This window comes from Dysidea avara, chromosome 9, assembly GCF_963678975.1.
Source record: "Dysidea avara chromosome 9, odDysAvar1.4, whole genome shotgun sequence".
NCBI classification, from domain to species: domain Eukaryota; kingdom Metazoa; phylum Porifera; class Demospongiae; order Dictyoceratida; family Dysideidae; genus Dysidea; species Dysidea avara.
Window position 1 is genome coordinate 2540694 of NC_089280.1, and position 144179 is coordinate 2684872.

A 144179-nucleotide genomic window follows, 5' to 3' on the forward strand; every position below is an offset into this window, starting at 1 on the left:
AACTAATATGGAGGAAGCTGGACAGCTAAGTTTATAAATTGATTCAGATACTCTAACAGAACAATCAGCTACTTTAATACAATAGTTAGCTATTGCGGTTTTGCTTTACATTCTTACATGACAAAATTAATATTTTACAGCAACAACTACACACTTACTTGAACAATCAATGTACCAATTGGTTTTTACAACTTTTAATTGTATGTAAGTCAGAATGGCTTCGTATTTAATTTTACATAAATTCTCCTGTGAGTCATGCCTACAGACCGCCCTAGCCAAAGCATGGTTCACATGCTGAGTGCATGTACTTTTGTCACTATGTTAATGACTGTTCACCACTTTTGTAGTACTCCACTTTTATTTGCTCTGATATGATAAGGGCCTTAAAAACATTTTGCACCTAGAGCCTCAGGATCAATAAGGTCAGCACTGAATACAATATGTATTAGAAATACATATCAATCAGTTATAATTACAAATATATATTCCACCAGTTATATTGGTACAATTAATGCTTTACTAACAATTTGCCATTAATAATACAGTACCATGTACAATGTATACAGTTACTGTGGCACACATGAGCCAATCCATACAGTATTAGTATGCTTTACCTTATGATCCAACCCTCCTACTACAACTATTTTGTTATCAGCTATGCTAACTGCAGCTGGTGCATTTCTTGCTGATGGGATTTGTCCTATGACTTCCCAGCTGTAGCGGACCTTGTCGAACATGTAAACATTACTAGTGTGCACATAATCACTTCTTATCTTCTTCACTCCACCTACTACTAGTAGGTGTCTACCTTGTATACTGACAGGAGCTGAACGGCACCATGGAGTATCTTCTTGTGAGCTCCACTTCAACTGCCACTTCAACTGGTACCTGGACAGAGTGCGCAGTGGAGCAGTAAATACTGCTGGGGATATGGCATCTTGATTGAACCCTCCTAACAAGTGGAGAACATTGTCTACTACTACTGAGTGTAGTTTATAGTGTGGTAGTGGTAGATCGCCAGTAGTGTACCACTGTCCAGTGGTACTGTCAAACAGTTCAGTAGTGGCTAATGCCCTTTGCTGATCATTTTTACCACCAGCTATTATCAGTACTCCCTGATGACCAGCAGCTGTGGTAAAGTATCTTGGTGTAATCATTCTGTTGTGCTCCTTTAGGTGATCACCATCTAGTAATAATATCTTGTTGGTTACATTACTTTTAATCATCCCTCCAGCAGTGATCAACTGGTTGTTGAAGGTGGTCATGGCAAAGTAGCTACAAGGTGCATTGATAGGAGAAGGGCTCCATGAGTTGTTAGAAGGATTATACACATCTATTTTGTATGATGGGTTGTATCCGGTCTCATAACCTCCTCCAATGTAAACTTTCCCATCAAATAACACAGCAGTGTGGCCTGCACCACCCTTCACTGGTGCAGGGGCTCCATCGTGCCACTTGATGTCAACTGGTACATTGAACAGGTCTGGTGTGGGGGACTGGACCAGTTGTTCCTAAACAACAACAAAATTAATGATGATTTTACGAGGGCCAAAGGGCCTGACCAGAATTATATGAGTGAGATGAGAAAATGTAATACTGCATGGTATTTCTCTCATACTAGACAATAGTACAGCAGTTAGTAACTATAAGATAAAAATACGCTACTAATAAATAGTCCAATATTTGGATATGTATGCACTTTCACATCTGCTTGTGATTTTGCTGCTAGAGAAAATAACACACCAGGGAAAGAGACACAATGGGTGGGCAGTGTTACATTTCCTTAGCTTATCTCACTCACAAGTTAACTTCATGCCCTTGTCATATCACAAAAATTAAGGCAGTGAACATTGATAAGCATGTGCATAACTTCCTTGATGTAACCTTTAAAAAATCTGTGTACACCTGGCACATGTGTAAAGTGTCAAGTAATAATTGAAAAAATAATATATCAACTAGTTGACAATTGCAGCATACAAGGCATATCTCTGTATCAATGTGATAAGATGATACAATGACCATAACAACATAAGATGGCACAAAGTCCATAATACAATAAGGTGGCACTAAGTACCATAGCACCAAGTCCATAAAAGAACATGATCATTATATTCTATTGCTAGTCAGGCCTAGCTTTGAAGTACTGCCTTAGCATACATAGCTACGCTGGTGTGATGGGCAATAATTGAACCCCAATTAGCTGTGTGAAGAATATCTTTGATTAGTACCACATCCCTTCTTGTGCTTGAAGCTCATCAGACTAAATGGCGAAGACAGAAGTGTCTACACCAGGATTTCAAAGTCACAGGACTATGGGGCTTAGCGTATGACAAGAACAGAGGCTGTGGCCTTCTCAACTCCTGTACTGCAATGTAACCACTTCATACTACCTCAGACATTTTACAACACATAGATGGTCATTGTTTGGGAAGGCACCAAACATCACCTGTTTGGGAGGAGCCCCAATTGCTCTCTTCTTGCCTCTTGTAGGTATGGCATAAACAAAGGTCTTTCAGGTTTATATATCTGTTATCACAAATCCAATTAAGGTTTGAAGCTCCAAAACTGCTGGCTTCCACTAAGGCCATCAGTAGTATTAACCTTGGCTTAACAGCTTCAGTGGTAATTATAAGGCCTTGCTGTCATCCAGACCACAATGCCCACATTTAATGTCAATGTCCACAATCCATATGGTCGAGTACCTTGGTTGTGGGAGTTGTGAGTGGATATCCCTCTAAAGAGCCTAGACACCAGTGGGTGCTGCCCAATAGGCATTCCTCTACTATGATCTTGGGTCTTGGATATTGCTGACAGAATGACATTTATTTTCATACCATTCTTGTACAAGCTTGTTATGAACTCTGGAAAATTCTGATCAGGGAATGAAAGGGGATTAACTTGTAGTTCTCAACACTGCTTTCTTCCATATGCTATGTTTGTTCCATTGCTCCAACTTGCCAACAGGAGTCTAGACGTTTCTCCCAAAATTCCTGCTGCTTGCTGCAAATTCCGGATAGTTTCCAAGTGACTAGGCACAGCAGTTCTGTTACTACTAGAGGGCAAGGCTGGAGCCAGAGATATTGAGTGGTCCAGCCATCCATGGACTGCAATAGAGGTCATACTACTTCTTATTGATCTGATGCAACTTTTAGATCATGCGATACTCAACTGCATGTGCTAAGCACACACAGCATGCCAAGTTAGGGGGATCTGGGGGCATACTCCCCCAGGAAAATTTTTGAAAATAGATGATCTGAAATGGCATCTGGAAGCTATAGCTATTTTACTTGCAAAGTCTCTTTCTCCTTTTTGTTAACATTAAGGATATATCATGGTATTTTTGTACTACAGTACCAATTAATTCAATTTCATAGCTAATTTTACTTTCAAAATTTCAGTGAAAGCTTAAGCCATAGGGTTTGTAATTGCTAATGCATGCATGTCATGCTCACATGCATGTCGTACTCACATGCATGTCGTGCTCACATGCATGATCTAGCCCAAAGCAGTACAATGCAGATGACTCACTGAAACTTTTGAGTGATTTGAGGACAATTAACATAGATGTAATGGCTTAGACTAGCTAAGTAGAACAGTGGCTATATTCTATACCGAATGCTCTACGAAAGACGCAGAAAGTATTGCGATGACTGTTCCATTAGAGTATATTATGATGACTGCTCTATTAGAGTATCTCGATCTTTTTTCAAATCAAGTAGCTGAAAAGTGGTCCGGCCAGTCCTGCCCTGCTAGAGGGTGAGGGTTGTTTGAGGGGTCTATCAGCAGCTCTGTGACATCTGGGAGGATCTGAGGGTAGTCTATAAGAAGTCCCTGCAGGGCTGCTTAAGGGACATGGCTACCAGTACTAGTGAAGCATTCTCCTTTTTGACCTTCTGGCGATTAGGAAAAATGGTGGGAACCCCAAAAGATACATCCCACTGATGAGTTTGTTATTGTGGCATAAAATCATGGCTGTGTGCTGCTTTGCTTGGCCTCCAGCCTTGCAACTGTGGTCAGGCAAGAAGGTAGACAGGCGGGCAGGCAGGAAGTCAGGTAGATGAAAATTTGAGCTTTGGAGATTTAAAAAAAAATTCCATATCCGGCTGCCTGTAAGTGTTTTCTTGCGGTTAATGCTGTATTTGATGTAAGATGGTCTCATATTTGTCGGTTTTTAAAGGCGGCACACCTCACTTTTGGGGGGAATGCATAGAGTTTTTTGAAAATGATCAGTGTAGATTGCAAATTTACTGTGGTGGAATGGGATGTATCTGAAAGCGTTGCACAAAAATAACACTACCAACTCATGTACAACAGTCCTTAGCAATGCCTGATTACAAAAACTATCACTACCTACAGGTGTTAATATATAGGTACATTGCTTAATGTGTGCATGCATGAAACATATCACCGCTACATATCTAAATGATCATGAGCATGGACAGTTGAAATTGACTAGTGTCAGTATGAACTGGGTCAACTGGCCCATGGCAACATCCAGCAATAATCTCATTTAACAAACTACTACAGGACTTGTTGATATATAACTATAACTAGCTGGTACAGAGCCAGTGATGCATTACATACCATTGCATTTTGTGATCATGGTAGTAGCTAATTTACTAAAGCTAAGTTCACAACAACAATGAGCTTATAATTCACTGTAATTCATGCTCTGAAAGTATTATACACAACACACATTTATATAGTCACACTAAGAGAATGTTCTAAAACTACAAAGAAAATTAAAAGTTACTAAAATAAGTATCAAGTACAAGTAACTAAAACTAGCTAATTTTATTCATGAACATTAGTCTACTTGGTAGTACTGTTTAAAGAGGGATTCTCCAAAAATGACATGCGCCACCTAAAATTCCACTTTACAAAATTATCCTAGGAACACTTTACATGATGAAAATCACCTTTATGGAATAACATTAGTTCACCGAATTGGAATAAGCGACCAAATAAAATATCACCGAAACTCAAATTTTAGTCTACCTGCCTACCTGCCTGCCTGATCACAGTCGCAAGGCTGGAGGCCAAACAAAGCACCATTTTACATCATATGGAACAATTTAATACAAACAATGACAGACTTCTTTATTAGAGTGTTTGAAAATCTTTCTATCATATAACAGAGATAGCTATACTGAGAGATGATTGATGTATTGATCAGTTTGCTATCTAACCAATGAAATCCCTACAAGTGCAAATATATTCATATGGCAATATGTGACAGTAAGCCTTTTCTATGTCGCATTAAGTTTCTTTAACATGATTCATTATTGAAGAGAATTCATTAGCTCAAACAGTGCACATAATAATTGTCTTCAAGGCAAGCCCTTCAATTTTTCTTCAAGCGATAACTGTTTCCTGTAAAACATTAAATCCAAACCTGGCCAATTACTTTATTAGAGAACTTCAAAATAATTGTTATCGTATACCTGAAACAATTGTACTTAAATCATTTGCTTTGTATTACCTTCTTTTGTGGTCAGCTAGTTACTTATTCAGGTAATAAAATCCTAACAAATGTTAAGTATATTCATACCACCCAATGAGACAGGTATGACATATTTGGCTTTTTTAAATGTTATTCATTATTAAAGCAAATTCATTAGTCCATATGATGTACAGTCATACCTGTCTAATCCGACACCTATGTAATCCAGCATCCTCTCTAATCCGACCAAAATGTCATTTATCAACACTTTTGTATAGAAAACAACCTCTGTAATCTGACACCCCTGTACTCTGTAATCCAACACAATTTGATTCCCTAGACTTGGAAATACATTGTTTTTGACTTTTGTAATCCGACAAAGAATAATAGCAGCATTAAAAACAATCACAAAAAATAATTTTTAAGCAACCAAAGCATTTAATTTAATTGATTGAAAATAATAGAAGAAAAGCTGTAATACTTGCAAATTCTAAACTTAATTCATGTTAAAAACATTGTGTGATCAGTTTTACCTGTAATTTACCTGCATAATCTGACATAATTTGAGATAACATGCAATGTCAGATTTCAGAGGTGACTTGATAATTCAACAACCTCCTTAATCCAACAAAATTTATGGCTCCCATTGAGCGTCAGATTAGAGAGGTTTGGCTGTATATAGCACTTTACTAAGTGTCTATACACACTAGCATTCTGAAGATGTCATGTATACCAATGAAATCCATGAAGACTGTGTTTACATACTCTATCAGAACATTCACAGATTGTTCAATATGGTACCTTTTTGGGCCAATGAGTGTGTGCCCTTTGCTTCCTTTTATCTTCAATCAGGCTGCACGGGCATCTTCTTCTTAATGCAATGCAGCCATATCATATTGAGGCATTAGCTTTCCCTATCAACACTTTCCTTGAGCAGCATAATATATTTAGACGCTGCAAACTTATTTAACACTTACGCAAAACTTGTAACTTCATGATAGGTTCAATGCCACACCAATTAATGTGATCTTGGTTGATTATTAACAATCGAGCACAGAAACCACACTACTTAACAGTCTATCATGTTGACTCATCCCAATGTTATTAGCCTAGCTGTATTCATAAGGCTATTTTTCATCAGTGTCCACATGCATTTTTACTATCGCACGTATTTAACTATTATTTCATCTGATTAACCAAATATTGAGGATGTGCAGTTCACCGAGTTCAGTTTTAAAGACTGCTACACTCATACAGTAGCTACCTTGCACAATGCGCACTATAGCCAAAGAGAATGTGAAGATTGGTGGAATGAAGTTCACAAGTAAGAAATTGATCCTTGAGTGGAACTGATCACATGATGAAGGACGAATATAAATTATGTAGCTACATCTAAAGAGGATAGTTGCCAAACTAGCTATGTTGAGTTACACAAGTTAGTAAATTGCCCGTTATGCAGATAGTTGATATCAAGAGTATAGAAGTATGAAAGATAAGTCTAGCTAGTTATGTTGTGGCAAGTACTAGGGATAGTAATGACTCACCTACCTGCACTCTACATTTGGAATTTTCTGATGAAAAACAGAAAATCACTAAATAGTAGCCTAATGCTAAAATATGAAATTGTGACATACCTCCTGGCTGACTCAAGGTACTCTAATATAGAGTTACACGTCTATGACATAGCTGTATACTAGCTATATAAACAAACCAAACAAACTATAAAGTATATTAAAAATATGATTAATTTAAAAATAAGTAAGGATCCAAGCAGGGGTGTAGCTGCTACACCCTGGCCTGCACGGGCACAGGCCTGGGCAATCATTGCTGGTGCCTGGGTAGAAATAGCGGCACCCACCTGGGTGCACCCATAATTAATGCACACTAAAAATACACACTTGCTATCATTTTGGATCGCCTTGTAATAATAGTATCATCAAAAAATTTGCATTTACTAAGATTCTTCCATCAATTTAGTAAACTTCTATGTAATGCCCAGCATCATTTGATTACATTTTAAGATTAGAGTGAAGGTTGAGAGTCAAACATGTGCTGCAATTTGGTGAAACCACTCAGTGGACAACAGTACTCAGATATAAAGTAATTGTTTTATTAGACATCTAATGGCATAGACTGATGAAGATGACAAAAGCTAATTCCCAGTTGGTTGTGGTACCTGTCTTATTGGTGGCAGAACTAAGGGCTAAGAGGATCCGTGGCATTGTTTATTCAAGTTTTCTCAATGTTGTTATGCTAAAGTGCTCAGTGTGTGCAAGTCGAGTCCTTGGTGCAAGTAGAGAAGACAGAAGGGTGAAAAAGGAGTCAATGCTGGGGCTGGAGTTGAAAGTATTATGCCTATAAACACACTGTATCAGGCAGATGGAAGAGTGAAAAAGAAGTCCGATATTGGGCTAAGTTAGTCCATCATTGATTAGCTTTAGCTTCTATATTATTCATGCAGTGGTATCTTAGTCTAATAGCTGCACAAACAGCAGTGTATCATCGTAGCTAGCTAGGTACATGTAAATCAGTAGTGCACTTTAAACAATTTTCGAAAGCAAATGTGTGATCAAGAGTATACAGAGATGGGCTCGTGTTTCTTTCTAATAAGTTAGTTTGCATAGGGAAAGTCAAACCTTGCATATGAAGAAGTTTACTAGCTACATGGCATGGACATAATTTGGCTTAATCACAGAACACTGTAATTTTCGCAAACTAACTTGCAGAACTAATTCACAGTGCTTTTGTTTCATTGTAACACTAATGTAGTGAAGGTTAATGGCTGTCAAGACATTGAAATAGCTCAGAGTGTTCCCTTCCAAATACTGATCCTCCATTCAATTCCAAATACTGATCCTCCAAAAAGTAAGTGATTTTCAACCTTAAAATGGTATGCTTAAATTTCCTCTGATTTCCTTTTGCTATAGCTCATCTTAATTGCTATTCACTGCTCTTCTTTCCATATCTGGTTTGGAATCTGAGGTATCTATCACGTGTTGTGGGTTATTACGCCTTTTATTGCATGCCCCGAAATGCCCAATACAAAATGTATGGGGAAATTTGCTGCACCCAGTCGGTTTAGGCCATTTTGACGTGCCTAAATTTCCATGAATCTGACTTTTTTGGTATCATTGTACTCACAGAGAGTTGCTCTACACGTATCAAATTCGTAAAGTTACTAAACGGACTTGAGGTAAGCGGTACACAATAATTAATTAAAAATTTTAATGGTTTTTCAATCCAAGTGTATTGGACATGGCTGTTCCAGCTGGCATTTTTGCCATGGACAAAAGTATAGCAAATATCCGCAAACCTGTTGATATGTGCCAGGGAAATCCATAGAGCTAGCTACGCCCCTGGATCCAAGCAATAAAAAGTAAGAGATGAATGATGGTGTTACAGCATAGCTCGGTTTTAAAATCTCTACTTTGGCATTGAACAAAATGGTTGTTATAACATGCCAATGTAGGGATTTTCCTACAGAGCTACTCTGTAATACCATCATTCATCCCTTGTTTCACTACTTTTTATTGCTTGGATCCCTACTTCATTAAAAATTTTAACATACCAGTCATAATTATACTTTGCCTGCTTTTCTATCTTGGTGGATGTGCCAAGGTAATGCATGGAGCAAGAGCCAATAGTGTAACAATGTCATAACATAATGTACACACTGTCTCTAGTCAAGTACAGCAGGAAACAGAAAAAATTAGTCTGGTGCTTTCAGCTAAGTTTCATGCATCTCACAAGCCGTTTTTAAAAAATACATTTTTGCACTTTCATAGCTGACAAGCACAAGTAGGATGGTGTTCAAACCTCAAAAATTATTTGGGGTTCATATAGCTACTACAAATCATCAACAAGTGCTGCCTTTGTAAAGGTACTCTCCAGCAGTGGTGTGGTGTTCTGAGCTATTTGTTCATGGCTCCAAAGACCCATTGCATATTGGATTACGCACTATACATTACATCATCGCTTCACTGCACAACACCTCCAGACAAACACAGCTACAAATAAAAATAAATACATAGACAGTTCAAATTGCAAGGTTATGTGCCTCGTGCTAAAGCACTCAACAATTAACTTGTGTTTACTGACCTTCAAACATTGTTTCTCTGCACTTAGCTGTGTATTTTCCACTCTCAAATCATTGTTCTGTGTCTTAAGACTTGCTTTGAGACCATCAACCTCCACTTTGAGACTATTATTCTCCACCTTAACACCATCGTTCTCCACCTTGAGGTCATTATTCTCCACCTTGAGGTTGTCTATTTCAGTCTTGAGATCACCAACCTCTCCTCTCAGCTCCTCATTACTTATTGTCATCTCCTCCAGTTGGGTGGTCAGTGAAGTCACCTGTACAGTAACAATGTACAAATGATTCTCCTGTTGATACATACCACACAAGATGAAATGTCTTTAAAATGTCATAAGCAATTTTGTTGTGTATAATCTAGTACGGAATATTTTCCCTTCAATTTATAACTCTTTAGTGCTTTATGTTCATGCAAGAGATTTCATGATATACCAAATGGGACACAAAGGATGGCAAGGCTAAGTCCATGATGCATGCATTGTATGTACTGCAGTATGTCAAAAGGCACCTGTGACATCTAACAGTGAAAAACCAATTTGTTGTAGAGTTTTGCTTGTCTGAAGGCATCAGTCAGTCATTCAGTCAATCAGTCAGTAAATTCTACTGAAATAAAACATTATTGGAATCTTTTAGGATCGTACTGAAAGCACTTTTGGACTTCTAACCAATACTACCAAACCACTATTTTCTGGTTGATACTTTTGTAAGAAAATGCAGACCTCCATGATCGCTATGATACTTGTACTAAAAGCTGCTAATTCCATAAAGGCAGGTACACAGCAACAGAGACAAATATAACAGCTTCCAGTAGCTCACCACCATGTGCAGGTTAGAGCTAACAAAGTATAAGACACCTCAATTATAACACATCATAATGTACTGATGTTCACTGTTGTTGTGAACAAATACGTGTTAAAAGCGAATGGCAGTCTAGTATATTTGTGGGGGTTATACCCTTTGGTTCAATAATACTCCTAGCAATCAACTGGCAGTCATGATAAACATTTAAAAACCATGAAGGAACTATACATATACACTGTAAAGTGGGTAATGTAGTAGAGAACAGCATGCATGTGCACAAAATTGAGTTGCAATAAAGGAATGAAACTTTCCATGCAGTTAGTACACCTGATGATGAGAGGTGGGGTCATCACTGATTTGACATTTTGTATCCATTACAACCCATTTATGTCCACCTTTGTCTATATATCAACCATACAACCCTCAATTTGTTGTCAAATTAAAGATTATTATCCAAAAAACAAGTTTATACTTGTTGCAAGTTCACAGTTTATTTCATTTCAAAGTTATGGTCATTTGTACAAGCTACAAATTCTCATAAATACAACTGCCCATGTAATTAATTAGATTACATTCATTATGCACATTTTTGGTTTGTAAGTCAATAAATTATTTTGCCAACCATGCATTTAGGCACTGCAGGGAACCAGAGATTGGAAAGAAATCCAGCGTTGGGGCATAGAGGTTTGTACCCTCCTCCCTTGAGGCACGTACTGTAGTTCAGCAACGGTCATAATTATTCTATTGTTAGTTTAAAACTAAAATCTGGGTTGTATGGCTATAAATATGTGTCTAATACTATTAAAACTCTGAATTGTAAAGCCCACATACATGCTACCCATGGCTATAAAGCTCTGCAGAAATGAAATACGTTTGCTGTAGCTACAGAGTCTACAGAATTGTGAAGTATATCCAGTTGGTTGTGCCCTCAATCTCTCTTACATCTTGCAGTATGTCTTTTCTAAAACCGTTTTGTCAAATTTTGCAAGGTGTACAAGTTTGAACATAAATATTAATTCGCTGCTTGCTCTATATTATTTCAGCTCAGTGAGATGTATTCTTTTAAAGTGGAAAATGTAGCAAGCTTGACTGAAAGCAGCACGTGTCCTTTACAAGTTACAAAGCTGCATACCCTGCACATCAAATATGATTTTAGGAGCAAATATAGCCATAAGTTTTGGTTCAATCTGACAATTACAAACTTTTTTCTACCTCAAGAGAGAAGGGCACAGACCCCCCATTTCCTACTCAAGATTTCTGTCAACTCTCTAGTTACATACATTCCCTGCAATACTTAAGTGGTTAGCTAAATATATCAATTGAATTTGTATATGACCATAATCATCTATACAGATTTAGACTAAAAACTTGCAATAAGTACCAATGTATTATTAGAGAACACAAAAATTTTAAACTGTAACAACTACGCCTTGAAGGGCTGAAAAAGCCAAGAGACTTGAATCTGCAGACCCTACATTCAGTGGTCAAACCAGGGAGTAGGGATATATAAACCGTTCGTTGTCAACGTCTTCTTTTTAGGCACTAGTAAACTGTTGTTCCCCTCCTCCCCTTGTAATAACAGTACAAGGAACGTCGCCTACATGCACCTGCAGATATACTAGTGGACATTTAATTGAATGTCCAAAGGGTATAAATGTGTCCACTAGTATCCCTTAATCAGGGATAAAATGTCAACTAGTATATCTGTATAATTGTTGTACTATACTGCATGCTGTTAGCTACCTAGTACCTCATTTTGGTGCTAAATTTACTTCTGTATATGTGTTAAAGCTTCTGCTGAATACTTAAGGGAGATTTCATGAGACCCTTGGAATCTTAAGCATGCATTAAATTTGACAGCTATCAAAGTCACACTAGCAATGAATAATCTAGCCCTCAGTGAAGTTTGTCATCAAAAATGATTTGCCTATATAGCTACTGCTACCAATAATATAAACACACTGTGAACTGTTAACACCACTAAGCTTCTCTTAATATATTTACATTGACATAAAATAAAATGTATATAATTAAACTCCATGCAATTACATTACGCAATATAGTGTTATAAAAATTTCATGATTTAGAATAACCTAGCTTTTCAGACAGCATCAGACAGCAATTTGTGTATATTCACTTATTTTTCCAGCTCTTTGGTTTATAGTGCTTGTGAATTGCAACTATATAGTGCATATACAATGTTAACTGTTAGCCATGCAGAGAAATACTTTCCAATGCATGCGCACAACAAGAGTTCAAACTACTGATTACTAATGAATAACAGCTAAATAGCTAGACTGCAAAAACTGTATACAGAGCCTGGTACATAAGGCAGTGAGCATCATGATCATCCGGTACAGTAATATTATATACTTTTAGTGGCTGAAAAAAGTGCTTGAGCAAACTTGAGGCCAGTTATTGTTAATTTTATGCTTCAGACCCTAAATTTTTGTCATTATTCTGACAGCACAAAAGTTTTCACCATTAACTATTTTTTACCTCGATGTTTACTACTTGTGTGGAATAATAAACTAACTTGTTTGCATAGCTAGGCATAGAGGAAGGTTGGATAGATGGGTTGAAGTCCTCAGGGGAAGGGTTTTTAACTCTTATACTTTGGGATAGTCATGATAGTGAACAATTAAAGTTTAAGATATTCTAATAAAGCAGTCAGATACATGTAAGGTTGTGATGAACAATAAACCACCCGCCTGCATTGGTTTAGGAGAAATTTTCAGATCTGAAACATAAAATTAACAGTAACTCTACTGTGTAATCCAGTCCAGTGAATGGATGCATCCTACTATGATGAAGAAAGGCTCTCAGAGGTCATTGTTTTTGCCACCTCTGGTGTTTTCAACATCTGGTGATGTGGGTAGGGGCCGTAGGGCTGCAACTTTTAAGTTGAAGTATCTTACCAATATTTGTCTATCCGACAAAACATCATATGCATGTATTCTGCAATATACCTGCACATACTCTGTACATTACCCTTAGTCATATGATGATTATGATCCACTTGAGTGGAGCAGATGGAGGATAGGGTCAGAGGCTGGGTTCTCACTCTTCAATCATTGGTTGACTGCTAAAGATATCACATCCATCTTATGTGCAGAGCATCAGGTTCTGGACACCCTGCCTTTTTCTTATACCGTATCATTGCTGAATAAAGGGTATACACTCAAGTCCGTGGTCTGTTTAGGCTAATGTGTTTACCTTGAAAATATTTGTCTAGATTTTTGTCATTAGAGCCAGTCTAAAAATATATAAATGTTGTTTTGCATGATATAGCTACCAGAAGCAGTATATTATTGCTGAGGCACTAATTGTTCAGTATAATGCTCATCTTACATTGGTATGACCTAAAACTGAGTATGCCATCACATGCAGTCTGGAGTCCACACCTAATAAGAATACGTTGGAGAAAGTGCAGAGACATGCTGCTAGATATGTAAAAGGATATAGTATGTTCATGTTGAGCTGAATCCTCAAAAACATTTAATAACCCGTGGATGCAATTACACACAATCTTGAAATTTGGCTCATTTGTAGTACTGCTTGACCTGCTAAAAATATTTCAAAATCTCTGTTCAAATGTTTGACATAATATTTATGGCCAATCAAAATTTTCACAATACATTTCCTATGGGGAAGCCATATAAGTACAGTGTCCATTACAGCCCTTTCCCGAACATGGAGCCAAACCGTATGTGTCTGTTGTTGACACCTTTGCTGTTACCAATAATCATCTGGTTGGCTGAAATGTTAACTATGTTGAGAAAAAATCCACTTTTAATTTTTAGCTGTTCAGCTCACCGTGAACATACTATAGTATGCATATGATGCCAGTGTTACGGAGATGCTAAAAGAGTTACAATGGGAATTACTTGAATCACGTGAGGACCAGTTTAGTTTCACTTTGACCATGTTATCATCCTAAAACAGAACACCTATCTAGCAGTGCATACCACATGCAAACTAGGGAATACATCTTCATGTGGACTAAACCCATATAGCCAGAAAGAAGTAGCTACCCTTCTCCTGCAGCCGGAAGTCAATGGCATGCAGTGGAGATTACTGAATAGTTGATGACGGAAAATTGATATAGGCTAGCTAAGTGTCTGTTGCTTGTACCAATTCAATGCAAATCCTCAGCCCACTTGCCAGCAAGTTTGCTAGTATTGCTACCTGAGTGTCTCTTCCCCTTAGCTACGATGCGGCCGGAGTAGTAACACAGAGGAAGACGGTTTTGACGTCACATGCCGGCAAGCAGGCGTGGTCAACTGGGGCCGGAATGAATTGTGTCCTCGCAAATTGCGAAAAACCGATTGAATGGCAATGAATGGTTTAGGCGATGAAGGTATTGCCACCCAAAGCGGAAGCTGTGCGTTAGAATGGGTGAAGAGCTTGCCAGATGAAGCTGACGAAGATAGAGCAATGAACCGAGAAAGACGAGGGAAGGTGTTAAGGAAGGCGGCCTACTATCACAATATCGATGTAGTACGGATATTGCTGACTGCAGACATTCTACAATCTTCCGGTAAGTGCTGGTCCCGTGTGGCTGTATGGTTTCTTCCGGCCATTTTTTGCGGTGTATAATCAGAAGCTTGTGGTGGGCGGTATATTACTCTGGCGCTTCCGCCCTTTTGTTGGCTTTGAGATTAGTCACTATAGGTGGAGCCAGCAACCTGGGCTTCATCGTAAATGTGTGTCAGCCTGCCAGGTAATTGTCATAATAAGAAGCCTTTGGTTTTGTTGAGGTCACTGTTCTCCATATTTGCATATAAGTGGGTGGGGAGTCCGTTGCTTTATTATTTTAGCTGGGCACAGTGGTATGTACCAGGGTTGAAAAGGATTGGTTGGAATCGGTTGGGTCATCATGGGCCTGAACTATGGCTAGGACCACCTTGTTATGTGGCTATCAAGTAGGTACATGCATGTATTGATGACTTTATTTACCATTATGTAGGGTGAAGGGCCCAGTAGCTTCTCATTTTCCGTCTTGTGCAAGTCAAAATGACAAGAAAAACAGTTGCCACATAAGACTATATAGCTAACCATGTTCATTATAGGACAACTAAATAGATGGCCTCGTAAATGAGATTCCACCACAACCTTTTTGAAATCTTTTTGAAATGGTCACTACAAAACGATGGTCGTAATAATGGGGTTGCTATTATTATTCTGCTTTACAGGGTTAGTCTTCTATGTACTTGACATGGTCATGAGGTATGCCATAGAATTATGTTTGAAACCTGCTTAGAGGTGGTCTTATTATTAGAGGTGTACCGATATGGGTTTTTGGCATGTACCGATATCCGATATTGATGCAACCAAAGAAGTCGATAACCGATAGTCGATCCGATATTTGCATTAATATTTTAAGTGTACATTTACCTACCTGTGCATGTATTCATTGCTATACTCTGCCTGTGGTGGTACACTGCTTGGGTTTCTATTGTGCAATCCAGACAATTAGGCACCCACAAACGTTTTTATGTACACTCCCATGAAGCCTAAAACGGATATTTCTGCATTACTGTGAATTCTAATGGCTTGTACAACAAGTTTCCTTGGTTACTCTGACCCTTCTTTTATTACAAAGGTACTCTATAACTGCTTCATTTGTAAAGACTGTGATAGGCTTTGCAGCAACAAACACTAGAATCGTGTGTATTTATATGGCTTCTTGTAGCATAGCACTTGTTGCAGAGTGAACAATAAGCCACTGGCACTAATGAGCCACATGAATAACCTAGAAAACCAATGCATAATCCGTTTATGTACAAACTATTGCTACTGTATAAATATCGGTAGCAATATCGGTCCTCCTGCTGTTCTGTACCGATACCGATATTGGTAAAAGAATGCCATATCGGTGGCCGATATTGTAGCCGATCCGATTATCGGTACACCCCTACTTATTATAGAAGTGGTTTTTGTAAAGAAGTGACCACTAGTAGCATGTTTATACAAGTTTCAATTTCTATTTTCAATTTCAGTTTCAATTTCCACTATTTCCAATTGCCTCTGTGAAGAAACCATCCTAACTACACAGGGTCAACCAAAGGCAATTTCCCTAGGCCCCATTTTGTTGGGAGTCCTCCATACAATGGATTTTGTACCACACAGTCACAATTTTGTCCCAAGCCCCTTAATTAAGTGTTACGTAAGTACCTTGTACAATGGCTATTATTCAAATGGTAGAAAATTTTAAAGTATCAGATTTTGAATATATATTTTCAAAAAAATGTCATATAGTGTTTAGCACACCACCCTCTTAAATTTAGAGAGATGGCATGAGACTTTTCATTTTTGTTCAAACAAAATTGTGAAGCTTCATTTAACTGTATCAGTAGAGCTCATGTTTTTTTTCACAAAACTTTTCTGTTCAATGGACTTAGACACACTGTGTGTAGGTGAGATGATCTGGACCCCATTTCTGGAGGGGAGCTTCATTGTTACCATGGACTAAATCTCGTCTTCCTGCCACGATCTGCTGTCTATGATTAAACCAGAAAGCATAGTTGGTCACAGAAATGGGCTACTGGTTGCAGTGTACTTTTTTCATTCAAAATGATGAGACTGTTATTATGCGTGTAACTAGCTAATTCCGAGGAGACTGGTGGTATTAGTATGCGTGTAACTAGCTAATTCCGAGGAGACTGGTGGTATTATTATGCGTGTAACTAGCTAATTCCGAGGATAATTGCCTGCAGGACTACTTAGCTGTTTTTGTGTCTGTTTTTGTGTCAAAAAACAGCTGACAGTTTTTACAATTTTCATTAATAAAATCCTTTGAAAATTGTTCATTATTATGGTATGCGTTTTGCATGGGTAGGATGCAACGGAGAAGTGGGCTTGGAGTAAATGATGGTCATGTGTCTTGCAATAGAATATTATAGGACTCTCTCTGTTATGATTTTGTTTTATGGTATATTTATTTGTTTTTTAAAACTAAGCTAGGTTTTCCTTTAGAGATGTGGAAGTGTCATTAGAGCTGGGTTTCTTATAAAATGTGTTTTAAAACTATGTGTTGTTTATAAATATTTGGTATGTACAATTACTGTTAGCTATAGCAATTGTATGATTCATGATTTTTATTTAAAGCCTGCCTGGCTCCTTTGATTGCAGTTTGTCGCATCCAGATCCCTGTGCAGGTCAATGAGGTATCTAGATCAGAAGCCATCCATTTGGTGTAATCTCTTTTTGTCGCACCAATGCCAAATTGCACTGTATTAGACCAGTAATTTATTAGAGGCCAAGTAATTGCATATTGTATGAAGCTACACAGTATGCAGATGAAAGCAGCCATCAAAGTGTACTAAATAATTACTGTTTGTTAATCAGTGACCCTAGCTATGCCATAAACTAACTTTGAGGTTAAAGTATATAAAAACAGTGTTAATTAACTGTTGGGTATGAGTAGCTATGACTTAAGTGCCATGGTGTATGCGATATGCAAAAGATGGTAAAGATTTGAGTTACTATTGTGACTTGAATGCTGCATACATTAGTCAAGTATTTTAGACATGAAATTGCATCAGAATGCTATATTTTGCATATAGTGTGCAGGCATGTATGTATGTCTTTAACTGGTTCAGTAAATATACTCAGAAATGCAATGATGTCAAATGTACATATGTACCTTGTTAAGAGCTTACAGAGTAATAGTGAGTTTATCATTTTTGTTATTACATTTCTGTTACAGCTACAGATATTGTGAATGATGTCAACACTAATGGACAGGTGAGATGTGCAAGTTATTAAATGGAAGAATTTTATACTATTAAAATCACAGACCGCTTTTCATTTGGTTGCAGAAGGAAGCAAACAAGTGGTGAGCTCAATGTAGTTATGATACTGTTGCAAGGGCCAATGTGACCCGCTGAGCAAAAACCCAACTAGTTTGCATTTTCTTGAACTTCATTTTATGAATTCTTTGTTGTCTAAAGGGGAAATATGTTAAAGTTTTGTCTGGTTAATAGTTTTGGAGTTATAACAATAGCAGCAGGAAAAGCAAAACAATTGATTTGTATTCAGTGACTATATGGAAAAGAAATTACAGGTGCTCATTTAATCGATCACGAGTCATGATTGCAATATCCTATGGAGCTGGGGCTTGTCTTATTATTTCACCATGAACTGGGAAAGTAATTAACGTATAATTTTCCGTGTTCCCTGGAATGGTTTTTACGCCCTCCACCTTTAGGATCCAACATACCAAGTTTGAGCAAGCTCAGAGATATGAACCCTCAAAGTTCAGCTTAATTTCTTCTTTGTTTTAGGGGGAAAAACTGATGAATTTTCAGAGTTATGGACAATTATTCGCAATAAAAAAGACCAATATTTTGTCACGCCTGCATGCTACACCGCTTATGGGATTAACTTGAAAATCGGTCTGTGCATAGGTTAACCATAATAGCTCAAACCTTATGCGGTTTGAAACAAATCACACTGATAGCTACAGCGTTACTCCTGGTTTAAATGCAGGTTAAACAGGTTTAACTGGAGGCTCAATACACACCGGCTAAGGTCTTGTGGTTAGGTGTCACAGCCTATTTACCACTCCCTAAACAGGCTTAACTGGTTTGTGGTGCCATGTTCTAACACGAATTCTTGGCACATAGTGGTGTTTTGTTGCTCATGCAAGCACTTGTTTTCCCTCCCAGGAACCCACACCCACTCTCTCTCTCTCCATCAGACAAGCTTTCTTCACAGACTTGGCTGACGTGAAATGGGCAAGTACTGTAGGTACAGGAGGACACACAGTTAGTGTCTTTAAGAATAATTCATGTACCATCTACAACTAGGCTACAGTACAACTGTCCATGCACCCAACTTCTTACTTTTATCTCTCCGCTATGATTCTCATTATCCAGTTATGACCAAACTTCTATGACCAGAGCCGTAATATGTTTAAAGGAGAAAACAAACCTGGTGTAATTTGTGGGTCAAAAAATGCTCTAATAGAACGGTCACTGAGAATTAAAGTATAATGAACAGTTTAGTGAATGAACAGTTTGGTGTAGTGTGAAAATATATCCAAGATACTTAACGTTAAACAATGCATTTATCTTACCTAGTCTGTCTCTCAACGACTGCAAGACACAAAACTGTCTCATGATCAGTAACTTTGTAAAGTAGCTGTACTCAGTGCACATTATTACAGCTACCAAATATGCTGGGCTGTTTTTGTTTTAGGTAGTGGAGAACAATTCAGCCAAATCCAGTAAGGAAATTCTGGACATTATTGGCCTATTATTTGAACATGGAGCTGACCCTACCATGAAATGTGGTGATGGTACTACACCCAAGGAAATATTTATGCGATGCAACTTCAAGATTGGAACAGCCTTGTTAGGTAAATAATAATATGATTACTATTGTAGAGTGTAGCTAACAAGAAACTGCTTAGACCAAATAATGTACCAGCCCATTGTCCCTATTGTTTATAATCACTATAAAATTACTGTATATGCTATGAAAATTAAAGTATTGCCTGTGGCTAAAAGTATGCATGGGGATCAAACTCATATGCAATGAAACTGTTCACAAATAAAAGCCTATAATTGATTGGTTCTGGTAAAATAAGATTTACCCTTCAACCTTGGTCTACAAAATACAAAATACAATGAATAAACATTATTGCTACATTGGGAAAAAACACAATTGAACATTGCACAACAGGAACTGTTATTACAGTGGCTATTCTATTATAGTGGTTATTACAGTGGTTATTCAGCTTTCCCAACTAGATTATTAAATAAACTTCCTGAAGATATTTGGACAAACAAATGTTCCATGCAGATTTAAGGGTCATGTATTTATAGAGATGATTAACTTTTAGAAAATGCATGCCTTTACTGGATCCTGTAAGCTTTGCCTAGTGGCAAATCCAGGGGTGTACAGGGAACAAATGCACTTCCCTTCTTTACTTAGCTTCATAATACATTTAAGAACTTTGGTTAGGAAAAGTCAAATGGAAAGGGTGTTATTTGTTTTCCATAAAGTACAGTTGAATTGTGAACTGTTACTATACCTACACAAGTACACAGAAAAATTTGGAATTTTCAACTATCGTAGGGACCATAGCACATCGATAAAAGGTACTGAAACAAGCTGGAGTAGTGCATGATATTAAATCACAGTAAAACAATAGGAAGTGTTATATCCCTACTGTGCTCAAGATACCATAATGGAAATGCACAGTAGGGATATAACACTTCCTATTGTTTTACTGTGATTTAATATCGTGCACTACTCCAACTTGTTTCAGTATTTTTTATCGATGTGCTATGGTCCCTACTCTAGTTGAAAATTCCAAATTTTTCTGTGTGCTTGTTTGATAACTCTTTTTGTAAATAATTATTATGACTGGTGAACCCACGCATACCATATCTGAAATGGCACCATGCACCCCAATTATCGTCTGAAAAGTGAAGTATCCATTACGCTTCGTTGTCAGCTATGCTCAACACATTATGCAGCATTTCGGATCAAAAACTGTTCGAAAAGTACCTCTGCAATCCACGCATGCTGAAAGAAAGAAATGGTGCCACGTGCTCCAGTTATATCAGTTATCATCTGAAAAGTGAAGTATCCATTACGTTTCTTTGTGGGCTATGTTCAACCCATTACACAGCAGTACAAATCAAGAACTGTTTGAAAAACACCTCTGCTATCAAAATAGCCACTATGAAAAAAATACGGACAATTTCCGTTACGAAGGGAAGCCATCATGTGCTACCGCCAAATTGACACTTTTCGCTGTCAGCAAAGATGAATGGGACACAAAGGAGGACACTGGTAAGTCCATGAAGAATGCACTGTACGTACTGCGGTATGTCAACAGGCACCTGTTGGGCCAAAGCGACATCGAACAGTGAAAAAATTGAGCCCGTAGCCTTAGCCGTTATCTAGTTACACTTGTCTGAAGGCATCAGTCAGTCAGTTACAGTAATCAGTGGCATAGCATACAGAAAAATTACTATGGTAAAAGATTTGATGTTTATTCATGGGAGGTCACGTTATGGTGAATTCAACAATATCATTGTGTTTCTTTTGATGTGCTTTGTGATGTGCTTTGTGATGATTTTCCAATATTGTTGAACACACTGACTAATTCATGTCTATATTGTTATGATTTTGTTCTTCTTAATTACTACAGAAGTGTTGGAAAATATTTGGACACAGAACTTTAGTCCCAGCACACTAAACTATGCTGACGTCAAGGTCTTGCACAAAGAGCTTCTTAAATGGTAATTACAATGTATAACTGAGTGTATACTGGCAATATCATACAGTATGGTAGTACTGTACATAAATCTGTTACTGTTGGAATGTTTTGTTGGGACTAAATTATTGTGCGTGACTAGATCTGTAAGAATCCCACATGTTAGCACCTAATTTTACTGTAGAATGCAATAAATGCAATGGGTAAAATATTTACAAAATTAAAAATATCCCGTAAAGTTTTTAAACACTTGTTTCATAATGAAGGAAGGTGATAATAGTGAAAACCTTGATAGCATCGTGATTTCCAAAGCAAGAGAAGTTTGACAATCTTTGTTTTATTGTCAGTACTCCCAAGTAGATGGAAGATATGAGTGTTAGCTGCCTTGCATTGGACAAGCAATTCATTTTCACATTTCCACCTTCACCCTGGTCATGGGAAGGGCCTGGAAGACAAAACTTACCTAGTAATGGATTCCTCTGTTCAAGGTTAACTCAATGGTATACCGTATAGCTGGTAATTTTCGAAAGGTTTTTATTTTCAGATATTTTGAAGAGGCCCTTCTCTTCGAAAATAAATTCCCACAAGTGAAAGCAACCGTCCAACTTTCGGCGATTCGTTCGTGTATTCTTCGAGTTTTAGCTCAGTATTGCTGATGATAATAGGTAAACTGTATCATTACTGTACCGATAACCAGGAAACAGGTTCCAGAATGGGAATTGATGCCGTCTGCTCTAGACTAATCTATGGTAGGATGGCTAGCTATGATCGAGAATGATCGTGCCAGTGACTTCACTCCACCCGAGACTCCCTTAGTCTTCTCTCCAGTGCACAGGAATGGGGATTATTCCATCAGTAAATCAGTTTTCGGCAAACATTCACGCATCTTCATAATTTGTGACACGGGTTTCCGTTTATTTGAAATCCATCTGGACTTCGAAATATGCACTCTTCAAAATTAAAATCTTTCGAAATTCAGATTTTGCTTCGTGTGCGAAAATTTCTGCTTCGAAAATAACCCACTATACGGTAAGTTGCATCTCAGTAGAGGACTACATTTATGAATTATAAGCTCCTGTAGTTTGTTTTCCAATTGTCATTTTACAAATCAATTTTTCTGTTGTCACTTTGTATGTAGCACTGTAACTTTGAAAGTTCTTGGCTTCTGGAGCTGAAACTTTGGTTGATCATTCCTTTGGCTATGTAGATAAGACAATGTATAAAATGGAAGTGTGATAATGTGTGGGGTTCTTGCAGATCTGGTCATGTATGTGTACATACGGTTTAGGTACATTAGAAGGTTACGTACGTGAAATGGCAATATTTAAGCTAAACATTATCACAGATATTGCTTTGTGCTTATACAGGTGTGTGCAGTGCAGTGATGATGTGAGGATAGCAGAGTATATTCTGCTAATGAATGACAGCTCCTCATCAAGCTTACTTCCAGTAGGTCTGACTGTACTACAACACTTACTAGAAGGCACAGAAGGGTTTAATGGAAAGACCTTACTTCATATTGTTGCAAATAGTGGAAATTACAACATGCTCAATGTTCTGATCTCACACTGTATGCTTCCCCTTAATGTTGTGGCTAATAAAAAATGGGAGATAGTTTATGATGAACGAAGGAGAGTTGTTGAAACTCCATTGTCCTTGTCCTTGTCTAGCAGTTCAGTAAGTCGTCTTATCGATGTCTTCAATGAGAAACAGTCTGAGGGTGATTACTTGACCAAAATTGATTTGTCCTACACCAGACTTATTCGTCTTCCCATGGAGATATACAAGTTTGAACACATCACAAGTCTTGATGTTAGTTTTTGCAAGCTCAAATTGTTAGAACTACCCACAGAGATGCTTCCTCAATGTCTAAACAAAGTAACAGAATTAAATTTGTCTTATAACTTTCTTATTAGTGTTCCCATTGAAATCTTTTGTTTACCCAGCCTCAAGAAATTGAATGCCTCCAATAATCCTATAATTTCACTTCCAGAAAAGTGGTGGCTGTCTAAGAGCATCGAAGAAATTAATGTATCGCAGACTCAGATAGGAAGGTTGTTCCACTCAGACCAGAACAAGCTTGTGCAGTCTTTGGAAGTCACTTCATCACCTAAAACAATGAAACGAATTCTCCGCAGCAGAAACACAGTTCTTAGTGAATCTGAAAATTCAATGTCTTTTCTTAAACCTAGTTCAGATGCCTCTCCCTTGCGTTACCTGAATGTTAGTCATTCTAGTTTGAGCAAGTTTCCGAATTGTCTTGCATGTTATTTTCCAAACTTGATGTATTTGTACTTGTCAGCAAACCACCTCACTTCGTGTTGTAGTATCAATGAACTACCAGCTTTGCTGAAAGAACTTGATATCAGTAACAATCATCTGCAATCAGAAAATAGTAGCATATTTTCCTTGTGCACTAACAGGGATGAGCTACTTTGTCACAATGAAGCAAATCTTGATTGCTCCCTCAGGTGTACCCACATGCAGCACAATAACTTGTTGAAACTAACAACACTCAATTTATCCTACAACACCCAACTGAACACTCTAACACTGCATAGATTTGATAAGAAAATGAACTTGTTTTTTCCACAACTGAAGAAGCTTAATCTTGACAGCTGTTATTTAGCACAATTTCCTGAACGCCTAGCCAGTATGGGTTGTATTCACTCTTTAAAAATTAATCACAATGACTTTCAAATTGATCATCGTATTTGTGGTTTAGAAAACCTGACAAGTTTTAGCTATGAAGGTGTGAAAGATCCAATTGTTTTTGACCTGGATAAGTTTGCCAGTGTTAAGGAAATGCAGATATTTCTTAGGCAAAGAGGGTACGTTGTAATGTTTTTTATATGTACACACATTGATCAGTAGAACTGTATATGAAATCCTTCTAGTTCAGTAGGTTCCATATGAAAAAGGTTTAAATTTTGATCCCAAGAAAGTTTTGTCTTGTGCATTTTGTCTCCGAAGAGGAACAAGTACCACAGTGCGATAAAACCTGTCTAATCAGGTTGCTGTATACTAAAGTCACCTGTCTAAACAAGCATTGTAAAAATGCATGGATGTGTTATATTTTATTTATCTAACCACCTGCTTAATGAGGTCAGAAAGATTTGATTGTACAATATCGAGAATAGAAAGTACAGAATTTATTAAAAGTGAAGATAGATATCAACTATTTGCAACCTGAACGTCTATACTGATATAATAATATAGTGATTGTCTAGTAGCTATTTTATTATTATTTCTTTGCTCTTTAGTGCTACTAGTGTTCCTCCAGTAAAGCTAATGTTTGTGGAGCACAAAGAAGATGATTGTGTTCCTCTGCTGTACAATGTTGTGTGGGCTGGAATGCCAACAGGTAATGTTGTGCAGTAGATGTGACAGTTTGTGACAAGTTACATCGTGACCAGCCAAATAAAAAACAATCATTACGTATGTACAAATCAAACTGACACAAAATGTTAGCACACCGATGCACTGCTTACTGTATATCTAGTCTGCTACTTTTTTCATGCACTGGCTGCTGTTCTGTCTTGACTTTCTGGTGACTTTTAGTGATGATCTAAGGGCTTGACATGGCTGTGGACACATCTGCTGAGGTGGAATCAGATGGAGGACATGGATATTACTTGATTCCTAGTCTTTATAATCCTATTGTATTTTAGTATTTTATTGTTTTCCTCATCCACGTTTATTGTGCTGTAAGTCTACAATATTGATTAAAATACTATCTACATATGCAAGTCATAATTTTAGCTTGAACAATAGTATTAGTGTTGTGAGTTTAGTGTGTATTGTATGGTGAGTTTTGGCTGCAAAACTTCAAATTGTATAAGAATGCATTTTCATTCAGTAATAGTATGCGATAAGCACAATACTATGTATTTATTGTGCAGGTTCAGCCAGACCAGTACCTGGTAGTGTATATTTGGACACTTGGATCTATTCCCCAATACCAAATGATGTGAAAATAACATTTTATCCTTGGGATATTTCAGCAGATGTAAGTACAATAAATTCATGTTGTCCTTCCCACAGTGTGTTATATGTATAGTCTCTCTCTCACTGTGTGATAGTATACCATGGATAGGGAAATATTTGACAGTAAAATTATTTCGTGGTTGCCTTGGATTACACAAAATATTTACGCTTGTATATTTTTGGTGGGCATCCATTAGAACTACTCATTCATATTACAGCATTATCATACCTTGTTTTAACTAAGCATGTAGTGTATACGTAACACTACACGACTCTTAAAATTATCAGTGGCTTGATTGGGGAAAGTCTTCAAAGTCAAGGTCTTTTAACCCAAACAGCGGTGTGCTGACCGCTAATACAGTATCCAGGTGAATAGCTACATGTTTAATTATTTGTTATACGCAAAAATTCACTGGTAGAATATTTTCATGGGTTAGGCTGTCTAAAAAATATAATGCATCGAATATATTGTGCAACTAAATGTCAAACAAAGATTTCCTGATTCATATTATATATTCAGTACATTTGAATAGCTATTTGTTTATATGGATTTGTATGATATAGTAGACAAAAATCCAAGAAAGAGTGTCCTATATTGTTAAGAGTGAATCCTAAAGAAGATGAATATTCAGGCTAGGAAAATAAGTTCAGTAGGGCTGGGAAATAACTTGGTACCATGATATAAGAAAGAAATGATGCTTAATTTTTGGCACTATCAGCAGAATGACAGGTTTTTTTTGTTGCCCTAGAATATTAGTGATATTGTTCTAGTCTATAATACATGATGTCATATCAAGCAATGGAGTTGTATATCAGGCATGGGAAAAAAGATACTATAATAGAACAGTCAAAAATATAACGGTCACTTACTCTGTAAAGTATTCATACATTTTCCAATTGAATTTTTAATTATGGTATCATCTATTATTATAAAAATAATGTAGTATTATACCGTACCTTTATATTTTCAATGCTGCTCTGCCCTAAAATTCACAACTATGTAATACTTTTTGCATAGCTGCATAGCACAAACTTTTGCAAGTAAGTGAGTTACTGTATTTGATTTAATGCTATCATAATATTATCATACAGTACGATAGTAACTGTATAGTAGGGACCACAAAGGAGTAGGAGTGGTCCACGAAATAATATCACCTAAAAAACAGCCTCAATTTCTCCTGATGATGATAAGGCAGTATTGGTTAGGTAGAACTAAGCCCAAACAAGCTTTCAGATCGACCCGAAACACTTTCAACAAGTTGCTACGGAATTTTAAAAATAATTTATTTAACAGAATTTTCTACTGACTGAGTAAGTAAGTAACTGACTGACTGATGCCTTCAAACAAGCGTAACTCGATAACGACTAAGGCTAAGGCTAAGGGCTTTATTTTTTCACTGTTCGACGTCGCTTTGGCCCGACAGGTGCCTTTTGACATACTGCAGTACGTACAATGCATTCTTCATGGACTTAGCAGTGTCCTCCTTTGTGTCCCATTCATCTTTGCTGACAGTGAAAAGTGTCGATTTGGCGATAGCGCGTGATGGCTTCCCTTCGTAACGGAAATCGTCCGTATTTGTTATAGTAGCTATTTTGATAGCAGAGGTGCTTTTCAAACAGTTCTTGATTCGTACTGCTGTGTAACGGGTTGAACATAGCCGACAACGAAATGTAATGGATACTTCACTTTTCAGACGATAATTGACATAACCGGGGGGTGCGGCAACATTTCTTTTGGTATGCGTGGATTGCAGAGGTGCTTTTTGAACAGTTCTTGATTCAAAATACTGCGTAACTGGTTGAACAAAGCTGACAACAAAGCGTAATGGATACTTCACTTTTCAGACGATAATTGGGGCACACGGTGCCATTTCAGATGTGTGGGTTCACCAGTCCATAATAATTATATACAAAAAAAGTTAACAAATAAGTACACAGAAAAATTTGGAATTTTCAACTAGAGTAAGGACCATAGCACATCGATAAAAAGTACTGAAACAAGTTGGAGTAGTGCACGATATTAAATCACAGTAAAACAATAAGAAGTGTTATATCCCTACTGTGCATTTTCATTATGGTATCATGAGCACAGTAGGGATATAACACTTCTTATTGTTTTACTGTGATTTAATATTGTGCACTACTCCAACTTGTTTCAGTACTTTTTATCGATGTACTATGGTCCCTACTCTAGTTGAAAATTTCAAATTTTTCTGTGTATATGTAGTTTTTCTTATGATTCTAAAGTTTCGGGTATTCTTGTGAAATGCTAAAGAAATCACCTCATGTAACTTGTTTTGTGGTTAATTAGTCAGTGGTTTATCTTCTTTAGGAGAAATACTTTGCTGTATATCAAAGCTTCATCTCAGAAAAGGCAATCTATGTTCTATGCTGGAAAGCATATGAAGGTGAAGAAGGGATTCAAAGACTGAAGGAATGGCTCTTGCTCATCAAAGTAATCAACATACACATGTAGTAATAGGGGTGGGTAATATACTGATATTTAGTTGTTGTGCAATATATTTTTAAATCAAATAATCAAATGCTTAACAGTTAATAATACCGCATATGTACCAAGAATACTGGAGATTACCGGAGATTACTGGTTTTCAAATTATTCAATCAGTATTATGGCAGAACTCACTAGCAAGAGTGGAGCAAAGAGTGTAACATGGGACTGCTAGAAAAATACTCATGGGAGGTCCCAGTTGAATGTGGGAGTACTATTTGTCACCTCCATTGAAGAAGTTTGTTGGCCAATTTGTTTTCCCACTTGAAGAGTCACTGCATAGTCTACAATGAGGCCATTGATGCAATGGAAGCTTATATACGTATTTAGTGGATATTTAGTAGCACCGCAATATTTATAATTAAAATACTGTGGTATAATATTGATCAATACCGCCCACCCCTATGTACTAATAATCTCCATGCAGTAAATACTGTAGTTTTCTGTTGTGTACGTATATACTTCTAATTTTGTAACTATAGCTAGTATCAATCATTTTTCCATTGTTTATTGCAGGCTAGAGCCAGACATGCTGCAGTGGTAATAGTGGGGACGGATATGGATGCAGTGAGTAAAAGACGGACCTCACAGTTAAAGGAATATCTTAGAGGACTTTACTGCAATAGCTATTATCCTGATATAAGAGCAATCAAGTTTGTGTCTTGTAAAGCCAAATACATAGGCACTGTTAAATCACTATGTCAGAAAATTTATGAAGTTGCCACATCATTGAAGACTCACCTAGGTTAGAATTATAGTCTTACTAAGGTTTAGTTTTGTCTCACTTGATAATGAGGCACTTGCCCAATAGCAGCCAAAGCCTGGCTGCAGGGCACCTTCTAGTATAAAAGTATTGTACTTTCATCATACAGTACAATAGTAACTGTATAGTAGGGACCACAAAGGAGTAGGCGTGGCCCACGGACTAATATCACCAAAAAAAAACAGCCTCAATTTTCCATGACGATGATGAGGCAGTTTTGGTTAGGTAAAACTAAGCTCGAAAAAGCTTTCAGATCAACCCGAAATGCTTTCAACAAGTTTCTACGGAATTTTAAAAATAATTTATTTAACGAAATTTTCTACTGACTGAGTAAGTAACTGACTGACTGATGCCTTCAGACAAGCATAACTTGATAACGGCTAAGGCTACGAGCTTGATTTTTTCACTGTTCGATGTTGCTTCAGCCTGATTGGTGCCTTTTGGCATACCGCAGTATGTACAATGCATTCTTCATGGACTTACCAGTGTCCTCCTTTGTGTCCCATTTATCTTTGCTGACAGCGAAAAGTGTCAATTTGGTGGTAGCATGTGATGGCTTCCCTTTGTAATGGAAATCGTCCATATTTTTCATAGTGGCTATTTTGATTGCAGAGGTACTTTTTGAACAGTTCTTGATTCGTACTGTTGTGTAACGGGTTGAACATAGCAGACAACAAAGCGTAATGGATACTTCACTTTTCAGACGATAATTAATATAACTAGGACGTGCGGCACCATTTCTTCTGGTGCGCATGGATTGCAGAGGTGTTGTTTTTGATCCGAAATGCTGTGTAACGGGTTGAACATAGCTGACAACGAAGCGTAATGGATACTTCACTTTTCAGACGATAATTAATATAGCTGGGGCGCGCAGCGCCATTCAGATGCGGTATGCGTGGTTTCACCAGTCATAATAATTATTTACAAAAAGAGTTATCAAACAAGCACAGAGAAAAATTTGGAATTTTCAACTAGAGTAGGGACCATAGCACATCGATAAAAAGTACTGAAACAAGTTGGAGTATAGTGCATGATATATTAAATCACAGTAAAACAATAAGAAGTGTTATATCCCTACTGTGCATTTCCATTATGGTATCTTGAGCACAGTAGGGATGTCACACTTCTTATTGATTTAATATATTGTGCACTATACTCCAACTTGTTTCAGTACTTTTTATCGATGTGCTATGGTCCCTACTCTAGTTGAAAATTCCAAATTTTTCTGTGTACTTGTTCATATAAGAATGAAGCTGTTATCAAATTTTGCAAACATGTGTGGGTGTAGTGAGTAGTCTATATGTATACAGTACACTGAAAATATATCTGCACTGAACTTGTGGCCTATCAAAATAGAAAAGAAAGCTATAAGTAAGGTATGTGGAGCATCAACTTTATGGTGCTGTTCGATTTCAATGTTGCACCTCAATAGGACTACCACTACTGGACAATTTGGCCTTGAAAATCCAATGCAATTTTCAAAGAAACCTATGAAAAGTCAAAATTTCATTGGTGTCCCCAATGAATTTTTATTTTAATAGTATTTTCATTGGAAAAATCAATGAATATCCAATGAAAATAACCAATGAAAATTCTATGAAAAATAATTTCATGGAGTATTCATTAGTAAAGTTTCAATGGATTTTCATAGGTTTAGTATGTGAAAATGTAATGAAAATTCTTGGCCACCCATTGAAAAGTTTGACTTTTCAGAGGGTTTTCAACATTTTCAGAGGATTTTCAAAATTGCTTTCATTGGGGTTTCATGAGAACCCTTCCAGTAGTGTACTGGTAATATATTAGCCAATATTATAGGTATTATTATTGGTCAAATATAAGGTGTATATCACTGATATTTCATTTAAGTAATAGTTGAACACTTGTGAGGTTGGATTGCAGTTGGACACAATAGTAAAATATAACATATTATATAATTAAATGGGGCTATGTGTCAAGCCAATAGTTACTGCAAAGTATGCATTATGATTTGATATGAATTGACATTTAGGAGACAGACGTTTCACCCAGAAGCTTATTCACATGAAAGTTCCTACTACTTATGTGAAACTGCAAGCAGAAATTTTAGCTGCACTCAAAACAAAATGTATCCTTACTTGGGAAGACATCTTGAGGTAAGGTTACATTGTCACACCTACCTACCTACCTACCTACCTACCTACCTACCTACCTACCTACCTGTACTAAACTGTGCATATCTATTTCAGTTTAGGAACTCAGTGTGGTCTACACAAGAGTGAACTGATTGTTGCTATTAAATACCTCAAGGAACATGGTTAGTGTGTGCCAAACTTGTCCAGTGTTACTTTTATTAGAACGATTACATAATTAATGATTGCATAATTGGTACAGAATAATAAATTTTGGCTCTACACACACATACATAAACTGCACTGTTGTTTTACCTATGGCTGATCTTGTACAAAAATCTGGTCTTGGTTCTTGTCACAAGAGAGCATTATAGCAGAACATTATGGTTTCAGTAGTCTCAAATAAATGTCACCGGCTGTCCTGTTTCGTCACAGTACAGTTCCAAGGATAGCAAGCACACGTATAAAATTTACACAAGAGGTGCTTCAATGTATTACTGTCAGGCCACTACCAGTAGCTTGTAAAGTTTCCCACCAAATAAGATAAAAATCTGAGCAGTTGGACGATCAAAGTGTAGTAGTATAATGAGTGCTCACAAAGGGGGAGGAGGGTGGGGTGGGCAAGAGATAGGCTTCAAAATGGAGGTAGACCATGATTGGAGTTCAGACATGAGACTACAGGGCTGTGCTGGCTTCGTAGTGGCTGATATGCAGCAAAACCATCAACACAGAAAACGTCTGGCCAATCTTATCAAGCCATCCACCAGTACACCACTAATTATTGCCAAGCCAGGTCCTTCACAAGGCCAGAAACTGCCAATTGAACTTGCCACACCACACGCTCCTTAAAACCAGCCTCGATTATGCTGAGGGCTCAAAACCAATATTATGATAGTGCAGCTATCCACTGGTAGTGTTGGTTTGATTTTGCCTGATGTGCGATTTGGATCAGTTTAGTAAAATCTGGTCACAAATTATGGTGAAGAAAAGATGCAATGAAGAGGTGTACACTTGATTTTAAAGAAATATGTGAATAGTCTTCTAACTTTCTCACACATAAAATTAGTATACTTGTCAGTTCTGTTAGCAGCCGGGGTGAAAGCTTGCATTTTGTAACCACAATTCAATACAGTATAATTAATACAAATATTGCATTTGCTAGAATCAGTATACTGTGGTTGTTTAACACTTTACTTACTTTAATGATCAAACTATATATCAGTATTGTTCTATACAGGAAGATTGATGTATTTTGACTCAGTTGAACTGAAAAGACTTTACTTTGACCCACAGTGGATATATAGCGTGTTTACACATGTGGTGTCAGCAACATACAATAGTAAGTCTTTATAGCCTTATTATGTATGTGTATAATTATACTGTGTGTTGTCCAAACTCTGTTTTGCATTTAGATCTTTCTGCAACAATTAGCAAGGCACAACTAGTGAATTCTCTTGGTGAAAGATTTCATTTATCACCAGAAGCCATGGAATGCATAATAACCTTGCTACAAGACTTTGTGTTGGCAATTCACCTTACTGCTAACACGTTATTAATACCATCTCTTCTTCAAAAGAAGGAATCAAGTCAAGTTATGTTTGGAAGTGAACAATACAACTTTCCACGGAGGGAAAATATTCCACTTAGTTTTGCTGAACTTGGACCAAGTATACATGCTAGAATTACCTTTCCAAGACCAGAAGTAATGGATGTTGATTTACGTCCCACTGGTTTATGCTTTCGTAGAATATTTTTTGCTTTTCACATAGCCGCAAATATTTGGCCAAAGCTAATTTCCCGTGTATTATTGACAGTTGAGGTTAATAGTTTTCATAAAATAATTCTCAACAATTGTAGCTCAGAAGTGCTTTACAAGCCATTCAACACAGCTGGAGATGCTTTGATAGGACAATTACATTGTAAATGGTTGTATGGACACAACTACATTGAACTCTATTTAGGGGAATATCTTTTATTACGAATGAATGCATTGTCGAGTTTTAAAAAAGAAATTAACAGAAAGATAGCCATTTCTTTTACCAAGGAAAAACTGGAAAACATGCTTCTGTATGAACCTCTCTGTGCAGATCCTGTCTTAAAATCTACAGCAGACCAAGAAGGTTTTGAAGTAAACATTCCTGATTACATCATAATTTCCCGTGCTGGACAAAATGGCCAAGTCCATCAATCACACACAATGAGTGAACAATTATTATCCCATGTTTTAGAAATCATTGATGAAGTATTGAAAGACTGGTTTGAAGGATTGACAGGAGTCTATTCAGATGCGTCTGTATCCCACCTTATCCCTTGTCCGTATTGCTTTGGAGATTACCTTGTGGCTGAGGATGATATTAAATATATCATACCGTCTTCAACAAGTCAACTAGCATGTGCCACTTGTGTAGCATTCTCTGTCCAGTATGTACTGCAAGAGGCACGTAAATCTGACATCATTTCATGTCCTGCTCATAGTAATGTGATAATAGAGATAAAACATTTAGCTCCAGATGTGGTAAGTGCAAGTATATTCAGTAGCATACAGTGGAACCTTCCTTATCTGGACCTGTATTATGTGGGCACTGCTGTGGTCTGGACAGCCCAAAGTAGTTACGTGGCTTATTAGATGAAAGCATAGAGCCTAAAGGTTGCTGTTTATCTGTTAGGTGACTTTGTTTGTTCTACTAATAATAGCAACTACTGCTTAGTTGTTAGGTGATAAAATATTTTTACAGCCCAGGGGAGTGACCATGAATGCTCTGTAGTGACATGACCTCTCCTCAGACGTCTGGATTCAGTAGAATGGAATGGTGGAATTGACTGGAATGGAATGGTGGAATGGAACAATGCATTGGATAATCTCACCTCATGTCCACCTTCTTACACAACCCATCTCCTTACAAAGACTACCTCCTTATAAAGACCATGTGAATGCCTTATCTTGTTGTTAATAGGATTAACTTCAGAGTGGAATATTTTGAACACAGACACATCATTGTGTACCATTGTGCTAGTTTTGTGAGCTTATCCTATTGTAAAATTAATTGGCTTTTTGCACTCATATAGCTGATCTCAAGTATAGATATTCTCATAATGAATTAACTGTCACCTACCAATGAACCATCCTATGGGCCAACCATATACTATAAATAACAAGTTGCGTAGTAATTTAGTCATTATTTATACATGGTCTTTATAGGAGGTGAGATTATCTAATGTATTGTTCTGTTCCACCGTTCCATTCCATTCCACTAAATCCAGACACTCCTTCTCCTCTACTCACTAAACTGTATGGTTAGCAATTATAACGTTTATTTCAGCGTATTAGCATGCATTTCTTAGTTGCAGACATTTCTGAGATATAGACAATAGTATGAATCAGACTTCCTGGCAAAGAGAGGTTCTACTGTATAAGTCAATCGTTATGATCTTTCCACAGTCATATAGTAGTTCCCACAAAAAATTAATAATAAATCCTTACATGTTGAGTGAAGTTCACTTAGAATTAGTCTGCTTACTGTGACTGTTGAGGCATGACGTGAAAAATGGACAGCTCTTCCACAACCATGCACAGACATGCTGAGCCATTGGTTTGGAACCTACAAATTGATACCTTTACATTGCAACAATTAAGACACAAGGAAGTAGTGCAACCTAAAATGCTACCAGTTTGCTGCTGAGAGTTTTTAAAATTCATGGGACTGGCTGCCTGGCACAAACATTTAACAATAACTAATGCTACAAGATTTCACTATTGAATGTCACATTTACCTTTAGTACACTGCAGTAGGTATAATGCACACATCACAGACTTAAAAGCACATTTGGGCTGGATTATGCTTCCAATGAAGTGCAAAGTAAAGTTGTGGTTGGTTTTTGGTCAATATATTTCAGTGGGAAGATGCACACCTTCATAATCTCTATTACTATACTGCATGATAATATTTGTATTAGGAAAGGTATACGCATACATATTAGAAATTGAATTCTGTATTTTTAGGTGTTCAATGATATAACAGTTGAAAAGATAAGTGAGGATCAGCTTACAGGTGGAAGACAGTTAGGTATAGGAGGGTTTGGGGTGGTGCGTCAAATGGAACTTCAAACAGTAAGTATAACTAGTGAATGTGAATAAATGTCTGAAAATGATGAACTTTTACTATATTTTGATTGACAGAATGTCTTTAATTGCTGTATTGCAGGACCCAGTAAAACAGGTAGCTGTGAAGTCCTTTACTGGTGGTCCATTGAGCTCCTTTATTGGTGGTCCATTGAGCTCACAAGTTGAAAATTTGCCTCAAATTTATGCAGACATAAGAGTGGAGCTTAATAAACTAATTACAGTGGACCATCCACACATCATAAACCTCATCGGATTTTGTGTGACTTCACTGTCATTTGTGTTGGAGTGGGCCCCTCTTGGTAGTTTAAAGAGTCTTCTGCTTGAAAGTTATAAAAGTGCTGGATTCCATTTTTGCCCTGAAGCACTTTTTCATACAATAAAACAGGTAATCTGTTTCTTAAAAAGCAGAAAATATCCATTTGAACTTGATCCCCATGTAGGCATCTTCTGCGCTGGATTATCTGCACACTAAAAGGACAATAGTACACTATGATGTAAAGCCAGATAACATATTAGTGTTCAGTTTTCCTCCAGCTGGTCACAACTGTTTTACCACAACAGGGTCTGTAACTTGCATGTTCTGTCAACATGAAGCATCCAGAGTTTTTGTCAAGTTGGCAGACCTTGGGGTATCAGCTTTGGCAGGTCCAGCGGGTTTTCATCGAAAAGCAGCAACTCCAGGTCACTCTGCTCCTGAAGCTATTGAATATGCTGGAACAGAGCCACTTAGTGAAAAGGTATGCAGTGGATGTTTGTATTTTATGATTCAATACAAAACCAGTCAAGTCTTAGTGTACTGGAACATATCTGTATATGACACACTACTTGGGAGGATTTCTAAGTGAAAAGTATAGGCAGAAACCATTTACTTCTTGTTGTTGTATGATACCGGCTTCCTTCAATGCACAAGTTTGTAATTAAGATACAAGTCCAATGTCACTGCTAAGTCCATGTCAGTTTTGTATATGTGACCGGATTTGCAAAATGATATATACCTTTTTCACACACAAAATTTGACCCATTTTGTGAACTTTGAATCTTGATAACGTTTTGATCATTTCATATAATTGCCTGTAATTTTCCATGAGTGTAGCTATAGTATCTGGCTGCATTTTGATACCAAGAGAAAGTTAATCAGTGTAAGGAGGCAAGTGTTACATCATTTTGTTTGTTGGTATGTAAAATGTGTGGAGTACCTTTTCGCAAATCAGGTCACATATATACTTATGAATAAACTGTATAAAATTATGCCACAATGATAGTGTTAACTTGATACAGGTTGATATTTATTCCCTGGGGATCACCTTATATGAACTTATGACATTTCAACTACTACCTCCTAATGATTTGGATTCAAGTCCATTTGGATTTGATTATGACATCAAAATTGGTTTGCGGCCTCCACTGTTTACTGGAGAGGTAACTGATATTTTGTTTGTTATACTGATGAAACTTGCACATTATACTGACCACTCACGTAATAATGTATATCATCTTAGGTGGCTCACGTATGCTATGAAAACTATGAACTGGGCGTATCCTATATGTAAGAGTTAAGGTACTGCCACAAGTGCTATAACACAAAAAATTTGCGAGAGGAAAATATAGCATGCAGCAAAGCCAGGTGCTATATTTCATCTTGAGACACTCTTTGAGTGCTATGTATATTTGATGTGTAGTATGAGCCTAGGCAGTGCTGTTATTGAGAGCCATCAATTTGAGGTGCACACAAGATACACAGAACAATTATAAACTCACGGAGTATTCTTATCTTTGGTAGAATGGGAATTGCACCTGCATTATTCTTCTTCTGGTCTAGTCCGTCTTCTTAATGGCTAAATTTTTTGATTGTGGTACTTAATAAGCATGTTTCCATGATACTGCTAGGACTCATCTGTTTATATCAACGAAATGTAAGAATGTTCACTGGCACTAACCACAAGCAACCATCATCAGTGGTTCTAGTCGCACAGGCTATTAGCCTAGACTGGTTTGCACACACTAGTGTGTCATGTGCAGTTCTATATCTAGTTGATATAGAACTGTAGGTCTATTAAAGCATTCTATGACTGCCCACTATAGAACTGTTGTGTTCTGTATGGCTATTATAGAACCATTTTTTTTGCTTTGATCCTCCCACCAAAGTTTCTTTATATATATACTTCCACACTAATTGTGACCAAATCTGCAAAAATTGATCTTATAGCCTTTCTGATTGCATGTACTTCTCAGCCCATGATGTGATTTGTGAACCAGCACAAGAGGAGTTATGATGGAATGGCTATAAGATCCCTTTTCACAGATCCGGTCACACATTATCTTAAATCACCTAAATGATATACAGTATCAGGCAATCATTGAATTCCTAATCACTAATCATTGCATTTATGTTCCAGAGAGATCCCAAGTACCCGATCATCCTAAAAGAACTAGTGGTGAACTGTTGGGCTCAAGAATACACTGCCAGGCCAACTGCTCAGGAAATAGTTTCTATACTCCAATCACCAGATTGTCTCAAACTGACAAACACTTACAACACTGAACTACCATACAGTGTAGTATCTGCTGCTCTGGTTGTTACTGTTGAGGATCAACAGTCACTATGGTTGGCTTACATTTCTGATGGGGAGTGTAAAGTCACAGTGTACAGGTTTGCAGAACTAGCATGTTCTGTACACATGACCATGGTATGTTGTGAAGTATTATAGAATGACAGTACTGAAGGTATTTTAAAACATATTTTAAATTTTCTGTACATGTGAAATTTACTTTGTAGTTCTGAGATCCAGTTCCCAGCCTGTAGATGTAGATATGCTGTTTACCAATTAAAAGCTACATCTCTCAACCATGTAGTTGCCATTATGAAGGTGTACGTGCCTAATATCCACAGACAGCAAGTTATGTGTGCCTAAATATCAGTTTACCTTTGACATTTTATTAGCAATTATAGTACCTCAGTTACCACTAATACCATTCACTGTACTGCTTCAAAGCTAATTAAAGGCTCACTAATCTTTTTCCAGGCTCCTACCTTCACATGTCTATTACGTATGTATGCCTAAAACACCAGCCAGGGGGATGGCATAATGGTCATATGTAAAATGCAATGATATGTCTACTAGGTCAATGTAGCTTTCATTAAAGCCCCAGTATAAAATATGGTATGTGCGGTGGTCCTTAGTGTATTGTTCCATTACAGGATACTTCTATTAAAGTGAAGCACTCAGTACAAGCGATGTGCCAAAGAAGCAAATATGTCTTTATAGCATCTGTATTTGGAGAGATAACTGTAGTCAATGCATCCACCTTTAAAATAGAACATATTCATATGATTGAGCAAACTGAACTCACTAAACAAGTTGTTACTGATATGATTGCGGTTGATGAAGAGGACAACCTTATTGCCCTCATATATGATGGTGGACTAGTTGTGTTCACAACAATTAGTTTGACCATGTCAGCTGGTGCAGATGACATCACACATAGCTTTTCATTGTTTGTGCTATCAAAAGTTGCTATGCAACAAGAAGGGACACACTTGTCAGCCATTGCTGTTTCGTTTCCACAAATATGTTCAGTTGAAGTTTGCAAGCCTACAAGCAGTAGTCAAATTGAGTTGTGGTGTGGGTGTGGCAGTGGTGTTATAGAGGTAATTACTCCACCTTGTGGAGCTGCTAACCCGGTATCAAAAGTGATGTTGAAGACTTATGAAAGTTCTCCTGATATTCCACAAGATGCTAGCATCTTACAGTTGAAGTCTTTTCAATATTCTTTGACTAATATAACTCATGTGTATGCCTTACATGGAACTGGGAGTGCTGTTTCTTGTTGGAGAGTTGATGAACAACCAGCACTAAGCACTGTAATCAGTTTGCTACCTCAAGTTTTTTCACCAGGTATGCGTTATTAGTTTGTATAGATTTTTGATTACAGTTTTTTCACACATTTTTTACAGTTACAATTCTTCCGCTGGAGAATCAGTTATATATTTCAGATACACAAGGAAGTGTATTTGAAGTGAACCTTGATGATGCTTTTACTAAGAGTAATGCCTGCTGCAATCGTCTTCTTGGTCGTCATCAAGAAGACACAAAGGTGTCTCTGTTTGCCTTACATGGCACTATTAATACTAATGGGTTCCTTTCTAATGTTGGACATGTCAAGAAAAGTGAACATGAAGAATTATCGTTTGCTAGTGTCAAACAGATTCCTTGCAATGTTTTACTAGCCATGGGAGCAGGCTACCAAGATGTTTTCCATAGTGGTGAAGTGATGCCTGACCCTCCATTACATTTTACCACATGGGTTACACCATGTCCTTATCTGAAATAAGTGCATATACATTTACTTTACTTAGTGTGTAGGTACATAACTTTTTGGTTATTGTAGGCACATCATAAACTAGTTATTTAGGAGAGTGTGTTGTATTCACTTATAAGTTCACACTTATATGTTTATTTATTGAACACTTGTTTTAGTACACTAAGCTATAATTATTCATCATTATCTATAAGTGTTATTTAGTGTAACACACTTATTTATTCATTTATTGCAATTACAAAGTACTGCAGATAGTATCCACAATTGTTTCTAGGTACATGATATGGTTGCAGTTGAAAACTATTAAATTAAAAATGCTGCTGGTTAGGCCTGAGTCAAATATGTCAAAACTTTGCCAGAAAATGCTTTCATGAATTTTCCAAAATGTTCACCTATTTTACTCTTTGGTGTTCCCGTTATGCTTGCCTATAATCAGTGAATGCTCTATTAGAGTATTTCAATACAAAGTGACTATTTTATTAGAGAGATAAGGAGCTACGTATAGTGCATTTGAGTGGATTCTCTTACAATTTTCACTGACTGCTCTATTAGGGAGTATTGAATCCACGTCATCATTATGCTGGCATATTTGATGCACGCCTAGTGCTGGTACTTAAAGTTCTTTATGACTGTATGCAGGTCTGATGTTCATGGAAGGATGATCAGTAAGTTTAGCCACCACAAAGTCAAAGATAATTAAAAATTAAGTTCAATAATTTGTAACTAATTGGTTGATGAAATAGTTCTTGCATTCAAAATTAATGTAACCTATGCACATTGGAATTATGTTATTTATAATTTGACTTTCTAGTCTTTGTAGAGTAAAAAATGGGCATTTTGTGCACTTTGTGATACAATTCTGAAACTTTCCACATAATATAAATTACACTCCTTTTTTATAAGTGCCTCTGCAGATGTGACCTTTACAGCCATTTTTATAAATTCACCACGTCTATTTCTTTCCCTGAGGCATTATTTTCACACTGTTAAAAATTAAAGGTGTTGACCTAAGAAACAACTTGGCTTGTATAGACTTCGAAGTTATGACCATTTTTATTAGTAACAAAATTCTTGGAATTAATTTACCATCGGGGTATAATTACCAATGCGTAGGTAACCTATATAATTTCACGGCTTATATATAAACGGTCATAACTTTGAAACAAAATCACCTATTATTTCAAATAAAAATCAAGGTGTTACTTTAGCAAGACCATTAATTTGAAACCATGTTTTTAACCATGGAAAATAATGCCTCAGAGTGAAAAAGGATAAATTTTCAATGCAAAGATGCATATAGCTGTAAAGGTCACCAAAGGTCAAATCTGTGATGACAGTCATGACACTACGAAATTAAATGTCATAAGGAGTGGAATTTGTGTGGAAATAAAGTTTCAGAAATGATGCACTTTTTTCACTTCTATCTAGTTTAACCACATGAGATTATTGGGTTGCTGGTGATATTATAGGACAGCTGTAGGAAAAAGAACAACAAAAGCCAGTGCTAGCATAACTGTACAGATACAAAAAATGATATCTAATACAAAACAACCCAACCATGAGTGCAGCCTATCCAACAATAGGCTAGTATGAAAAAGATGTGGTATCAATTGTGGCGGCAAAGAAATGGCTGCAATGATATACTGTCACTTAATTATAATTTTGCAATGTGACTCACATTACAAAATTATAATTGACAGTGTATCATTGCAGCCATTTCTTGGCCAGGTGATATTACATCTTTTTCATACTAGTTGATAGGCCGTACCCTTTTTCACAGTTGTGCTGTTTTGGATTAAATAAATTAAAATTGTTATCAGTATATATTTCTTAGTAGGTACCTGCAAGAAAACATACTGAAAGTCTATCAAATTGAGTAGCTATATAAGTTATAGTTAAACCCCACCACGAGTAGGATTAGGATATCATTGTTATCAACTAGATATAATATCCTACAAGTGCAAGTGGAGTTTAACTAGCTTCTATCCCACACTTTGAAGTAGTCTAGTTTATAAACGTGTTAATAAGCATGTCAGTTGTATATGGCTGAATATGTAGTTTTTGTGATAGTATGGCTTCAATTTTTTGCTGAACATGTACAGTAGTTTTATAGTGTGCATGGCTTCAAATTTTGCTTAACTTGTAGATTTTATGGTGTGTATGGCTTGTGGTTGACCTTTATATTATGTATATGTACTTGAAGTAAAATACTGATGTCTTAAAACACTATTATTGTTCAGAAATAGAAATGATACCTTCAGATTTCAGCATAATGGCAGTAAGCAAAATACATAGCTTACTACACTAGCTATACAGATACTACACTATACAGATAGCAAACTATGTCGTTCTTTCAGTAAACCTTTTCAAAAGAGTTATAGTGGAGAGAGCATACAGTTATAACAATTATGACAAGACCCAAAAGTGTGAAAGGTGACAAATGGAGCGATTATAGTCTTCTTCACTTTTGGTTTTACTCAGCCTTAGCTTCATACCACTGACACCAATAATTGATCCATGCGTTGACTTTACTAAAGGGATGCTGTACTGCAGAAAACTACTAGAGGAAGTGCATTACAGTACAAAGTGACATTCCATAACTTCTAGAACATATAACAGCTGACCAATCTAAAATATATCTAAGTGTGAAAAAAAGAATCCCATTCTATCGCAAGTAAGTGTTAGCTAATGTTTTACATACTTGTTTTGTTAATTGTTATACCAAAGCAAATTAAATCACTTTGTAGCTGAATGCTGATTGCCATGCACTTTCAATCATGTCACCATTGCCTATTCTTGTTAACAAAGTTAAAAATCCAATGTATGCATAATATTATAATACAGTGATAGCCAAAGGCACCAACATACATTCCCTCATTAATGACAAGTGCATGAGTTAATTATATTGACAGGCAATATAATTGACATGCAAAAATTATTGGTACACAAATAAAATACAAATTGCCCCAATGATAGATATTGTGCATGTGTGTGCTTATTTATAACAATCTCTACACATATGTGCAGTCAACTATAGACACTACATGACTGCACAGTTCATGTTCCTTCAAGTCTTTGGAAGAACCCATATGATAAAATACAAATTTTGGTCAGAAATGTCATTATTGTATTTAAAAAGATCTTGATATCCAGCTCCCATGCCAAGCAAAACATCACAGCAAACATGTGGCCTCAATGAGTTGTCATCAGTTAATTTAGATACACTACCTATGTTAGTTAGAAACCCCTTGGTGTTCATTCTTCCATGCAACACAAACAAATTATTGAGTAACGCTGACTGATGGTGACAGAGCAAAAGGCTACAATGATAATTGGCACTGTCACTGATTGCTTCATTCAGATTGAAACTGTATACACTTCCAATAGTATCTGTGACATATAAGGTAGCCCCAAGTGGAAGGATGATGCTAGCTACACAAATATAATGCTGGGGCAATAAATTTTACATACCACAGCATAAACGTACCTGGTGAATGAAGATGATCTAGTTTGATCACAGTGACTAGTGTCGGTTGATCTCCAACACTCCAGCAGGAAACGACACTTCCACAATTGTGTAGGGCATACATGTAGACAATATTACTTGTAGAGTGGGGACAAGATTTCAACTGCATGATGCTGGAGTCTTGTGGGATATCTGCAGAGCTTGCATGGGCACTAAATGTTGCTTTCACATATGGCTGAGAATTGCCTTGTGGAGTAGTGATAACTTTTATGGTACTCAGATCACACCCACACCACAAATCATTGTTCGCACTGTTACACACTTCAGCAGTACACATCTGTGGTCCTGAAGTTGAAATGGTGGAAACAATGTTGGCTTTGAAGTTACTTAAGTCATTATGTAATGTAAAGGTTAGCCGAAGATCTACAAAAGCTATAACACCACTCTTGTATGTTAGAGCCAGTAATCTAGCCTGACTGTCAATGGTAATCATCTCAATCAAATCTTCATCATCAAACTTAAACTCTTCTGTTTGGTGTACAATGCTGAGAGTAGTGGCACTAACAACTGTTATTGTTCCATGTTGTGATGCCATCCACACATGCATGCCAAGTTGACACATGGATACAACAAGAGTCTCAATTTGTATGGGAGTACCCTGCAGAGGTTTGGTGAAGGTTATTATACAATGTACATGTCATGGAGTGTTACCAACCTCAAACAAGTTAACATGACTGCAACTCTCTGGTTTAGCAAATTCGTAAACAGATACTTCACAATCCCCATCATTGGTGGTGTGAGCCAACCATAGTGACTGTTGATCCTCAACAGTAACAACCAGAGCAGCAGACACTACACTGTATGGTAGTTCAGTGTTGTAAGTGTTTGTCAGTTTGAGACAATCTGGTGATTGGAGTATGGAAACTATTTCCTGAGCAGTTGGCCTGGCAGCATACTCTTGAGCCCAACAGTTCACCACTAGTTCTTTCAGTATGATCGGGTAATTGGGATTTTCCTACAAGCAAAGTATTCATGCCAAAGTATTTACAGGCAAGAGCATATAACCATGCAGTAAACAAATAGATCTCATAAAATGTTTGAAATGTGCACTGACACATTGCAATCCTCAAATACGCAAAAAGAATGGAGAGTGAAACATCAACCCATACAATTTCCAGAAATGCGACATCATCTACCTATTTACGGTGATAATTAAGTTGAAAGTATATTCTTACGTTTATACGTGAATCAAGACACATGGTAGTGTGTCATACAGCCAAGAAAACTGATTTGCCTTACCACGTGTATATGGAATTTTTACACATACATAGGTCCATGCTACCTTCTCCAAATAAAATGATTTTTATGCTGCAAATTCCCTCCACCTACAGTGTTCCATGAACATACCAAATTTGAGCAAAATTACCATATGCATTTGTGAAATATGAGCTCTCAAATATGTGTTCATTTTTTCCTTCATTTTGGGGGCTTGGATTTCTTTTGCAAACTTTTCAAAGCCATTATAACATGTAAATGCATATAAGGACCTATAAGTATAATTACATACTAAGTTTGGTGCAAATCTGATCAATGTTTGAGTGCTAGCTTAGCTGCCTTAATACTTGTGCTGGGCGGCATTGAAAAATAGCAAACGGTATACTTTCCATAAAAAGTATCATGGTATTACTAAATATCACGGTATTACTAAATATCACAGTATTAATGTAAAAGACATTAGCATTAAAGTAACTGCTATTTATCTCAACAAAAGCACCAAATACCCATGGTAGCTCAGCAAACTTAAAAGTTCAATAAAACATCTTCACAAACAGTAACTTAAAAAATTACTTAGAACAGTCACTAAGAACTTTAAAAGTACATGAAAAATCTTTTAATCAGAACAGGGACCCATCTTCACCACTGAATTCAGCTGACCAACTCACTTAACTTTATAATCTACACTAATTATCAAGACACATGGTAGTGCATGTGTCATGCGGCCAAGAAAGCTGGCGACCACACCATGAGTATATTAACAGGAAGAAAGAAAACAGCTTTTTCATGCGTGCATAGCTCCATGGCCCCTTCTCCAAAGCACACTATTTTTGCATTATAACTGTCCCCCAGGTAGGGTACGCCACACAGCAAATTTATTAAATTCGCAACAGCCATTTGCAATATATGGGCGTTCAAAAGTTCATTTGAATCTCTTTGTTTTTTTCTTCTAATGTCGTATGGGGGGCTATGGGGGCTTCGATTTCTTTTCGCACACTTTGCAAAAATTGCTATAAAATGCAAACATGTAACTTGATTGCCTTGATCTTTGGCACAAATGAAGAGTGTGTAACGGTGGATTCATGTACTAAGTTTGTTGTGAATCTGAGGAATATTCAAGGAGTTATGGGCATTTATTCACATAAAAAATGATCAAACTTCTGTCACGGCTACAGGGTAAACCGAGCATAGAAATAACTTGAAAATTGGTGTGTAGATAGGCTGATCATCGTAGCAGTGCCTTTTGATAGTGTGAATAGCAATAGAGTTACAGCGACAAAGTTATAAAGCAAAAACCAAGCAAGTATAAAATAGCGGGATTGAGATACTCTAATAGAGCAATCACCGCGGGGTTAAAAAGGTGTGCAAAAAATGTCGAAAAAAAAACCTACCAGAGTTTGAACCAGGGACCTCCATACCTAACACCTGCATCCTTAACCACTGAATCACTGCTACCTTGGCTGATCACTTCACATAATTTCTGCTTTATAAATGAAATTTCTAGTTGAAATCTGCTTATAATCAAACATTTGTAATTTCATAGATCTACCAATAGAAGTACTAGATTGTTCTAGAACATTCTATGTATGTTCTATTAGAAGTCCTCAAAAAAATGTGCACTCTATTAGAGTATTACAATACAGTGAAACCTGTCTAATCAGGTTACTGCATAAAGAGGTCACCTGTCTAAACTGGCCATTATAAAAATCCCCACATGTGCCAACTGTATACAAAGTGACCTGCGTAATGCAGCCACCTCCTTAATGAGGTCAGAAAATTTGCCCTTATGATGACCGGAATAGACAGGTTTCACTGTACTATATATTATCAAATATTGAATTAAATCATGCAATGAAATACATTTATAAGTCTGTCTTCAATAATCATCATTGTATCTACATAGAAAAGAAGAAATGTGAGTAAAAACAAACCTCAAAGTCAGCCATAGGCTGGTTTTGGGGCCTTATAAAGTATAAAAAGAAGTGAAATCCACACAAAAACAGCCAAGCTGTGAAAAATGGTGCGGCCTTAAAACCTGGGTGAAAAAAAGAAAGGTGGTGGCCAAGAAAAAATGGCTGCAATGATGTTAATGCTAAAAAGTTTCAATAATGGCTGTGTGCATTGTTAAAATTTATTAGCATTAACATCATTGCAGCCATTTCTTGGCCGCCACCTTTGATTTCACAACTTTTTTCACCCAGGCTTTTGAGGCTGCACCATTTTTTCACAGCTTGGTTGTTTTTGTGTGGATACTACTTACTTATCAGACTTACATACACATGTACGGCAATACTGATATCTGAGTTTGTACATTAATGGAAATAAATAAACTTATATTAAAAAAATATTCTAGTTTAAACATATCCAATAGTATGTTCGTAAATCTGCCAATGGATAATCTAGATTGTAGGGTTGTACAAATACTTAAATCAATATCGGTACTGAGATTGCAAGTGTTGGCATTGGTCAATTACGAGGTCTATATCACCGATATATTATTTATGTTGTATAAATACTATTACAAGCCAAGCATTTGTGCAAGTGACTTCATGGTGCAGTGGTAACTGCTGAAATTCTGTGAGTGGGTGGGGATTCCAGCTGGGTTTGATTCACAGTATAAACATGTGATTTTTTTTCTTTACTGGAGGTTTTTCATACATAACATCTTTTTTTGTACAGTTGATTTGTAGTAACAAATCAGACCAGTGTCTTCTCAAAATGCTTTACAAAAAGGCATGGGTAACTAAATACAGTATTGAATTGCTGGAAAACATTTGAATTAACCAGTGAAAAAGCTACACTTGTATCTCAAAATAAGGGATATCAGTTACACTTTTGAACTATCAACTGTTTCTGTAATATTAGTTTGTCAGAAAACCTGTTTAGTACTTGATAATAAATATCACATATTGGATCAGATGTAAAAATGTAGTATCTAGTATATTGTTCTTATGAAACTATTACAGCAGAAATCCTTGAAAAAATGTACACTCTATTAGAGTATTACAAGAACAATTAACAAATAGTAGTCAACTTAAGTCTGAAATACAATACTATTGTATTGTAACTTCTGTCTTCCATATAATCACCATTGTATGATAAAATAACAAGCCTAAAGGCCAGTTTATGACCAGTTATGGGATATACAAATAATAATAAAACATAAGTAGTGAAATCCATGAAAAACAGTCGAGCTGTAAAAAGAGTGTGGCCTTCAAAAGCCTGGGTGAAAATCTTGTGAAATCAATGGAGGCAGCCAAGAAATGGCTGCAATGATGTCAATGCTAATAAGTTATAATTAACAAGTCCATCATTAAAGTTTATTAGCATGGCAGCCATTTCTTGACCACCACTTTGATTTCACAACTTTTCACCTAGACTTTTGATGGCTGCACCCTTTTTACAGCTTAGCTGTTTTTGCAAGGATTTGAATTAATGACAAACCTCTTCAGTAAGTATTGAAGGCCTCAAACCATTTCTGATATTCCAGTCAAACTCTTGAGATTTAATACTTAGAGGAGGAAGAACTTGCAAAGTCATCAGCTCATAGATTGTCATCCCCAGTGAAAATATGTCAACCTATAGTACACAGAATTGAAAGCAAGCAAACACTAATACATAATACCTCAACTGTAGCAATAAAGAATATCATACAGTATTATATCATACAGTACTATCGTACTGTATAGTAGGGGTTGGAAAGAAATCATATGGTTTTGTGGATTTTCGCACCTTAAAAAACAGACTTGCAATAAGTTTTACCCAAAAAAACCACCCGGAATACATTAGTACTGCTGTAACGATGCTGTACCTTGGTTAAATGAAGCGAAAAGTCGTACATTTCGATGTACAATGTTTTTAAAATTTCAAAATTCACCTGGATTTTGTCTGCCTGCCTGCCTGCCTGCCTGCCTGCCTGCCTGCCTGCCTGCCTGCCTGCCTGCCTGCCTGCCGGGTGTCTGTATTTAGCAGATCACGGATCAACGGATCACGTGATATGCATGCTCAACTCGATTTTGAGCACTGGGAAATATTTATACCCTAGTGTAACATACAGCATACTGTAGAATTTATATTTTATCCACAGGTAGAAAGCCTGAAGAGATTTCAATCGATACTATATAACTATAATAATTAGAGCGCGCGCGCATTAAAAATTTAACACACGTACAGAGTAAGATAACACAAGTACAGAGTAAGATGATTTTAATTCACCTTAAAACTGAATCACTGATGTAATCTTTACACCAACACAATAATCAATAGACTAGTTCTGTATTGCAAAAACAAACGACAAAGGATACACGCCAACATATTAGAAGCCTATTCACACGTGAGTGCGCTAGCGTATCCTTTGTCGTTTGTTTTTGCAATACAGAACTAGTCTATTGAATATTGTGTTGGTGTAAAGAATACATCAGTGATTCAGTTTTAAGGTGAATTAAAATAATCTTACTCTGTACGTGTGTTAAATTTTTAATACGCGCGCTCTAATTATTATAGTTATGTAGTATCGATTGAAATCTCTTCAGGCTCCCTACCTGTGGATAAAATATAAATTCTACAGTATGCTGTATGTTACACTAGGGTATAAATATTTCCCAGTGCTCAAAATCGAGTTGAGCATGCATATCACGTGATCCGCCGATCCGTTGATCCGTGATCCGCTAAATATAGACGCCCCTGCCTGCCTGCCTGCCTGCCTGCCTGCCTGCCTGCCTGCCTGCCTGCCTGCCTGCCTGCCTGCCTGCCTGCCTGCCTGCCTGCCTGCCTGCCTGCTGTAAGACCCGGTTGTGCTAGGTCTACGGCTCCAGAAATTTCAGACAGCTAAGGTAATGATGGCGGATTCACGAATCGTGTTCTGATTACGTTCTGTCCACTGCACCATGCTGTTTGCTTTCATCATTCATTCGTTTCTTTGTTCTTCTTGAAGGATAATTAATAGTTGCAGCACTTAATAGTTGCAGAGTGTGCCACAACCCAAACATGTGATTTTAACAAAGTGTGAGTACGTGTGTGTAAGAGGAGGGTGAACGGGTGCAGTACCCAAGGAGTTGTCTCTAGCATTTATTAACACTGGGTAGTCATTTTATATAGTCTTAATTACCAGTTCAGCTTTTTTGTGAAGTAGCTAGCTAATAATGTCCACCAAAATGACATCTCTAAACTTGAAATGATTCAACATCGAGCTGCTCGTTTTGTCTTAAATAAGCCTTGGAACAGACACCACCGTGACAGTATCACAGACATGCTAAATGAACTAAATTGGCCATCTTTACAAGAACGTAGAAAGCAAGCACGCCTCATCTTATTGTACAAGATGGTTAATCATTTATTACTGGTCCCAAATCACTGTCAGTCATCATTAAATCAAAATGCTACCTGAGCCCATCACGATCAGAAATTTAATCATATACAATCTTCAGTAAACACGTATCTCTATTCATTCCTACCCAGAACTATTCCCCATTGGAACGATTTATGTATCCCAACCATTGATCTTGAAACATTGAAACAATTAACTACTCCTACTTTATAATTGTAACTTACCACTTATTGTAACTTAGTATTTATCACTCACTGTAAATTTAGTAATCTAGCGCTTATTATAACTAACCACTTACTGTAATTTAGCACTCATTGTACTATGAACCTAACACCTATTGTAACTTAGCACTTATTGTAACTTAGCACTAATCATTATTGTAACTTAGAATAGACACTTATGTTATTGTAACTTAAACTAGGCACTTATGTGTACGTACCGTGTACATTAGCGTTAAAACCCTGTTGGGTGATTGCTCATTAATAAATAAATAATGTCTTTGAGGGGTGGATTCACCTCGAGATCCAGACTTCTAAAAGCGAGGATTCCATTCTTAAAGGTGGGCTTTCCAGCAATGTTTTACTGTAAATCACCATTAGAAATGCAGCTGAAGCCTTTAACAGTTACTGTAATAGCATTAAAAGACAATATGATAACTATTTTTAGAGACGCTTATTGCATACGAAGGTAAAAGATAGCTGCTTCAAGTGATATTTATACTATGTGGAAAACAAAGAGTATAATATAGCTAGCTAGGCAAAATAAGTAAAGAAACTAGCTATTTAAAAAATTAAAAATTGTAAAAGGAAGTAGGGATTGGTATAACATACATGCTACAAAAAGTAAGGAAACAAGCTTAAAAACATTACAGTTGAAATGAGAAATGATCCAGTAGTAAAAAGTAAGGAAACAAGATTAGACAACTACTTGCTAAAATGAGACACACTTTAATCCCTACTTTTGGCTAATTTGATGGTATCATTTCAGGATGCTAGCCAAAAGTATAGGGATTAAAGTGTGTCTCATTTAGCAAGTAGTCGTCTAATGTTGTTTCCTTACTTTTTACTACTGGATCATTTCTTATTTCAACTGTAACATTTTTAAGCTTGTTTCCTTACTATTTGTAGCATATCAACCCCTACTTTGAAATTTTTAATTTTATAAATAGCTAGTTAAACATAATATTTTGTAATTTGGTCTGATAAAAACAATCTTATATGTACGTATATCACAATTATATAGCATTCCAGATAATTATCCAAGTTTAATTACTTTCTATGTCTGTAATGAATATATTTAAACCTTCTATTTAAACCTTCTTAAAATTATTATTATTACAGAGTTTTGTGTTGTTGCAGTATTCACAAAAGTTATGATTTTTCAAGTGGAAAGGCTGTAAGACTAGTTATTACAGAACACACCTTTTCACCAAGTGGTTCTAATCCATGATATTCCATAACTTCAGGAGCAGTGTGGCCTGGAGTAGATGGCTTTCTGTAAAAGCCCTCAGGGCCTACGAATGCTGATACACCTAGATCAGCCAGCTTTACTAAAGCTCCTCCATTCTGACAAGCTGTACACCTCAGAGATGTATCTTTAGCAGTAAAACAATCATGACCAGCTTGTGGGAAACTAAACACCAGTATATTATCAGGTTTGATGTCATAGTGGACTATGGCCTTACTGTGAAGGTAAACCAGTGCTGATGACACCTAAAATACAACACAAACAACAATTACAGCCTAAACAGTAAATAGCTGTTGGCAATCCATATTTAAACTATGATTCATATATAATAATGGTTACCTGCTTGGCAGTTTCAACTAGCGATTCAGGACACAGGTAGTATCCAGTGCTGCTGTAGGCTTTAAGAAGATTCTTTACATTGCCAAAGGGAGCACATTCCATCACAAACGATAATGTCGATATACAAAACCCAATACATTTAATAATATTGGTATGATCTATGGAGAGAATCTTGTTCAGTTCTTGTCGCACTAAGGAGTAAACTTGGGGTATATCATCTTCCATACCATCAGGAGATGTTCGGGTGCAAGATTTAACAGCTACTGCGATGCCTCTCTGAAAAAGGTGTAATGCTACTGTTATAATAGTACAATAAATGTTCTGAACTCCAGCCAAGCTGTATGAAAAGAGGCATGGCTTCCATAACAGTGTGAGCTTTAAAAGTTGTGAAATCAATGGTGGCAGTGATACAAAATGTCTTCCATATAACATCAACAACATTGTAGCCATTTTTAAACCAAAACCTTTGACATAACAACTTTTTAAACTCAGACTGTTGTGAAGGCCACACCCCTTGGCTGTTTTTGGCATAAGTATCACTTTTTGTTTGTCTTATTTCTACATGCATCACAAATAATTCACTCTAATAAAGAAGCAGATATGCAGAACCTTCTATTGCTAAAGAACTATTAGCATCGAGGCTACCTCAAGGGTTTTTTCTCCTTTCTACAACCTTTTCAACACTTTTTATATAACATCTTTAAACAGGCTGTAGGACTAGGTGTCCTATAGACCTTCAGCACTTGGGCTGTAAAGCCATAACAAAAAAGATACTTTTATTTAGAGCAGATTTAAGCTAGGACTTCCATTTATAAAGTAAACATCTACAGAGTTTGTCAGCTTTAATTGGTGGTGGTAGTCCTGGGAATTAAGCGTGTGTTCACTGGTTTGACCTACGCTATCTTTTATAGGCTTTAGTCTATTATGCTCCAAAATCTTTCAATTATTCTTTCTGGTAATTCTTTTTTACTCACTTGTTATTCCCAAAAGTATTCCTGTTTGCCATGGTGTAGAAATCTGATTGAAGATTTTTTATGTCATTACCAAACACATATAGAAAGCACATGATCCTGCTACTTGCAAAGGGGTAGCATAAAGCAGGCCACCAGCAGCCATAGAAAAGGGATAGCTGACTTTGTAATTGTTATTTGTTTTTGCAGCTGGTCTGGAACATTCTTTAATTTTTCACATGCACAAAACGATATGCAATTTGTTATTTCACTAAGCCCTGAATAAATTCAGCTAGCGTTGTTAGGGTTGTAGGCTTGGCAACATATTACACTTGTACTATAATTGTTGAAAAATGCACTATGTGACTCACTAGTTCTTTATCAAATCTGTAAAAATATGGATAATAAATGTGCTTAACCTCCCTTAAATAAATTGAATAAAGTATGTAAAAAAATTGTTCTACAGTAAGTGTTGCATATAAGCATAGGAAGAAAATACAAAGTAAAGAGGGAAAACTTTGAAGGCATGTATCTCAGAGATGGCAAGATCAATTTAGCTCATGTTTGGTGTCCCATCCCATAAGAATGCAAGTCATTTACTTCCCTCAACAGTAAGCATGACCAAGCTACGGATGCACGAAAACTCTTAGTTCTGAATAAAACACACTGGTCTGTCACATGCCTGTGCCTGCTTTTAAATTGTATCTTAAGTCATTTCATCACACTACAAGTAAGATGTATTAGTGTACTGCACAAAAATAACATGCAATAGTTGTGTATACTGCATGGAGGTATTTAGTCAATGTAAAATGTTTCATGTAGTTAGCATGCATACAAACACACCCTGTTAACTACGTACATTACCTTCAAATATTTCATTTTTTCAACTTTTCCAAATCCTCCTTTTCCCAATGTTTTGTTTTCATTTTGGAGTTGTGATGTGTCAATTTTGTCTACTAAAATATCATCAAACACCTACAGCAGGACAATGATATCATCATTACCTGTACTCTCATCTTATTCTCTGAGAATGCATACTTTACAGGTAGTAGCTACTATGTTCTATAATTATATAAGAAATTGTTTTACTACTTACCAGGTCAGGTGCAAGGTGTTTGATTAGCAAACTGTCATGATGAAGACAATTAATAGTGTCAGATTTTTGCACCTGTACTAGAACTGCCTGGACAGTGAAGGCTACACAATTATTAAGACACTCATAACTATTTCCATATGTTGAAAATTCTATTGTACGGCTGTCAATAACACATTTGTCATCATAACAATAAGGGCAGGGAATCAGTTGGAACACATCATCATTATTTGAGTAAATTCCTTTATCAAGCTGGCCCTCAAACCAATCCATTAGAACTTCATCCACTATCTCCAAGATGTGCGATAAAATCTGCACACTCATAACATCAGAATAGTGCACTTTGCTACCTTGTTGTGTACGAGAGATCATCTCATAATCTGGTACACTTATTTCAAAGCCTTCCTTACATTTAAGGTCAGCTAGTCTGTCTGTGTTGTGTGGCGTATATATCAACATGCCATCATCTATTTTACTCATAGTGGCAGAAATAGGAATCTTATCATTGTTTTTATTGTTAGCAGTACAAAATGCATTGATACGAAATATAATATGTTCTCCCAAAGAAAGCTCAATGCAGTTTCCATAGCAAGACCACCTACACAACAATTCGCCTATCAAAGCAGTGTCATTTGTAGCAATATGTTTATACGATATTTGTGGAATACAGTTATCACAGATGATTTTATGGAAGCTATTGAAATTTCCTGATGATAATAATCGTGATAGTAATTTTGGCCAAAAACTCACAGGCAAATAATGAACAAGGAATATCCTCCGGTAACACACTCCTGTAAAGTGTAATAAAATGTAGTTAATTGTTGTCTGTTGAGCAGTTGAAGAGTACAAGTGTATACCTCGTGCAGGAGTGACACAATGGTCAACAAAGTACAATTTTTTTGATCTTCTTTGAGGAAAATTACCCTGTTCAGTTGCAAACAGTTTTTCAGGATATATGTTCTGCAGAAGAGATGGCATCAGCAGTGTATGGGAACTGAGCGGAACAATGAGCCCACACTTCTGTAATAATAAAATGATAGGATCTATCAGGAAAGGTGCAAGTTTTAGCTTTCTTGTAAGAAACTCTTCCAGCTTAACTTTGCTAACTTTCCCATCACCAGTAGCAGTATCTATGTAGTATAATAAATCATAATGACAAAGGCCACACATAGGAAATACTATATAGTTCATACTGGACAACTAAGAAAATATGTCAGTGAAGTTGTATTATATCCCATACCCAATGTGTAGTTCAGTGTAGAGTATAATTTCATTACACTTAATATGTGACTGGATTTCGGAAAAACAATCCAAATCGCACATTAAAAGTTTTGAGATAAACGGTTTTAAAGAATTTAAGCCAGCATAACTCTCCAAGGATAGCAAGCACGCATATGAAATTTACACTAAAGATGCATCAATCTGTTACCTTGCAGACCACTTCCAGTACTTGTAGCTGATCGTAGAGTTTCCCGCCAAATAAGATAGAAAATCTGAGCAGTTGGACAAGCGAAGTAGTATCACGAGTACTCACAAAGGGGTGGAGGGTGGGGGGTGGCAGGGTGGGCAAGGGTTAGACCTCAAAATGGAGGCAGACCATGATTGGAGTCCAGAGACGAGATTACAGGGATGTGATGGCTCCTTAGTGGTTGATATGTAGCAAAATCCACAGAAAAAACGTCTGGCCAACATTATCAGGCTGTCCACCAGTAAACCACTGATTCTTGCCAAGCCAGGTCCTTCACAAGGCCTAAAACTGCCATTCGAGCTCTACACACACCCCAGAAAAGACGTCTGTTGAAACCAGCTTCGAGTAGTTTGAGTGGTACTGAGTGTCAAAACTACTAGTACGATAGTGTAGCTATCCACTGGAGGTGTTAGTTTGATTTTGACAGATGTGCAATTATAGGATCAGTTCTGTAAAATCTGGTCACACATATTAACTACAGCTCAATCTGTTGTCTGATGCTCACAGATGCTGTAATTAAGATGTTGTATGAAGTACCTGGCCAAGCCATGTATGCTTATTTTAAAGAACACATAGTGGACATACACAAATAACATATGACCTAAAATGACAGGGATAATTATCAAGTCAGAACTACTGGATCGCATATGGCTCTTAGTCATGTACTTACAATCAAACTGCAAAGTTAAAATGAGTGTTAGCACATCAAAGAGCCACTGTGAGTCCACAAAGCAAAATGTTTGATTATCCACAGATCCTAAATCCATTAACTTTCCTATGAGCACGCATATGCAATTACAGTATACAGTTGACTTGCATACCATGTTCTTTGATGTATGTAACAGCAACAAGGATTTCAGCCTTTTGTAAATCGTACTGCTCTCCCAAACTACACACCGACAACATCATAATAATACCAAATAAAGGAAAGCAACTATTACCTAACAATATCCTTCCACACCACAACAGGTAGCGACTTGTCATTCATCTTGTTAAGAATCTTTTCCTGTAGTCTATAGTAACTTGCTGGGATTGTCATGCTTGACAATCTTTGAGTGTACAGCTTGTCACCTAACATTATAACAATACCACAACCTTCTACACAAGCACAAGAATGACAAGGCAGAAATAAATAGCCAGCACCATTGATACTAATTGACAAAATAACTTAAGGGCACAAATATATAGCTTTAGTCAATACTTCTAAAAACCAGGCATCCATGCTATCCCTTTCTAGGTAATTACATATTATTAATCACATACAAAAACTAATTTGATACAAATGCTATGCTATTATTTATTTAGCTAGTTAATTAGATTTTGGTCATATATATTGTAATTTAATACAGTTTGTATTATGTTGCTGTGCACTGCATGCTAACAAAGTATAACTATACAAATTACATGGTGAAGTATGATTTCAACAGTTTATAATCTGTCTACCATGTTTTCTTATGCAAATTCTGTAGATGAAGCTTCAATTAAAGGCGCCTTTTATTTCTCAGTATGAGAATGCCCTCTTTCAACTCTAAGGGATACATTTTTTTACAAGGCTTGCTATGTTGTTTTTGGCTATTAAATTCTAATGGGAAGGTTGTTCACAAAGGTATATACAACAAGCTTTCATGGTCTTCACACATAAGCAACACAGCTGCAAAGGCCTATAGAACATTAAACTTTCCAAACTGTAACCTGGGTAGCTGTTCATCTAAGGTCAAAGCATCAGCTTATCTTACATCAGTTCATCCATCATTGGAGTATGCTGCAGTTGTTTGGGACCTTTTCGTCATAACAATACCCAATGGTTAGTGAAAACACAGCATAGCTAGGGCAGATACATGGATCCTAAATGATGTCAACTGATGCAGCTCAGTTACATCAGGAGTTTATAAGCACAGGCACGTATGAGCTCCTGGCTACATCTATGATGCAACATGTCTTGACCAAGCCTCCAATTATGACAATATTCAATTCTAACAATATTAAGGTAATAACTGCCCGCCCTTACTACCCGATTGCTCTCAAGGTGACGGGAAACAAGGAATCTTATTGTGTTGGCATTAGAGTGCTAAAGATTGATTTAGCCTGTACTGTATATAGGTGTTGGTAAAAGCAGCCATAAAGTTGGCCACAAACTGATCTTGGAGCTTCTAAAATACACAAAAAGTGATAATGTAAAAAGAGCCAAGCTACAAAAAAAAAACAACAGTGAGGCTTTAAAAGGAGTTTAAAACATTAGCAATCAACAGTGGTAGCCAAGATTTAGCTGCAATGATGACAATAACAAATTAACAATCAGTTTATACATGTGCATTACAGCTTGGCAGGATGCCAACAGAGAAGGGGGGTGGGGGAGGGAAATTGGGGCATTTTGCCTTGGGCTCCACTTTGTAAGGGGCCTCTAGCTAGGGATCTTATAGCTACATCATCCACACATACAATAAAACAGTCATACAGTAGTGTAAATCTTCTCCATAGAGTGAAAGACACAAGAAGCTTCAATCTTATAAAGCGCTTAAATAGAGTGCGAATTTTACATCAAGATCGAGATAATACAGCAGTCAGGCAAAATATTCAGTTATAGTAGCTACTCTAACACATGTTATAGAACTTTGCGTGGGCGAGATCAAAGGAAAAAGTGTACTTTAAATTTCATAAAGCACACTCTCAGCCGGCCAACTGCTTCATCGACCACAAAGAGTGCTTTATTGCACCGCAAAGAGTGCTTTATTGAACGAATAAAGCACTCTTTGCGGTGCAATAAAGCACTCTTTGTGGCAATAAAGCACAGTTGGCCACGTGCCTTAGTGTAGGCTAATAGCCTACGGGGCTCGCGCCAGCACGACTAATCACCCAAACCGGTGAAGGCTGATAGCCTCACCGCGCTGAGTGATCAATCACCCCAGCCGATACGAGTTCCACCACTGGATTGCTTTTATAGACATACCTAAATGCTTCGATGATGGGTGGGAGAAGATAACGTTGCTGTTACGTTTGTTAATGTAAACGGACAAGTCCTGGAGATATCACGGAAATACTTCACCATGTGACTCGCAATAGAATTGATTGTGGGTTGCGAGCAAAACCTGCCAAAAGACGCGATGAACGTCTACTGTGCCGAACTATGGTGAAATACGCGTGAGTTACTTTGTTAAACTAGTTTGTGTGCGTTCAGGCTGCTAATAGTTCGTGCAACGCTTGTTAATTACGAGTCCTAGTGTATGGTGAAGCTACACGACTAGAAAGTTCCATAAATCATTTAAAGCATAGCCTTGCTCGTGCTATATGAAAAATAAAGTACTCGGCGCTTGGCCTCGTACTTTATTTTTCATATACCACTCGCGGCTATGCTTTAACATATACGTATAGTTAGTGTTTAATAATTTTCTAGGTGGTACACACTTGGCAGAAAGCTTGCTATAAAATATGCACGTTTGAGTCACCATAATAAATAGAGTATTCACCACTCTCATATTCAATCACAGAGGGTCTAACTTTCTGGGGAGTATTCTCCCAGACCCCCTAGGTTGGCAACCTCCACATGCTAATAGCTGTTTCCTATACCTATATCTGCCCCCTAAATTCTCAGCTCTGCAGCTTGGTCATTTGGGCTTGACTGACTGACTGACTGACAGTTAAAATATTGACTGAATGGGTGCATTGACAATTCTAAGACAAACATGTAATTGAATATTAAGAGTATGGTAAGTCACTATATCAAGCATGTATATTAGTGATGTGCGATATTAGGATTTTGGTTTCGGTATGATATCGATACGATAATTGGTAAAATATTGAAATTTCGATACTTTTCAATATTTTTTCTTTTGATTAATTACGTGAGGCAAATGTTTATAATTAACAGCTATGCTTTATAGAATTTGTGTTGAAGGTAATAACAAGCCTTGGAAACTGGTAGACGCTTTTTAAAATGGCTAAACTGAGCTTCATTTCTACCGTGATTGCACAATCACACACCAAAAGTTGTAAATTACCAAACCATATTACTCAATATATTGAAAATTTAGCAAAATATTCACTATACGATAGATATTGATATCAGTTATAAAAATATTGAGATTCGATACGATATCAGTATTGGAAAAAATATTGCAATGTCGATAATTTTTCGGCATATTGCACATCACTAATGTATATGAACTGTTAAGCAAAAATATGTTTTAAGCCCCGACACTAACCTAGGTATGATTTTATTCGACCAGCAGTTTCATACAAGCAATGAATTAGTTCTTCAACGCTATCATTGCATTTTCCTTTACAAGAGACAAACTTAATGGCCCTTATGCTGGGATAGAATTCACATGAATAAATCCCTTGAATTATCTCCACTAGGTGATCTTTTTTCTTGTCAAAATTATCAACAAGGTCAATGTGAGTACCCACCATTACCACTGCAGAATATCTTGCTCTGGCCTGTTTAAAGATAAACATATTTAATCTGGATATCACAACTGGCTACTGCATTACTTTAATCGCCAAGAGATATTCCTTAAGATCCTTAACAGCAGTCAACCCATCACAAACTCTCCAGCACAAAACGTACAATGATTTACGACAAATATAGCATTGATGAACAGGAGAGTACTACAGTAAATATACACCATCACACTATTTTTTTAAATAAATACACATGTTAAATTTAATAATTTATTAAAGTATACAAATCACTCTGCTAAGTATGGCTGTGAGCTGTCTAGCAAATGACTTTACATATTATACGAGCGCCAAAGGTCTAGCTCAATAGTATCGACTACCACTTACTTTTCCAGAAAAATCCCTGACATAGAAGCACATTTTTGGAATAGACACTTTTGGATAGAGCCATATTTCTTGACTAATTCCAACTGTTGGTTTAAGGAGTGAGTGATCTACAATATATACAGTACATATAGTATGAAAATGTATAAACCTGCTTGTAATTTATTAGTTAGTACAAGACTGGTTCACAAAAGTGAAAAACAATTGGATGAATACACGGATTATAAAAATGAACACAACACACCAGTAAACACAATAGCATTTACCATTGACATCTCTCAAGTGATGAAGGAGGGTAGTTTTCCCACAACTACCAAGTCCCATGAGAAACACTTTAACTGCTGGAACTCCATCATAGCTATTACACAAAATTAAAAATATATAAATCACAGTTACATAGATTTAGCATAGGCCTAGCTGCTAAATACATACCATAGAGCTTGGTAGGCACATCCACTTAACATACATCACTTTTGTTAAGCACATGTGCCTAATAAAAAAAACATTGTCATAAGTATTATGAGTTCACTCTGTATGGGTGGTGTGGCTTATAGTCACCATAGTTTTGTGTAAATCCTTTGTGTAGAGCATACTGTAGAAAGCCCTTTCATTTGCTAAGCATAGTGAATGGCATGTTTTTACTGGACATGTGTACCATGTGAAATTTCACACCTCGTGCCATTGACAAACCACTAGCATTTCTTCTCTTGTATAGCTGTACCTCTTGTTGGAGCTTTGTGTTTGTCCAGACGCACCACAACACAAGTCATGTTCCAATACTGTATCAAATAATTAGTCTTACAATAGTGTGTGCGTTTGGACAGGCTTTTGTTAAACATTAAATTTAGTGAACCAGTTTCACTTATCAATCGTTTGATACAAATACTGTTCCATTTTATGTCACTACTGAAACCATTGGTCCAAAATACTTGCTAGACTCATACTCCATGCAATACTGACACAAAAAACCTGTCGCAGTATTTTGCACATGATTTGTGCTGTGCTTTCAACCATGATTAAGTACAAGAAACACTTAATAAAATGTGCTTAATATATAATTGCACTTAACAACCAGGTTTTACGGTAGGTCAACTACGATGGATGTGAAAATTATATAGTGAATGGCAAAATAAAAGCTAAACATACTGCACGTCTGGAAGCACATATAATTAACTAGTGGACAAACACCAAATGCTTCAATAATATTTTACCGTATCTGTCTAAGAAACATTAGCTTTTCCTTCACTGTAGTAAATTTGTTTAATTCTGACACCAGGGGATCAGTTAATCCATCACAATTGAAATTTAGTAGCCGCTCCATGCTGCAAATTTTCTTTTCAATTCTCAGTTCCTTATTGTGACCAATATGCAATGTGTGGATATCTGCCATCTTGCTTAAGTGCTCAGGAAGTTGCAGTAAGTTGCAGTTGTTCAACAAAAGATTATTTAAGTTTGGGAAAAACAGATTTACTAAAGCAGTCCCACTGTGTAAATTATCGTGATGCATAACAACATTTTCCAAGCCAGCATTATGTGACAAATTCAATTTCTTGAGTTGTGCAAGTGTGTTGTGTCTCATGTGTTTGCACCGCAAAGCATCATCATAGCTAGTATTGACATAACATCGATAATTGTCTTTATAAGGTATCAGTGAGAATATTGCACTATCTTCTGATTGTAACTTATTGTGGCTAATATCCAGTCCCTCCAACAAGGCTGGCAACTCGTCAATGGTACAACATGACGAGATATTGTTATTGGAAATATCCAAACATGTCAAGTTTGGAAAGTAGCAAGCTAAACAGTTAGGGAAATCATCTAGAGATGCGTAACTAATATTCAAATAGTTCAATGGAGAGCCATCAAGGTTTTGATCAAGAAGAGTTATAAAATCTTCACATTCGCTGAGTATTTTACTCCTGCTTCGTACTTTGTGTGTTGACCCTTTTAGAAATGAAGTTGATCTAGATTTTGTAGATTGTGAAGATGATCTGTGATCTGACTGGAATAATCTGCCAAGCTCTGTGTGTGATAGATTTAGGCTTTTTAAGTTTTTAGACAGCCACCATTTGTCTGGAAGTGAATCAATTGGATTATATGAGACGTCCAGTTTCTTTAAAAATGGCAAGTCAAACAATTCAATGGGAAGTCTTGTAAGAGAATTATAAGAAAGATTCACCTCATATAAAGAACAAGAATCTAATGATAGATTAGAAAATGGAAGATCCAATAGGGAATTATGGCTAATATTGAGGGTACACAAGTACTGCAATGCAAATAACTTAGATGGAAAATGAGAGATTTTAGTATAAGAGAGATCAATATGTGTAAGGTGATTGTCATCAGATTGTCTTCTAACAAACGCATCAATACATTCATCAAGAGACTTGTCCCACAGGGACAAAGACAATGGTGTTTCCACAAATCTTGTAGTTCCTTGTCCATAGATGTATTCCTCCTGCACATTTGCTATTACATTAAGCGGCAGTCTGCTGTATGTCAGTATCGTTTCTAGAAGCATTTGACTAGCACTAGCAGCACTGTGAATTAGGGTGTGTCCATTCAACCCCTCTGTCCCTCCTAACAAATACTGCATTATGTTGGTGCTTTGGGTTCGCACAAATGCACTATACATCACCAATATGCAGCGTACAACATCATCATCTACCAAAGTACAAACTGCCCTGCATGTGGATATAAAAATTAAATAGAAATTATATTGACTTACCACTGTAAGATTTCTTTGTGCAAACACTTAATATCATTATAACCCATCCTGCTTTGGGTACACCTACCACTCCAAATATTTTCTAAAATCTCTATAAGGACAAACTATTTTGATTATAGCACCATGATTCAGTGTATGTATACCTAAAAATGCAGCTCCAATTTTGAAGTTTTGCTTTATTGCTGTTATCTTGGGAGTTTCTTCTTCCTCAGAATTTAATGTTGGATTAGCACCATGTTTGTATAACCAGTAAACAACTTCCAGTAAATTGTTAGTAGTAGTTGGCTTCTTACCCTACAGATAAATAAATGCAACAGCACTTGTACAAGAGTCAATAATATGGTACTTATCTAGAAAAGATGTACCAAAAGGTTCAAGAACTTTGTGCAGACCAATGCTAGTACAATGTATTGCAAAAAAAAAAGTAGAAAAACAAAGGAGGTTGCCTACACCTGCAGATACACAAGTGGACATTTAATTCCTAATTCAGTCTATACCCATGACTAAATTAGGATTAAATGTCTACTATTATATTTGCAGGTGTAGGTAACCTCCCTTGTTTCCCTACTTGCCAGTTTTCCTCTGCAATCAATCCAATTGCCACGGAAAATACGGACGATTCCCATCTACACACTTAGGGGAGCCATCATGCAGCGTTACCATGAATCAACACCTTGGACTGTCAGCAGAAAGAAATGGAACATAAAGGAGGACAAATGTAATTACGTCTATGATGCATGCATTATACGTACTGCAGTATGCCTAAAGGCACCTGTTGGGCTGAAGTGATGCGGTAGCATTAGCAGTTTTTGGGTTATGCTTGTCTGAAGGTGTTAGTAAGTCAATCAGTCAGTCAATCAGTCAGTCAGTAAAAAAATTCTAACTTTGTAGCAATCTATTGGAAGTTTTAGAGTTGTACTGAAGGCAGTTTTGGGCTTGGTTATACTTACCCAATACTGCCAAGTCACTAGGAAGACATTGTGAAGCTGGTTTTTGGGTGATATTTTTGGCCAGAAAAACTCACACCTCTGTTATCCCAATATACCAGATATATATATGTGATTGACAAGATTGTAGCAAACAGCCAACATTGACCTAACACTCAATCACATGTACACTTGAGGTCAGTCACATGTTGTATGGGAGGAATACCATAATAATAACAATACCTTATATAATGTAAACATACCGATACAGTATTCAGGTTTCTTCCTTTAGCAGCTAAGTGTAGAGGAGTCTGTGAACCAGCACAAGTCTTAACTATTAGCATGCATATAATGTCCTTACCTCTCCATGTGAGTTACATTCATCAATCACATCTGTATGGAAAGTACATGTGCATTGAAGCATGAATGACTAATGACTGATTGTTGTTTTAAGACCTCAGGTAGAATTAACCACCTTACTGTCCCCTGGTGGGGTCCTGAGATACTACAGAGTAGTTGTTTATAATACTCTTTCTTATAGTTAATAGTGCTATTTACATGTATACCTTATATAGGCATATTGTTTACCAGTGTAAAGAAGGCGCAGTTACAAATATCTTGTAGGAGAGGGTTATTATTACAAGATCTAAATTTTTGAAAAGCTGTTATAGTATCCTCCATCATAAATTTCTATGATTGTGAAATCTGCGAGACACTCTCTGTAATTCTACTAACAGATCTCTTTTCAATACCTCATTTGATACTAGCTATGGCAAAGTCAAGAATACAGAAGGGTTAGGCAACTCTGCTCACCTGAAAATTTCAGTCTGTTAGTCAACAGAAATTGTTGCCTGATTCCCGAATTTGGGCCTCATACATATACCAAGTGTCCAAATTACTGACACAGGTGTCCTCTTTTCCAAGTGTCCTGATTAACAGCTTCAACTGTAGCTACCTGTATTACTGTGCAGTGCTTATAGTAATAGTTCCTTAGCATGTCTGGAAAATTAGGACACCCTGATGGTCCCAGTGTCCATAATACACATGCAGGTTTCACTGAACAATCTCTACTGCTCCATCATTGTCCAAGCCATTAAAATACATGCATGATGCAGGAATTACAGACCATGTGCACGCCAAGGCGTGGCACTTTATTACATCATCAAAATAACACATATCCGCCATTGTTGAGGGCAAAAAAATTATGCATTCTATGCCTACAATTTTTTTTTAATGCTAATACAAAAGAATTGTACTAAATGATAGAGTAACGCTGGTATAAAGTAAGTTACTGGGTAAAAGTATATAACATATTTGCTGTATGATGAGTTATTCCGCCTAGGGAAGGTTTTTGCAATAGAACGCTCGATACTTTTGCCCTCACTTTTCTCGTAAACTATCGTGAAACTTGAAGCCGTAACAACTTTTTCTGGTTTTTGCCTGACCACACCTTGGCACGCACAAGGTCTATAGCATAGGTATAAGAAAACTTCACAATAAGTCACTATCTATGATTATAGCTGGGTTCCCTATTGCCCTGGTGGCACCCACCCCTTTGCTTACCGAGTGCCTGCTCTCTTCAGTGCTGTCTAGGGGTAAGGGGGGGTGGGGGGGCTGTGGCACAGGCCCCCCTTGATTTATACCCAAAGCCTTAAGAAATGGAAAGGGTTGATCAGTATTCAATGGCATCACAGTAAAATATTCTGGGTTGAGCCCTGGCTAGCATATTCACCATTGTGGGGAACTGGGGGTAGCTATCTACAATCAATAATAGCTCATGGGACATGGGCGTTCTTGAGCTACCTGTAAATTTTCCCGTATACAACTGAAAGCTTTCACTACAATCAATAGCTCATGGGACATGGGCGTTCTTTAGCTACCTGTAAATTTTCCCGTAGACAGCACAGCTTTCACTGTGTCGACGCTGTGAAAATACGACGCCTTCCTCAAGACTTTTCCTCGTAGGTCGCGACAAGCTTCAAGTTCGGCATCATTTAGACCGTCCAGCCATCTCAGTATAAATATAGAGTTGTCCTGAAAAGCAGCCACGTCTAGATCCTCCTCAATGAAATCATCGACTGCTTCCATCATGATCCCACGAGTAGTCCTAGTCCTAGGTTACTGCCCCGGCCGGTAGAAAACGACTTCACAAGTGACGTATTGATATATATGTAGCGGTGACACCCTGAAAATCACAACAGCTGTAGCACTTAGTAAGATTTAGCTACATATTTGGGCGTCTGGATTCAATGGAATGCAATACTCAGCAATAGTGGAATATTATTCATTTATTATTATCACATATCTTTTTTCTTTTTCTTTTTTTGAAAACCACAAGTGCACCCTGTCCAGTTACACTGTCTCACAATTCGTGAAATAACTCCATATTTACTTACCATAGACTCTCAAAATTTGGCAGAGGCACTGGTGAAGCGTTTCTTTACAGGGCTATGGAAAGATTTTTCGCGATTCGCTGTTGACGGGCGTGATATCACTTGTTGAAAAATGCGGGTTTGCATTTTAACCAGTTTCCACGTTGTTATCGTTAAAAAGGATTCCATAGAGTTGTTCTACAAGGTGAGAAACCATAAGAGCCAAGGCGGCTTAGCGCTAGGTTGTTTCTGTGGTGAGTTATTTTTAAAATCGGCTCGTAAGTTCAGAGTTTAATAGCCACGAAATTAAAGCGGGTGATTTCACGGAACTTGGCATGCTAAGCTACAACATTAAAGACTATCATAAGAACCCTTTAAATGTAGACTACATGGTTCACAAGCGGAGTTCTCCACCACCCTAAAATAGCTAATTAAGCGCGTGGGCTAATTTTAATAGTGACAAATGAGCATTGCATGGCTTCACATAATTACTTCAGCGCCACCTTAAAGCGGGTGATTTCACGGAACCATGCTATGCTACAACATTAAAGACTATCATAAGAACCCTATAAATGTAGACTACATGGTTCACAAGCGGAGTTCTTCACCACCCTAAAATAGCTAATTAATCACGTGGGCTAATTTTAATAGTGACAAATGGGCATTGTACGGCTTCACATAATTACTTCAGCGCCACCTTAAGCTACAGTATGAAAATGTACTGTTTATTCAATTAGAATTTTAAAAATAAAACTGATTCTACAAAAACCTGTTAATTTTAGCAACTTTTATATGCTCACCTGTATAGCACGTATATCATATAGGTGGTGGGTCGGAGGGGACGGATGCCGCCCACGCACAAGAAGTGGTTGACAGTGAAAAAAACAGTCTATAAGTATCATACAACTGTTTAAATATATACGTTCTTTGATATTGTATATGCATTAGTTTTCCAGTGATAGTTATAAACGGCGAAAAGAATGTAATGAATTGCCCGCCCACGCCCAAGCCCAATTTGCGCCTTCGTTAAAATGGCCTTACTCAAAGACGATTAAATGTCTATGACATAGTTTTCTGTATAAATACTTTGGTTTGTTTATCATGCTGTAATATTGTGCTGCTGTGTTATGCTATAATAATATTAATGCTTATATTATTTAATGATGTTTGTTTCTATTACTTTAGTGCACGGTGGGAGATGGAAGCGTCCATGATGACGATTGGGCAATGTGCAAATAAGGTGAGTGTATGCTTTGTAAAAAGAAGCCCACGTAGCTGTACAGGGCTCATCTTCTGTACAGATCAGCTTCTGTATAGTCTTTCATTATTTTATTTTTCCCGAGGGGTAGCCAACGCCCACGCAAAACACCCAAATGGTGTGTACGAGACTCCCAATCTTTATGTATTTTTAAAAGCATTTAGTGAGATTGCTAACTAGTAACTACCTGTACAGTTGTTGATCTACATCTTGTTCTAGTTATTCACGATCGATCATTGTATACTTTGTTAAACTCACTTTCTCCATTATTTTACATGATTTTGGATTTAGGATTTGGTTTCTAATATATTTGTGTATTTCTGATTGGATTTCTCACATAGCATACAAGAGTCCCAAGGCATTGGCTACCCCTCGCTTGCCAGTTTGACAAAGATAGTGTGACCATCTAATTATGATATTACAATCTAAATTAAGGTAGCTGGGAACAGTTTCCATATGGCTTCACCATGAAATTTACAGGGCCTAAGACAAGCAAGATATCTTCACGAAGTGCATTGTACTAACAGAAATCTATGAAGCAATTTGTTCTCTACTGTTTACAACAAACAGGAGCTCTCTGGGATGCGTGTAGCGCAAGTTTCAAATTTAGCCCTTCAGAGTGAACTCTTTCTCAGCGCTTGGCGCTATGGGGCTGGATTCGCTGTTAGACACTATTTACCTGATTATCTATCATTGTGCGGAGCTACTTTTCCTACCAGGTCTTTAGTTCACGCGTTAATTCTACCCATGTCACACAAAGATTTGAAACGGGTTTTTTTAAAATTCACCACTGCCAGGCAGAAGCTAATATTAAAAATCGGCTTCCGCACAATTGCAGCTTATTTACTACTGTTTGCCCATCCAAAATTCGACAGTCGTATCTTGAAAAACCAGCAACTAGTTCATTTTTGTATGGAGGCTTGTAATAATAGCGCACGGCGATCTTGTTAAATGCTGTGATGATGTGTGCTTACGCAACATAATTATATTCATTTGCAAATGACAGGAACTGGTGGTCAACCACAGTAATGATTATATTTAAGCCTCATAGCTAATGTGATTGCTTGCATAACACTGTTGAAACCTTATGAAAACTGTTCCGAGCCACCTTAAATTCTTGATCACAGATACACATTTCCCTTGTTGCTATATGTGGCGCACCACAAAATTAACCAATGTAAACAACCATTACCATACCTTGTAGTGTTTTATTTTTATGTGAATATGTAGTGAAGTGTGTGTGTGTGTAGTGTGTGCGTGATAAAGATTTTTTTAAATTCACCAGTTTAAATGTGACTGTTTTTTCCACAGGTTTATATGTTGGAGAACTGCAAACAACTAACTTGAAATTTTTATAATGACCATTTTAAAAAAAAATTTATTTGATTACATGTACAAAATACAAAGATGTATCACGTGATCAAAAAAGTTATTAGCATGATGTACAAGGACTATTGACCATTGAAAAGTTGATGAATTAAACATTCAAGAACGGAATGCTTCTCCATTGCAACTCGCCCACACAATATAGCGCGCGCGTCACCAATAATCAGTGCTCAGCCGGGGTTTGCGACTATTGGATTGAGATGGTGATTTTTATAAAATTATTTGTACCTTGTAAAACGTTCGTCACGAACGGTATAGCTAGCTGAAGTATTCAAGAAAGGTTAGATCTAGCCTGGTATAACCTGGATTCGTTAAAAAGTTCGCGCCTGGATTGTTGGGGTGAGCCAATATTTTCATTGCCAATGGTTCTATGTGTAATGTTAAACCCCCTACTTTGTACCATGAAGAAGGCCGTATTAAGCTGTTACATTTTACGTGAAAGTAGATGTCATACTGGCCATTCCTGCTAGAACCTGGGAAAGGTTTAAAAGTTATCTGACGCTCCATAACAGAGCCTTGAAAACCTGCTTCCAGTGTAGACGCGTGTAAATTTTTTTTAATTAAAAGTCGCTTAATTGTTGGATATGAAGTCTACCAGTTGGGCACTGGAGGGTTTGCACAGAAGGCAGAGCCTGTACGAGGTGCTTCACCACTAGCCCAGGGAACCTAAGCGAAAATCGTTGAGTTCAGTATCCTAACACTACTCAGTGGACAATATATCCATGCTATTACCATGAAATTCCCATGATCCTCGTGAAATACCCATGAAAGTTATAGTTGGTATTTTTCATGGGTAATGAAATACCCATGAAATGCATGGAGCAAAATAATGTACCAATGCGGAACAACCCATGAACGAGTGAGTTTTCATGGGTTGGTACATATCAAACTAGTCTGTACATTTTGTCAAATGAAGCCATATGCGTATTTCGTTTTTCAATACATTTTGTACGCAAAACACATGTTTTTAAAGCGTAAAGTTTCATTACACCTTACACATTAGACTTTTCCAAAAAAAACGGGTGGAATTAACAATTTCTAACCTTCAGCTTTCTTTTGTTCAATACAATTTTATCACAATTCAACCGGGAAGTCACTGCTCTTGCAGACTAAAGTCCGTTGATTGCAAATAACTCCCATACATTGCATATTGACAAGGGGGTGTCACTCCAATATACACTGTACTACGATCTGCGACCGCGGTCAAAGCTAAAGGTCAATGAACAAGACCGATTTTTCATGAAGAACAACGGTCAAGCTATTTTCCCAGCACGGTCAAAGCTTTGCGAGTAAGCAGTGCACGAAAATATAGCGAAAATAAACGGAAACAGGTTAGTGGTCAAGACAAAATATCGATAAAAGTCAACGGTCAAAATCGAAAATCGATCTTGACCAGCTTTGACCGCGGTCGCAGATCGTAGTACAGTGCTTATTGGAGTGACACCCCCTTGTATTGATGATTGCGCATGGCTCAATTATCGCGATGATTCTAAGTCACACATGGGGAAATCCCTATTAAAACGGGTAGCATTATTTAGAGCAGTCTAGCAGCAACAGGTTGGTGTGAAATTTATGTGGATTGCGACAGTATTTGCCAGTGCTCTCGTGGGTTAAACATTTGTAACAAAAACTCCATATATTTGAATGGACACACGAAATACCTACTTCCCAGAGAGCTACTTTTCGGATGCTACTCGATGCAACAGGGGTTCTAGTGGACTGAGGTTTGTAGTAATGTATTTTATATCACGTAGGAAGAGAGATTCTACTGGTAACTCAGTCAAATTTTCGTATACGCGTAATTTAATTTTTGCGGTAAACTTGACACAAGTTTTGATATGATGTATGTACAACCCATGAAAAACCTGTGAAATCACACCAATGAAAATATGTGGAAAGCCTATGAAATTCATTCATAGGTAGCGATTCCGGGAGAATTTTAAAATTAATGGAAACAGTTTTTATTTAGTATAGCCTTGTGCAGTACTACCTAAGGATCTCATAAACGCTTAGTTTTTAAAAATCCGTCATAGGATGGTGGAGTTATAAGCAATTTTGTCCTGGAAAATAGGCAAAATTTTCTCCGTATCTTTCCATTGAAAATAGTCCCAAAAATGGCACAATTGAATGTCTGCTTATAACTGAGCTTTGCAATAACATTTTGAACTTCTATTTTCTGTTATCAATACCTTAATACATGGACCACAGTGTAACCGTACTTGTAAGACCCTCTGAATAAAGGTCACCTCCACTAAATAGTTGCATGCATTTAGGATCTTGCGGATGGCAAAGCAGCATACACATGGTGAAGTGCAACCACTCTGTAGCAGTCACCTCCACTCAAAAATACAATGTGCATGCAAAGCAAGGAGCTGTACTGGTGATTTATAGTTGCTTATATGATTATTTTTTCTCTTAATGTACAGCTCCTTGACAGCCACCAAAATGGTGCATCAAAGAGATGAGCTATTTGTGGTGCAAATTTGCTAACTTTTAGCATAGTAATATTGAAAACTACATGTACAAAAATGCTCACCTTGGTGTAACTAACATGTGCTAGGTCGTTTCTTGCAAAGAGAACATTACATTGTGGTGGCTATATTGCAAAATAATTTTATAATTGGCATATTTGTAGCAGAAAACTAAGTGTACCATCGTATTCCTTGCCCCCAGAAACCCTAGAAATGATCCAATTGTTTGATCAATCACTCGTACGGCAGTGAATTGATTGTGCCAACTCTCCAATGGAAGATTCACGGAGAAAATTTATGCAAAATTTACGGAATTCCGGAATCGCTATCATAGGTTTTCCACAGGATTTTCATTGGTGTGATTTCACAGGTCTTTCATGGGTTATACATACATACAAACCCATGAAAACTCACTCGTTCATGGATCCAATATTTTACCCCAGAATTTCATGGGTATTTCAATACCCATGAAAAACTTATCAACTGAAACTTTCATGGGTATTTCACAGGATAATGGGAATTTCATGGTAATAGCGTAGATTATTATCCAGTAGTGTAAAGTAAAGCAGGACAAATGCTGAAAAAAATGGACTGGAGTGATGGAATGGAATGTAACGGTATAATTTCACCTAGTGGTAGCCTCTTTTATATAAAGATCACCTCTTTAAAGGCCGTTGTACTATAATGTCTAAAATTATATGCTACTTATGGTTTTATAGAGTGTAGTTATCCCGTCTTATTGATTAATTGTGTGCCACATGCCTAGAAAAGTCAGAGTAATATCTGATTTGTGATACGACCCCATGCAAAACAGCTTGGCTGTACAAAAGGATACATACGTCTACAGACTCCACAAAACTAAAAGTAACTGGCAACAAAAGGAGCTAATATCTGGTAGGGCCAAGAAATGAATGTTAATAGCTACTGGGAACTTCAAACTTTGATCCTTTATCATTGACTATTATAGTCTTGCTGAATTCCCTTTAACTCTAATTGGCTAGTAATCTGGTCTTTATTAAGAGGTGGTCTTACAAAGAGGTGACCACTAGGTGAAATTATCTAATAACCATTCCATTCCACCAAATCCAGACACCCTAGCACAGATGTTCCCCTAGGGCACATAGCTACACTGTCCAGCATCTTTGGACCCCTTATGTTTCACAGAATAGCACAGATCATAGCTACTAACATTGCTTGCTCCATATGCATCTGTCTGACTATCACCTCAAAACCATCTTCTCCTTAAACTTCAACCACCTCATGTAGTGGGAAAATACTTGACCAGTGACCATGAAGCTGAACATATTGAGAAACATGTAACCACATGACGTGTATACCAGGTCAATTGCTTCAACCACCACTGTTTATAATATATACTCAACTAGAAGATGCTTATTTTTGTCGTTTCTATAGAAATTTTCACAAAGACTGACCTTTCAGATAAACAAACAAGTTATTAGATTGTTTGTAGCATTCAAAATCAGCATAATTTTAACACCTGTAATTAATATCCAAAAAGTGGTCACGTGACCAAAAATCCCATAATGGCTGTACAGTGATCCTGTGCATAGAAATAAGAAGTTGCCTTCTTTCATTAAATTTTCACACAAACTGACTGCTAATAATTATAAAACAAACACGTGCTAATTTATTATAACTTTGCAGTCTCTGCCTATTGCTTTCAATGTCAGTATGTGTAAATATCCAAAAAGTGGTTACATCACCAACAATCCCTTAAACAGCTAGCTATATTGGATGCAGGGCCGCCCAGAGAAATTAAGGGGCCCAGGGCAAAGAGTTAAAGTGGGGCCCCAGAGGCAAGAAGATTTCCATTCTGAATCACAACTTCACCCAAGCTGTAAGTTGAAGACCAAAAAAAAAAAAAGGTCATGACCTGCTGACAATGACAATAGCTATCCCTCACCAACCACACCTCCTTATCTATAAGCTTGCTACACCGCTCCTCTGAAGAATACTGTGACTGCTCTATTAGATCTGGCTGCTCTATTAGAGTATATCGATCTTTTAAACAGGTATTCATGGGACCTCCTGGGGCCCCTTTCAGGCTGGGGCCTGGGGCAAAATGCCCCAGTTGCCCCCCCCCCCCCCCTTTCCCTGTGGGCGGCCCTGATTGGATGTGCTTGCATGTATACATGCTTGAGAAGTCTTCATTTATTATAATTTTGGCTTAGATCACTCTATAACTATACAAAAGTTTTGAGTATACTTCCCAATGTAGGAATTTTTGGTCATGTGACCATTTTTGGATATTATATTATGCGTGTTAAAATTGTGGTGACATTGAATGCTACAAACAATCCAATTAAAAATTAGCACTTATTTGTTTTATCTGAAAGGTCAGTATGTGTGAAAATGTCCAGAAACAACAAAAAGAAGCACCTTCCTATTTTGAGTGAAAACCCTATAGCTATAGTGCCATCATTTAGAAGTAGTGGATCAGCATAACTACCTAGGAGTCAGACTACACTGTAAGTTAACAAGGCAACTATAAAGTTTTACTTATAATCAAGTGTACACTATACACAGGTAAAAGAATTTGAATCACCAGTTATCAAATATCTGCAGTTGTATGAGAAAATTAATATGCTTGATACTATTGACAAAGAGCAGCAAGATATGTCATGGGAGACCATAAATTTGATTGGTTAACAAGCAGCTGATATCTGCATTACACTGAACAGTGTCACTTTAACAGCAGTAGACTTACACGCACCATGTTTGTATCCTTGAAAAATAAATTCTTCCATTCTTCCACCAAAATATGGTCAACATGCCTCCATACTTACATGTAACACCTGCCAATTCCACCCTCTCCAGTTTGCAGTATACATACCATGATCATCCACTACATATTGCACTGGCTCTGTGAATACCAATTAATCTTTTACAGACAAATGTGTAATTAGGTATATAAATTCTGACTAAATACTTGTGTACATGAATGAGCTGAAAATTGGACTTTCAGAAAGGCTATAAACAACTGGTTTACATAATAAGATGATAAACTGCAATGCCTGTATGCAGTGAGCACACATTAAAAGCAGATCTCCATGCAGTTGTATGGCTCTTGTCTTGAGTGCAAGCTATCTGGGGTTCAAGTCACCATTGGTCTGGGGTTTAATCAAATAGTGATGTAAAGATACCGATTCACTGTATTAGCCTCCTCACAAGTTGCTAGGAATGGTTAGGTGCATTTGTAGCTGGTCATGAAAGTTTATGGCAACAATTTAACCACATGAATAACTACAATCAGGATATAATATGGTGGTGAATCCACTTCCCACTCATGTTACATACAAGCAACATCAAAGTTTCTGTAGTAAAATATACTTTAGTAAAGAAGCAACTAGACACAAATTAAGTTTCAGTTATGCACAATTGATATATAGCAAACTATTGTTGAAATAGAGTAACATACATGTCAACTTAAAAATACATCCACGTAGTGAAGTACACTAGTGGGTGATCAGTTTGAACAGTATACCCACTGGCCAACAATACAACACAAGGGAGGCCACTTGGAGGTCTCATAGTAACATTAACATAACTACTATCTTCTTCAATGACTACTTGACCATCAATATGTTCCTCAGGTTAACCACCAACACTGGATACAAACCCCTTGGTGCTCATCGCTTCTTGTAAACCAAACAGGTTTGCCATCACGCTTGACTGGTACGGGTTAGGAAGGAGCTTACAGGAAAAGTCATTTTTAGTAATGACATCACTGAGGCTTAGTTGATACACTTTCCCTGACTTGTCCACGATATTCAGTTTCCCTCCAAGTGGGAGTATTGTGGTCACTATATAAATAACAGTTAACCTTTATGACAAGTTCACAATAATATGTGCTCAGGTGTGGATTCAAAAGTTGAAAAGGGGAGGGTACACCCAGAAGAGGTACAAATTCTCAAATTAATTGCATATTTTTTTACAGCACCTTATTTTCCAGTTGTTGGAATTTGAGTGAGATACTAGTCAACAAAATCTTTAATATAAAATATTGTTATATAGTGATGCAGATTTGCTTACAGTAGATGAAATGACCCTGGAATAATCTTGCTGTAAAATCGAGTGTACATTAAGCTAGATAACTTTTCACCCTCGCCTTCACTTTGGTGTATCCCAGAAGAGGCACAACACACTCACATGAGCTAATAGAATTTGTACAGAGTAATTTTAAAAGCTAATTCAATAAAAACTAGGTTCAAATCGAGAGCTTTTCCTATCCATAATATGATGGTGCAGTGAACTCCAGTAGTTTGATATTGGTATGCACAGTAATTGGAGATGTCATCTCATTAAAAGTTTACTGCATGAAATGGAGGACATAAATTATGACAAAAATAGAATAGAATAGCCATGGTATTACAATAACTGTATTAGACTGTTCTATTAAAGTAGCTATCTGGGAAATCTGGAGAGGGTAATGGAGGATGCCCCATGCCCCTTCTACGAACACCTACCTTAATAAAGCCAAGTATCTCAAGCCAAGTATCCCACATGCATAGCACTACTGTAGCTACCAAGTATGTTACAATTAAAGCATGGGGGACTTTCCCTATTCTGGATCTGCCATTGCTTTACTATCATGGTGAAGCTAACCTGTTGAGGTGAGATGTGATGGTTTTATCACAGTAGTCAAAGTTGGCTTAACACTCCAACAAGAAATATTAATTTTACATCTTGCACACCTTGCAGATGGCTGCATTATGATATCATTACTTTTTGTCGTACTGAAACCATATATGTGATGGTATAGTGTGGGCATTATATTAGATATAAGCTATTTCAGGTAATGTGGTAAATAAACTGAAACCATGTATATATGCAATAGTATATAGTATGCAGTATAAGATGAGTATAATACAGGATTTATATTAAGGCTTCTTTGTATTCAATAAGCCACTGGAAATACCATTTTATATCCCACCTTTTTCACAGTGTAAGTGTGAAAAAAAGAATCTCATTCCATCGAAAGTAAGTGCTAATGTTTTACATACTTGTTTAGTTAATTGTTATGTACCAAAGGAAATTAAATCACTTTGTGGCTGAATGCTGATTGGCATGCACTTTCAATCATGTCACCATTGCCTATTCTTGTTAACAAAATTAAAAATCCAATGTCGGCACAATATTATAATACAGTGATAGCCCAAGGCACCTACATATATTCTCTCAGTAATGAAAAGTGCATGAGATAAATATATTGACAAGCAATATAATTGACAAGCAAAAATTATTGGTACACAAATAAAATACAAATTGCCACAACTATAGATATTGTGCATGCGTGTGCTTATTTATAACAATCTCTACACAAATGTGCAGTCAACTATTTATACACTGCACAACTGCACAGTCCACGCTCCTTCAAGTCTTTGGAAGAACCCATATGATAAAATACAAATTTTGGTCAGAAATGTCATTATTGGATTTAAAAAGATCTTGATATCCAGCTCCCATGCCAAGCAAAACATCACAGCAAACATCTAGTCTCAATGAGTTGTCATCAGTTAAGTTAGATACACTACCTATGTTAGTTAGAAACCCCTTGGTGTTCATTCTTCCATGCAACACAAACAAATGGTCGAGTAACGCTGACTGATGGTGACAGAGCAAAAGGCTACAATGATAATTGGCACTGTCACTGATTGCTTCATCCAGACTGATACTGTATACACTTCCGATAGTATCTGTGACATATAAGGTAGCCCCAAGTGGAAGGATGATGCTAGCTACAGAAATATAACACTGGGGTAATAAATTTTACATACTACAGCATAAACGTACCTGGTGAATGAAGATGATCTAGTTTGATCACAGTGACTAGTGTCGGTTGATCTCCAACACTCCAGCAGGAAACGACACTTCCACAATTGTGTAGCGCATACATGTAGACAATATTATTTGTAGAGTGGGTACAAGACTTCAAATGCATGACGCTGGAGTCTTGTGGGATATCTGCAGAGTTTGTGTGGGCACTAAATGTTGCTTTCACGTATGGCTGAGAATTGCCTTGAGGAGTAGTGATAACTTTAATGGTGTTAAGATCACACCCACACCACAAATCATTGTTCGCACTTTTACACACTTCAGCAGTACACATCTGTGGTCCTGAAGTTGAAATGGTGGAAACAATGTTGGCTTTAAAGTTACTTAAGTCATCATTATGCAATGCAAAGGTTGGCTGAAGATTTACAAAAGTTATAACACCACTCTTGTATGCTAGAGCCAGTAGCCTAGCCTGACCATCAATGGTAATCATCTCAACCAAATTTTCATCATCAAACTTAAAATTTTCTGTTTGGTGTACAATGCTGAGAGTAGTGGCACTAACAACTGTTATTGTTCCATGTTGTGATGCCATCCACACATGCATGCCAAGCTGACACATGGATAGAACAGGAGTCTCAACTTGTATGGGAGTGTCCTGCAGAGGTTTGGTGAAGGTTATCATACAATGTACATGTCATGGAGTATCACCCACCTCAAACAAGTTAACATGACTGTAACTCTCTAGTTTAACAAATTCGTATACAGACACTTCACAATCCCCATCATTGGTGGTATGAGCCAACCACAGTGACTGTTGATCCTCAACAGTAACAACCAGCGCAGCAGATACTGCACTGTATGGTAGTTCAGTGTTGTAAGTGTTTGTCAGTTTGAGACAATCTGGTGATTGGAGTACGGAAACTATTTCATGAGCAGTTGGCCTGGCAACATACTCTTGAGCCCAACAGTTCACCACTAGTTCTTTCAGGATGATCGGGTACTTTGGATCCTCCTACAAGTAAAGTATTCGTGTTAAAGTATTTACAAGCAAGGACGTAACCAATAAACAAATTGATCTCATAAAATGTTTGAGATTTACTGAAATATGCACTGACACACTGCAATCCTCAGATATACAAAAAGAAATAGTGAAAGTTCTATTGAACTGTATGCATACACATGCACACACTTAGACTTAATGTATGTATTAGCTTTAAACTATTCATTGTTGTATTAGTTATTCACACCTTGATTCTTAGCTACCGTGGTTTTGTATAGGAATTTTAATCTGTGTAATAGGCCACATCTTTTGTTCTATTGTTCTGTGTAGTTTTGATTCTTTTGGCTTGTACTTCTACATTGTAGTTGTTGTGTTGTGTTGCTAAACTTTGATACTGATTGTTGTGTTACTCTTCACGGTCTTCCCAGCTAAGTAGTGGCATCTGGCAGCTTGCGCATGAGAACACCCCTGCTAACAGGTTATGGGCCCAGTGCCACACTAAGTGATGATTTAGTGATAACTCTCCTGCTAACAGGTAATCGTTGACAAGAATCTAGGCAAACTCAGCTGGACTGATGGAACTGAAGCCTAATGGCAGAAATTAAAACTGTCCTAATATCACTGAACGGAAAGAATTATCTGATGTGGAAAGTACAATGCTGGATGGCGTTAATGAGGGACAGTCTTTGGGGTATAGTCAATGGAACTGAGGTAGCGCCAGGCGAAGACAAAGCAGAAGGCCGAACGAAGTTTTTTGCATGGGGAAATCGCGCCCTCGCGATAATTGTGCTTGCTGTAGACCCGTCGTTATTATATCTACTGGGGGACCCAGAAGATCCAAAAGCTGTGTGGAAAAAGCTAGAGGAGCAGTTCCAAACTAAAACTTGGTCAAACAAACTGCAGCTTCGACAAAAGCTCTACACTTTAAAGCTAAAGGAAGGTGGGTCGGTCATTGAGCACATTAAGACGATGAGTGAGATATTTGAGGGTCTTGCTGTAATTGGTGATGCAGTATCCGAGGAAGACAGAGTATACACACTTGCTGGCCAGTTTACCAGAGTCATACAATGTGTTAGTAACTGCGCTTGAGGCACAATCAGAGAATATCCCAAAATGGGAACTTGTCACTGAGAGGCTGCTGCACCAAGAGTCAAAGCTCAAAGAAAAGGTACCAACACCTTTGGAAGATAGATGTAAAGCCTTTACTGCAGGCCAGAATAAGGGGTTCAAGAAACCATTTACGTGTCATTACTGCCACAAACCTGGCCATTTTAAGAAAGATTGTAGAAAGTATCTAGCAGCTCAAAAGAAACAGGCCAGTGTTGCTGAGAAAAAGGAAAGTCCAGGCAGTGATGATGAAGTATTTGTAACTATTCATGCACTTGCTGCTACTTCCAGTGGAACTTGGATAGTAGACTCAGGTGCAACCTGCCATATGTGTAATCTGCTTGTTGATATGAGATGCCTGGAGACCCCACAGCAAGTGACACTGGGTGATGGAAGCCCACTGGAGGGACCGGCAGAGGGCACAGTAAAACTAGCTATGATTCTACCTGGTGGAAGCACACAAAAGTGTAAGCTAGAAAATGTTCTGTATGTTCCTAAGCTGTCATATAGTCTCTTGAGCGTGTCAAAAGCTTCTGAGGCTGGGAAAACCACTAATTTTGACCAAAAAGGGTGCAAAATGTTTAATCAGGAAAAGAAAGTAATTGCTGTTGCCACCAAGTATGGAAACCTGTATTACCTAGTCCACTCTAGAAAAGGGGAAAGTGCAAATGCAACTAAATGTGACAATGAAATGCACAGAAGGTATGGCCATGTTGGTGAGCAAAGCCTTAAAAGTGTCGCAGGTGGTAATTTAGTTGAAAGGTTTGACTACAATTTGTCAGGTGACCTTGGCTTTTGTGAGAGCTGTATCGGTGGAAAGCAGCACCGAAATCCCTTTGAAAGTAGTGAAAGGCAGACAGGAGATCTGCTTGAGCTAGTCCACTCAGATGTTTGTGAAAAAATAAGTGACAAATCGATAGGAGGAGCTCAGTACTTTCTAACATGCACTGATGATAAGTCGAGGTACTCCTGGGTGTGTATAATCAAGACAAAAGACCAGGTCTTTCAGTGTTTTGTAGAATGGAAAGCTCTTGTAGAAAAGGCTACTAAGAAGAAAATAAGAACCTTCAGAACAGACAATGGGGGCGAGTACACCTCATCTCAGTTTGAGAATTATCTCAAGGCAGAAGGTATAAGGCACGAATTGACAGTGCCCAAAACACCTCAACAAAATGGTGTCGCTGAGTGTTTAAATCGTACCTTAGTTGAAATGGCTCGATCAATGCTTTTAGATTCAAAACTGCCTAAAAAGTTTCCAACAGCAGTGTACTTGAGGAACAGATCACCAGTCAAAGCTTTGAAAAAAATGTCTTTTGTGAAGTGTGGCATGGCAAAAAGCCAAAGGTGAACTACCTGAGAGTATTTGGCAGTGATGCATATTAGGGCTGAGTGATACTGCCATTTTAGTATCACAATCGATACTAAAGCCACTATTCACGATACTGAATAGTTCACGATACTTACAAATCATAGCTGGTGCCACATAATGTATTCCTCAGCATTCCTGCAGGAAGTCCTTATAGGTGATAGCAAACTAGCCACTATCATCCTTGTTTACAGTAACAGTTATTGTAATACATGCTTTGAGGTTGTTATGGTGTTCACACCTCTCTGCAGGGGAAACCAGATGGGTGGACTTTATCATTTACAAGGATTCTTAGCCAACTATGCATAACAAATGGATTTTTAATGACAGTAATGTACAGGCATGGTATCACGATAGTTAATAACAAAATATCGCGATATCGATACTTTCAAAATATCGCGATATATCGCTAAAACGGTAGTATCGCTAAAACGGTAGTATCGCTCAGCCCTAATGCATATGCACATGTTCCCCGAGATGAGAGAGCTAAGTTTGATTCCAAGACACGCAAGTGTATTATGGTGGGATACGGAAATCTCACCAAAGGCTACAGACTTTATGATGCCACACAAAGGAGGATATTTCATAGTCGTGATGTACAGTTTAATGAACAGGTCAAAGAGCACGATCACAATACACAAACTACTGCCAAGAGTAATTATCACTTGATTGCTGAATTTTCTGAAGTTGAAGTTCCTGAAATGGACGTGGCTGGTGATGCCTGAGCAAATCAAGGAATCAAGTCCTTCAGAACCTCGAAGGTCTACCAGAATTAGAAAGTAGCCCGACTACTATGGTCAAGAAAGTAGCAATGTATGTGAGGTCCAGTATCCTACAAGGAAGCTACTACAAGGCCAGACAAGAAAAAATGGGAATCTGCTATGGAAACAGAGATGACATCATTGAGAGAAAACAATGTCTGGGACTTGGTGAAGTTGCCTGAAGGCAAAAAGACAGTTGGGAGCAAATGGGTTTACAAAGTAAAAACTGGAGGAGATGGATCTGTGCAGAGGTAAAAGCAAGGCTGGTTGCACAAGGGTTCACACAACAGTATGGAACAGATTTTGATGACTACTGCATTCCTAAATGGAACCCTTGAAGATGAAGTATACATGCAGCAGCCAAAAGGTTTTGAGTGTCAAGGAAAGGAGGAGTTTGTATGCAAGCTTAACAAAAGCATTTATGGATTGAAGCAGTCACCCCGCTGCTGGAACTCTACTCTTGCTACTTACCTGAAGGAGATGCAATTTACTCAAACCGCAGTGTGTGATCCGTGCATTTATTTTCGAAAAATGGAAAAGATACAATGTTCATTGGGGTCTATGTTGATGACATAATTCTTGCTGCCAAGAATGAGAAACAGCTCAAACAAGTCAAAGAAAAACTGTCTAGTAAGTTTGACATTATGGACCTTGATGAACTCAAGTACTTCCTTGGTATGAAAATTGAGCAAAACAAAGAAGCTGGATCCATATGGATTGGACAACCTGCCTATATTGAGAACCTGCTAAAGAGACTTGGAATGCAAGACTCCAAGCCAACAAGCACTCCGGCAGATGTCAGTTTGAAACTTCAACAGTCAAACTGAGCCAGTTAACCAGGCTGAATACCAGTCAGCCGTTGGAAGTCTCATGTATTTGGCAGTGAGCACAAGACCAGACATAGCATTTGCTGTGAACAGCTTAGCTCGGTTTAACTCAAATCCTCAGAAGGACCATTGGACAGCCCTGAAACGAGTCTTAAGATATATAAAAGGTACTATCAATATTGGTATACTTTACAAACAAGATGGTTCAGACAAATGTATTGGGTACAGTGATGCAGACTGGGCTGGTGACATGTCAGACAGAAACTCAACTTCTGGCTACATTTCTATGTTTAGTGGTGGACCAATCTCCTGGAGCAGTAAAAAGCAGAAATGTGTAGCACTGTCCACAGCCAAAGCTGAGTATGTGGCATTATCTGGAAGAGTGTTTATGGCTGAGACAACTAGAAAAAGAGTTAGGATGCTCTACTGAATATTTGAAGATAATCAATCTGCTATAGCGATGGCTAAGAATTCCCAATTTCATGGGTGAGCAAAGCATATAGACATTCGTCATCATTCTGTTTGTGAACAAGTAGCAAATGGAACTATCATATTAGATTATCATTCAACTACAGACATGACCGCTGATATGGTGACTAAAGGTCTGACATGTGAGCAGTATTGTAAGCTGAGAGAGAAAGCTGGAATACTTGAACTGTATTAAGTCAAGTGAGGAGGAGTATTGAACTGTATGCATACACATACACGCACTTAGACTTAATGTACATATTAGCTTTAAACTATTCATTGTTGTATTAGTTATTCACACTTAGCTACTGTGGTTTTGTATAGGAATTTTAATCTGTGTAATAGGCCACATCTTTTGTTCTATTGTTCTTTGTAGTTTTGATTCTTTTTGGCTTGTACTTCTACATTGTAGTTGTTGTGTTGTGTTGCTAAACTTTGATACTGATTGTTGTGCTACTCTTCACGGTCTTCCCGGCTAAGTAGTGGCATCCGACAGCTTGCGCATGAGAACACCCCTGCTAACAAGTTCAACCATACAATTTCCAGAAATGTACCTATTTTATGTAATTAAGTTGAAAGTATACTTATTCTTACTTTTTATATGTGAATCAAGACACGTGGTAGTGTGTTGTGCAACTAAGAAAACCAGTGCACCTCACCATGGGTATATTGACAAATAATTTTCACCCATACAAAGCTCCATGCTACCTTCTCCAAATAGAATAATTTTTATGCTGCAAATGCCCTCCACCTACAGTGTTCCATGAACATACTAAATTTGAGCAAAATTACCATATGCACTTGTGAAATACAAGCTCTCAAATTTGGCTAAATTTGATTTTTCCTTTTTTGGGAGGCTTGGATTTTCTTGTTTTGAAACTTTACAAAAACTATTATCATAGGCAGCTCCAGGATTTTGGTGACTGGTTTCTGACTAAGAGCATAGCTAGATTTTTGGGTGAAGACCAAAAAAAAAAAAAAAAAAGGTAACTATCTGCTGAGAATAACTGCCCTTTACTAACTATCACTATAAAGTACATAAAATCCTTATTTATAGCTATAAACTTGCTACACTGCTGCTCTGAATACTGTGACTGCTTTATTAGAGTATCTCGATTTGAATGTGACTGGTTTCCAGAAACCTCAGAAACACCCCTGGAGCCGCCCCTGATTATAACATATAAATGCATATCTCAATCACCTTGAAATTTGTTTTTAAGGATCTATGTATTGAGGGTAATTCGCATACTCTGTTTGGTGCAAATCTGATTAATGTTTACAGAGTTCTGGATGATTATTTACATTAAAGAAGACAATGCATTTTGTCATTCCTACAGAGCAAACCGCTTATTGGGATAACTTGAAAATTGCTTTTTGTATAGGTTAAGGTATAGTCACAGGCAATCACTCAAAATTTTGAACCCCCATCGATACTTTTTGAGAAGGCCATAAAACCAATTCTAGCAGCCTGAAAAGTTTAAAGTGAACATGAATCTCTTCATATTTATTGCTTTTGTGTACACCACAAATTGTTTTAGCAATACAAACAAGCCAGCCCATATATTGCCTCACACTCCGGCTGTCACTACTACGTTTTTTTCAGCCACCAAATACAGCAAAGCTGTAAGCTCTATGAACATTCCTGGGGCATAGTGCTACTGTATATTGAACTTTTAGTAGTTTCATAAACTCTTTGAAGGCTTGTATCTCCATCACTGAGAAGAAACACACCATGCACAATTGCTTCCACAAGTCCTAATAAATTAAATAAAATATCTTCACAAACAATAACTTCAAAAATCACTTCCATAGGACCTAGTTGTTTAGTTTGAATTTTTAAGGATTCAGTAGTCTGGTTTTTGGTGGCACGTTTTTGTAAAGCATCACTCTATCATGGACCACACACCCAAGAACAGTTGCTGTTCTGCAGTAAAATCAAACAAGTACAAATAGTTGGATTACTACCATTATTATAAGCAAAATTTTGTAATTTGTCACACCCACACATTTAAAAATATACCGTAACTTTAACCATCATAGTTCAACCTTTTGTGGCTCAAAGCAAATCACAGTGACAACTACAGAGTTACAAGGAGAAAACCAACCAGGTGTAAAGTTAAAAGGTCAAAACAGTCTAAAAGAACAAGAAGAACCAAGAACTTTACAATACATATATAAAATCTCTTATTCAGGATTTGAACCAGGGATCACCACCACACCCATCTTCACCACTGTATTCAGCTGATCAGCTCACTTAACTTACAACAAAAATTCTAGTTTAAACATATAACTAACTGACTGTCTCAGCAAAAACCATACTTGTTCGCACAAGCACGCGTACTCAGTTTTGCAATTAATTTTATCATGTACTATATAGCCTCTATATTTCGAGGGGAAAATTATTCGAGGTTGAGCAATGTTTCAAAAAATATTTTTTTTGTGGATTTGCAAACACTCCCAAAATGTATTAGACTATATGGAAGTCTAAATATTTCAATGATAAAATTTTCACTGATAACCCCCAAAATCACGAAATCAGCAAAAATTTTCTCCCTTGAAATATTTAGGCTAGCTAGACGGTAATTAAAATTGTCATGTAAAAAAAACTTTGTGCGTACCATATAAAAAAATAAAATAACGCATGCTAGAAGAAAAAATACGCAAGTGTTTATTGGGCCAGTATTCAAAGAAGGAAGCCTCAAATTGATTAAAACTATATACCATCTTATTCTCCTGTTCATTGAGAGTTCATAAATCTTTTTGTAGCTCCAATGATATGCATGTTACCTGCGTTCATTTACGATATGGTAAACGTAAACAAAATTGTGATCATTTCTTCTACCAAACTACCTTCATATCCAGGGCTGCCCACGGGGAGGAGGGGGGGGCAACTAAGGCATTTTGCCCTGGGCGCCAACCTGAAAGGGGCCCCAGGGGGCCCCATCAAGGGCACCTTGAATACCCATTAAAAAGATCGATATATACTCTATAATAGAGCAGTCAAGATCTAGATAATCTAATACGGCAGTCACCATATTCTTCAGAGGAGCAGTGTAGCAAGCTATGTAAGTAATTATAAACAAGGAGATATAGTTAGTGAGGGGCAGCTATTGTCGTTGGTGGCATGTAATAACCATTTTTTTGGTCTTTGACTTACAGCTAGGCATAAGTTGTGATTCAGAGTTGAACCCTCCTTGCCCCTGGGACACAATTTAACTCTTTGCCCTAGGCCCCTTAATTTCTCTGGGCGGCCCTGTTCATATTGATATGCGCAAGTGACTATCTGGCTAACCTTGGCTGATGTGTTAATCCATGGTGAGCATTTTACGGCAAATTACAATGTTGTAAACTAATCCAAACAGAAGCTATGGCTGCAAATGTAAGCGCCTGTAGTTTAATTTGCTGTACAAATCGATTATCTACTGTCTAGTGTTATAATTCCAAAACTACTCACCACAGAAGGCTGAAACTTTGGTGATCCATTCCTTGGACACTGCAACTAATGGTGAGAAAATTCCGAAATTGTGTGAACAAGTCTGAGACGGTCACCAATAGTAAGTTCATAAATCTACTAATGGAGAAGCTAGATTGTAGGGTAGTACCAATATCGATACTTTATCAATATTGGTACCAACATCACAAGTATTGGTATTGGTCAATTAAGACGTCTATATCACCGACATTTCATTTATGTTGTATGAGGACAATTGCAAGCCAAGCAGTTGTGCAAGTGACTTCATGGTGTAGTGGTAAATGCTGAAATGCTGTGAGAGGATGGGGATTCTGGTATGTGGGTTTAATCCACAGTATTGTCAAAGATTTTTTTTCTTTACTGGAGCTTTTTGGTACTACTTTTTTGTAACAGATTTTTGTATACTTGATTTGTATACTAACAAATCATACCGGAGTCTTATCAAAATGCTTTACAGTCATTCGTAACTAAATACAGTATTGAATTGTTGGAAAGCGTTTGAATCAACCAGTGACATCACTACACTTGTGGTTACAATTTCAATGTTTCTGTAATATCGGTTAGTCAGAAAACCTGTATTGGTAGTTACTTGATACTAAATATCGGATATCAGATGTAAACATGTGGTATCTACTATATAGACTGTTCTTATGTGTGTTCTATTACTGTAGAAGTGCTTGAAAAACTGTGCACTCTATTAAAGTATTACAAGAACAAATTTCTGAAATACAATACTATTGTATTGTAACTTCTGTCTTCCATATAACGATCACCATTGTATGATAAAATAGCAAACATAAAGGCCAGTTTATGACCAGCTAGGAGTATATAAAACACAAAGTCTATGAAAAACAGCCAAGCTGTAAAAGAAAGTGTGGCCTTCTAAAGCCTGGGTGAAAAAGTTGTGAAATCGAAGATGGCGAACAAGAAATGGCTGCAGCAATGTCAATGCTAATAATTTTTAAGCAATAAGTTCATCATTAAAATTTATTAGCATTAACATCATTGTAGCCATTTCGTGACCGCCACCTTTGATTTCACGAAGCCTTTTGAAGGCTGCACCCTTTTTTACAGCTAACTGTTTTCACATGGATTTGTATATGACAAACCTCTTCAGTAAGTATTGAAGGCCTCAAACCATTTTTGATATTCAAGTCAAACTCATGAGAGTTATAACTTAGAGGAGGAAGAACTTGTAAAGTCATCAGCTCATAGATAGTCATCCCCAGTGAAAATATGTCAACCTACACAGTATTGAAAGTAAGCAAACAATAATACATAATTCTTTATCTACAGCAATAAACAACAATAATACTACAAAAGAACAATATTTTGTAACCTGGTCTGGCAAAAACAGTCTTATATGTATATCAGCATTCCAGATATCAATTTAATCACTTTCTATGTCTGCAATGACCATATTATATTAAATTTTTATAAAATTATTATTACAGAGTTTCGAGTTGCTGTAGTATTCACTAAAGTTATAAGTGGAAAGGCTGTACGACTAGTTATTACAAAACAGACCTTTTCACCAAGTGGTTCTAATCCATGATATTCCATAACTTCAGGAGCAGTGTGGCCTGGAGTAGATGGCTTTCTGCAAAAGCCCTCAGGGCCTACGAATGCTGATACACCAAGATCAGCCAGCTTTACTAAAGCTCCTCCATTCTGACAAGCCGCACACCTCAGAGATGTATCTTTAGTAGAAAAACAATCATGACCAGCTTGTGGGAAACTAAACACCAGTATATTATCAGGTTTGATGTCATGGTGGACTATGGCCTTACTGTGAAGGTAAGCCAATGCTGATGACACCTAAAATTCAACACAAACAATAATTACAGTCTGAATGTTAAATAGCTGGTGGCAATCCATACACATGTTTAAACTTTAAACGATGATTCATATGGTTACCTGTTTAGCAGTTTCAACTAGTGATTCAGGACACAGGTAGTATCCAGTGCTGCTGTAGGCTTTAAGGAGATCCTTTACATTGCCAAAAGGAGCACATTCCATCACAATCGATAATGTCGATACACAAAACCCAATACATTTAATAATATCGGGATGATCTATGGAGAGAATCTTGTTAAGTTCTTGTCGCACTAAGGAGTAAGCTTGGGGTATATCATCTTCCATATCATCTTCCATACCATCAGGAGATGTCTGGGCGAAAGACTTAACAGCTACTACAATGTCTCTCTAGGAAAAGTGTAATGCTGCTGTAATAGCAATACAATAAAGGCTCTGTACTTTATATATCTATGCCAAATCAGTCAAACTGTGAAAAGGGGTAATGATGTCTGCCATTATTGATCAATAGTAACATCACTGCAGCCATTTCTTGTAGGGCTGAGCAATATTATCGTTTTACCGATATGTCGCGATTATTTTGAAAGTATCGATATCGTGATACTGTATAACGGGAATGATTCGCGGAAGAAAACATTCGCGAATTTTGCGATTTTAGGTGCATTCGCGAATGTTTTCTTGCTAATTTTTTCCTACAATTAAAAAGTTTTTTCATGGATCAGTTGCAAGGGGGTGTCACTCTAATAGACACTGTACTACGATCTGCGACCGCGGTCAAGATCGATTTTCGATTTTGACCATTGACTTTCGTCGAAAATTTGTCTTGACCACAGACCTGGTTCCGTTTATTTTCGCTACATTTTCGTGCACTACTAACTAGCAAAGCTTTGGCCGTGCTGGGAAAACAGCTTGACCGTTGTTCTTTGTGGAAAATCGGCCTTGTTCATTGACCTTTAGCTTTGACCGCGGTCGCAGATCGTAGTACAGTGCCTATTGGAGTGACACCCCCTTGAGTTGATGTAGCATTCATGTAACGAGTGCATAAGCGGGTAGCTACTGGCCTTGCTACTGGCTAAACTGTTATATATGCGTAACGGTATAGCCAGTGACCATGGCGTGTGATTCGAACAGAGATGCAAACTTCAGTGACAGTGGAAAAAGCAGCCTGTGCTACTAAATGGGGCAAGTATAATTGCAGCCCAGCGATTCACTGTGCCGGAAATGGCGTGGCTTAGCCTCGGTTTTAGTGCCGCTCCAAGGATATAGGCGTAGTCTCGTGCCCAGACCGCTTTTTTTCTTTTTGTATGGGGGCTTTTTTTCTCCGCCCCCACACAAAAAGAAAAAAAAGCGATCTGGGCACGAGACTACTACAGGCGTGCCTATCGTCTGAGCTCATTATCGTGAATGTCTACTTCTCCAGCGAAACAGCAATCATGCATGGTTCAATGGCGGATCCAGGATGGGGCATTTGGGGCAAATTCCCCTCCCCCCTCCCCCACCTTGTGGAGGAGCCATACTTCTGACTAAAATACTAAACTTTATGTCAGGCCAAGATTAGCTTATATAACTCACGAAAATATGTACATTTTACTAGCATTTATTACAGATTCACCTGAAAGCCACAATTGCTTCACTCACCAAATCTATTGCAGCTCTCCAGACCTCTGTCAAGTCATTGGAGCCTACTTCGGAGCCTGTATCAATGCCTGATGGATCAACCTCTGCAAACTCTCAACCTAAGCCTGCAAATGTCACCCTCACTAATAAACCACCATCTACTGCTAGTTATGAGGATAAGAAATTCAATGTTGTCATGTATGGTATTAAAGAAAGCCCACCCAAAACATCAAAAAATCTGACCATCTGGAAAATGATTTACAATCAATCACCAATGAATTTGCTAAAGTTGACTTATCGATCCAGGCCAGTTCAGTCAAGGATTGCTTCCGTTTGGGCAGATACAAATCTGATGCTTCACGCCCAGGCCAATTCTCATTAAATTTCCACGATCCACAGAAGCCACCATGACTTTAACCAAAATTGCCTCATTCCAAGCTCCAGTACGAATCAAACCTGACATGACGCTGGAAGAAAGGAAAGCTGAATCTGCATTGCTTAAAGAAAGATGGACATTGATGCAATTAGACTTTGACAAGAAAAGAATTAAAATTAGAAACAAAAGCATTTTCATCGACAACAAACTCTATGGACAATACCAAAATTCTGAACTATGCCGTTCTGATTATAATCCCCCACTCCTTCCAATGACATCTACAAATCAGCAATCTTCTTCTGCAGCACCTACAACAAATCAATGACTACTCAGCTGTTATTATATGAACATAAGAAGTATAGTTAACAAATTATCCTCGTTTCAAACTTTGGTTTATTCCCATAATTTTGACATTGTAGCTATTACTGAGACATGGCTATCCAGCAATATATTTGACAACGAAATTTTACCTACTAACTATACTATATATCGTAATGATCGTGGCTCAAGAGGTGGTGGTGTCCTCCTTGCAGTGCGGGATAACATTGTTAGTAAAGTCCTCCCCTCCCCCACCAATATTGAGATGCTAACTTTTGAAGTCGAACTCCCACAAACACTTATCCTATGTATTGTGTACTTACCTCCTAATCCTAATGTATCACTGATCCAATCTCTATCAAGTCATCTCTACCAGTTTCAACAGTCCTCTAACATTGTACTACTAGGTGACTTTAACTTGCCCGACATTGACTGGGATACTCTCTGTGGTAGCACTATTGCTGCTGAAGCATTTTGTGACACATGTTTTGAAAATAATTTATCACAGTTAATATCCTGCTCAACTCATATCCATGGCAACACTTTGGACCTCATCCTTACTAACAATGATGACCTAATAGACAGCATTTCAGTAAGTGATACTGAGAACCTATGTATCAAATCTGATCACTATGCTATCACTTTTGAATTATCATTTGTTCAACCTCAGCCAACTGAAATATTTCTCAACATGTTTATGATTTCTCTAAAGCTGATTTTCATGGAATGAATTCCTACATATCCAAATCTATGATCGTCAACTGTTTGTTCCTATCTGATGTTGAAGCTACATGGGATATGATTAAGTCTATTATTCATGAAGCCATGATGTTATTTATTCCCAAAATACAAATCCGTTCTAAATAATACCCCAAGTGGTTTAGCAGAGATCTACGACATCAATTGAAGTGTTTGCATACCCTGAGAAGAAAGCACAAGTGTTCACCTTCTGAACATAATGCAAGTCGACTAAATCATGCTGAAGAAATGTTCCAACAAAGTGCAGCTGCTGCTAAGTCCAACTATGAAACTACACTCATTACCAACTATGCCAATTCTTCTAATCCTGCAATATACCATTACATAAGAAGTTTTACAAAGTCAGCCACAATCCCACCCACCATCCACCTTGATGCTACCTCAGCTAACAGCAACATCTCTAGAGTAAATCTTTTTAATCAATATTTCTATTCGGTTTTTACTCCACCTTCTACAACTCCACATTATGCGAATGCAACTTCACATTCTAATGAAATGAACTCACTGGCCTTTACTGAAGAAGAAGTGTATTCAGTTTTAAGTCAGCTTGATCCCAACAAAGCTACAGGAATTGACTCTATTAGCCCCAAAATTCTCAAATATTGTGCTCCATCACTCACCCATCCATTATGCCACCTGTTCAACTTAAGTTTGGCATTTGGCGTTATCCCCCAAGAATGGAAAGTTCATCTAGTGGTACCAGTCTACAAATCAGCTGATCGATCATCCGTAAAGAATTACAGACCTATTTCCCTTCTATGTAACACATCAAAAGTAACTGTTATCTACAACAAAATCATTGATCATGTACTTAATAATGTCAGTTTGGATTCTTGCCTGGTAGGTCCACCACCCAACAACTTTTGCTATATTTGAACAATATTTTCAAAGCTACTTCCCAAGGTCACCAAATTGACTCTATTTACCTAGATTTTCGTAAGGTTTTTGATAGTGTATCCCACAGCAAGCTCTTAGTTAAACTATCAAATTATAGAATAACTGGAAACCTCTGGAACCGGTTTAATAACTACCTACGTAATCGCTTTCAACATGTTAAAGTTTGCAATGTTATTTCTGATCCATTGCCAGTATTATCTGGTGTTCCCCAGGGCAGTATCCTTGGCCCCCTGCTGTTTCTAATGTATATAAATGATCTAACACTAGCTACACAGTTTTCTAATCTATTTTTGTTTGCTGATGACACCAAGCTTTATAAAATAATTCTTCACCCCCCTGATCATACTGATTTACAACAGGATCTAGACCAGCTATATATCTGGAGCATCGACTCTGACTTATTTTTTGGCATCAGTAAATGTATCTACTTGGATTTTAACAACAAGACACCTACTTCCTATTCACTTGATGGTAACACACTTCCTCGGCTGCACAGTCATCGTGATTTGGGTATACAAATTTCTGACAACCTCTCCTGGGAGAATCATTACAAACATATAACTTCCAAGGCTTATAGATATCTCGGCCTCCTAAGGCGTGCTTTTAGTAACTGTCACTCTGTTAAAGCCAAAAAAACTCTATACATAACTCTTGTTCGATCTCAGTTAACTTATTGCTCTCAGCTGTGGAATCCATACTTGATCAAGGACACTATTACCCTCCTGTAGCTGTGAAGTACCAATCACTACTGTAGCTACCATTCAATGTCCGCACACCGGCACTGATGTGCCATATCCATGAATATTCCTTTGAAGGCACTGCAACCTTTCACAGCGATCTGCTACAAATTTTATTTCATCTTGTAGTGTATCCAAGACACCATGTGACCATTTTTTGACATATCGGCTCATCTCATACTTAAAAATGTAACTCAGCGGATAGGTCAGATAACATTTGTGTGTGACACACAGTGGAAATACTCAGCTTTTTTAGTCCCAGATATCACTGTGGTCTGCCCTTGGCAACTCCAGCCATGTCATAATCCATCACCCTGATCCATCCTCATTTAAACAACTGGTATCACATGATGAGGACACAAATTGTGTACAGATACATAAATTAATATCCTAGACTTAAGCATTTGTTGGTCAGTATGAATTCTGAGGACCTGCTATATTTGTATATGTAACATTTTCACACCTCAGATCAAAGGGAGTTTTAGTGCTACAAATGTGATGTAGCACAGTTGCCAGTGTGACATCTGGATGTCACACTACCAAGTGTGCTGACAACTCATTAAAACATTCCTAAAATTCCATTTGATAAACTTACTATAAACTACAGCCTTTATATATACCTCCCTACAGCTTTCAATTGTGGGATTGAATTTTTACATGATAAAATGATTAATACATGCCAAAAAGAAAAGTACAAAGTCCTAAAAGATTGGTATACAAGCACTCCTGTGGGCTGGAATCATTTAAATTCCATGATGAAGGAAATGTGTAAGGAGGCTGAATTTGATACAACTTTTACCAACCACTCCCTTAGAGCATACGGGGCTACAAAGATGTTACAAGCTATGGTACCAGAAAAGTTAATACAACAACGTACAGGACACAAATTATTGGAGGTGTTACATCACTATGAGCGCACTTCATTGTCCCAGTTTGTTGATGTTTGTAATATTATGGATAATGGTCCTGTTGGCCCGGTACCAGTGATGCAAACCTACCAGTCTACAACAACAACAACCTGTACAACTACCACCAGTGAAAACCCCACTATTGTGTTTAAAGGGTGCATTTTTACTGGTTGTTCTATTGCTATGTCAGGCCAAGCATGCAATGAAAACAAGTATGACCACAAGAATTGTTTCAAGGTATAGACATTGATGATGTGTTTGATGACTAAGTTTTGATTTGTTTTTAAGTTTTGAGTTGATTTTAAGTCTGCATGGTTTGGCTGGTTCAGCTCGCTTTTTAGGTAGTGGACACAAATAAAACATGTCATTATCCTTTGCTCCTTCTGGTAGGAAAGCCAAGTACTTGTCCAAAATTTTAACATGGCATTTTTGAGGATTAGTTCCATTTTCGTACTGTTGCACTACTTTGTTTTGCAGATTAAGTGATCTGATCCGACCTTGACAATTCTTGGATCTGAATTCCTTCCAATACATTTACCATTCACCATAACTGTTTCCCTAGTAAGTTGAGAGATTTTCAAATTCCTTTGCTCCTGGCCACCCCGTAAACAGAAGTTTTTTCCATTATAAAAAAAAAACAGCCCGCAACAGACCCATTGGAGTGTCCAAGTCGAGAATCTTTTTGTTCCATAGCACATCTTCTTCATCCACAGATACTACTGGAGTGGCTTTTGCTTCAGTACCAATTCCTTTAGAATGAAGTTTCTTAAAGACTGAATCACACACATTTCTTAAGGATCTGAATGCTACTTCTTGAAAAACATTAATTTCCTCAGATGATTTCAGTTGGCGAATATGCCTCTGGAGTCCAGCCAAAATCAAATACAAACTATGAGGTGTATACTCCTCACCATTTCCTTTGCACGCTTCTGTAACAAATTTACAAAGCCACTCACAGAGGATTTGTTTGTTGTCTGTGACGAGGATGTTTTCAGGGCACAGATCTGCTGGGTATCTGTTATTCCTTGTTACTTGCCATTCCTCAAATGTCTTAAGTGCCCACATGTTGTTCTTTAATGTATTGGCTGGGCAATTGCCTTCTTTTAGTTTACTTAACTCGTCAGGTGTCACTTTGAAAGTAAACCGCTGAGAAACATCACCTTTCATCATCTTGTCACTTGGCTTTAAAGACTCTCCTGTTAGCTTTAATGACTTTGTCACTGGTCTGATGCCATTTGTAACAACTGATTCTTCGACTGGCTTCTTGGCCACAGAGTCAGACTGACAGTCATTACAAGGACACCAACCAATGAGGCCAAGGTAAAATTTCTTCTTATCTTCGTCTGACAAAGGAAGACGAGGCATTGTTCTTATTAACAAAACTGACACAATTTTATCCGCCATTACGCTTGAACTAGAATATTCTAAAATTAAACCTCGTATTTTCTCCACATATGTCTGTAATCCAGATTAACGATTGGCTTACGTTTATTATTCTAACCCACAAGTATGCATTACATCATAGTATGTAAAAGTAGTTCGGTGGCACGTTAACCAACTTTGGGCAAATTTTGACTGTCAGAAGTGTAACATATTAGTTGCAGTACCAGCAGTCGTGCATTGCCTGATATGTACGTACTCGCTTTCGGGCACGCAGCGTCCTCAGGCATCATGCATACATATCAGGTATATGTACGCACTCCTGCCTGTGTTACAACTATATATAATAATGGACGTGACTGTTGTCTTGGTTACCCAATAAAGCTTTAAACATCATTATGATTGCATTTATGTGCCAACCCACATACACACACACACACACACACACACACACACACACACACACACACACACACACACACACACACACACACACACACACACACACACACACACACACACACACACACACACACACACACACACACACACACACACTGTACTGGTCATACACTACCTTATTGGTAGGTTGTCCCATTGGTGATTGTACTTGGTTGTATGTGCCCCAGGTCTAGTAATGATTATACAACCAAGTACTACAAATAATACAAAATTCGGTTAAATTACATCACACGTAAATAATAATTAATAATTAATGTTCTCGAAAACTACGAGGTCTAGAGACATGAACTAACCGGGGATAGATTTGCCTGTGAATGAAGGCACAAATGTATAATTGCCACACCCGTTCGTGCTGATGACTTGACCATACGTGTAATTCTATATAATGCCCAGTACCACACCCTTGCTGATTTACAGATTGCACCAAGGAGAAGATTAGCGATGTCCCTGGAGTGACTGCAGGAGAGCCAGAGGCCACTTTACACGTAAACAAGAAGATTACAAGTACGTTTTTATGTTTGTAACCTCTCAAGTCTCCATGCCAGCTGCCAGTGGATTCATTCACATAAAATATGTAATTAAACAATACAAGAAAACATTAAAACATGCCATGCTCTTTACAATATAAAATACAAGTAAACAATCTTGTCTTGTGCAGCTGGCATGGCGAACTTCCTTTGTGTTAGTGTCAGGCAATTCAATACATGCTTAATCTTTTTTGCCTTCACCTGGCTTAGTTACTAGGCTCTGGCTGGCTTGGCTGGCTTCCGTTATCTGGTTTATCTGGCTTGCATACTCCTACAGTATTGTGTAGCTATCTCCTGCAAGTTGTGTATGCATAATTATAGTGTGTCACCCATCACTGTGCCATTGCTACACCACTGATGAACCTTATTTAGCTCTAGTTGATGTTGATATACTGTGCTGTATGTTGGCTAATAATTTTTATCTGGTGATGTTGCCTATAATGTATTGTTGCATATAATACTGCAATAATGTATAGTTCTCTCCTGTATGTTTTGTATACATATATTGTGTACACATCACTGTGCCATTACCACACCAATGATGTACTGGCACTTAGCTACTGGTGGCCTTTAGTTATGATGCCACTATTGTGCTATATCTGTCAATACTGTGACATATTGTGTTGATTTGGGGATCGTGCCTTCACCACCTAACAGACATGGGGCCAAGTACATTTAAAAGTACTTAAGTAAAGTACAAGTACTTTTGAATTTTCCAAGTACAAGTACAAGTACTCCAGCAGCAATCAAGAGAGTACTTAAGTAAAGTACAAGTACATTTTGCTGTAGTAAAATATATGCTGTATTCAGTGTATTGTAGTATGTAAGTGTGTCTAGGGGGGTTGGTTTTTGTCAACCATTCTCTCTCTTAAACTCTTAAAACGCACTGACTTGAACAACAGCATTGGCGACATCGTTAATCGTGGCAACATGATACATAGTAAGGTTGGGGAAGACAGTAGAAGAATTGCAAGAAGTTGTAAACTGCACCTTCATAAAATTTTGATATTCTCATTGTATACCCACTGTGTACAACTATGTACAATGTTTGCAGTACTTACAAGTACTTTAAGTACTCAAGTACATACAAGTACTTAGCAAAGTACTTGAGTATAAGTACAAGTACACTGGGGAATTTAAGAAAGTATTTAAGTAAAGTACAAGTACTTTCAAATCTGTACTTAAGTGTACTTAAGTATAAGTACTCATGTACTTGGCCCCATGTCTGCCACCTAATAGCCTCACCAGGGGGCTGTCACGTTGGTGTATGTACTTGGTTGTATGTGATGCGGTCCTAGTTATACAACCAAGTACTAAGAATAATACGAAACGTGGTTAAAATTACGTCATAAATAAATAATAAATAAATAAATAATTAATGTTTGAGAAAACTACAAGGCCTAAAGACATAAACTAACCAGGGATCGATTCGCCTGTGAACAAAGGCACAAACGTATAATCGTTGTGCTCGTTCGTGCTGATGACTTGACCATACGTGTAATTCTATATAACGCCCAGTACCACACCCTTGGTTAATTACAAATTGTGCGAAGGAGAAGACTAGCGAATGTCCGTGAAGTGACTTCAGGACAGCGAGAGGCCACTTTACATGTAAACAAGAAGATTACAAGTAAGTTTTCATGTTTGTAACGTCTCAAGTCTCCATGCCAGCTGCCAGTACCATAAAATATTTAATTAATTAACAATACAAGAAAACATTAAAACACATGCCACGCTCTTTATAATATGAAATACAAGTAAACAATCCTGTCTTGTGCAGCTGGCATGGTGAACTTCCTTTGTGTTGGTGTCAGGCAATTCAATACATGCTTAATCTTTTTTCCTTCACCTGGCTTAGCTACTAGGTTCTGGCTGGCTTGGCTGTCTTCCTTTATCTGGTTCATCTGGGTTGCATACTCCTACAGTATTGTGTAGCTATCTCCTGCAAGTTGTGCATGCATAATTATAGTGTGTCACCCGTCACTGTGCCATTGCTACACCACTGATGAACTTTATTTAGCTCTAGTTGATGTTGATACTTTACTGTATATTGGCTAATAATTTTTATCTGTTGATGTTGCCTATTGCTGCATACAGTACTGCAATAATGTATAGATCTCTCCTGTATGTTTTTTATACATAATTACATACCTGTATACTATGTACACATCACTGTGCCATTACCACACCAATGATGTACTGGCACTTAGCAACTGGTGGCCTTTAGTTACAATGCCACTATTGTGTTGTATCTGTCACTACTGTGACATATTGAGTTGATTTGGGGATCGTGCCTTCACCACCTAATAGCCTCACCAGGGGGCTGTCATGTTGGTGTATGTACTTGGTTGTATGTGATGCAGTCCTAGTTATACAACCAAGTACTAAGAATAATACGAAATGCGGTTAATAAATAATGTTTGAGAAAACTACAAGGCCTAGACACATGAACTAAGCGGGGATAGATTCGCCTGTGAATGAAGGCACAACTGTATAATAAGTACGCCTGTTCATGCTGATGACTTTACCGTACATACAATTCTATATAACGCCCAGCACCACACCCTTGTTTAATTACAGATTGCTCGAAGGAGAAAATTAGTAAACGTCTGCTGAGAGGCCAGAGGCCACTTTACTGGTAAACAGCAACATTACAAGTATGTTTAAATGTTTGTAACTGTGTATTTTGTGTGCAGGATATGCGCTCCAGGCGTCATGCAGTGGACAACCAGCTGATGACCAGTTGGGATACCAGCTGATGTGCTCATAAACAACCAGCTGGAACAACAAGGTAATGAGTAATGTAATACTTGTACCGGTAGTAGTTGTATTATACATCTTCATCCTTCATCTGGCTTGCTAGCGGCTGGAATTATTTTCCACTGGACTTATCTACTACTCTACTGTGAGTCTGTATAATAGCTAAACAAGAAGCCGATGCAGTGCTGCATATACAACAATGTGTAACTATCTCCTGTATGTTGTGCATGGCTGTATGCATAATATTATAGACTGTGATAACTGTGCCAATGCCACACCGCTGATATACTGGCACATCACCTGTGGCCTCTAGTTACAACAGAGTCTATTGTGCCATATTGGCTTGATTGGGATCAATTGTTAATTGTGCCTTCACCATGTCCCTTGTTCTGCATAGCCTCACTTCACTGCTGAGTCATCTTGAGAGACATGTGCCTTCATTCACAGGCGAATCTATCCCCGCTTAGTTCATGTCTCTAGGCCTTGTAGTTTTCTCAAACATTATTTATTTATTTATTCATTCATTCATTCATTATTATTTATTACATAATTTTAACCGCATTTAGTATTATTCTTAGTACTTGGTGGTATAATTACTAGGACCGTGTCACAATGTTGCAACCTACCCATTGGGCAAGTATAAACAGTGCCATAGGCAGCACTCAGAGCAGTGTGTGTGTACCAGTGGAAATGATACATATGCATATGTACACAGGCAAGGGAGTTTAACTGGCATCAGAAAACCACAATACCAAAACACAACCTACACAAAAACTAAGCTATATTGAAAGTAGCTATATATTGTACTGCAATGGTCTCTTCTACATCAATTATTGCAGCATGTAAGTGAATGCGCTCATCACTTGTTATGCTAGTTGTATTTATAACTATTTGGTACAGCTCCTACTAGCACTAACACTAGTTCAGATGATAGTCGTGAAGTACTGATACTATTACTTGCAATCATTCTACCGATTGTGTGTGTGATGATATTATTGCTACTAATAATATGTCTCTTCTGGTCAGTGAAAACTATTTTTGTTTGCAAAACAGTAAACTGGCTTTTGAATGTTGTAGTGATCTGTCTCGACGTCGCAGGACAGTAGTACGAAAGAGTGACAATAGACCACTTATCAATGGCTTCACTGCCTCCAGTAAGCCCAGTTAGAGGTCAGTAAATGACATTCAAAACAAGATAAATTATTAACAATACTTGTTTACACAGAAAATCCCCTCGCAGCTACTAGTGCACTATTAGGCATTAGTGAAGTAGTAGAACCTGAAGAAGGATCCACCCATAGTACCACTTCCACTGAGTCAGGTAACACCTGTATAATATACATGCAGATTGTAGCCAACACGTATGCATGTAGACAAAGAAGAGGTGAATGATCCTTTGCTCAAACAGTTTAGCTCTCTCTGCAATACTATTAGATCTTGCTCCCTTAAATTCAAACGTGGGTCGGTTTTCAGCAGGACTGGAGGGCATTTCCGTAGGACTACTAGGCTTAACTGGTTGTTGTTCAGGTTCATCATCAGTTGTCTTTGTTTCTTTCTCTGTTGTCTCCATTTCCTTTGGTTCTTCTTCTCTTGTTTCTTGCTCAAGTAGTTTAGCATCTTCAACCGTATAATAAGTATGCCTGTTTGTGCTGATGACTTGACCGTACATGTAATGCCCAGCACCACACCCTTGCTTAATTACAGATTGCGCGAAGGAGAAGATCATTACACATCCGCAGAGTGATAGCAGGAGAGCCAGAGGCCACTTTACACGTAAACAACAAGATTACAGGAAAGTTTAAATGTTTGTAACTGTGTATTTTGTATGCAGGATATACGCTCCAGTGAACAACCAGCTGATGGCCAGCTGGGATACCAGCTGATTCGCTTGTAAACAACCAGCCGATGCACTCATGAACAACAAGGTAATGAGTAATGTAATACTTGTAGTTGTATTATACATCTTCATCCTTCATCTGGCTTGCTAGCAGCTGGAATTATTTTCCACCTGGTTTACTATATACGCTACTGTGAGTCTGTAATAAACAAGCAGATGCATTGCTGCATATATAACAATGTGTAACTATCTCCTGTATGTTGTGCATGGCTGTATACATAATATTATAAACTGATCACTATGCCAACTAGTGCCAATGCCACACCGCTGATATACTGGCACATCACCAGTGGCCTCTAGTTACAATGGAGTCTGTTGTGCCATATTGGCTTGATTGGGATCATTTGCTAATTGAGCCATCACCATGTCCCTTGTTCTGCATACCCTCACTTTACTGCTGAGTCATTTTCAGAGACACATCATACCTACAATATAAACTTTCAATATAGCTAACTTAACTTGGTTTTTGTGTCAGTTGTGTTTTAGTATTGTGGTTTTCTGATGCCAGTTAAACTCTCTTGACTGTGTACGTATGCATATGTATCATTTCCTGTGCATCGTTTCTACATGATCTGCACACACTGTGCTGGCCATACACTGTTTGTACATGCCCCATTAGTAGGTTGTCCCATTGGTGATTGTACTTGGTTGTATTTGACCCGGACCTAGTAATAATAATCAAGACACACGGTAGTGTCATGCGGCCCAAGAAGCTGGCGCGCAACACCTGTGAGTATATTGACAGGAAAAACAAAAACTCAATTTTCGCACCTCCATAGCTCTGTGCTGCCTTGATGAAACAAGACGATTTTGGCTGTGGACACTCCCTCCAACGTCAGTACTCCACATTCCAGATTTGAACGAAATCGCTTCAAGCGTTCCCGAGATATGCGACTTCAAAAAGTGGCTTAGTTTCTTTGTTTTTTCTTCTTATTTTTCTTCCTTTTTTCGCGCACTTACAAAACCGCTATAAAACGCGAATGCAATATCCAATTGCCTTGCAATTTGGCACACAGAAGGGGGGTATAAAGGTGCATCTCTGTACCAACATTGGCTGGAATACGATAAACAGGCAAAGAGTTATTAGTGATTATTCACGAAAAATAACACCAATATGTTGTCACGCCTACAGGGTAAACCGCGTATGGGAAGAAGCAGAAAATCGGTGGATGAATAGGTTAACTATTGGACCTCAAACCTTTTGTGGTTTGAAAGAAATCGAGCTAAAAACCGAGAAGATAGAACGAAAAATCCAACAGTGTGTAACAATTATGCAATCGAGATTAACTAATAAAAAACAAAACCACTACTTTCCACATCCACCAGAAAAACCGCTTGGGGTAAGGCTTTGAAATTCGCTGTACAGATGGAGTAATCATCTTAGAAAATATCTTCAATGGTGTAGAAGAATCAGACTTGAAGCCATGGAGTTATAACACGAAATCAAACTTGGTGTAGCAAGTGCGAGATCGAGATACTCTAATAGAGCAGTCATCCTAATAGAGCAGTCACCCTGAAAAGAATTCAACAAATCAGCTAGAAACTAGTAACCTGTATAGAGATAAGCTACAAACAATTCACCCTGTAGAGAGATCATCTAGAAGAAGCTAGGGAGTTCAACTACGTAGTTCAGCTAGAAGAACTCACCATGTAGAGAGTTCAGCTACAAACAAATTGCCCTGTAGAGGAATCAGCTAGAAGAAATTACCCTGTACAGAGTTCAGCTACAAATAAACCATCATGTAGAGAGTTCAGCTGCAAACAAATCACCTGTAGAGAGTTCAACTATAAACAAATTACACTGTAGAAAGGTCAGCTAGAAGAAGTCACCTTGTCGAGAGTTCAGCTACTAACTAGTGACCCTGTAGAGAGATCAGCTAGAAGAAGTTACCTTGTAGATAATTCAGTTACAAACAATTCACTCTGTAGAGAGATCAGCTAGAAGGACTCACCTTGTGGAGTGTTCAGTTACAAGAAACCACCATGTAGAGTTCTGTAATAAATATATGCATTATATATATATATATATATCTAATCCAAAACAGCCAAGTTGTAAAAAAAGAGTGCGGCCCTCAAAAATGCTACGGTGAAAAAAGATGTGAAATCCAAGGTGGTGGCCAAGAAATGGCTGTGATGGTAGGTTACTGGTAAAAATACAATTCAAGTGAATTTTGGTGCTGCTTGGTCTTGGCACAAAATTCACCTGAATTGTCATTATTAAATTTTTACCATTAACCTACCATCACAGCCATTTCTTGGCTGCCACCTTGGATTTCACATCTTTTTTCACCGTAGCATTTTTGAGGGTCGCACTCTTTTTTTACAGCTTGGCTGTTTTGGATTAGGTAATAAGAAGAAACACAGACAAGTTATGGCAACTATTCTGAACTTTGTAAAAGCAAAATACATGTATAAGCAAATAGGACAATTACATACGAAGGCATGTATTTTGGAGATGACTGGACCAATCTCACTTTTAGAATGGAAAGTGTCCTACCTCGAGAGAATTTACACCATTAACTGTAAGTATAACCAAACTACGAATGCATGAAAATTACATTTTCTTGGTTGCTGCATACACACTAGCCTGTCACATGCCTATACCAGGGCGGATCTAGGATTTATAAAAGGGGGGGGGGGGGCTAACTCAAGGTACTAATCTCTTAAGTGGAGGCTGGAACTAGGGGGGTCTGGGGGTATGCCCCCTAGGAAATTTTTGAAAAATAGATACTGCAATTTAGAGACATTTCCACATAAAAATGCATGTTAAATTTTCTGCCTGCAGATTTTTTATATACTGCCTTTGTGGATTATAGGCAGTGTTGGGCAAGTTACTTTGTAAAAGTGACTAGTTACATATTACTTGCAACTGAACTATTTAGTTACAGTTACATATTACCCATAAAATAAAGTAACTATAATAATATTACATATTATATTACTTTGTGTCCACAGCCTTAAGCTGTCACGTGTGAAACTACCACTTTATCACGTGACATGATTGCATTGTTGGAAAATGTGCAAATCTTGGTTATAAGTAAGAAGCTGGTGAATAAGCTTCATTCAGTAGACATTGTTACTTCGTTGTGGCTAGGCGTTAATCAGAGGATAACTAACGAGATTAGTAACTTCGTTACTTGTAGTAATAATATAACATAATATTAGACTCGCTACAGTAACTATATTACTTAGGTAACGCGTTACATTTGTAAGTAATGTAACTTGAGTTATATTACCTGTTTTCATAGCGTATTTCGTTATATTACTTTGTTACCACAAAAGTAATAATATTACGTAGTAGCGCGTTACTTATGTAACGCGTTACTCCCAACACTGATTATAGGTATAGCTCTCTGTAGCATTTGTTAATGGAAAGATTTGGGTAGGTTCAGACAACCAAGCACATGATGCACCCTCTCACAATTTTACAACAACAAGTGCATGTTAGCTAGAATAATAATGTTGAAACTGGAAAGTTTAAAAATTTGAATGATACAAGATCGAATCTGAGAGCATTTCAATGGAAATTGTGTACCTGAATTAAGTATTGCCGTACATAAAACTACACAAGTAGATGAATTAAGCCTTTAAAACAGATCAATGCACTTCATTGTATGTATAGGTACAGGCAGATTTGGAAAAAATTCCCATGACAGAACCAATTTTTATGCTTCCACTGAATGCTCTATTAGAGTATCTCGATCTTGTACACCTCCAATGCTAATCCGGGTCCTTGTTGCATATCCTTTAGCATAAATCCACTGATAATGCATTGGAAGGATGTTTATAAGGTGGTTTATGAGTATTCGTATTATTAGTGATCAAATAATTAAGCTAAGAAAATTTCATTATATTACCTCAGCATATTGATCACGTAAAGCCTAAAAGTGAAGGGAGGGGGGGAGGCTTCAACCCCCAAAGCCCACCCTCCCCCGGATCCGCCCCTATATACTGGGTTTCCTTGATTGGAGAACACACTATATCATGTGACCCTGTTAGTTACTGTATACATTACCTTCAAATATTTCATCTTTTCAACTTTTCCAAATCCTCCTTTTCCCAATGTTTCGTTTTCATGTTGGAGTTGTAATGTATCAATTTTCTCTACTAAAATATCATCAAACACCTACAGCAGAAGAATGATCTCATCATTACCTGTACTCTCATCTTACTTGAAGAACATATTATTTACAGCTAGTAACTCTTATTATTATGTTACTACATACAAGAAATTTGTTTTTCCACTCACCAGGTCAGGTGCAAGGTGTTTGATTTGCAAATTTCCATGATGAAGGCAATTAATAGTGTCAGATTTATGTACTTGTACTAGAACTGCCTGGACAGTGAAGGTTACACAATTATTAAGAAGACACTCATAGCTATTGTCATATGTTGAAAATTCGATTGTGCAGCTGTCCATAACATATTTGTCAGCATAACAATAAGGGCAGGGAATCAGTTGGAACACATCATCGTTGTTTGAGTAAATTCCTTTATCAAACTGGCCCTCAAACCAATCCATTAGAACTTCATCCACAATCTCCAAGACGTGTGATAAAATCTGCATGCTCATTATAGTAGAATAATGCACCTTGCCACGTTGTTGTGTACGAGAGATCATCTCATAATCTGGTACACTTATTTCAAATCCTTCTTCACATCTAAGATCAGTTATTCTGTCTGTGTTGTGTGGTGTATATGTCAACATACCATCATCTATTTTATTCATAGTGGCAGAAATAGGAATCTTATTATTGTTTCTATTGTTAACAGTAAAAAATACATTGATACGAAATATAATATGTTCTCCCAAAGAAAGCTCAATGCAGTTTCCATAGCAAGACCACTTGCACAACAGTTCACCTATTAAAGCAGTGTCATTTGTATCATTATGTTTATACGATATTTGTGGAATACAGTTATCACAAATGACTTTATGGAAGCTATTGAAATTTCCTGATGATAATAATCGTGATAGTAATTTTGGCCAAAACCTCATAGGCAAATAATGAACAAGGAATATCCTCCGGTAACACACTCCTGTAAAGTGTAATAAAATGTAGTTTATTGTTGTCTGTTGAGCAGTTGAAGAGTACAAGTGTATACCTCCTGAAGGAGTGACACAACAGTCATCAAAGTACAATTTTTTTGATCTTCTTTGAGGAAAATTACCCTGTTCAGTTGCAAACAGTTTTTCAGGATATATGTTCTGCAGAAGAGATGGTATCAGCAGTGTATGGGAACTGAGTGGAACAATGAGCCCACACTTCTGTAATAATAAAATGATAGGATCTGTCAGGAAAGGTACAAGTTTTAACTTTCTTGTAAGAGACTTTTCCAGCTTAGCTTTGCTAACTTTCCCATCACCAGTAGCAGTATCTATGTAGTATATAATAAATCATAATGACAAAGGCCACACACAGAAAATACTATATAGTTCATACTGGACAACTAAGAAAATATATCAGTGAATTTGTATTATATCCCATACCCAATGTGTAGTTTAGTGTAGTTTCAGTACACATTTAATAGCTACAGCTCAGTCTGTTGTCTCAGATGCCGTAAGTAAGATGTTGTATGAAGTACCTAGCCAAGCCATGTATGCTTATTTTAAAGAACACATAGTGGACATACACAAATAACATATGACCTAAAATGACAGGGATAATTATCAAGTCAGAACTACTGGATCACATATAGCTCTTAGTCATGTACTTACAATCAAACTGCAAAGTTAAAATGAGTGTTAGCACATCAAAGAGCCACTGTGAGTCCATAAAGCAAAATGTTTGATTATCCACAGATCCTAAATCCATTAACTTTCCTATGAGCACGCATATGCAATTACAGTATACAGTTGACTTGCATACCATGTTCTTTGATGTATGTAACAGCAACAAGTAATTCAGCCTTTTGTAAATCGTACTGCTCTCCCAAACTACACACCGACAACATCATAATAATTTTAATAAAGGGAAGCAACTATTACCTAACAATATCCTTCCACACCACAACAGGTAGCGACTTTTCATTCATCTTGTTAAGAATCTTTTCCTGTAGTCTATAGTAACTTGCTGGGATTGTCATGCTTGACAATCTTTGAGTGTACAGCTTGTCACCTAACATTATAACAATACCACAACCTTCTACACAAACACAAGAATGACAAGGCAGAAATAAATAGCCAGCACCATTGATACCAACTGACCAAATAGCTTAAGGGCACAAATATATAGCTTTAGACAATACTTCTAAAAACCAGGCATCCATGCTATCCCTTTCCAGGAAAAATTAATCACATACAAAAATGAATTTGATATAAATGCTACGCTATTATTTATTTAGCTAGTTAATTAGATTTTTGGTTGTAAATATTGTAATTTAATACAGTATGTATTATGTTGCTGTGCACTGCATGATAACAAAGTATAACTATACAAATTACATAGTGAAGTATGATCTCAACAGTTTATATGGTCTATCTAGCATGTTTTCTTATGCAAATCTCTAGAGAAAGCTTCAAAGGTGCTTTTTATTTCTCTTTCATGTAAGTATGAGACATGTCCTCTTTCAACTCTAAGGGATAGTCATTTTTTACAAGGCTTGCTATGTTGTTTTTGGCCATTTAAATTCTAATGGGAAGGTTGTTCACAAAGGCATATACAACAAGCTTTCATGGTCTTCACACATAAGCAACACAGCTGCAAAGGCCTATAGAACATTAAACTTTCCAAACTGTAACCTGGGTAGCTGTTCATCTGAGGTCAAAGCATCAGCTTATCTTACATCAGTTTATTAATCATTGGAATATGCTGCAGTTGTTTGGGACCCTTACATCATAACAATACCCAACGGTTAGTGAAATCACAGCATAGGGCAGATACATGGATCCTAAATGATGTCAACTGATGCAGCTCAGTTACATCAGGAACTTGTAAACGCAGGCACTTATGAGCTCCTGGCTACATCTATGATAAAGCATGTCTTGACTAAGCCTCCAATTATTACAACATTAAGGTAATAACTGCCCGCCCTCACTACCCGATTGCTCTCAAGGTGACAGGAAACGAGGAATCTTATTATGTTGGCATTAGAGTGTTTTAAACATTGTTTCTTCTTCATTGGGCCTGTATATAGGTGTTGGTAAAAGTAGCCAAAAAGTTGGCCATAAACTGATCTTCGAGCTTCTAAAATACAAAAAAGTGATACATGTAAAAAGAGCCAAGCTGCAAAAGAAAAACAGTGAGGCTTTAAAAGGAGTTTAGAACATTAGCAAACAACATTGGTAGCCAAGATATAGCTGCAATGATGACAATAGCAATCAATTTATGTATTTGCATTAACAGCTTGGCAGGGCCGAGGGGGGGCAACTGGGGCATTTTGCCCTGGGCCCCGCTTTGTAAGGGGCCTCTAGCTAGGAGTCGTATAGCTACATTATCCACACATACAATAAAACAATCATACAACAGTGTAAATCTTCCTTGTAGAGTTGAAGAGACAGGAAGTCTCAATATCTTATAAGGTGCTTATATAGAGTGCGAAGATCGATACAATACAGCAGCCAGGCAAAATATTCAGTTATAGTAGCTACTCTAAGAAATTGTTAAAACTAGTCTAGCAATACGGTATAGTGTTTAATAACTTTCTAGGTGGTATGCATTTGGCAGAAAACTTACTATAAAATATGCAAGCTCAAGTCACCATAATAGAGCAGTCACCACTCTCATATTCAATCACAGAAGGTCTAATTTACTGAGGAGCATGCCCCAAGACCCCCTAGGTTGGCAAACTCCGCATGCTAAAGCTGTTTCCTATACCTATATCGGCCCCCTAAATTCTATTGGCAGCCCTGCAGTTTGGTCATTTGGGCTTGACTGACTGATAAAAGTTACAATATTGACTGAATGGGTGCACTGACAATTCAATGCAAACATATTTAATAGTTATACCATGGATTTGCCTGATGTATATATATATATGCCCAAGCCTTTGGGCCTGCGGCCCTTGGGCTTGGGCATATATATCAGGCAAATCCTGAGTGGCCATGGTATAAGCAATATATACCACTCTGGTATGCTCACCTAATAGGTGAAGGAAGACAAACCTGCATTCACCATATCACTTTTATACAACGGTTTCCAAACATCGATTGTGGGTTTAAATTGTGGGAACAAAAAGAAATGATTGTGGGTTTCAATGGTTGTAGTGATACCATAATAACCACTTTGTGGATGAATAAAGTAACCTAAGGTGCTAAAATAAACATTTAGACATATAGTTTGAAGCATCTTTTCATGCAATTGAAATGTGGAAAAACAATCCCCCTACATTGCAAAAATGATTATTTAGTGATGCCCAGTAACTGAACTATGCAATGCTGACTCACTCAATTATTTTTGCTTCACAACAATACCCTTAACTAAACCAACATGTTAAACCCAAACCCACAATGCAAAACGTTAAGCAGCTTTATATAAATAATCAAAGGAACTGATGCTTTGTAACTGCCTCAGCATCAAAGGCAGTTGTGGTCAGGGCAATATGTGAAATATAACCCTGTGGTTTCCTTTGATCTGAGGTGTCAAAGTAGTATAATTGAATATTAAGAGTATGGTAAGTCACTATATCAAGCATGTATATGTTAAGCCAAAAAAAATTGTTTTTGCCCCAACACTAACCTAGGTATGATTTTATTCGACCAGCAGTTTCATACAAGCAATGAATTAGTTCTTCAATGCTATCATTGCATTTTCCTTTACAAGAGACAAACTTAATGGCCTTTATGCTGGGATAGAATTGAAATGAATAAATCCCTTGAATTCTTTGCACTAGGTGATCTTTTTTCTTGTCAAAATTATCAACAAGGTCAGTGTGAGTACCCACCAATACCACTGCCGAATATCTTGCTCTAGCCTGTGTAAAGATATACATATTTAACCTGGATACCACAACTGGCTACTGTATTACTTTAATCGCCAAGAGATATTCTTTAAGATCCTTAACAGCGGTCAACCCATCACAAACTCTCCAGCACAAAATGTACAATGATTTACGACAAATATAACATTGATGAACAGGAGAGTACTGCAGTAAATATACACCATTACATGAATTTTTCAATAAATACACATGTTAAAATTTAATTATTTAGTATACATATCACTTTGCTAAGTATGGCTGTGAGCTGTCTAGCAAATGACTTTACATAACCAAAGGTCTAGTTATCACTTACTTTTCCAGAAAAATCCCTGACATAGAAGTACATCTTTGGAACAGACACTTTTGGATAGAGCCATATTTCTTGACCAAGTCCAACTGTTGGTTTAAGGAGTGAGTGATCTATAATATATACAGTACGCAGTATGAAAATATATAAACCTTCATTAGTACAAGACTAGTTCACAAAAGTCAAAAACAATTATGAAAATGAACACAACACACAAGTAACACAACAGCGTTTACCATTGACATCTCTCAAGTGATGAAGGAGGGTAGTTTTCCCACAACTACCAAGTCCCATGAGAAACACTTTAACTGCTGGAGCTCCATCATAGCTATTACACAAAATTAAAAATAATATATATCACAGTTACATAGGTTTAACATAGGCCTAGCAGCTAAATACATACCATAGAGCTTAGTTGTCAAGCACATCCACTTAATAGAAATATTATTTTAATTTTGTTAAGCACAGTGCCTGCAATTCACTCTGTTTGGGTGGTGTGGCTTGCAGTCACCATGTGTACCCATATTTGGGTCTGTGCAAATCCTTTGCGTGGAGCATACTGTAGAAAGCCCCTTTCATTTGCTAAGCATAGTGAAAAGCATGTTTTTATACTGGCCATGTGTACCATGTGAAATTTCACACCTTAATTGTGCCATTGACAAACCACTAGCATTTCTTCTCTTGTATAGCTGTACCTCTTGTTCGAGCTCCGTGTTTCTCCAGATGCACCACAACACAAATCATGTTCCAATACTGCCTATACCACCTCCATTTTATGTCACTACTGAAACGACTAGTCCAACAACTTCCTAGACTCATACTCCGTGCAATATTGACATTAAAAAAGCAGGCTGCAGTATTTGCACATGATTTGTGCTGTGCTGTCAACCATGATTAAGTACAAGAAACACTTAATAATATGTGCTTAATGTATAAGTGCACTTAACAACCAGGTTTTACAGTAGGTCAACTACGATGGATGTGAAAATTATATAGTGAATGGCAAAGCAAAAGCTAAACATACTGCACGTCTGAAAGTACATTATAACTAGTGGACAAACACCAAATGCTTCAACAATATTTTACCGTATCTGTCTAAGAAACATTAGCTTTTCCTTCACTGTAGTAAATTTGTTTAATTCTGACACCAGGGGATCAGTTAAGCCATCATAATTGAAATTCAGTAGTTGTTCCATGCTGCAAATTTTCTTTTCGATTCTCAGTTCCTTATTGTGACCAATATGCAATGTGTGAATATCTGCCATCTTGCTTAAGTGTTCAGGAAGTTGCAGTAAGTTGCAGTTATTCAATAAAAGTTTCTTTAACATTGGGAAAAACAGATTTACTAAGACAGTCCCGCTATGTAGATTATCGTAATGCATAACAACATTTTCCAAGCCAGCATTATGTGACAAACTCAAATTCCTGAGTTGTGCAAGCTTGTTGTGTCTCATGTGTCTGCACCGCAAAGCATCATCATAACAAGTATTGACATAACATTGATAATTGTCTTTATAAGGTAACAGTGAGAATAATGCACTGTCTTCTGATTGTAACTTATTGTGGCTAATATCCAGTTCCTCCAACAAGGCTGGCAACTCGTCAATGGTACAACATGATGAGATATTATTATTAGAGATATCCAAACATGTCAAGTTTGGAAAGTAGCAAGCTAAACAGTTAGGGAAATCATCTAGAGATGCGTAACTAATATTCAAATAGTTCAATGGAGAGCCATCAAGGTTTTGATCAAGAATAGTTATAAAATCTTCAGATTCGCTGAGTATATTACTCCTGCTTCGTACTTTGTGTGTTGACCCTTTTAGAAATGAAGTTGATCTAAATTTTGTAGATTGTGAAAATGATCTGTGATCTGACTGGAATAATCTGCCAAGCTCTGTGTGTGATAGATTTAGGCTTTTTAAGCTTTTAGACAGCCACCATTTGTCTGGAAGTGAATCAATTGGATTATACGAGACATCTAGTTTCTTTACAAATGGCAAGTCAAACAATTCAATGGGAAGTCTTGTAAGAGAATTATAAGAAAGATTCACCTCATATAAAGAACAAGAATCTGAATTTAATGATAGATTAGAAAATGGAAGGTCCAATAGGGAATTATGGCTAATATCGAGGGTACACAAGTACTGTAATTTGAATAACCTCACTGAAAAATGAGAGATTTTAGTATAAGAGAGATCAATATGTGTAAGATGATTGTCATCAGATTGTCTTCTAACAAACGCATCAATACATTCATCAAGAGACTTGTCCCACAGGGACAAAGACAATGGTGTTTCCACAAATCTTGTAGTTCCTTGTCCATAGATGTATTCCTCCTGCACATTTGCTATTACATTAAGTGGCAGTCTGCTGTATGTCAGTATCGTTTCTAGAAGCATTTGACTAGCACTAGCAGCACTGTGAATTAGGGTGTGTCCATTCAACCCCTCTGTCCCTCCTAACAAATACTGCATTATGTTGGTGCTTTGGGTTCGCACAAATGCACTATACATCACCAATATGCAGCGTACAACATCATCATCTACCAAAGTACAGACTGCCCTGCATGTGGATATAAAAATTAAATAGAAATTATATTGACTTACCACTGTAAGATTTCTTTGTGCAAACACTTAATATCATTATAATCCATCCTGCTTTGGGTACACCTACCACTCCAAATATTTTCTAAAATCTCTATAAGGACAAACTATTTTGATTATAGCACCATGACTCAGTGTATGTATACCTAAAAATGCAGCTCCAATTTTGAAGTTTTGCTTTATTGCTGTTATCTTGGGAGTTTCTTCTTCCTCAGAAGTTAATGTTGGATTAGCACCATGTTTGTATAACCAGTAAACAACTTCCAGTAAATTATTAGTAGTAGTTGGCTTCTTACCCTACAGATGAATAAGTGAGACAACACTTGTATTCTAGTATCTTGAAAAAAATTAATTTAAAAATGAAGTAGGGATCTATGAAATAAAAAGTAGTGAAACAAGAGATGAATGATGGTATTACAGAATAGCTCAGTGGGAAAGTCCCTACTTTGGCATTGAGCAAAATAATAATATTGTTATAGCTAATGTGCCAAAGTAGGGACTTTCCCACTGAGCTATGCTGTAAAACCATCATTCATCCCCTGTTTCACTACTTTTTATTGCAGGTCCCTACTTCATTTTTAAATTAACAATTACTAGTTTTTTGTGTTGTAGCACAGCTAGCTACATACAATATAACTTATGACTGTTGTATTAGAGTATATTTCGAGTCAGCCAAGATGTGTGCAGATAGCTAGACCAATAAGGGGTGAGGTCATCTTGTTTACTGTTAAGCAAACAACTAGATTAGTCAAGAGGTGCGGTCTCCATACTCTATCGCTATTAGTCCACCTAGATCTTCAATTGATGGGCATGATCGCGAATCTATTGCGAACAGGATCCCAATCGCAAACTTGCAAATATCTAGCTACCATATATCTCAGTATAGTAGCGCCACAACTGAAGCGCTTCTGAAATCCAGCTCTGAAATAAATCTGTGGCATCTATATATGTTGCTAAAAGAAAGTGTTGATACAGAAAATTTACAACTCGATATTGTTTGGTTGGATGAAGAAGAAGACAAGCAGCCTGATTGAAGATAAAGAAAAGACAAGGTGCAGAGGGCCTACACTGGTCGGAACCCCAAAAGACCAAAAAGCACACCCCACTGGTGAGTTTGTTATTGTGGCATAAAATGGTGTCTGTGTGATGCTTCATTTGGCCTCTAGTCTTGCAACTGTGATCAGTGAGTGAGGCAGTGAGACTAAAATTCGAGTTTTGGCAATTTTTAAAAATTATATATCCGGCCACCTGTAAGTGTTTCGTTATATTTAATGCTGTTTTATATATTATATGGACTAGTACTATTCTGTAAAGGTGATTTTGTCACGTAAAATGTCTTTAGGATGATTTTTAAAGGTGGAATTGTGGGCAGCGTGCGAAATTTTCAGGGTGATCCCTACTTAAATGGTACTACCGTACCGTTTGATAATATGGGACATACTGCCACTTTATCTAGTAAGGATGTACCATAAAAGTTCAAGAGCTTTGTGCAGACCAAATTTAAACAATACTAGAGTTTTAAGTATCACAGAAAAAAGTAGAAACAAGGGAGGTTACCTACACCTGCAGATATACTAGTGGACATTTAATCCCTAATTTAGTCTATACCCATGACTAAATTAGGATTAAATGTCTACTATTATATTTGCAGGTGTAGGTGACCTCCCTCATTTCCCTACTTCTTTTTAAACCAGGCACGGAAATTGTTTTCGTAAAAGTGTGTGTGTGTGTACCTATCTATGTTTGTCCGTATGCACCCACTTGAGCAAAATCGTTAAATAATGGTAAAAGCAGCTTTTACGTAAGAAGTAAAAGCGAAATGAAGTCTGTATTAACCTTCTACACAGGTGAACTTTGCTCTGAGGTGGCTTCTTTTCGGCGGACTGAAATACGGGTGTGGCGACTTTTCTCAGGCTTTGTAAACTACCTTCCCTTTGAGGTTTTCTGGCGTTTAACAACTGGAAAACAATAATGCAGGCCTTGTACACTACCAGGAATAGCCTATCGCTTCGAGTTGAAAGGGGGCGTATCCCTTACGTACACAAACGAAAATGAAGAGCAGCTATGAGGCTTTGTCGAGAGAATTTGTGGGAAAAACACAATAGTCAAACTATAAAACAGTTTAGAAGATACTTCTGTGTGTAATATGTTGGTTAAAGCGGTTTGTTTAACAAGCGCTTCCGTAGCAGTGCATAGCAACGTAATTGAACGAATTACGAAAATTTCATGAATTACGAAATACGAGAATTAGTTAATAACATTATTGTACAACCAAAACTACCCTATTGCAAAATAGTAATACATAGTTGGTTAATTCATAGTAGAATATACTATCTATAGTTAATTACAGATGAATTAGATAACTGCATGGCGCCTGGTTTTTAGAGGTAGCACAACATCAACTTGTTTTTCTGTGATCACTAATCAAACTAAGTTTCCTTATACTTGTTTGTTTACTTTTGTAACATAATTGTGACTGGTGAACTCACACATACTGCATTAAAAGAAAGAATGGTGCCAGACTTAATGTCTTCATCTGAACGCACATCTCAACTATCAATTACTGACTTGAAAGTGAAGTGGCCATTATGCTTCGCTTTCAGCTATGTTCAGCCAGCTACACAGTGTTACAAACAAAAAAAAATAGAAAAAGTGCCTCTGCAATTAATCCAGTCACCATGGAAAGTATGGACGATTCCCATTTACACACCTAGGGAAGCTATTATATGGCACTACTGTGAATCGACACCTTGGGCTGTCAATGGAACATAAAGCAGGACAAAGGCAATTCCATGATGCAGGCATTATAGGTACTGTAGTATGCCAAAAAGCATCTGTATGGCTGAAACAGTGTTGAACAGTGAAAAAATCAAGCGGTAGCCTTAGCCATTATTGAGTTATGCTTGTCTGAAAGCATTAGTAAGCCAGTCAGTCAGTCGGTGGGTCGGTTGGTCAATCAGTCAGTCAGTCAGTAGAAAATTTTGTTGAACACTATTCAGGGGTTGAACTGAATGCACTGTTATACCTAACCAATACTGCCAAGGCACCAGGAAGGTATTGTAAAGCTGGTTTTTGGGTGATAGTTCTGGTCAAAAAAACTCACACTTCTGTTATCCCAATATACCAGATATATGTGATTGACAAGATTGTAGCAAACAGCCAACATTGACCTAACACTCAATCACATGTACACTTGAGGTCAGTCACATGTTGTATGGGAGGAATACCATAATAATAACAATACCTTATATAATGTAAACATACCGATACAGTATTCAGGTTTCTTCCTTTAGCAGCTAAGTGTAGAGGAGTCTGTGAACCAGCAAAAGTCTTAACTATTAGCATGCATATAATGTCCTTACCTCTCCATGTGAGTTACATTCATCAATCACATCTGTATGGAGAGCAAATGTACATTGGAGCATGAATGACTAATGATTGATTGTTTTAAGACCTCAGGTAGAATTAACCACCTTACTGTCCCCTGGTGGGGACCTGAGATACTACAGAGTAGTTGTTTATAATACTCTTTCTTTTTGTTAATAGTGCTATTTGCATCTATACCTTATATAGACATATTGTTTACCAGTGTAAAGAAGGCGCAGTTACAAATATCTTGTGATCTTATAGGGGTATTCAACCTGGACACCAGCTCAGTATCTGACATTATGATTAGTGAATTATGGACTATGCAATCAGTACCTTCCCAGAGTCCACATGGATAATTAGTATTACTTTCAATCACCCAAATATGAATTCCTACCATTAGCTACTTCTTGAGGTTGAATGGTGCTTGGTGGTGCATACCTATACATCACGCATATGATGTACTACGCTCCTTATGGTATTTGCAATCGTGTGGAATAGCTCTACCCACATAATAAACAAATAGATCACCATAGAGGGTTATTTTTACAGGGTCTAAATTTTTGCAAAGCTGTTACAATATCCTCCATCAAACATTTCTGTGATTGTGAAATCTGTGATTGTGAAATCTGTGAGACATGAACAATTTCTCTGTAATTCTACAGATCCCAATTAGATACCTCATTTGATACTAGCTATGGCAAAGTCAAGAGTAGAGATGGGTTAGGCAACTCTGCTCACCTGAAAATTTCAATCTGTTAGTCAACAGAAATTGTTGAGAGTTAAACTTTGATTCCCAAGAATTGGGCCTCATACATATACCAAGTGTCCATATTACTGACACAGGTGTCTTCTTTTTCAAATGTCCTGATTAACAGCTTCAACTGTAGCTACCTGTATTACTGTGCAGTGGTTATAGTAATGGTCCCAAATATGCCTTAGCATGTCTGGAAAATTGATGGTCCCAGTGTCCATAATACACATGCAGGTTTCACTGTACAATCTCTACTGTTCCGAGCCATTATAAGGCCACTCCAAATAAATTCTGTTTCCCGTCCTGGGCTCAGGCATATTTGCATGCAGGCGGGCGGTCAATTTCCATTGTTTCATTATAAATATTTGCAGCTTTTCAAACCATTATTTGCCTGGAAAAACCATAAAAAGCTGCATAAAAGCATGTTTAAGCTTGTTCCTTCCTTTTTAAGTTGCAAAATAGCACAAACGTGACGTCTGTGCCGACGTGATAGCTCTGCTGACACTGTTTCAAGATAGCTTTTACTGAGTCTGTCAGTATGCAAAAATAACCGGAAAATAATGGAAGAATACAGAATAATGGAATAATTTAGAGCTGAGAGTAACCAGATGTGGGCGGTGGATAGGAAACAGAGAATTTATTTGGAGTGGCCTAATACATGCAGGAATTATAGTATAAGAAAACTTCATATACTATCTTTGATTATAGCCGGGTTCCCTATTACCCTGATGGCGCCCGCCCCTTTCCTTATCGAGAGAGCGGCCACCGCCAGACTGGCTAGCCATAGATATTCTCTCTAATATCTATGGGCTAGCATATTTACCATTGTGGGTGACTGGGGGGTATCTACAATCAATAGCTAATAGGACAATTCGCGTTCTATAGCTACCTGTAAATTTTCCCGTAGACAGCACAGCTTTCACTGTGTCGACGCTGTGAAAATGCGACGCCTTCCTCAAGACTTTCCCTCGTAGGTCGCGACAAGCTTCAAGTTCGGCATCATTTAGACCGTCCAGCCATCTCATTATAAATATAGAGTTATCCTGAAAAGCAGCCACGTCTAGATCCTCCTCGACGAAATCATCGACTGCTTCCATCATGATTCACGAGTAGCCCTAAGTTACTGCCCCGGCAGAAAATAGTCTCGTGCCCAGCCGGGCTCGCGCTAATGCGCAGCGCGAGCTCGGCTGGGCACGAGACTTATGACACCCCGCATCGCAACAGCTGTAGCACTTACAGGTTTACCAGGTTTACATATTTGGGCGTCTGGATTCAGTGGAATGGACTGGAATGGAACGGTATTAGGATAATTTCACCTAGTGATCGCTTCTTTTCAGTTTAAGACCACCGGCTTTATAAAGGCCGTTTTACTTTACTTTATGGTTTTATAGGGTGTATCCGATCTTATTGCGATTAATTGTGTGCCACATATATACCTAGAAAAGTCAGAGCGATATCTGATTTGTGATATGACAATACCCCATGCAAAACAGCTTGGCTGTACAAAAAGATACATACGTCTACAGACTCCACAAAACTAAAAGTAACTGGCAACAAAACTAGGAGCTAATATCTGCGGTAGGGCCAAGAAATGAATGTTAATAGTTACTGGCCATGGCAACTAACTATAAGGCCACTCCAAATAAATTCTCTGTTTCCCGTCCTGGACTCAGGCATATTTGCATGCGGGCGGGCCGTCCATTTCCATTATTTCTCACTACAAAAAAAAGTGTATTTGCTTCTGCAGTATAAATGTTGTACATCCGTTGTGTATGTCATATTTGATCATGTTGTTTACACATATGATAAAGTGTGTATGCAACTATTTAATACATATATGAGCCATTGTCTTTTTGTTTGTAGGCCAAATTTCAACCGTGTATGTGACTACTCAAATGTGAATCCTTTACCAGATGTGTCAGCAACCTTAATGTAATACATACATGTAATACATAAATATTATAAGCATTAGATTTGAAATAATTTTATGAAATTATTAATTTTATAAATGAGCACTAAAAGGAGGTTACACATGTACAGTCAGTGTTGTACATCAAGTACAAAATGTTAAAGTCATGAGAACAGTTCGATTGCCCATTCTGGGGCATTGTATGGTTGTCTCCTGTCAGATACACCCTCCACCTTAATCTCAAGGCACATAGCCTTAGCACGATCAGATCGTCTACGCTCTAACTTTCTGTCAAGGATATCAAAGACAGATTGCAACTCTTGGGATCTCCATGATAGCTTTTTTCTAATTAGTTTCTTTTTACTGGATTGCTGTTCACGATCATCCTCGCTGCCACTGCTGTCCGGATGCTAAGTAGAAACACTATCTACTTCAGATTCATCCGATGACATAAAATCCACTGTAAGAACGGCTCTTATTTCCTCTTTTCTTTCAGCATCTATCGACTTTGACAGATTTAAAGCCTTCAGCCTTGCATGTGCTTTCTGTATACAACAATCGGTAATTATAAAGTAAACCTAATAATGCTTTAAAACATACATTATGTTTTCTTTGACGCCTACGGGCAGCTTTAGATGTAGATTGCTATTTGCCCCTTTGTACCCTTTGATGGGCACTCTTTCGTGACTTAAAATATGTCCTAGCAGCACCTATCAATATCATGTGTCCATAAGGCCATAGCAAATTCACACTATCATACTTACGTTTTATTAACGAAACATCATACTGAGAATCCTGAGCAACTGCCTTGACATTGCGGGTTATTGAGCTGTTTACATCCTTATTGGACTGATCATCAAAGCTATACGTATCCAATAAAAGTATGGACGTACATTGATGGCAACATATTCATACCTGACTGCATAATTCCATTCACATTCTTCTTCGTCCACCATTTTCTTATATACATCTCGAACAAGAGTCTGAAATTGCAAGAGACATGTTTACATAATGCACACTGTTATATAGCACCTCACACTAAGTTCTCGGGGCACATTTGTGAGCTTAATACCAGCAGGATTCCCTTTTTCCTTCATCCGCTGCTTTAACATCTCTTCAATTCTAGCTGATGACGATTGCAGCTTTTTTTGCCATTTTTGGAGATCTTTTATTGCCTGTGAAACATCGATGTCCCTATTGAGATGGTCAACATTGGACAACTGAGCGTTACAATGGCAGTACTAACCCTGAGTCTGAAATTGGATCGTTATCACTTATTCCATGAGAGTGAAGACCAGGTGTGGATCTTGGTGTGGATTTTGGTGTGGATGTAGTTGCTCGAGATGTTGATGGAGGTGTCCCGTTTCTTGTGCAGTTACTACTAGTGCTGGTAGTTGGCCGAAATATTCCTCCATTAGCAGAAACGGCGCGGCTGGTGCTTGAAGTCGAAACAGGTGACTCGGAGCTATCCACGATTCTCCGTAACGCGTCCCTAGGGTTTACACTTCTTGACGGATGGCGGTTTCCCTCCGGTGTATCACTAAAAGAGAAGATTGGCGTTCTTTCCTGCGAGCTTCTTCTTGCCATCTTAAAAACGTCCAGCTGCCTAGCAGGTGCATAGTTCACGTGGCATCAAATACTAGGGGTTACTATTGACAACCATCTTGGACCACAATAATACAAATGGCGACGTTTCCGAGGAAACGAACACGGCATTGTGGCCATTGTGATCAAGACGTTAGCCATCGTGTTTACAAGAGGCATAAAGAGCAATATTATGATTTTAATAATCGCACTTGGACACAACGCAAACAGAGACAGTTTGATGATGGTCACGATGAAGTCGTGCTGAATGACGTCATTGGAGCAGGTTCGAGTGCAGGTGAACATTCCGACTCACTATGCATGAACCAATGATATAATACTGTGCCAACTGTTACACTGAATAATGGTCCTATTCTTCATGTGAACAAATCTTTGCATTTCACGTAAGAGTTGAGATTTTCAAAGAACTCAGCTAGCTAGCTACTGTACACTGTATAGCTAGCTATTGTGTTTTTCCTGCAAGGCAACTGATGAATCTGTCAATTTTGTGATCTCACTTTGCTGTTGAGGAATTTTCCTGGTAATAGAACACTTTAGTATAGAATTACTATCTGACTATGGATTTTATGTGAAGTTAGCTAATTAATGTTTCCACAAATTGAAATGTGCATGCGCACAAGTCATAATACAAGCACATGTACTAATGCATATTGTGTACTGGAGTTGGAGAATCTGTGTAGAGATGTGACAGCTATGCTATAAATTAATCTTAACATAACGTTTAAGTGTCAAATACCGTTAGCCCCTAATGCTACACATATAGCTAGCTACTGTTAATCCTTTGACAATATAGAAGCATATATTCTTCAAATAGTGTTGTTCCTTAGTCACTTCACTTTCTTTAGCAGTTACTGCAACAGCTACAGTGTATACTGTGTACAAAAATAATAAGGTTGTTGGTCTAAGTCCTCCTCCTTGATTTTATTATGATGTTATGCATAGGAAATAAGATTGTTTATGTATGCAGCTGATGACATGTTCCTAAACTAGTTTAAATTGTTCAGTTCGTAATTTTACTTTCTTGCGTACGTGTGTGCACACAGCAAATATTATTGTCAGATATTAACCTACAGTAGGTATCGTACTTTATCTCCTGACCTAGTGCTTTAGCATTCAAGTGGTTTGTATGAGGCTTTACGGTGAAAATACATGTATTTATTTCCTTAGAGGCTACAGACTGGAATGATTACAGTGATATTGATTGCTTGTGCTGTGAAGATCATCATAATGCTTCTGTTCATGAAGCAGGTACAGATGAAATAGTTGAGGAGCATTGGGATGTCTCTAGTGAAAGTATAGATAGAGATTTTAATGTTTGTGAAGAAGATATAACTAAAGAAGATATACCCACTTATGGAGGAATAATGTTGACCCGCAGCCACCTGAAACTAACAGAATTGGGATGTTGCTTTTATTTTTTCTACTTTTATGGACGTCATTTTATGGAATTTCAGCAGCAGCTCTAAACCATCTAGTTCAATTTCTACATTCTATTTTCTCCCTGCTAGCTCCTCTTTCACCACCTATAGCTGCATTGTTGGATATTTTTCCTAGCTCTCTATACAAATTAAAGAAAATGTTTGATCTGTCAACCGATCCATTTGAGAAATATGTAATCTGTCCTCAATGTAGTTCTTTGTATACTCAAAAAGAATGTTTACAAAAAAGTCTAAGTGGCATTATAAGTGCTAAGCCCTGTAATCACATTGAATTCAGAAATCACCCGTTTTCATCTTGCAGGAATCCTTGTGGTCACACACTCTTAAAAGAAGTGATTACTAAAACTGGTAAAAAATTTTATCCAATCAAGAGTTATTGTTATTATCTTCTTGCGAAAAGCATATCATCTGTTTTAAGCCAACACAACTTAATGGATCAATGTGAACACTGGAGATCTCGCAATATTTCAGAAAACAATTTTGCAGATATTTATGATGGGAGAGTATGGAAAGAGTTCATGAATTATGATGGCAAGCCATTTCTTTCCAGACCATACAATCTAGGATTGATGCTTAACTGTGATTGGTTCCAACCCTTTGATTTAAGTACTTACAGCGTTGGAGTCTTTTACTTGGTAATTTTAAACCTTCCACGTACCATCCGATTTAAACCTGAAAATATTTTGATTGCAGGAATAATTCCTGGACCTGGAGAACCTAGTTACAATGAAATAAACTCATATTTAAGACCCCTTGTTAAAGAACTTAACTTTCTATGGACTGATGGGTTCACGATGATGCACAATGATAAGTCAGTAGTTGTTCAAGCTGCTCTGTTGGCTACTGTGTGTGATGTACCTGCAACTGCAAAGATTGGAGGATTTGTAGGTCATATGTCCAAACACGCTTGCTGGAAATGTTCAAAAGAATTTCCATACAATAAAACACTAAACCGTGTTGATTTTTCAGGAATTGAATTAGGACATCTACGAGAGCACTCTCAGCACAAAAGAAATGCATTGAAGGCAAAAGATGCTACAACTCCTTCTGAATGTAATCATCTAGAACTGGAAAGCGGAAGTCGGTTCACAGAATTGTTTCATCTCCCATAATATGACTGTAATAGGTTTGCAATCATTGATCCGATGCATAATTTACTATTAGGAACTCCCAAGAGAATTCTTCATAAGGAGGGGTTAAAAAATGGATTGATTAACAACAAAGCACTAGAGGAAATACAGGAGATAGTCCATAACTGCACAGTACCCAGTGGTGTTGGTAGAATTCCTTCCAAAATTTCATCAAACTTTAGTAAATTGACTGCAGATGAATGGAAAAACTGGACTTTGTTGTTTTCTCCACTTGTGTTGCATAATTATCTACCTCAAGATCACCTAGATTGTTGGCAATCATACATTTCTGCTTGTGAGATTTATTGCTCTTCAACACTAACATTAGATGACATCGACAGAGCAGAAGAGTTGATGAAATGCTTTTTCACATCAGCTGAATCGCTCTATGGTGCCCCCCTTTTAACAATAAACACTCATTTACATTTACATCTCCCTGACATTTTTAAAGACTATGGCCCATGCTACGGATACTGGCTATTTAGCTTTGAACGCTATAATGGCATTTTGGGAAAGTATCATACCAATCAACTTTCTGTTGAAGTTCAATTAATGCGTAGGTTTATCGAGAATGCACACATTAGAAACATTGCTAGACCTTACGCACTATCTCCAGAGCATTGTTCTATTTTCAAAACCTTGCTAGGTGCCACAAGTAGTGGTTCTGCATCGGACACTGTGTTTGGCCAAACAATTTATCCAGCGGTAGCTGGTGATTTTACTGATTTTTCTTCATTGCAAACCGGCACGATTGAATTTTTGTCACCTTTTATATTATACCATTTTGATCGTACTGAGATTTTCAACTTGAGAAGATGCTACCAGAAATTTATTCCAGATGTAGATGTGCTAGAAATTCCACAACTTTGTCGCAAATACAAAAAGGCAATGTGGTTTACCCAATATCTAAAAAGCTCCAAGTATCCTAAGGAAGTACAAACTTGCATTTTAGCTCACTGGGTAGGGAGAGATGGGCAGATAATCGATGCAGCTGCTGGTGACTTATCATCTTGTGGTAGGATAGAATATTTTTTCAGCCAGCGGCTATTGCTTACCAATGGCCAGTACACTGAGACAAGAATGGTCTGTGTAAAGTGGTTTCAACAACATGATCTTAGGCACGTCTTAATGAAACCAGCTCAACTTTGGCATGTAAATTCCTTTAAGGCATTCGGTCCTGCATCATTTATTCCAATGGAGAAAGTACTGGAAATCTGTGTCTCTATAAGCTTATCTGTAGATTCAGAAATGGTAATTGCTGTAAATCCTTTGAGAAAAAAATCTTTCTATAAAAATATTATTACTCCATGAAATATGTAACCAATTATGTTTTGTATGCTTATCTGTTCATGTACTTGATAATTAGTTATGTGTTAGTAAAAAGTAAAGGTATTCTCTAACTATGTACATATTCAGTCAATAAGAAACGTATGCATGCCAGTTTGTAGACTTGCGTCTAAAAAGTTTCATATATAATGACCATGAAAGTTTCTCAACAACAGTATTTGACAGTTAATTATCTGGTAGTTACCACCTTCATGCTTTTCTTGTAAGACATACACTGATTATTTTCTGTCAGAACTGAATTTTATCAATTTTTATTAAGTATGGAATGACTGTATGCAAATGCATATTTCCAGCACATTTGTGCTATATTTCCTTCACTTATGTGTTACATTAGGTGAAAAGTACATCTGTGATGAATATAACATTTTTTGTGAATGTGAAATGTAGCAAATATGAAACGCAAATGAATTTGTATGCACCACAGATTTATGACATGCTGTATTTCACATATTAAACACTTCATATTTCCTTTAGGTATTGCACAGGTCACATATGTAGTACATATTGTCTTAAATATGTGCAACATGTATAATACTAAAGCACATTTGAGCAAATACATTTTTTCTTGTAGTGGATCTGTATAAGATTGGCTAGCTTTTCAAGCCATTATTTGCCTGGCACTGCCAAATAAAAGCATGTTTTAATAAGCTTGTTCCTTCCTTTGTAAGTTGCAAAAATAACACAAACGTGAAGTTTGTGCTAACTAGATTTTTTTATTTTTTATTATTAATTAATTTTTTAATTATTCAAACACACACACAAAATTGCATATGTGCTAACTTGATAGGATTGCTGACACTTGAGCTGACACTGTTTCAAGATAGCTTTTACTGAGCCTATCAGTATGCAAGAATAACCGGAAAATAATGGAAGACTACGGAATAATGGAATATTTAGAGCTGGCAGTAACCAGATGCGGGCGATGGACGGGAAACAGAGAATTTATTTGGAGTGGCCTAATTTACAAAAAGTCTATATAACATTGTTATCTAATTACCGTTCCATTCCACTGAATCCACCCTAGTACAGATGTTCCCCAGGGCAAATAGCTACAGCGTCCTTGGACCCCTTATGTTTCACAGAATAACACAGCTCATATATAGCTACTAACATTGCCTCCTCCATAGCATTTGTAGCTGGTCTTGAAAGTTTACGGCAACAATTTAACCACATGAATAACTACAATCAGGATATAATATGGTGGTGTATCCACTTCTCACTCATGTTACATACAAGCAACATCAAAGTTTCTGTAGTAAAATATACTTTAGTAAAGAAGCAACTATAGCAATACAAATTAAGTTTCAGTTATGCACAATTGATATATTATAGCAAACTATTGTTGAAATAGAGTAACATATTACATGTCAACTTAAAAATACATCCACGTAGTGAAGTACACTAGTGGGTTATCAGTTTCATCAGTATACCCACTGGCCAGCAATACAACACAAGGGAGGCCACTTGGAGGTCTCATAGTAACATTAACATAACTACTATCTTCTTCAATGACCACTTGATCATCAATATGTTCCTCAGGATAACCACCAACACTGGATACAAACCCCTTGGTGCTCATCTCTCCTTGTAAACCAATCAGGTTTGATATCACGCTTGACTGGTACGGGTTAGGAAGGGGCTTAAAAGAAAAGTCATTTTTAGTAATGACATCACTGAGGCTTAGTTGATACACTTTCCCTGACTTGTCCACGATATTCAGTATTCCTCCAAGTGGGAGTATCGTGGTCACTATATAAATGGATAAACAACAGTTGGTAAACCTTTATGACAAGTTCACAATAATATGTGCTCAGTTGTGGATTCAAAAGTTGAAAGGGGGAGGGTACACCCAGAAGAGGTACAAATTCTCAAATTAATTGCATATTTTCCTGTTGGCTTTACAGCATCTTATTTTCCAGTGTTATTATATTCTATTGTTGCCAGTATCCTCCATTTCATGCAGTAAACGTTTCATGAGATGACATCTCTAATCACTGTGCATACCAATATCAAACCACTGGGGTTCACTGCACCATCATATTATATTCATAAGAAAAGGTCTCGATTGCAACCAGCTCTTATTGATACCTTCCTAAAGTAGCTTTTAAAATTACTCTATACAAATGCTATTAGCTCATGTGAGTGTGTTGTACCTCTTCTGGGGTACACCAAAGCAAAGGTGAGGGTGAAAAAGTTATCTAGCTACATATACTTAAAGATCTTGTTGACTAGTAACCCACTCAAATTCCAACACATGGTATTACAATAACTATATTAGACTGCTCTATTAAAATAGTTATCTGGTCAATGTGGAGAGGGTAATGGAGGATGCCCCCATGCCCCTTCTACGAACATCTGCCTTAATAAAGCCAAGTATCACACATGCATAGCACTACTGTAGCTACCGAGTATGTTACAAATAAAGCATGGGGGACTTTCCCTATTCTGGATCTGCCATTGTTTTAATGAAGTCTTACTATCATGGTGAAGCTAACCTGTTGAGGTGAGGTGTGATGGTTTTATCACAGTAGTCAAAGTTGGCTGATCACTAACACTCCAACAAGAAATAACACCTCCACGATCATGTAAGGCAAACATGTGTGCCTCACTGACAGAAAAGCCATAACATTTTAACTGTACAATATTAGAATCTTGTGAGATATCAGCTGAACATTGACATGTATTTATCTCTGTCTTAAGCTGTGCTTCTGTGTCATTGTTAGGGGGAGTGTATATCTTAATAACACCCCCATCACACCCACACCACACCTCCACTAGGCCAGCATCCTCTTGTCTACAAACTTCAATGCTACAAAGTTGAAATGATGAAACAGTCACATTAGAAAATTTTATTTGTTCCTGTTGGGCAGCAACTCCATCTATCACCCCATGACCAAAACTGTGCAACACAGCACTGCCTTCTATTGGGAATGCCAAGTAAAATGAAACAAATGACACTAGACCACTAGCATATGCTAAAGCAAATAACCCAGCCTGATCATCAACTGCAACCATGCCCACCAAATCTTCCCGAGTAAATTCTGGTTTAACCATTTGATGTTTAATGCCAAATGTGTGGCTACACACTGCTGTAAACATGCCATTCTCTGATGCCATCCAAACAAGACCATTAACTTGACACATGGCCTTCACAGGTTTCTTCATAACAATAGCTTTAGCAGGCTGAAAATATAAAAACACTGAATACCTGAATACCTATAACACTAGGCTTACCTTACACAAGTCAGTTGAATACTCAGGGTCAGTAAACCCATATATGGTCACTTTGTATCTATTATCATTAAAGTGAGCCAACCACAGTGTCTGTTGATCCTCAACAGTAACAACCAGAGCAGCAGATACTACACTGCATGGTAGTTCAGTGTTGTAAGTGTTTGTCAGTTTGAGACAATCTGGTGATTGGAGTATGGAAACTATTTCCTGAGCAGTTGGCCTGGCAGCATACTCTTGAGCCCAACAGTTCACCACTAGTTCTTTCAGGATGATCGGGTACTTGGGACCCTAGAAGATAGAAAATACATAAATTATTCCATTTTTTCAATTCAATTTTCCACAATATAGCAAAGAATATTCTACAATTATAAGAAATAATGCAAGATTCAGTCATGTTAAACAATACTTTCAAACATACCATATTTAATTGGTTAGACGCCATGGCATTTATTACCTTAGTTTCAAAATTGGTGAGGCAACTCAGGAGCGGATCCAGGAGCTGGCAAGGGGAGGGGCACAAACAGGCTAAGTTGTAGGTGGTTGGGGAGAGCCAGATCTAGTTCAGTGCTGCATTTTTTGAAGCAGCAAATAATCACCTCTTAGTAGTGTCTCACAGTTGATTTTTGCCATTTTGACCTTTTAGGATGGTTGTGAAATCTTAAAAATTGTGTAAAGGCTCTGAATGTCTTTAAAACAGCAACATGATAATTATTTTAGAGGCGCTTAGTACGCATGAAAGGTGCTGGGTGGCAATTTCATAGCTAGTTTGACTTTGGTTCGCTTTGGTTTTAGGTGAATTTGTAATAAATGCTAGTAAAATGTGCATATTTTCATGAGTTGATAAACTGATCTTGGCCTGACGTAAAGTTTAGTAGCTATTTTAATCAGATAGCATGGCTGGCTCTTCCACAAGGTGGGGGCATTTGCCCCAAAAGCCCTATGCTGGATCCCACATTGCAACTATTCAAAATCAGCCACCACTTGATGCTCGAAAACCATGCTTAAGCCTTTATTTTCACAATGATTGAGGTACCACTTTGGTGCAGCTACTGTTGAAGGTGCAACATTTAACCAATGGAAATAATGTGGTATTTAACTTAATAACTAGTTGCCACTATCATTACACTATCTCTAACATTACTATTATAAAATACCTCTTCCAAAAATGATGGTCTTATTCCATCCTTTATGTCAGAATCAAACTCAAACACACCAGCATTTTTAGGAGGGAGTGTTTGCAGAGTCATCAACTCAAACATTGTTATCCCCAGTGAAAATATGTCCACCTAATGCCATACAATAATACAATCACTATTGATGAAATTCAGATAAGTGTAACAATATTAAAATACTCTAATAATGCAATCATTTAGTTACACAGAAATTCCATCATGACTCACGTACAGACAGGCATTAAGGATTTGTTCTTTAATAGCATATTACAAGCAATGTTAAGCAGCCAACCTCTCCACATGTATATATGATGTACTTATGCCATGATCCCCAAGTAGCACTGGTATGTATTTCATTAGGCCACTTCAATTTGATTAGTTGTTTCAAGGGCATAAATGTCAAGAGCATAGGGTAGGTAGGTTGGCATATGTTAACAGAAATCAGAACAAAATGAGTATATACAGAAATATCTAACAGGGTGTGGTCTCAACGAAACAGCAACTTGTGTTCAGCCACAGTTCTGAGCTAGATTTTGATAAGATAATTGCAGGTAGACAGCAGCTAAATGTATTGGAAGAATATACGGCTTGTGCTCAGAGTTTCTAGTGGTATTATTTTTAGCTACATTTTCCACTTGGGCTAGTCGGCCTCATGAAACAACTAACCCGACCTTGGTAAGCTTATTTGTGATGTTCCCCATGGATAGTATATATTCTGTATTTGTTCAAGATTTAGACTTTCTTGTCAGTACAGTTACCACAAAACTACACTGTTTTCCACATGCTGTACTACTCTAATAAAGCAACTGCTTTGGGACAAACATAAATACATACATTGGTAACTAACTTAGACTGATAACACACCTTTTCACCAAGTGATTCTTTCCCAGCACATTCAATGGCTTCAGGAGCAGTATGTCCTGGAGTACCTGGTCTCCTACGGAAGCCTGCTGGACCAACAAACGCTGATACCCCAAGATCAGCCAACTTGACTGTAACTTTGCTATCTTCAGTTTGACAAGCTGAGCACACCATATTATTAGTGTCATCAAAACAATCATGACCAGCTTGTGGGAAACTAAACACCAGTATATTATCAGGTTTGATGTCATAGTGGACAATCATCTCCTTAGTGTGAAGGTAGTCCAGTGCTAATGACACCTGTAGTAAAGGTAGTGTATTAGTATTGCTGTATTTACCTATTGACATAGTGTCACAAGTTGGTGCAGCTATGTACTATAGTCACTATTAAAGGCTAGTGTGTACAAGCAGCTATCAAGTGCGGTGACTTTCATATGTATAGTACATCAAGTTAAGATTGTTTCTTTCTTTGTATTTAGTAACTCTATAGCACGTTTCACTGCAATGTGCACTAAAAAGCACGTGAAAGATTTGGCCCTCTAGAAACATGATGTACGTAGAACAGCCTTTGTTCTTTTTCCTATCAAAAATCTTAAATAATACTGTTACGTAGATTGTGTACTTCTGAGATAAGCAGTTAGCTAACTCCTTACAGCAACGCTTACACTGTAAAATTCAGGTTGTTATAGGCAAGCTTTGCTATGAAATTCATCTGTTCAAATGCAGCAGTACACTTAGTATAGTGGTCTGTAATAGGTACACAGTCTTCACCTGTTTGATCATATCCACCACAGAATTAGGACACACATGATATCCACTGCTACTATAGGTCTTCATGATACCCTTCAAACTACCAAGAGGAGCTAACTCCAACACAAATGATAGTGTAGTGACACAGAACCCAAAGCACTTCACAATGTTGGGATGGTCTATTGATACAAGCTTGTTAAATTCCAGACGTACATCAGCATAAGTTTGAGCAAGGTCCTCTGCTGTTAGATCTTCCTCAAGCTTTGTAAAACGTTTTACAGCCACGTCTTGTGGGGGATTCTGTAATGAATAATGTACATTGATATCACAGAGCACACAGTAGTATCTCAGCAGTGTCAACGCATTTGTAAAAGTTTTGAAGGAAGTAGTTTTTGCAGAATTCACGGGCTGTCTATAAAATCTTCATTCTCAAAATTGACAATTATCAGGATTGGCTTGATGCTACAGTATAAACACATAGGCAACCTGAGTAAAAAATGAGGGAGGGATCCTCAAACAAAAATGTTGAAATTGTTAATCCGCAAAAATGATATTACAATATTTAGTAAGTATATCTTGTGCATGTAAATACGTACATGTAAGGAGTAATTGCAAGTAATGAAATTATTTTTGTCCAATTGTACTAACACAAGACCATTTAGAAAATGGAAGCAAATATAAAGTTTAGCAGTTGATTGAATACATCTATGACATCACCAGCAATATACAGTACCGTGTGATATTTTGTCTTGTAAACAGCTCCAAATCCTCCTTCACCCAATGGTTGACTCTCCATTTCCAACAGTTTAACATCAATTTTGTTAAACTTCTTATCTTCAAACATCTGTAAAATACCATAAAAGAATTTAGTAAGTACTTGTTAAGTAGGTACGTAGGTGACGTATAGTTAGTGCAGACTAAGAAATATATAGTGCAAAGAATCATATGTAGGTGACAATACTACACATGTATATTTAACAAGTGGACAACTACACTATACACTACACACACATCACAAACATATTCTCACTAAACAAATCAAACACAACATGTAATGATTACAGCAACATCATTATAAAGATTTACCAGGTCAGGTGTAAGGCACTGTAGTGCCACTTTTCCATGATGTGAACAATTAACAAAATCAGATCTTCTGCCTTGAAACAAGCAGTGCTGGACTGAAAACCCAACCGGATCTCTACCAGTCATTAAATCGAATTTCCAAGAAGAAGCAGAACCATCTTTTATCAAGTCTGTACCACCATCATCATCTGTAGCTTTATCTCCATAGCAATATGGACAAGGAACAAAATGACTCAAATTTTTGTCAGAGTAGATCCCTCGTTCCAGTAGTCCATCAAACCAGTCCTTGAAAACCTCATCTATTGTTTCCAATACATGGGACAATATCTGTATACTCATGAGATCAGACTGGTGCACTTCACATCCAAATTTTGGACACGAAAAAACAACATAGTCAGGCACGTTAACTTCAAAACCATCACTAACATTGGCTTGTGTGAAGCTGTCTATATCACAGTACACCTGCATCTTTCTAACCTTCTCAACACTATGAGAAATTGAGACTTTCCTTTTATTATTTTTATCATAAACATTTTTGATACTGAATAGTGCATTAACACACAATATCAGATCATCTCCCAACTTCAGTTCAATACTGTTTTTACCATAAGACCACATGCACTTTAGAGCACCAATGGTAGCACCTCCCACTCCAACATAGGATTCAGGTTGGATTTCAGGACAACAATTACTGGAAATAATCTTATAAAAACTTTCAGCGGATACTAGGAGCCTTGCTATCATTCTAGGCCAAAAGTTTGCAGGAATATGGTCAGTACTAAAGATTCTTCGGTAGCACATTCCGGTAGAATGTAGTTTAATGCCTTTCACAATCCTTTGTTGTGCTACTACGCTCAGATACCCTGTGTTTACACGTGGTCTGGTGTTGAGAGGGAGCTCGGTAGCAGATTGGGTGTCAGTTGCTGATGTGACAGAACGTGGTCTGCCTCCATGGACAGGTACTAAGGATTCAGCTCTTCTACGAGGAAAGTTGTATTGCTTTCTGGAAAATCGCTCATTCACTTCTAGAAGAAGTGATGGTATTAAGAAAGTTTCTCTATCCAGTAGAATTGCCAGCTCAAATTTACATAGCAATGCTACAATTGGTTCCATGAATTCTTTTGGAATTTTAAACGTGTCTGTAAGGGATCCTTCAAGAACATTTCTATCAGCTTTCCCATTAAAAGCAATGTTACCTACACACATACATAGTACATGAAGCACAACATGACATTGAGGTTAAAATCAAAATGATACTATTGTACGGTACAGAAGCACTGTATATTAGAGATTGTGGAAGTTTGTACTTTCTCACATAAAAGTACTGACCAGAATGGCACCTTCCATTGGCGGCAGTATTGGTTAGGTATAACCAAACCCAAAAGTGTCTTCAGTATTACCCAAAATGCTTCCAGTACGTTGCTATGATTTTTTTTTATTTAGTGGAATATGCTACAACTGGCAGACTTTATTGTCCACACCAAACACCAAAAATACAACTATGATAGAAAAAAAGCCAGTATTGGTCTGATTAGAACCACAAATCACATTCATGTTAAGTGCCACAATGGTTACACCTGTAGGGTGAGGAATTCATTAGAACTAGATAAAAAGTTCCAATGACACCATACAATAAGGAGTCAATCACATCTCACCCTCAACTAACCAAACAGTCAATTATCCAAACACTAGAATGACTGCACAATTAGAGTATTTTGTCAACAAGTATATACTTTATTAGAGTAGCTGAATAAAGCTTTGTATTTAAATGAATGGCTGTTTGGTTTTATGTACTTTCAGACCCTTTCCACATGTTACTAGTTTAACTCTCCACTATATACAAAAACCAACATGGCTCTTCATGCAACAACCTTACATACTTACCATTACACTTTGGTGACACCACATGTGCAAACACATCACACAACCATTGTGAATCAATGAAGTAAAGATCCTTTAATGCGAATGAGTCAAAATGCATTAGAGTCCCTAAAACGTGAATGCAAAAGAACTGGCATTATCAAGTGTGAGCTAACCTTGTCCTTGAATATATTTGATGGCAACAGCTAACTCATTTTCTTCTGTAAAATTACACTGATTCCCAAGCCTAGAAATATTGTACCTCACACACATACACCTTATATACATGATGACATACTTGATAATTTCATCCCAGGATAAAATTGGTGGACCTTTTTCTTTGTGTCTTCTGTAGTAAGCAGCTTCAACATTAATTCTGCCTTGCAATTCCCAATACTTTACTGGAATTCTAACACAAAGTAGTGATTGCTCAAAACGCTTGGTGCCAGCAACTACAACCATCAAAACAAAATCTAACATAAAACCACTAACATCATCACTTCTTACTCAAAGATAATTTCATTGCAGATGCTATGTCATAGAGGGTATCTCGGAGATCCTTCATAAGCATTTCGTGCTTCTTGTACTTTACATCACAACTGACAAACTTGATAGCCTTTATGGGTGGATAACAGTATCGATTACTGTACAATTCCTCAATTCTTTTAACATATAATTTCTTCTTTTCTTTTTCGAAATTCTTAGCTTTGTCAATGTGGGTTCCAGTCACTACCACCACAGCTGACTTAGCTCTAGCCTGTAACAATTATACACTCTGATACAGTAAAACAGAAACTATTGTATGGACACACATTATATCAGCAGTAGTACTTGAGTAGTGCTACAAAATAGAAGTTTTTGAACATTAAGTGTAGTAGTCGAAATTAAACAGTTGCCCCATCCATTTTTTTTTTATTATTTTGTAAGGATGAAACAATATTCAGGAATTTTAGTACTCGGATAGTAAAATTGATACTCAAAACTTGTTAAGATCATGTGATCCAATATTTATCAGCTTACATGATGCATTTGTTATCAGGTAGTGATGCTGTGAAGTTTGATTTGTGCAGTTTAAAGTACTTTACTTGTCAGGAACATTTACCTAGTACTTTAATGCAGTATATTTAGCACTGCTGTTACTTGAAAGGTTTAAACAAACTACATGTGGTGTATGTTACAGTCACAAAGGCATGGCAAATATCCGTGATTACTCAATCGCTATGCTAGAGAGTACTCGAATACCAATAAAACCATGAGCCCTAATTATATATTTTGAACTAAGGTAGTAAACATTGCTGTGTTTAACCAAATAAATAATTGTGAGGTTGATTTCCATATACTCTGCCGTGATTACTAGTGGGGTCCTGATAAAAGTACATAATTCATAGAAACAAGTCTTAGTAGTATTGCTACCACTATATTCTGTAGCCTGCACGTGCAAGAGATGAAAAAGATTCAACCAGTTTACTTCATCAAGTATTGCAGATTGTACTAGTCACAAATTGTGTTGTTACTATTAATCTTTTAAAATTTCCAGGGTAACCAGTACCCCTCCAAGCACTCAGGTACATAACAACACATGTGCTTGCATCTGTATGGAAATCAGCTGATATATTGTAATTACAGCAAGTGGTCAGGTAATGGCAGGACTGTATGGGTCATATTCACCTGAGCCCCTGCCTAATATCAAAGAGGTGACCACTCAATGGTTTTGTACTTGAACAAGTAAGCATGTTTGTATGCTGAATCATCCATGCTATAAATGTGTGGGGTGGCCAACTCACTTATTCTCGCTTGTATCAAAGCACTTACCAAACCTTTAGAAATAAACCTGGTAGACACTGTGTGTTTTCTTATCAGTGTTTTAGTAACAAGGTGTAATGTCAGCATTAATTGCATGTGGCTACAGTGTACATACTGAACATTGCCAGTGTTTACTTGTGATGTTTGCAGTACTAGTGAGTGTGTGGACAAGTGTCATGTTATTAAACAGGAACCTTTAACATGTTGTATATTGTACATGTGTATGTATTTGTGTATATGCTACATGTCCCCCCAAACATATAGAGAGCAGACAGATGTCTTATCAGTAAGAAGCTGTACAATTACCATAGTTTCGATTAGGTTTCTTTAGGTTACAGGGAAATTCCAGAAGCACCTTAAAAGTTTATTACAATGGACCCAACCTACACACCTATATACAAGCATCATGGCTTATTCCCCCACACTCCAAATGAATGAAAATACACAACACTGTAATAACCCTCAATACCTTAATGGTCATCAACCAATCCTTCAGCTCTTGGATACCATCTTCTCCATCAGTAACTCTCCAACACAAAACATACAGGGAATTCTCAGTGATAAAACACTGATGTGCAGCAGAGTACTCCTCCTACAGTATAAACAATAAGTATCAACTATACAGTTTACTGTGTACCTTACCTCGCCAGCAAAATCCCAAGCAAAAAACGTGATTCCATCTGAAAATCTCCTTTCATCATCCATGTTCTTAGAGTAACACCACAGGTCTTGATCAATACCAATTGTTGACTGGACCTTATCTACAAATTAACACAAGATGCAAAATGAGCTACTTGGCCAATTGTATTTACCAGTATAATTATCACTGTTTAATCTCTCTCTGAATGTGAGGGCTTTGGATTTGAGGTACTTAAGATGATGTAGAAGTGTAGTCTTTCCTCGACCACTCAGTCCAACAAACATCAGCTTCAGTGAAGCAGATTGTTGACTACTACATGTCAAATACACAAACACATGTAATACTTATCTAATATCCTGTACATTTACCACAAGGTAGATACCTAGCATAGGTAATGCAGCCAACAAATTTATACACATTAAAAATTGATCATTGATTTTAACTCGGCCATGGCTATTTTCTTTTAAATTTTATTATGTTACTGGAAAGTTGATATGCCCAGGAAAAAAGTTACAATTCAATCACTACTCTTCCTTAGCAGAGATGATTAACAAACATATGGTATACCATAATAATATGAACTGTAACTACACAAAAAAATTACTTTTCTTGCATTAGAAATATCTGCTTGTCCTGTACAGAATTGAAGTTGTCCAGGTCCACGGTTACTGGGTCTGGTAATCCATCATAAATAAATGTTGACAGTTCCTCCAACAAGTACACTTCACGTGGAACTTTCATCTCATTGTTGCTGATGTCAAGATGGTATATTTTACTCATCCTGCCCAAATGTTCAGGGGCTTGTTTTAGGCCACATTTTTTAAGCATAAGCTTTCTCAATTTTGGGAAGAAAAGACCAGCAGTTAGGCTAGTACTAGAAGACACATTCTCCCAGTGTAAAACAAGTTTCTCTAGAGATTTGTTGTCAGACAAGTTTAAGATGTTTAGTTTCAAAAGTTGTGTATGACGCATGTGAGTACACCTCAAGGAACAGTCAATATCAGTGTTGTGGTGGCAACATAGACCATCTGTATCATTACAATGGGAAAAGACTGTACCAGTACCTGACTGTAACTCATTGTGGCTTAGATCAAGTTCTTCTAGTAAAGCCGGTAGTTCATTAATGCTACAACATGATGTGATTTTATTCCTTGACATGTTTAGAAGTTGCAGGTTTGGAAATAAACAAGCCAGATATGTTGGAAAACTGTGCAACTTACAAGCACTGACATTTAGTTCTTTGAGTAAAGAACCTTCAACAGTTGGACTATTAACTCGCAGACCACGTAGACCACGTGGTAAATTGCCTGAAGACAGAAGTGAAGATGTAGATGTGCCAAATGAACAAACGTTCCTTATAAAAGTTGATGAAATGTTGAACTTCACCAAACTGTCTGACATCCACCATAGCTCTGGTAGACATGTTAGTGGGTTGTAGGAGATATCAAAGCTACTCAGATTCGGCAGACCAAACACTTCAATTGGGAGATTCTGCAAAAAATTATTTGACAAATTTAAGTCACTCAACATAGCAGGTCTCAATTGTGACGACAGCTCAACAAATGGAAGGTTAATAATTTGGTTGTTACTGGCATTTAAACTGTAAACAGAGCTTAAGTGAAACAGCTCCTTGGGAAGACAGTCAGTCAGTGTAAAGGAGAGATCAATATGCTTCACGAGATTACTTGATGACTGTAAATTGGCTAAGATGTCCTTGATTATGCCATAATGTGAAGGCTGGGATAAAATCAAAGACAAAGGAGTCTGAGTAGCTTGTATGGCATTAGTAGCTGTCAAGTCATTTGTTCCAATGTCTATAGGTGGATTGATCATGGTCCATCTTCTGTTTACAACAGTGTTAAGTGAAAGTCCACTGAAGATTAAGAGTACTTTCAACAATTCTGGATTCCCCACATTAGCAGCAACATGGATGAGGGTTTCCACACCTAAACCTTTGGCGGTTCCCATCAAGAACTGCATGGCAGTACGGTCTTGTGGAGGCATTGAAATTGGATGTTTTATTACGACATGTTGGTCTTGGTCGGCTAAGGCAGTGATGTTCATCCTCAGGATACAACCAACTATATCTGTGTATTCCCTCTCTACTGCCCTATACAATGGTATACATGTATTTAGACAGACTACAGAAACACTCACTATATATCACTTACCACTTAAGTAGCTGTTTGTGGGAGACTATACGGTCATTACCACCAGCTTTTCCATAAACGTGACTCTTTGTCCATATGCACTCGAACACTTCTACAAAATATACACATCATAATTTAGGACCAAAATTTGTTGCTATATTACCCAACAATGCTGCTCCTAGTTTGAAGCCATTTTTAGTAGCTATATCCCTCGGGGTTTTATTCTTGGACTTCACAGTGGGATCAGCTCCATTTTCAAACAAATATCCCATAATATCCAGTAATTCGTTAATTGTCTTGCCTGGCTTCATATCCTTAAAAGATAAACACAAATTGTTTTAGGTACTATATGTAGGCCTCAAAACTATTTGAAACTATTATGATCACTTAATCTACTATTAATGGTTGTAGCTCAGAAGTATGCACCCACAAAGACACTCAGCTACACAATGTAGAACAGCAAAAGCAGAGAAGAGATAGTTAAGTGAAAAAATGATGATAACAGATATTAACCCTAAGGCTGCAGTACATGTTGCTGTCAGACCTTCAGTGCTGGTCACTGTAAAGTGTTAGTAATAATGCTTTAAAGTTGGAGCCATGTTCAGAAATACATTATGAGTTTTTGTAAAATGCATTATTTCTTGCTCTGGCCACACACACACGCAATTCGATAACATGTCATATGTACCATTTGTTTACTTCCTTCAGCAGCATGATGAAGTGGAGTCTGTAAGGACAGATAATGTAGTATATGTATCTATATACTATCACTATTACCTTTCCATCAGGATCAGCATGATTGACAAGATCTACCAGTATATAAAAAATAGCACATAGCTCATAACCTCACATCCTCTACATACATTACTATGAATACTGAATAATCCCAACAATGTTTTGTCCAATACAATATTGTCACGACATATACTGTAAGCTGACATGGACTAGATCATGTTTCCAAAAATTAAGTGATAAGTTGTTAGAATAGAGGCTTCTTTCATCCCTGAACTGGCTCACAACTAGGTGTTACAAAGTGACTGTGATGTTTGCTTAGCCAGTCACTCGGTACGTTGCTACTACCAGTTACTCTAGCATCTATGTATGCAAATTTTGTGGTAATGATATTAGCTATGCTATATGTAATGATCGCTACATGTCACCAAACTAGTTTGTATGGCCATCTCTCAATCGGTAAGGGGAATCCCTCTTTGTACCAATGATAAAGGGGAAACAGTCTGAGCATGTAAGACTATATGCACACAGCAAAGTGGCGTATAACCTGTACAAGTAAGACAACATTTACACATGGTAACTACCCATATACCAGTGTCAAGCATTGATTTTGCGGGGGGGCCTGCAAACCTTACCATCACTACTTCCGGGGGGCACAATGCACTTCACCACATCAACGCTGTGACAATAGGACGCTCGCCTTAGCAGACTCCCACATCGTTTGTGATAAATCTCCTTGTTGTTTTCTTCCTTAGCGAAACGGTCCAACCATTCAGAAACAAACGTGTAATTATTGTGAAATGTTGCTGTTTCAAGATCTTCGTCCTTTATCGCACTATTCCCAGCATGACCGTTGGGAATTTTATCACTACTCATATTCCAGTCACTTTTTAGCACGACTGCTTAGTACTACACTACAGTAGCATAGCGATCATGCTACTCACGTCATTACGATACAAAGTATCCGGCACGTGATCATTTATACCCCCTAAGCACTTGTGTAGGTGGAGAAGTGGTGGATTTTTTTTGCAGCCTAGCTATAAACTTTTGGGAATCGTTGATTAGTGCTGAATAGAAAAAGTACCTGTTAGGATTACCGGATGGGCTCGACAAGCGTCCAAGGGAACGAGCTCAATGATGTTGAGATGAGTGAGATCATGATAATGCACTTGTCAATTTCATGCCCCACCCCCGGGGAGGGTGGGGGAATACAGGGGATTTGACAAATCGTGGTGTCAAATTCCACACTACTGGGGCAAAATCGACTGTCAAATCCCCACTATGTCCCCACCCCCATAGTAGGGGATTTGACAACACCTCAAGGATGACTAAGTGCATACCAGGCAACCTTTTTAGATGGATTGATGGATTTCTATCCAATAGGAGACAGCGCGTTGTTTTAAACGGGGAAAAATCATGTTGGCAAGATGTGAAGAGTGGTGTTCCACAAGGATCAATTCTAGGACCTCTTCTCTTCCTTATTTATGTTAATGATATGCCGAAATCCATCTCAAGTCATGTGTTTTTATTTGCAGATGATACCAAGCTTATACGAACCATTTCTACATTGGCAGACCATGTACAACTCCAAACTGATTTAGATAATCTAGCCAAATGGTGTGATGTGTGGCAACTGAAGTTCAATGTTACTAAATGCAAAGTGATTCACTTTGGTCGAGCCACACACAGCTTTGGAGGCTACTATCTTAATGGTGTCTCATTGGACTCAGTTAATTGTCATAAGGACTTGGGTATTATATTTGATGCGAATTTAAAGTTCCACCAACACACTTCTGAAGTAGCTATGAAAGCGAACAGGGCATTGGCTTGTATGAATAGAAGCTTTATCAATTTGAATGAATTTGTACTATCACGGTTGTACAAATCAATGGTTCGACCAATATTAGAATACGGAAATGTACTTTGGGGACCCCATTATGTATTAGATCAACGTAAACTTGAGGGTGTGCAACTGCGTGCTACAAAACTAGTACCATCTTTAAGAGACAAGTCTTACATAGATCGACTGACATCAATGAATTTACCATCTCTTTTGTACAGGCACAGACGTGGTGACTTAATATTTCTTTTCAAGATGTTGAACGATTATTATTATTTTATTATTATTATTATTAGCACTTTACAGTGACCAGATTACTTCAATCTGGATCACTCCAACTTTTTTACTTTCTCCCACAATACACAAACTAGAGGTCACGCATATAAATTACTTAAGCCCCCTGCCCACCTTTCATGTCGGGTCAACTATTTTGGTACTAGAGTAATTAATGATTGGAACAATCTTACGAGTGATATTGTAGGAAATTCTTTATTAAATAATTTTAAATCAGCTATAGATAATTACTTTTATGACTATAGATTTATGTTAATGTAATAATTATCTAATCCAAAACAGCCCAGCTGTAAAAAAAGTGTGCGGCCCTCAGAAAGGCTATGGTGAAAAAAGATGTGAAATCCAAGGTGGCGGCCAAGAAATGGCTGTGATGGTAGGTTAATGGTAAAAATTTTAATAATGACAATTCAGGTAAATTTTGTGAAGTGGCACAAAAATTCACCTGAATTGTCGTTATTAAAATTTTTACCATTAACCTACCATCACAGCCATTTCTTGGCCGCCACCTTGGATTTCACATCTTTTTTCACCATAGCCTTTCTGAGGCCGCACACTTTTTTTACAGCTTGGCTGTTTTGGATTAGATTTCACTTCTTTTTGTATTTGTATACCCCAAAGCCGGCCTATGGCCAGCTTTGGGACTTTTTTAACCTATGTTTTTTTTCTTTACTACAGGAAGACGAAAAGATGAAGTAGATGTACTTTAAATATTTTATCAGTAAATTTACAAATTATATATATAATACATATGTGATCGGATTTGCGAAAAGGGGTCTTCCACACACATCCAATTTGCCAACTTTGACAATTGATAACTTCAGATTGGAAAGAGCTATTGCCTTGAAATTTGGGCAGTGGTGATTTCTTTGCAGCTGAACTCTCTACATGATGGTTTCTTTGTAGCTGAACTCTCTACAAGGTAATTTCTTCTAGCTGATCTCTCTACAGGGAGATTTTTTGTAGCTGAACTATCTACAAGGTAACTTCTTCTAGCTGATCTCTCTACAGGGTGATTTGTTTGTAGCTGAATTCTGTATAGGTGATTTGTTTGCAGCTGAGCTCTTTACAGAATGGTTTCTTTGTAGCTGAACTCTCTACAAAGTAACTTCTTCTAACTGATCTTTCTACAGGGTGATTTGTCTGTATAGCTGAACTATCTACAAGGTAATTTCTTCTAGCTGATCTCTCTACAGGGTGATTTGTTTGTAGCTGAATTCTTTACAGGTGATTTGTTTGCAGCTGAGCTCTTTACAGAATGGTTTCTTTGTAGCTGAACTCTCTACAAAGTAACTTCTTCTAACTGATCTTTCTACAGGGTGATTTGTTTGTAGCTGAACTATCTACAAGGTAACTTCTTCTAACTGATCTTTCTACGGGGCAATTTGTTTCTGGCAGAATTTTCTACAGGTGATTTCTTTGCAGCTGAACTCTGTACATGGTGTTTTCTTTGTAGCTGAACTCTCTACAAGGTAACTTCTTCTAGCTGATCTCTCCAGGGTGATTTGTTCGTAGCTGAATTTTGTACAGGTGATTTGTTTGCAGCTGAGCTCTTTACAAAATGGTTTCTTTGTAGCTGAACTCTCTACAAGGTAACTTCTTCTAACTGATCTTTCTACAGGGCAATTTGTTCGTGGCAGAATTTTATACAGGGTGATTTATTTGCAGCTGAACTCTCTACATGGTGGTTTCTTTGTAGCTGAACTCTCTACAAGGTAACTTCTTCTAACTGATCTTTCTACAGGGCAATTTGTTCGTGGCAGAATTTTATACAGGTTGATTTATGTGCAGCTGAACTCTCTACATGGTGGTTTCTTTGTAGCTGAACTCTCTACAAGGTAACTTCTTCTAGCTGATCTCTCTACAGGGTGATTTGTTTGAAGCTGAACTCTCTAAATGATGGTTTCTTTGGAGCTGAACTCTCTACAAGTTAACTTCTTCTAGCTGATCTCTCTACAGGGTGATTTGTTTGAAGCTGAACTCTCTAAATGATGGTTTCTTTGTAGCTGAACTCTCTACAAGTTAACTTCTTCTAGCTGATCTCTCTACATGGTGATTTGTTTGTAGCTGAATTCTGTATATGTGATTTGTTTGCAGCTGAGCTCTTTAAATAATGGTTTCTTTGTAGCTGAACTCTCTCAAGGTAACTTCTTCTAGCTGATGTCTTTACAGGGTCACTAGTTTGTAGCTGAATTCTCTACATGGTGGTTTCTTTGTAACTGAACTCTCTACAAGTTAACTTTTTCTAGCTCATCTTTCTACAGGGTGATTTATTTGTAGCTGAATTCTGTACAGGTGGTTTGTTTGCAGCTGAGCTCTTTAAAGAATGGTTTCTTTGTAGCTGAACTCTCTACAAGGTAACTTCTTCTAGCTGGTGTCTCTACAATGTCACTAGTTTGTAGCTGAGCTCTCTACATGGTGGTTTTTTTGTAACTGAACTCTCTACAAGGTGACCTCTTCTAGCTGATCTTTCTACAGGGTGATTTGTTTGAAGCTGAACTCTCTACAAGGTAACTTCTTCTAGCTAATCTCTCTACAGGGAGATTTGTTTGTAGCTGAACTCTCTACATGATGGTTTCTTTGTAGCTGAACTCTCTGCAAGGCAACTTCTTCTATTGATCTCTCCACAGGGCGATTTGTTTGTAGCTGAACTCACTCTACATGGTGGTTTCTTTGTAGCTGAACTCTACAAGGTGATTTTTTCTAGCTGAACTATCTCTTTCCATAGTTGCATGAACTCCATACAAGGTAACTTCTTCTAGCTGATCTCTCTACAGGGTGACTTGTGTGTAGCTGACCTCTATACAGGTTTCTTATTTCTAGCTGATCTCTTAAATTCTCTTCAGGGTGACTGCTCTATTAGGATGACTGCTCTATTAGAGTATCTCGATCTCGCTCTTGCTGCATCAAGTTGGATTTCGTGTTATAACTCCGTGGCTTTAAGTCTGATTCTTCTACACCATTGATGAGCCTTTCTAAGATGATTACTCCATCTGTACAACGATTTTCAAAGCATTACCCCAAGCGGTTTATCTGGTAGGCGTGGCAAGCAGTCGTTTTTTTATTAGCTGATCTCGATTGCGTAATTGTTACACACTGTTGGTTTTTTCGTTGTATCTTCCTGGTTTTTAGCTCGATTTCTTTCAAAGTTCAATAGTTACCTATTCACCCACCGATTTTCAGCTTCTTCCCATACGCGGTTTAACCTGTAGGCGTGACAACATATTGGTGTTATTTTTCGTGAATAATCGCTCATAACTCTTTGCCTGTTTATCGTATTCCAGCCAAAGTTGGTACCGAGATGCGCCTTTATATCCCCCTTCTGTGTGCCAAATGTCAAGGCAATCGGATATGGCGTTCGAGTTTTATAGCAGTTTTTGTAAGTGTGCGACAAGAAAAAGAAAAATAAGAAGAAAAAAAAACACGAAGAAACTGAGCCAATTTTTGAAGTCGCATATCTCGGGAACGCGCTAAGCGATTTTGCTCAAATTTGGAATGTGGAGTACTGCAGTTGGAGGGCATGTCCACAGAAAAAATCGTCTTGTTTCATCAAGGAAGCACAGAGCTACGGAGGTGCGAAAATTGCGTTTTCTTTCTTCCTGTCAATATACTCACGGGTGTTACGCGCCGGCTTCTTGGGCCGCACGACACACTACCGTGTGTCTTGATATTCATAGTTAATTTTTGTTCATTGCATCTAATTTATGTATGTATATGTATGTAATTGAATGGGTGTACAGGCTTCTAAGCCTCAACCCAAATCACATCATAATAATAATCATAATATTTCATGCATGCGACTAGTAATAAACCTGCCCTGTAGCTAGTAAAATTATAGCAAGTGCGATTTTATTGTTTAGAAATGCAACTACCGAAAATCGGTCAGTGAATTGGACAACTGTCGATTGCCCCAGGGGTGGGGACAAGAAGCAATGTCAAATCCCCACCTGGGGTGTGGGGACGCCCGGGGGTGGGGCATGAAATTGACAAGTGCATAAGGCCTGAGATAATTAACCCAAATATGTTTGCTATTATTATAATGACAATATAGACTATATTCTATAATATTATATACAGTAGCTAGCTATAGTGGCTGTTTTAACAGTAGCTAGCTATGGTGGTTATTATTAGGCCACTCCAAATAAATTCTCTGTTTCCCGTCCACCGCCCGCATCTGGTTACTGTCCAGCTCTAAAAACTCCATTACTCCGTATTCTTCCATTATTTTCCGGTTATTCTTGCATGCTGACAGGCTTACTTGAAGCAGTGTCAGCTCACGAGTCAGCAGTAGTCTCGTGCCCAGACCGCTTTTTTTCTTTTTGTGTGGGGGCGGAGAAAAAAAGGGTCTGGTGGATCTCCAATACATTTTTTGTGCAGCCAGATCTACAACTTTTGGGGATCGTTGATTAGTTGTGATGAATAGCAAAGGCTTGTCATA

General features: G+C 37.5%; 6 protein-coding genes and 3 long non-coding RNA genes across 14 annotated transcripts; 5 read left to right on the forward strand and 4 right to left on the reverse strand.

Moving 5' to 3' along the window:
* Window positions 1–521: 521 nt before the first annotated feature.
* Window positions 522–37063, reverse strand: LOC136265825 (influenza virus NS1A-binding protein-like). Its single transcript, XM_066060759.1, has 3 exons — window positions 36825–37063; window positions 9542–9799; window positions 522–1511 (listed from the first exon to the last, which is right to left on the reverse strand). Exons 2-3 carry the CDS (start codon window positions 9767–9769, stop codon window positions 567–569), a joined length of 1173 nt encoding a protein of 390 aa, XP_065916831.1. The 5' UTR covers window positions 9770–9799; window positions 36825–37063; the 3' UTR covers window positions 522–566.
* LOC136265801 (leucine-rich repeat serine/threonine-protein kinase 1-like) lies at window positions 14600–39676 on the forward strand. Its single transcript, XM_066060716.1, has 21 exons — window positions 14600–14880; window positions 18052–18089; window positions 18142–18180; window positions 19545–19704; window positions 21511–21601; window positions 22944–24407; window positions 24840–24940; window positions 25479–25585; window positions 27896–28018; window positions 28589–28817; window positions 30844–30967; window positions 31061–31128; window positions 32181–32282; window positions 32356–33458; window positions 34944–35051; window positions 35146–35451; window positions 35507–35803; window positions 36345–36485; window positions 37463–37753; window positions 38266–38962; window positions 39022–39676. The coding sequence occupies exons 1-21, from the start codon at window positions 14673–14675 to the stop codon at window positions 39396–39398; spliced, it is 6174 nt and encodes a 2057-aa protein (XP_065916788.1). The 5' UTR covers window positions 14600–14672; the 3' UTR covers window positions 39399–39676.
* A 2518-nt stretch (window positions 39677–42194) lies between these two features.
* LOC136265803 (leucine-rich repeat serine/threonine-protein kinase 1-like) lies at window positions 42195–65456 on the reverse strand. 3 transcript variants are annotated; one of them, XM_066060721.1, is made up of 22 exons: window positions 65084–65455; window positions 63565–63596; window positions 63467–63514; window positions 62421–62571; window positions 62278–62368; window positions 60761–62233; window positions 59816–59907; window positions 59553–59659; window positions 59259–59375; window positions 58970–59204; window positions 55712–55841; window positions 55592–55659; window positions 55441–55545; window positions 54160–54432; window positions 53306–54093; window positions 53074–53184; window positions 51260–51535; window positions 50875–51165; window positions 47572–47706; window positions 43568–43867; window positions 42874–43510; window positions 42195–42818 (listed from the first exon to the last, which is right to left on the reverse strand). In XM_066060721.1, exons 1-22 carry the CDS (start codon window positions 65292–65294, stop codon window positions 42454–42456), a joined length of 6036 nt encoding a protein of 2011 aa, XP_065916793.1. In that variant the 5' UTR covers window positions 65295–65455; the 3' UTR covers window positions 42195–42453. The 3 variants fall into 3 exon arrangements, with proteins under 3 accessions (XP_065916793.1, XP_065916792.1, XP_065916794.1); XM_066060720.1 differs by having other exon boundaries at window positions 53306–54432; window positions 65084–65456; XM_066060722.1 differs by lacking the exons at window positions 62278–62368; window positions 63467–63514; window positions 63565–63596; window positions 65084–65455 and having other exon boundaries at window positions 53306–54432; window positions 62421–62539.
* A 4253-nt stretch (window positions 65457–69709) lies between these two features.
* On the forward strand, window positions 69710–73722 carry LOC136265840 (uncharacterized). The gene is made up of 3 exons (XR_010705755.1): window positions 69710–69943; window positions 73119–73179; window positions 73238–73722. It is a non-coding gene; the product is annotated as an uncharacterized lncRNA (long non-coding RNA).
* A 2174-nt stretch (window positions 73723–75896) lies between these two features.
* Window positions 75897–117054, reverse strand: LOC136265802 (leucine-rich repeat serine/threonine-protein kinase 1-like). Of its 3 annotated transcripts, none has more exons than XM_066060718.1 (21): window positions 116785–117054; window positions 115138–115169; window positions 115040–115087; window positions 111922–112072; window positions 111782–111869; window positions 110256–111734; window positions 109406–109497; window positions 109176–109282; window positions 108911–109027; window positions 108622–108856; window positions 105933–106062; window positions 105814–105881; window positions 105663–105767; window positions 104193–105322; window positions 103959–104069; window positions 87408–87695; window positions 87018–87308; window positions 86600–86734; window positions 77202–77501; window positions 76505–77144; window positions 75897–76449 (listed from the first exon to the last, which is right to left on the reverse strand). In XM_066060718.1, the coding sequence occupies exons 1-21, from the start codon at window positions 116993–116995 to the stop codon at window positions 76085–76087; spliced, it is 6123 nt and encodes a 2040-aa protein (XP_065916790.1). In that variant the 5' UTR covers window positions 116996–117054; the 3' UTR covers window positions 75897–76084. The 3 variants fall into 3 exon arrangements, with proteins under 3 accessions (XP_065916790.1, XP_065916789.1, XP_065916791.1); XM_066060717.1 differs by having other exon boundaries at window positions 111779–111869; XM_066060719.1 differs by lacking the exons at window positions 115040–115087; window positions 115138–115169 and having other exon boundaries at window positions 111779–111869; window positions 116785–116918.
* Window positions 98780–99177, forward strand: LOC136265842 (uncharacterized). Its single transcript, XR_010705758.1, has 3 exons — window positions 98780–98888; window positions 98947–99067; window positions 99124–99177. It is a non-coding gene; the product is annotated as an uncharacterized lncRNA (long non-coding RNA).
* Window positions 99166–99439, forward strand: LOC136265841 (uncharacterized). The gene is made up of 3 exons (XR_010705756.1): window positions 99166–99216; window positions 99272–99367; window positions 99420–99439. It is a non-coding gene; the product is annotated as an uncharacterized lncRNA (long non-coding RNA).
* Window positions 117055–117875: 821 nt separating the features above from the next.
* Window positions 117876–138595, reverse strand: LOC136265800 (leucine-rich repeat serine/threonine-protein kinase 1-like). Of its 2 annotated transcripts, none has more exons than XM_066060713.1 (27): window positions 138246–138595; window positions 137656–137687; window positions 137567–137605; window positions 137042–137192; window positions 136900–136990; window positions 135333–136838; window positions 134901–135040; window positions 134731–134849; window positions 134558–134680; window positions 132793–133042; window positions 132584–132737; window positions 132462–132532; window positions 132310–132414; window positions 130429–131621; window positions 130076–130186; window positions 129364–129642; window positions 128596–128892; window positions 127714–127845; window positions 126560–126847; window positions 125821–126508; window positions 124323–125074; window positions 119051–119926; window positions 118842–118998; window positions 118720–118787; window positions 118569–118666; window positions 118405–118514; window positions 117876–118349 (listed from the first exon to the last, which is right to left on the reverse strand). In XM_066060713.1, exons 1-21 carry the CDS (start codon window positions 138484–138486, stop codon window positions 124698–124700), a joined length of 6387 nt encoding a protein of 2128 aa, XP_065916785.1. In that variant the 5' UTR covers window positions 138487–138595; the 3' UTR covers window positions 117876–118349; window positions 118405–118514; window positions 118569–118666; window positions 118720–118787; window positions 118842–118998; window positions 119051–119926; window positions 124323–124697. The 2 variants fall into 2 exon arrangements, with proteins under 2 accessions (XP_065916785.1, XP_065916786.1); XM_066060714.1 differs by having other exon boundaries at window positions 137742–138363.
* LOC136266532 (uncharacterized) lies at window positions 121280–123464 on the forward strand. The gene is made up of 2 exons (XM_066061540.1): window positions 121280–121949; window positions 122013–123464. The coding sequence occupies exons 1-2, from the start codon at window positions 121280–121282 to the stop codon at window positions 123287–123289; spliced, it is 1947 nt and encodes a 648-aa protein (XP_065917612.1). The 3' UTR covers window positions 123290–123464.
* Window positions 138596–144179: the final 5584 nt, after the last annotated feature.

Coding starts and splice junctions, on each gene's coding strand:
- LOC136266532 (XM_066061540.1), top strand. CDS start 121,280: ATGGATCAATGTGAACACTGGAGATCTCGCAATATTTCAGAAAACAAT. Junction 121,950..122,012: donor TCGGTTCACAGAATTGTTTC/ATCTCCCATAAT, acceptor ATTTACTATTAG/GAACTCCCAAGAGAATTCTT.
- LOC136265800 (XM_066060713.1), bottom strand. CDS start 138,486: ATGAGTAGTGATAAAATTCCCAACGGTCATGCTGGGAATAGTGCGATA. Junction 136,991..137,041: donor ACTAGGAGCAGCATTGTTGG/GTAATATAGCAA, acceptor TATATTTTGTAG/AAGTGTTCGAGTGCATATGG. Junction 129,643..130,075: donor ACAAGACAAAATATCACACG/GTACTGTATATT, acceptor TATTCATTACAG/AATCCCCCACAAGACGTGGC.
- LOC136265802 (XM_066060717.1), bottom strand. CDS start 116,995: ATGATGGAAGCAGTCGATGATTTCGTCGAGGAGGATCTAGACGTGGCT. Junction 109,283..109,405: donor TCACTTGAGAGATGTCAATG/GTAAACGCTGTT, acceptor TATATATTATAG/ATCACTCACTCCTTAAACCA. Junction 106,063..108,621: donor TCGAATAAAATCATACCTAG/GTTAGTGTTGGG, acceptor TTATAATGTTAG/GTGACAAGCTGTACACTCAA.
- LOC136265801 (XM_066060716.1), top strand. CDS start 14,673: ATGGCAATGAATGGTTTAGGCGATGAAGGTATTGCCACCCAAAGCGGA. Junction 14,881..18,051: donor AGACATTCTACAATCTTCCG/GTAAGTGCTGGT, acceptor TTTCTGTTACAG/CTACAGATATTGTGAATGAT. Junction 36,486..37,462: donor CTCCACTGTTTACTGGAGAG/GTAACTGATATT, acceptor TTTATGTTCCAG/AGAGATCCCAAGTACCCGAT.
- LOC136265803 (XM_066060720.1), bottom strand. CDS start 65,294: ATGATGGAAGCAGTCGATGATTTCATTGAGGAGGATCTAGACGTGGCT. Junction 62,572..63,466: donor GAAACCTGAATACTGTATCG/GTATGTTTACAT, acceptor ATTTATCTGTAG/GGTAAGAAGCCAACTACTAC. Junction 54,433..55,440: donor TTTAACTTTGCAGTTTGATT/GTAAGTACATGA, acceptor TATACTACATAG/ATACTGCTACTGGTGATGGG.
- LOC136265825 (XM_066060759.1), bottom strand. CDS start 9,769: ATGACAATAAGTAATGAGGAGCTGAGAGGAGAGGTTGGTGATCTCAAG. Junction 1,512..9,541: donor CAGAGAAACAATGTTTGAAG/GTCAGTAAACAC, acceptor GTTGTTGTTTAG/GAACAACTGGTCCAGTCCCC.